Source organism: Barbatula barbatula (genome assembly GCF_947034865.1).
Source record: "Barbatula barbatula genome assembly, chromosome: 4".
Taxonomy (NCBI): Eukaryota; Metazoa; Chordata; class Actinopteri; order Cypriniformes; family Nemacheilidae; genus Barbatula; species Barbatula barbatula.
Window position 1 is genome coordinate 4552584 of NC_136768.1, and position 144179 is coordinate 4696762.

At 40.6% G+C, this 144179-nt stretch overlaps 5 protein-coding genes across 6 annotated transcripts; all 5 read right to left on the bottom strand.

The window, feature by feature from the left end:
- Positions 1 to 25572: 25572 nt before the first annotated feature.
- On the bottom strand, positions 25573 to 30785 carry LOC306893275 (ankyrin repeat and SOCS box protein 13-like). Of its 2 annotated transcripts, XM_079455047.1 has the most exons (8): positions 30589 to 30785; positions 30031 to 30218; positions 29623 to 29779; positions 29388 to 29522; positions 28958 to 29149; positions 28030 to 28128; positions 27807 to 27872; positions 25573 to 26284 (listed from the first exon to the last, which is right to left on the bottom strand). In XM_079455047.1, exons 1-7 carry the CDS (start codon positions 30629 to 30631, stop codon positions 27850 to 27852), a joined length of 837 nt encoding a protein of 278 aa, XP_079311173.1. In that variant the 5' UTR covers positions 30632 to 30785; the 3' UTR covers positions 25573 to 26284; positions 27807 to 27849. The 2 variants fall into 2 exon arrangements, with proteins under 2 accessions (XP_079311173.1, XP_079311172.1); XM_079455046.1 differs by lacking the exons at positions 25573 to 26284; positions 27807 to 27872 and having other exon boundaries at positions 27905 to 28128.
- A 923-nt stretch (positions 30786 to 31708) lies between these two features.
- On the bottom strand, positions 31709 to 46046 carry gdi2 (GDP dissociation inhibitor 2). The gene is made up of 11 exons (XM_079455353.1): positions 45819 to 46046; positions 41796 to 41903; positions 41276 to 41375; positions 35141 to 35275; positions 34680 to 34878; positions 34172 to 34303; positions 33961 to 34060; positions 33691 to 33862; positions 33445 to 33589; positions 33304 to 33358; positions 31709 to 32975 (listed from the first exon to the last, which is right to left on the bottom strand). Exons 1-11 carry the CDS (start codon positions 45861 to 45863, stop codon positions 32820 to 32822), a joined length of 1347 nt encoding a protein of 448 aa, XP_079311479.1. The 5' UTR covers positions 45864 to 46046; the 3' UTR covers positions 31709 to 32819.
- Positions 46047 to 46492: 446 nt separating this feature from the next.
- ankrd16 (ankyrin repeat domain 16) lies at positions 46493 to 48621 on the bottom strand. Its single transcript, XM_079455356.1, has 7 exons — positions 48175 to 48621; positions 47582 to 47802; positions 47434 to 47476; positions 47235 to 47343; positions 46995 to 47156; positions 46842 to 46920; positions 46493 to 46722 (listed from the first exon to the last, which is right to left on the bottom strand). The coding sequence occupies exons 1-7, from the start codon at positions 48507 to 48509 to the stop codon at positions 46568 to 46570; spliced, it is 1104 nt and encodes a 367-aa protein (XP_079311482.1). The 5' UTR covers positions 48510 to 48621; the 3' UTR covers positions 46493 to 46567.
- A 3103-nt stretch (positions 48622 to 51724) lies between these two features.
- Positions 51725 to 92670, bottom strand: pcloa (piccolo presynaptic cytomatrix protein a; the record flags this gene model as incomplete). Its single annotated transcript, XM_079454430.1, has 27 exons — positions 92270 to 92670; positions 89855 to 90827; positions 87489 to 88562; positions 76944 to 77255; positions 70326 to 74539; positions 68514 to 70062; positions 66017 to 68057; positions 64807 to 64875; positions 63655 to 63743; positions 63271 to 63346; positions 61760 to 61885; positions 60120 to 60228; positions 59923 to 59984; positions 59638 to 59831; positions 59496 to 59546; positions 58794 to 58924; positions 58081 to 58107; positions 57652 to 57745; positions 56837 to 56908; positions 56407 to 56656; positions 55240 to 55425; positions 54009 to 54170; positions 53130 to 53271; positions 52889 to 52944; positions 52295 to 52429; positions 51978 to 52123; positions 51725 to 51868 (listed from the first exon to the last, which is right to left on the bottom strand). Exons 1-27 carry the CDS (start codon positions 92449 to 92451, stop codon positions 51725 to 51727), a joined length of 12666 nt encoding a protein of 4221 aa, XP_079310556.1. The 5' UTR covers positions 92452 to 92670.
- An 8502-nt stretch (positions 92671 to 101172) lies between these two features.
- sema3aa (sema domain, immunoglobulin domain (Ig), short basic domain, secreted, (semaphorin) 3Aa) lies at positions 101173 to 127992 on the bottom strand. Its single transcript, XM_079455224.1, has 17 exons — positions 127483 to 127992; positions 118914 to 119074; positions 116809 to 116871; positions 113535 to 113654; positions 112248 to 112341; positions 112057 to 112176; positions 110676 to 110818; positions 110166 to 110280; positions 109989 to 110058; positions 108367 to 108511; positions 107697 to 107916; positions 107397 to 107488; positions 107195 to 107236; positions 106921 to 107078; positions 105341 to 105408; positions 105105 to 105250; positions 101173 to 103632 (listed from the first exon to the last, which is right to left on the bottom strand). Exons 1-17 carry the CDS (start codon positions 127592 to 127594, stop codon positions 102898 to 102900), a joined length of 2604 nt encoding a protein of 867 aa, XP_079311350.1. The 5' UTR covers positions 127595 to 127992; the 3' UTR covers positions 101173 to 102897.
- Between the last annotated feature and the right edge of the window lie 16187 nt (positions 127993 to 144179).

Sequence of the window (144179 nt, forward strand, 5' to 3'; positions counted from 1 at the left end):
GAATCTCTTCATTTATCTTCACAGAAAAGCTTACTATTATATTATAAAGCTGATTTATATAATGTCTGTGGCCTCAGCATAGGTAGTCTAGCTCAATATTTCACTCTCTGTTTAAGAAATGGGAAGAGAGAGAGAGACAATGAGCTCATCTGTCAGTGCGGTAAGGTGTGGATTTTTATTGTGTCGATGTATTTGTGTGAGAGTGAGTATTGTGTGAGGTCGCGGTCAGCGAGAACAGACGTGCAGACTCATTTGCTGTCCTCCGGAAAGGTTTTGGCCTACAGCAGTGATTCCCAGAAAACCTCCCATCATGCATTACTGTATGACTAGGAAAGTAGATGAGATTTATGTTCCTAAATCACCATATAAGAGAAGTGAAAGAGTGACTAAAGATAACACAGAAACACACTGAGACAATGCAGTAATAATGCTAAAGTTAAAGCGCAGAAGAACTGTAAATAGACGTGGAGGTATTACAGAAATAGGCAAATCAGCAATTGTACAAATGTGGAAACAACAGTGAACACGGCCTGTTATAACAATGTTAAAATATGTTAAAATAATGTTTTATTTCAGACTTATTTTCACATTTATGTACCGAGAGGTTGTGACGTTTTGAACTTCTGTCGGCCTCACACACTCAAATGAAGCAAATTTGCAGGTCAAAGTTCACCAAACTTGAACTTTGCTGAGCAGCGAAATGCGAAATATTGTTGGAGGGGCTTTCGTTTCCGGTCTGTCGCATTCGCATGCGTATGAAAGGAAGTCAATGGAGGGAAAAGTCAAGTGTGACCGCGGCAAAAGGCTTTTTGAACTCTACAGCAGTCCTAAAAATCGAGGTGCTTTAAAGGTTCTTCACAGCGATGCCATAGAAGAACCTTTTTTGGTTCCACAAAGAACTACTGAGTCAAAGGTTGAGCGTAATCTCTTTTGTACCATTTTATAATCTAAAGACATTTTGTGAAACAGAAAGGTTCTTGAGATGTTAAAGGTTCTTTGTGGAACCATTGGCACCTTTATTTTTAAGAGTGTAAGGGAGTTTCTATCTATGCTTGCCTCTTATTGGCTGCCGTGTCATCCATTTATTTTTTATAAAATAAAAACCTAAATTTGTCCCTGTAGATCAAAGGATTTTAGGATCATGAGAAACATCAGTCAAGTTTAAAACTCCATCTCCCTGGTTTTGGTTAAAACGGCACACTAGGGGAAAACAGGCTTGTGCAAAACTGCATAATCCACTAGTGCTGCTGTACACTGTTGCGTGTGAAAGGTTCCCCTCGCTGGATCGCTGCCATGGCCTGTGGCACAATTCAGCCTTACTCACCTGTTGAGTCAGCCAGTCACCCTGAATCTCCGATTTCAACGCACACTGACACCAGACAGAAGAAAAACAGACAAAGAGAGAAAGAGAGAGCTGCCGCAAAAGAGTGTGAAAGTTAAAGGAAGAGTGACTGTAGACAAGCAAGCTTAGAAAACCGGTAGATAATCATGGCCGAACTATAAAACCATTGCATAACGCCATCAACGGTCTTGCACACGCATGCAAACAGTTTACACAAACTCTCCATCATCTGTCTGCACGGTAGTGCTTCTCATAAACTTCAGCAGAAGAGCGTGTTATCGAAGTCCTACAAAAACAACGCCCCTCTAGTTCTCTGCCGTTCCAACAACATGACAGAGACCTTCTCTGCAACCTTCGGATGTTAGTGTAGACGCCAAAACAGTCTTGAAGGCAACAAACCATCTGTGCTTTCTCCGGGAACAAAGCATGTTAATGTCATCACACGTGAGCAGTCGGCTTTATAAAACATCACCTGGAGATGATTACTGAAAAAAACTGCTTCAAACTGTCTGAAATTGTTTGCAGGTCGTGTTGGTGTCCAAGACAGGCCATGCTGGTTACCCAAACAATCTCCCAGTTCCTAAAACCAGCAATCGCCAATAGTCTGGTTAGTCTTTCAGTTCTCATTTTACTGTCAAACTGCCTATTTTGTTGGCAGGCTTCAGTTAAAGGGATAGTTCACCCAAAATGGACAATTCTGCCATGAATTACTAACTCTCTAGTTGTTGCAAACTTGCGTAAATGTCATTGTTTATTTGAACACAGAAAAATATTTGGATGGATTATTTTAACCAAACAGTTCTTGGACCCCAAGATCCCTTGGATTATCAAAAATAACAACGATAGTCTAAAGTGCCCTAAAGTGTGTTTAACAGAACCAAAAAAATATAAAGTAATTTTTCCAACTATGGTAGTCAATGGGGTCCAAACACTGTTAGATTTTTCCAAATGTCTTTCTCTGTGTTCATCAAAAAAAAAAAATACATACATACAGATTTGGAACAACTCCAAAGGTCAGTAAATGATGACAGAATTTTTATATTTTTGGGTGAACTGTTCCTTTAATAGTCAGCCAATTTGCTTTCCCATGGAGCACAGTTTGAGGTTATATAACATCAGCTCTATTGTAAACACATACAGGGCTTTTGCACAGGCCACGCTGCTGGTCTCTCAACATAACAGTAGCCATGATGTTGAGAATTATTCCCACCTTTAATTTTGGTGGGGTGTAATTTCATCTGAAGGGACTTTTACCCTGCGTGCTAAACCCCCATACGCAGAGAATAGACCGTGGATGCTTTGACCTGATTTCTCTGCTCTCAGTTTCAAGAGCGATTGCTCAACTTGAACTGATTTCAGGTCTGTTTGTGCACCAAAGTGTCTTTATGATGCCACGTTTGCAAGATCTCAAAAATGTGTGAACAACTTGCTTCAGTCAACAACAATCCATTTTGGTCTGTTACAACAAGTTTCGAAAACCCATCAATAAGAGGTTCATTTGAACCGGATGATGAAAGACTCCCATTTCGGATGGACATCTTTTTTCTGAGGAATACAAGATATGAGTACACAAACCATAAATACACAGGGTGATTCCTGAAAGAGAGATCATTATCGGTTTGAAGAAAAAATGTTTGTAATTGACCAAAGGAAGTTCCTTTGAAATGAGACATCCAAACCAGAGTGTTGACATCCAAAATAGCAACAATGCTTTAAATATTGTAGGCTGGTTGTTTGTAGGCAAGCTGATCATATCTGTTGATAACAGATCTGCCACTCGCTTCCCGCATGTCCACATCAATGTTTAGACTTGCTTCTGTGTTTCACTCACTTAACTAGACAAAAAATTTGACGAAATCTAGACGAAAACACAAAAGAAATGGAGGATTGTTCACGTTTAGAAGAACCTAAAAAAATAAAAAAACTCAAGTTTAGTTCCAAGTGACCCAAAAACTAAAAACAACAACTTCTATATCTAAACTTCATCCTTGTGAAATGCTCTTAACCCAATTCTGTAATGGACCGTAAACAATATACAAACGATTACTTCAGATAAAAGATGGTTAAAGTTCAAAAGTAACTTTAAATAACATAACACGGCCCTGTTCAGATAACAGAAACTCTTTCTTCCCGAAACACATATTTAAACACGGGGCAAAATACGTCAGTCTCTGAGCGTTCAGATTTATCAGTTTCAGTAATCTGAAGTTTAAACAGACCTGTAATCTGCCTTCCACTGTCCTTGATGGGTGCAACACTTTGCCCTGTGCTAGCTGAATAAAAACAATAACAATGTGTCACCATGGACACCAGACTAACAATGGACACGTCCTTCATGAGTCACGAATTTTTAGAAACGTCCTTGCATTACAAACACATACATTCCTCTTTAATGTCGGTGTCGATCATCCATTATCAATACCTTTTGTGAAGACCTTTCGCGGAGAAGCTATTCAAAATGGCAAAGTTCTTTAAAGTTAAGAGTTTGAAACCAATGATCATGTTGGTGATCGAGTTAAATTTTTTTATCTTGCTTCTTTGGGTTTGAGACCTCATTGGACCACATAAACAATGGTTGGTCTGAATCTCATTTTCTCGTTTTCCGTTTTGGTTTAGGTCTTGGTGTAACGTCTCCGACAAGACCACAGTCCATTTCCAATGTATTTGAGGTTATAACCTCAAAAATTTGTCAGCATGTTTTTTGACCCCAGCCATGGGAAGAAAGTTATACTCCTGATATCCATTTTCTGTGCATAAGGAGAAAAACTGTTTTCAGAATAAGCGGAAACGTCAAAATTGAGGAAATTGTGCATTAAATCGATCATGTTCTTGAACCAACAAGTCTTGGTTTGGGTCTAGACATTGAGGCATCTAGTGTTGGTCTGGCATTGATTCAAACGATCTCTCTATGCGATGTAGTGCCTACATAAATCTTTTGTCGTTTATAGACTATTTATTTATTTAGTTTAAATGTTTTTTATTTCATATTTATTTTTTGTCATGTTCTTTTATTTACCCTGGTTACCATGTTTATGTGGTAAAACCATGGTCAAGGGCCAAATGACTACTTAATCGCATAGAAACATTATTTATGCTAAATTAAGCAACCGATAAATCTCATTCATTACCATTTGTCTGAATATGCGAAAGAAAAACGTACCACTCTCAAACAATCTCGCTCAACCAGTTTTGGAAACTTCAACAGTTTCTCTGTTTGCGACCTGGGCGTAGAACACAAAACGTTGACAAAAACAACCCACTTTTAACATCTCACCATCTTACATTACCTTTAACTAAAAACAACACAACCACAGTAACAAGTACAAGTAACAAACAATCAAGCATTCGGGTACACAGAATTAATGGAAATGATGGTTCATTACCACAGAAGGCTGAATATTATGTCGATTTTAATGTAGATCTTGTATGAGTTTCAACAATCAGGCAGTCAGGTGTGGATCACTATCATTAGGATAACAATGGATGGATGAGTAATACCATCTTAAAACATCCCCACAGAAGTGGCTAAGAATGATGTCTAAACATCATGCAGCAATAATGACAGAGAGCACAGTATAAACCCTCCAGCGGTCTATAGTGGGAGTCAATGTCTCTCACACACACTCAACCCCCTCACACACACACTTCTTCTGGGTCCAGCTGTTGAAGGAACAGCTGCGGAGTGCATTACTGCCTTCACAGACACAACAAGCCTCTCACAGCGAGCCATACAGGAACCTCTTGATTAAAGCACTTCCTGTCTCGCTGCCCGGAGCACGAAGGAGCATTGTGGCATCTCTGGTGTCGTTTTTCTTCATGTGTGTGAGCGTATCACCACATCACCTTCCTGATGTAGTTTATAAGCTGAATACGAAACCAGTGTTGCTTAGACCACGGGTTCTTTAAACTGGGGTTCGGGGACCCCCGGGGGGCAGCAAGGGAGTGAAAGGGGGTCAACAGAAAAGTTTAGAGAATAACTGACCTCAAAAGGCGTAAATAAACAGAAGGATTAAAATATAACAATTGAAACAAAATTTGAATCTATTGAATAGATTACATTACATTTATTATTATGTACTAAATAACGGTCGAATGGTTTTAATGTAGTTTTATAGACAATAATTCATATTATAATAAATAACTGTTGAGTAGTTTGTATGTTTTAATTAGTTTAAATTATTGATATTATATTTTAGAATCGGGGTCCGTGGCATCTTAAAGATTGAAAACCCCTGGCTTAGACCACAAAGCAGCAGTCACAGATACACTTAGAGGCAGAGAACAGTATCAAGCAAATATCTATTCTAAAGGTCTCAGAAGTATATAGCTGTAGGTTAGAATTTGTTGCTCTAGCTTTTGAAAAGCTGCCAATGTGCGTCTACTCGATTTTGTTGACTGTACGGTGAGAGGAACATTCACGGAGTCTTTGTCTGGTCTCTTGATAGGGGCGTCTGTTTCAAATTGAGTCACGTTGGGATAAGCAACAGATGTTCTCGCAGCAGCAGTGACTCTATAACTATATCATAACGTCTGCCATGCCGGAAACTCCATCATCGATTTTACACAAAAAGGAATAGTCACAGATGAAATGACTTATCCCTGCCTCTCACACACATCTTTCGACACATCATATGCAGACGCCGAATGACACAGCATGTGACTGTACAAAGCTCATGAATATTTAATGAGGCAAGCACTGCTCAGTTTATGTCTACACAGTTTTGTATGTTAAATATTGTGTACATCTGATGTGGTTTCATAGCTTGTTTCAAAGTGGTTCCAACCACCTTTTAATAAAAATAAAACCTTACCCATGGCTAAAAGTGATTTAGAATAAAGTTTAAAAAAGCGCAGTGTAAAAAGACATGACATAATGGTGGGCAGCATAAATACTGACACGGCTGGGACAGTGTTTATATTCTGAGGGGAACACAAAAGCCCAGCGTGTTGGAACCTGACCGCCAGCTCTGCCTTTGACTGTTTTTTATACACTTGGGCTTAACAGGACTCAAAGGCTGTTGAATAACCGATCCAACCCCGAGGATCCAGAGCACAGTGAACTTGATGCTTGTTATACCAGAGAGAGAGAAGGCTGGAATTTGCCCGAAAGAAAAAGAGATATTGATGTATTGGAATTTCGAACCGTCCCGTATTGGATAGGCGTTCACATTTATATTTTTAGACGTGCATTACGTGACCATGTCTGACTCTGTGGTGGGTTGCGCCAAAGGCCTAATTGTAGCCGTCCGTACAGCGCAGTATGTCATCATAGGTGAATCAAAAATACGTTCAGAACCAATCCCAGGACTCGCCCTAAACTTGGCGTGGATCTCCAAGCAGGCAGCCCTCAAGGGAAAAAAAAAGTTACCCAATGAGAACAGATTTGATATTTTTAGAGTAACGATGAGCAACCAGGGGACAAGCGCTTTTTCTATTTTGACAGGTTTGACTGTCGATGACATCACAGGTTGTTCTCGGCCAGCCGGGTCACCCGACAGGATGTACTAATGGATTTTCCTTTCAACTTGTTAGTCTTTCTGTCTATTTACTATCGCTGAATCTTTCTGCTGTCTGGCACACTACAATGAGTTGTTTTTGTCTGTATTTTCGCACATGCCACAGGGGCCAGCGGGCAGACCCGTTCCTCGCTTTGTTTGAGGTTTAACCCTCATTATTGCACGTGCAAAAAGATACAGCAGACAATAGGGCTAGTTTGAGTACAGATTGACTATTGTCAATTCTAATCTAGGAGATGTTTGTTAGATTATGATGGTTTGATACTACTGACTGAACAAACGTGAACAAACGTTTACTGTTTTACAACCGGCTTTGCCAGTTTTGGGTACGCAGATAAGCCTTAAGAAACAAGTATAAGTTAGATATATGTGGGTCTGCGCTTGATTGATCTTTTTATAAGTGATACAGCGGTGAAACACACTCTTAAAAATCAACGTGGTCAATAGGTTCTTCACGGCAATGCCATATGGTTACACAAAAAACATTCAGTCAAAAAGAACCATCTCTTTCCTATTTTTTTCACCAGAAAGAACCTTTTTTGAAACAGAAATTGTTATCGGTTCTTTCTAGAACCAAAAAGTTGTTCTATGGCATCAAAGAACCCTTCGAAGCACCTAGAAGCTAAGGTTGACATAACTGTTTTTTCAGCTTTAGTAAAAACACACGTTCTGTCCTGTGCTTATGTTGCACGACTTGCGATACACAAAAGTGTATATAGGGAACAGTTGTACGTTCCTACAAAAGTAAATAGCATTTGCGCATGGTTTTACTATTTGAAACCGTTTGTGACATCGTCTCATCCAAAGGTGCAACGTTACTTTTGACATTAACAAGTGTACGAAGCAGCACAACAAACTGAAGTTTTACAAGAAATACGCCGTCAAAACGTTCTCAGTATTGTTTTAATACATCTGTCGTAGTCATACAATGTTATGTAGTGTACACATGCAGTGAAAAGAGAACAATTGTTGGTTGTTTACATGGCTGGGACATACTGTAATATAAAGAGTGCGTTGTTAGCTCAGGTGAGAGGACATGGACGACAGGGCCAAAGGAAAGACTTTCTAACATGTTTTGAGAGATTTCGATGGAGCGTTTGGATATGAAGCGGACAAAAGACCAAGCTGTGTAGCTTTTTGTTGCCATGTGACAGTCATGTGATAAGTTTGGAGTTTACAGTAACCGCAGAGTACATCTCAATGCACACATGGGTTTTACTTAAATACTTTTATTTATTTGTTTATTCACATACTTTACTTACTAAAAATCACATGTGTTGACAAAACCTTTCCACATGCATCTGGGAGACTCAAAGTGCATTTAAGCTTTGTGATTCCTGGCATCAAACCCACAATTTTTGGCGCCGCTTATGCAATGCATGACCAGCTGAGCTACTTGAAACAAGAACGGGAACTATCATGCAAAATCGCACATACACGGCTCGAATATCCATAAAACACACGCACGCGCACACACACACCGCAAACATTAACATTTAGTGAAATTGTCTAAGCAAAGTGATTATGTTTGCAGTTTGACACAGCTTCCATCAACAGAGCTCAGATCACACGCGTGTCGCCCGCTGTGAAACACTACATTTACACATATCACAGATCTCGTGTTTGCCCCAGCCACCCTGTCGTCAGAAACCCAATACACCCACTGGTCTGCATATGAAAACACACATGCCAGACTTCTGAATGTATGCCTTTCATCTTTTGTGCGCGTGTTTGTCAGGATGCTGTTTGTGCACAAATGTTTTGGTTACACCTTTGTCACAATTGCAGTACACTTTTGATATCATACCAGGAAATACAGAGAAAATAGAATATTTCGGAAAACAAGGATTTGCACACAGGACCGGTTTTATGTATGCGTGTGCGTTCGCGTGGTTACGTTTAAAGCCAGATTGTCAGGTCAAGAGCAGTATTGAGTAATGGAAGACCGACTTGCGAATCATTTGTGAAATAGAGCATTACAGCCAAGATGAAGTAAACGTTTTCAAATCTCATGAGAAAATCCGATACCCATTGAGGTATGGCTTTAGTCCATCGGGTCAAGCACGCACGCACGCACAGAAAGGGTTTATTCCTGATTCGCTGCAGTCACACTCATAAGAATGATGTCATTCACGTGTGGTGTGTGTTTACTGGAACAAAGCCCCTTTTGTGCTTTTGCAAAACACACACTCTCTTTCAAAGTTCACGTGGGCAACGGCATGAATAAAGAAGTGTTCGAATCAAAACTTGACTTTTTGTTACTTAATGAGGAACTTTAGGGCGATTTATTTCCTACATTCTTCGTTGTATGATCATAATTTATCAATTATATTCAAAGCCGTTAATGTAACTAGATCCTTGATACCTTCAAGAATTTGTCACCTACTTTCCTCCAAAACAACTTATACATGGCATGTGTTGTTTAAATTATAACTATATCATCACAGCCATAATCATTATTAAAGTATGAAAATGTATGTTAAAATATACAGTCATGCTACATTATCGTATAATGTTTCTTTTCTTTTGACACCAGTGTCAATAATTGATATAAAAACTTGAAAAACTTGTTTTTTAAAGAAACACTCATGACGTCAATGCAAGCTCAAATGCACACTATCATTATAGCAGCACAGTAACATTTCAACTACTGTCCTCAGACTTTTGGAGCCTATTGTGTGTAAACACACACCTGTCTTCGTACCTTTGTCAGTGGCCCTGTTTCCAACCTCTGTGACCCACTTCACAGCGCTCGGCTCTTGTAAGTCTGCGATCTGGTTTGGCGTTATCATCATAAAGAGTGATATCTTGATCATTGCGTACTCTGTGTAACGTGACCTCAAGCACACAGAAACTCGATGTATCCGGGTATTTGTTTTAACACACTGAATCATCATGTGTTGTACTGGTTCTGGAAGTCACTTCAGATAAGTGCAGAAAGAACGTTCCAGAATATCAAGTGAAGCAGTAAAGGCCATTCATATACTATGATGCTTAATGCCCACTGAGGCACATGATGTTACAGGATTGTTGGATGTTGTTAGGTTAATAAAACAACTTGCAAGGCGAGATGCAAATAGTCTCCTCGTATGTGAAACAAACCATGTATTACTAGACCAACACTTACCAGAGCCGTCTATAGAGGAGGGGCAACTGGAAACAATGTCCCCGGCCCCATCAAAACAAATGTGAGCATGACAATCTGATGCCAACCAGCTAATTCTCAGTACGGGTTGGTTACATTATGTTCCAATGTCATAAAATGTTATTCTTTAGTAAACAGTTGAGGACATAAACTTCGAGTGAGATTGGATGTAGTACAGTCATGTGTAATGCTGCCGGTGTACAGCTATTTCCAGCATTACCTTATGAGGCCTCCACAAGAAATACATCATGTCATAGCTGTTGCGGCTTCGGGAGAACAAGGCAAAGGCGGCGTCTCTGCGTGAGAATGTGCGAGTGCATGCGTGTCAAAGTGTGTAAATCAAGACGAGATTATCCAGGCCTCATTGCATGCTCATTTAACCTAACCTGCAGCTCGGGCCATGACGGAAGTTAGCTGGAGGAAGTAAACGAAGACTAGATGCATTGTACACCTGTATGAAATAGGCCAAGGTGAAATTAAGACCATTATAAGAGACGGTCATGTCTTGATAACACTTGTTTGTTTTTCTTCAAAGCGTGCATGGGGCACTGGGTTTAAATCCAAACAAATACTTCATCATTTGAACGGCTATAATGCATTACGCTGTATGCATGCATATAACACCAACTTTTCTAGTAAACACTACAATAGTAAACATTAAACTTTCTCTTGAGCCTGAACTGCAATTTTTCTTTAAGGGTAAGAATTACCCAAACGACCTCAAACATCTGAGAGATTCTGTTTATTAACTCGACACATTTACACCCGAAGCCCACAGTAACCGTGACACATCGTCCACCCATCCTTACTCAAACAGATCAAAATCTTAAACCACATGCCATACCAACACATTTCTTTCTGCATGATCACTGGCACATTTTCCTTTTATCAATTGCAATATTTGTATATAAAGGATTTTATTGCTATGCTTGTATTGAAGCCATAAACATTCGACTTTCAGAGTGTCCTCACATTGCTCATGTACCTGCGTCATATGACAAAGATCAAAGTGATTTGCCCAGAAAGACTCTGTATCGCAAGACTGCGATTGTAACTTCATTGTGTGTGTTTTTCATCTACAGAAGAACACTGATAAACATCAGCTCATTATTCAAAAACAAGAATCAAATTTGATTTGTATACATGAGGGTTTATTTCTGGTCATGTTTCATAAACAAACAAGTACGCACTGAAGAGCAGCAAAAATAAAGTCTTTGCTTTTTAACGAGACAAGCTCTTCATTCATATACTCGGTGACATTAGGTTTGAGGGTGGGACTTGTCACCTTGTAGAGATTAGGTTGAACAGTTAAAAACAGTATTTTGCATTTAATGGTACATCAACAGCACCAAGAAAGTGTGTTCAAGCATAGTGGGGCACTAAAAGCAGTAGTCGTCTCCACTACAATGCCAAATAAGAAAGACCTGTTTGTCAGTAGACCAAAACTGAACGCTATTCAAAGACAAGTCCTCAGGACAAAGTGGTTTGGCTTGGGTGAGAGAATACATTGTAATTTAAGATTAGTGTGGTATTGAATGGCAGTTTTACATCACCCGACCAATAACCAACATGTGACTTCTGAACGCATCGATCACCTCCCGCAAGGAATTATGGGAGATGCACGTCTAAACGCAAGCCCTGACAGCAGTGGGAACTGTGCGATAGACTGTGCTTTTTTAGGTGTGATATCGTATTGCTGTCGCTTACCATTTTTAGGGTTCCCCTGGCACTCTTCATAAACCTGCTCTTTGTCACGTCCGGCAGCACCTCCCCAAACGTAACACCCCTTCCGTCCCTCAAGTGTTCAGAGTCTAAACAGGGATGATGTTAAGAGAAGCAGAAAGGAGATTTTCATGTTAAACTTTTGAAACGTAAGCTCCCTGTGAGACACAAGGCCAGACACAAATGCGGCTGAATTTAAACACTGTGTTTTTGGTTTTCTGTGGCCCTAGTCAAGGACAACGGCACCCGTAAAGCACGGATTATGTTATGTTTTTTACACACTTCTGCTCACGAAACAGACCAGACGCTGTCACAAGAAAAGTTTTTATATTTTAGTGTTTTCTGTCAAAAGAACAAGACCACGGACCACACAGTATGTTTTCTTTAGATTCTTGATATGCTACAACATTTCACAAAAGCGTCCTGCAAAATGATTTTAGCCGAATGGTCTGATACCAGGTTCTAACACACTGTGAAATTTCAGATTTGATACGGCAATCTATATCTAACTAGAGAGGATGATATCGATTTATCGATTCACTGATTTTGGTCACAAGAAAAAAAAACATCAGGAGAAAAAACTTTTTCTTCACCAGACAAAAACAAAATGCTCAAGTTGAACTGTTGGAAAACTATGCTCAGCAATCTTTAAACCACCCATTCTCTCACAAACGCTCTTGTATTCTCTCGTTCTTCCTAACATACATTACATAAATCTAACAGTAACTCGCGTTTATTTCAACCTCCAGATCCATTCGCAGAAGAGGTTAAGAGCTGATGAAGCCTTTCATGAGGAAAAGGCCGGTCCCTCTGCAACCCATCTGTCACGGACACTATTAACACTTCATCTCTGCCCTCTGCCCTCGTTCTTTCATTCCCTCTTTCTGGCAGTCTTTTCCCTTAACTGAGCTGTTTCCTCAGGATAGGAGGGGTTAGGTTCTCCCCACTTTCTTTCCTGGCACGTTAATGAGGCTACATGAGGCCCGTGTACTCTTCTTGGATTACGATATTCCAGACAGACCCAATACCGGCCAGACAGAGAAGCACTACTTATGAAAGACTAATCTTTTTTATTTCGATCTGTCCCACTCGTTTTTTCTATTGTCATAGAATATTAACTCAACATTACGTTTCATATTTCTTCCATTGTTATTATATTTGTGAATATCACCAAACTGGAAAAATAATGATGGTTTTTACTCATATTTTTAGCTTTTGGTAAGTCCTACAAATAGTCGTGTCCCCAAACGCACGCCATTGGTTGAGTAAACGTTGCTTTGACGGACTACTTGGGCTGCTCAAACATGACAATGTTTTGCCAAAAACACAGAGCCAGTGTTTACACGTCTTAGGGGAGTCAACCTACAAATCGCTTACTTGGCAGTCTGACTATTAGGCTGGAATACTAAAAAGTACTTTGGCTTCAAAAAAAATTGCACACTTCAGCTTCTCTCTCGAAACATGTCAACACGTTTCTGCTTATTCTCGTCCATTACGTAGCTCATGGAAACCGTGTTTAATCTCTGTTCACATTGCGTTTTCTTTTAAAGACCGAAACACGTGTTTTATAAAGTCTGTGACCTCATGTTCGATATACACGTATCATGTATAATTGCGAAGGTCATGACCTCTTATGTAAACTTTTAATGACGCCTGGATTATCTCAAATGCCATCTAAAGTAGGCTAATATGAACATGCAACGTTATTCTGCAGACTTCTCTGGTACAGCAGAGCCGATCAGACCTGTATGACAGGAAAGAGGTCTTATCATAACGTCATTCTCCTCTCCACTGGCCATAAGTGTAATTACCTGTCATCAAACACCAAACTCGGCCTTGCTTACTCTAACAAACACGCATGCTATTTCAGTTCTTGGTGGGTACGCCAACATGCATTTTTTTCAGATTTGCGGCACGATAACGTGTGTGTGCTCAACAATGCTTGATTCGATTTCAATGTTGAGATTCAAGACATTAACAGATGTCCATATCAGTCCTGGTTTCTTATTATGTAAAGGTGTGCAACATCACACCATAGGTTTTGCATCACAACAAGCAGCTTATCTCTTGCTAAATATATCACTATAGCTCGCAAAGTGGTTCACTGTCATTCAAAATCTTGGCAACGTTTCATGTGATATCTGAGAACAACCCGTGTGCCAAACGTCCTTGAGTAAAACATCAAAACTGTGCACCAAGTGACAAAACACATTGCAAACAACGTGTACGATTACTTTTTGATGCACGGAATCGATCTCATGAACAGGGTGTTGCAGTTCTAGAATCACCAGTACCATCAAAACACTGTGAATTAACATACAGGGTATGCATAACGTAGATTTAAAGGGGTAGTTTGTTCAAAAATATAAAAATCTGTCATCATTTACTCACCCCCTACCTGTATGCCTTTCATTCTTCTATAGAACACAAAAGATGACATTTTGAAGAATGTTGTAACCGAACAGCGGTGCCCATTGACTTGAATTGGTTTTGTGTCCATAAGGAAGTCAATGGGAGCCAGTGTTGTTCGGTTACCAACACTCTTCAAAATGAATTTTGTGGTCTGCAGAAGAAAGCCATACAGATGACAAGAGGGTGAGTTAATGATACCAGAATTTTCATTTCTGGGTGAACTATCCCTTTAAAGTGTAAAACTCTTTTATTGACTTGCATATGTCTAACAATCTATAATCTGCCCAGAAGCTGTTTTCATTTAAAACCCCATTCAATAAACTTTCCGAATCACCTTTTCTAAAGCAATAATCCTTCTTTCTATATAATCACACCTTCATTAAAAAGTACACCCGGCTACCATTGGCCTGATGCCCAGATCCCTGCTGTACAGCTTATAGAACAAAAACTGGCCTCCATCTATCTCTCGTTTTCTGGACCTGATGCAAACACGGTGTGAAACGTGTCTGCAGGCGCTCCATGCCGACTACAGTTTAGCGCTGCCCAGACAGGAAACAGGGGGTTTGTTGAGAAAAGAATGGAAAAATAGTCAAACAGCCGATCGTAGCTAACGTTAATGAACAGGCTTATGATGATCATGCCGGCACGGCCTTTACACATAAAGCTTGGATTTTAACATCTGCACAGACAGAGAAAGTCAAATGTCTGAATAACACGCATGCACAGACGCACACAGGTTTATGCATGTTGGTTGGTTTAGTTCTGCAGCCGCTGGGCCGCTCGGTTTGATTGGCAGGTTGCCCGAGCGCTGGGCTGTGCTTGCTGCTGATGCTTGCAGTTTTTCCCAGCGTGCTTTGTTTTCTTTAGCGCCGTGTCACTCGCTGTGCAAACAACACTAACACGACCCACTTTAATTACCCTTCATTTCCTCTGCTGCACCCACGAAAGACATTAATCCTGTTTATGAGCACAGACACACGAACTTGGACACAAATATACTGTATTTGTAGAGACCTCACATAGACTTCCTATCTTTTATATGGGAATTGTTTCACCTAAACAACATACTTAAAGAGAGATCAAATTGAGAACATGCTTTTCCAAATTTATCACAGGACCTCAAATGTGTCTCCGCTGGAACCAAGTGAGGATTTGATCTCATAGTCTGCAATGAAAAGTCAGATATTTCAACAAAGTCACCTAAAAATGTGAATGTTGTCATTATTTATTCACCCTCATGTCATTTCAAACCTGTATGACTTTCCTTCGTCTGCACCAAAGACAATTCTGTAAATATTTTCTTTTGTGTTCCACATAAGAAGAGTCATATGCCGGTTTTGAGAGTGAATGAGGTATTTTAGCTTCGTAAAACAAATGATACTATGTGCCTGTACATACACGTATTCATTTTTCATTTGGATGCAGCCATAACATACGTGTTCACTGAACATGAGATGGTGGCATCACCGAGCTCAAGTCTGTAATGCGTCTAACAGACCCTTTCTAAATTGTCAGTGAGGCTTGCCGCAAGTGGTTTGGCCTTACGGGCAGACATTAAAAGAGCGATCCTAGAGAATGCTCGGTTTTCCGGCCTGCTCTCCTCATACAGGCGCAGACGTGTAACTGGGCTCCGTGCGCTGGCACATCACACGCGCAGATCGGCTCCCTCCCCTCTTAACAGCATCCATCACGTTCCCGTGCCTTCGATATTTTCCGAGAAGCGGTTAACCCCAGACTGTTGGCCCTGGAGTGTTTCTTCCTTTGAGCGGCTTGGATTTAGACCACCGAAGCCTCACGTGCACCCTTGCGCTTGGCCGGTTAGCAGACCTGCGCCTTCTTCAGATCTGTTTTTACTCTTTATTCTGGCAAAACTTTCATGTTTCATGCGAACTCGCCGGTTAACCAAGGTACAAAAATCAGCGTTTTATACTTTGCTCCTTTAAATTGTGTTGAATAAGATAAATAGGGGTGGAAAAGAGTGCCACTTTGTTTCAATTGATCTTCGGTTCCGTAAATGGTTAATGGGTAACTGGTATGTCTACATCTCTGACAGCATTTCCTGCACTTCTAAATACATGTTTTTTTTAAGGTGTAATCTGATTTAACAAATGACATAAAACGTACATAAAAGGATTCACAAAGGTAATTATTTATTAGTTGAGCATAGGGGTAGGATTTCACAGTTTTATCATTTGGATTCAACATACACAAATACCTGGAATGTTTGGACAGAAGTTGAATTGCAAGAATAGGAAGAGATACAGTAAGTGGATTCAGAAACAAAAGAGTTTTTATAATTCCCATCCTAAAACTCGGTCCTGGTTTTTAACTACTGGACTTACTTGCATGTATTTCCTAAAGGCATTCTTACATGCACAGCTCTTGCTGTACACCAAACAACTGAAAAACACGTCTAGAATGACCCCGAGATGATGGGGCCCTTTGGTCCCTACCGATTTCAGTTCATGAGGCCAAGGAGAGTCTGGCAGTCAGAACTAAACGCTGATGTCACACTCAAAGGCTCCTTTGTCTGAAAACTGCCGACGTAGGAGCACCGACACAGAGTTTGGTCTGAGTGCATGTGTGTGACGCAACGGCTGAAATTGAACGTCTAGCCACAGCAGATGTCAGAAGCAAAAAGCAAGCGGTTGAGCCATAAATCAAGTAAATTAGAGTCTACTAGTACACGGAGTAAGCTGAAGGTACTGTATTTTTCCCACAGATGCAGCGATACAGATGTTTTTCCTCTGCGCAGTTATTCATTGGTCTCATAACCCATTTAGTGGAAAATGTATAACGGCCAACAATTATGCCAATTAGTTTACTAACACAAGTATTAGAAATAGTGTATTTTTGACTTAGACTAAGTTAAAGACCGCTATTGACAAAATTGTTAAATGCAATTTTTCAGAGAGACGTCAAATTATTTTAAAGCGCCCTTAAGCATCTGTTACATAAAAAGGGGAAGTATAAAGGGGGCGGGACTGTCTTACTTGAGTGGATGTGATTGGAGAAAATCTGTGTACTTCAACATGAGTCATCTATATTTTTAATTCAAATATGAAACGGTTGAAAGAGGGTCTACACTGTTTTGGGCTCTCAGACATTATGTAAAGTGTCGCATCTTCAGATCTGCAGCTGAAATAGACGCACACCCGACCGCTTACTCATGCTCAGCCTCTGACCTTTTGGTCACCATTTCGTAAAACTCACACCTGCCATCATTTCAAGGCTGTGTGCCCACCCACAATTCACTTTTACTTATTTCTCCATCTTTGACCAATTTTCTTGAAATTGTTTTAAGTCTTTTAATTTTCTATGTCAATGTAATTCGCTTATTGCTATATCTTGTTTAATGATTTAATACACCAACATCATATATGCAAATAAATAAAATAAGGTTCTTGATCTCCTTTTAATTATTGTGTAAAAAGAGGTAAATGGATGGGCTTACAGTTTATTTAAAACAAAATAATATAGAAACTCGTTGTGCAGATACTTTAAAAAACAAGCAGGGTTACCAACACAAAGCATAACTGGTATGTATTTGATGGTTGACCAGTGGCGGCCGGCCAATAGAGGGCGCTAGGGCGCCGCCCCCCTTAAGCCACAAAAAAAAAAAATTAAAACAATTAAAACAAAAATAGTAATAATAATGAGAAAAACATCAGTATGTCAATATTTGTGTGTTTTAAATATGGAATGCACCCAGTAATACATGTAAAATATGATACAAAATCATATTTGCAACCTTTCCTCTGCCTGTCTGACCGCTTCATCAGCTCTGGGGCGATAGAGAAAGCGCCCCAAGGAGGCGGGTCTATGTAGCAGTTAAGCCAATTGCTAATTTAAGATATGAATGTATGACATAAAATTTAGCCAATCAGCGTTCTTAAATAGAATCCAAGAAGGGCGATCATTTTATCGCCCCAAGCCCTGATAAAATAAGGACTGGGCTCTAGGGGCGCCATTTTTACTAAACGACAATGGCGAGCGCGGACGTTACTCCTCCAAGACCCAACCCTAACTCGGTGAAATCTCTCCTCCAAGATCCGTTTGAGAGGAGAACTTTGTCGGAGAAAGTTCGGGTGAAAGAGCTGGGCCCAGATCAACCTGACCTCTCAATCAAACAGCAGGCTAGCGAAAAAGGGAAGCAGTATATGCGCGGCTTCTCCCGTAGCTTCACACACACACACACACGCGTTTCTTTGTATATAGTTGACCTTAGCATAAAAATCATTCAGTTATATATGGTACTCTAAAAAATGTTAATAGTGTGTTTGCTAATATTACTGTATATATGTTTTGTATCAATTAATTGTTGCAGTTCTGGAGCACATTAACAATTAGTTACATTTAGTTTGATCATAAAATACTTTATGCTATTCTTCCAGTCAAAGGTTTGAGTTCAGCCACTTGATATCCATTTCTATATTATACATCCTTTATACAGTGTAAGAATTCCTATAAACTTTATAATAATTTAATGTTATTGTCCACTTTCCACTCTGTTCTGACAGCATGCATATTGTGTTGCCTATTTACTACCAATGGCACCAACAGCCTTTCCAAAAGATGTTACTTATATGTAGAAATAGTCAATTGTTTACAAGTTCAGTTTAAATGCAAATAAAAGGCTTGTGTTTGTGCATCATGATGTTTATGTTTTTGTGTACGAATGCCTCAACTTTTTAATATTGGCATTAAATAATTACTGACTATTTCACTGAGCACTGCTGTCCTGCAGTTTGTGTTAAATTTTATTGCGATGGTTACGGAAACAAAAAAGTATGGCACAGCCCCACCGAGAATATTTTTCACCAGCCGCCACTGTGGTTGACGTTATTAGATTTACAGCTAGACATTAATTTTATAAATAACAACAGCAGGAACATTACAGCTATCCATCTAATAACATTGGACTGAATATTTCTGCAAAAACAACATCTGCTGAATTCATATGTCAAGTGTAAGGTGAAACGTAAGAATTCACTCAATAATAGACTGTACAGAAGTTGCTACTGACTGACACAAAGTAGTACGATGATCACACAAAGAGAGAAAACAGACGGGAAGAATGAGTGGAAGTGGACTCATTCCCAGACAAGCTGTGACAGAGTCCAATATCTTGATCTGACCTGAAATCTAGACGCTTGGTTTGCATAATTGGAAACAGGGCGTTACATAATACGAAGACCAATAGAGACAAAGTGCAGAGAAAAATTATTTGCCATTTTCGTCAGTAGTGAAAACTGAGATGTGAGCTCAAAACCATTACTGACTTATAACAACAATGATAAATGAGGAGAAAGAAAATCATTAATTGAAGCTTCTTTTCATACAACCTTAAATGTGAAACATTTGTTATAGTACAAACTGCATTAAAAGCCAGATTTTAGTGATTGGATCATGATCAAGATTTTTTTCTTATAGTGAAATGCTATTGTTTTTTTACTCCTAGAAACTGGCACATTATATTTACATCTGTTGTATTTATTTGAATTTACAATAAATGTAATATTGTCACATTACCACTTTAAAAAGATTTAATTTGCAGTACTTTCCATTTTTAGTTCCAGTGTCAATAACTTTAATGGAAATGATGGATTGTGGTTCTATTTAGAGTTTCAATTGGCATTTCCGGAACCTATCTGATCAAATATGAAACCATTGAAAGAGGGTCTACACTTTTTCGGGCTCACAGACCTTATGGTAAGTGCGGCATCTTCAAACCTGCAGCTGAAACGGCCGCACACCTGACGGCTTACTCATGCTCAGCCTCTGACCTTTCGGTTACCATTTCAGAAAGCATTTAAACTCACACCTGCCATCATTTCAAGGCTGTGTGCCCACCCACGTGAACACACACGTTTTCAGACTATCTTTGTCATCAGCATCATTGTGTGTGAGCGAGTGTGTACGGCTTTAGGGTTAAAACAGAAAAACACAGATGAACACACACACACATCTGTCAGAAGCATTTTAACAGTCTTTATGAAATATTCATAGTGTGGTTCCCTCCTGAAAACTAAGATTTGTCCAGGAGGCCTTATAATGGGAATTAAAACCGCTTTTTAGTAGCACGCATTTCCATTGCCAACTAGACTTAATCCTCACAGAAAACATTCTTTAGTTTATTAACATACTAATATCTTGATTTAAACGTATGTAGGTATGTGCACACACAAGCTCAAAGCTATTTAACCAAATATCTTATTGAAGTGGTAGCAACGTGACATGCTCAGCTGACAGCGAGCAAAGAGCCCGTCTTGGAAAAGACGTATTCGGTTGCAAAATGTCCCACTCTGAATCCAGTGAATTTGATTCCTGACGGTAATATGTCATTTATTTAGCATTTTCTCCCCAACCACAACAAGAGCATACCAGACATTACGCAAGAGAGCCCCTTCTACCCAAAAGAAGCCATGCTGAAAACCAGCCAACCTGTCATTTAAACCTGCGTTTTTTTATTCAACAGTTTCTACACGACAGCCAAAAAGGGATGTCGTCTTAGTTTGAGCATTTGGAAGAGCTTACTAAGTGTGAAAGAATTTGCTGTTATTTGAGTAAGTGTATAATGGGAGACTTATCCCTTTAAAGTACAAAGTAGCATACAATTCTACAGTAAATGTCGGTTAAAGGTAAACATGCCCTAGAAATATAAATTCCTAAATATATTCATGTTGTCCGAAACCTTTTCTTCTTTTTGTAAAACACCAAGGGAGATCGGTTTTCTTTACAATGAAAGTGAAGGGTGACCGAGGCTGTCACTTCCTATAACTCGCAAGTAAACATCTCTTTTTGTGTGTTCTACGGAAGAAATTAAGGAATACAGATTTGAGACAACTTGAGACCGAGCACAATACATAAAAAACAGCATTTTTACCTTTGGGGGCACTGTCCCTTTAAGATACAAACGTCCATAGCGCAACATGCTCTTCACAACGTATGACATTGGGGTCAGGGCTGTTAAAGTGAAGCCTTACCTACAAATGCGTGTTTACATTTTGAGAGATAAAATAAAAGAAATGATAAACAATAAAAATTATTTGAAGTTAGTACTTAGCTTAAGCTTCTAATCTCTACTACACACAAACAATGACTTTTTTATTGGGATCTTATGAAGGACCACAACTGTTTGGCGTTAACTCACTGAAAAACAGATCTCACAGAGGAATCTCCCCCCTCTTCAAAGCGAAAAGAAAAGCTGTGGTTTGATAGTATGTCCACCTTTAACAAGAACATTTTAAATTGATCTCATCTGCATGCTTTCTAATGCTTAGGGCGCTACACATGGGGTCCGTTGAGTAAACGGGTTTACAAGGGTCATGTCCTTGCGGTATGTTCTGGGCGACCTTTAAGGCATTGTATGACTTCAGAAATTGAAAGAATGTGGGGAGGTGTCCTGTAGCATGACGGGTCGGGCAGTGATGGACAAAGCAGCTGCGGCATCTTTGCCCAAATCCACTTTTTTTTACCACAGCCTACTGGACTTCATCATTACAAAGTTTTGCTGAATGCATAGTTACAAAGATAAAAATGTCAAACAAGCTTTCAGCAGTAGGAGGTCTGTCTACTTAAACCAGTATCTCAACAGAGATACCTAGGAATAAATAGCACTATTACTAAGAACACAGGAAGTATATAAGGTGTGGGGTCTTCCGGGGGTCAAACCTGAAAGTGAACAGATCCAGCAAGGTCCAAAAAGAAGGCACTTAAACGACTGAATATTGCACTTAAAGCAATGCAAGGACCCACTACGCAAACAAAGTTCCAGCTAAACCGAGACAAATGACTTCTATAATGCACGTGAGGCACTTAAATAAAGATACGAACACGTGCCCTCCTGACTTAAACAAATCTAGACAGCACCGCGGCACACTTACAAAGCGGCCAAGGGACACAAACGTTTTATTGGCACGCCTGCAGAAATGAGCTCTGTAACCTCAACGCACGCTAGATGATCACGCTTGATTCCGCCCGGCCTAAACTGTGAACATGAAAGCCAAAGAAGAAAGGTGATCTGCGAGTAAAAGAATGTATGCGATGAAATCTGGAATTACCATCTCAGAATAAATCAACTGCACCAATGGCATATGTACAAAACATTCAAATATATTCATATACACTCTGTAACTCCATCAGACTGGATAACTAGCTCATTCAAAGACTATGTTGAGGTTTAAAAGGAGCAGGCGACTCTCAGGTGCACATTTTTCTTGCCAGCTTGGCAGCCGGCAACATTTCACAGCGTCCTATCTTATCGCAGCACTAATCCAACCTTTAAACAGCCCTGTGCTATGGATACAGCGTGATCGTGATTTATGACAGATCAACTCGTCAGGTTGTGGTTTGGTGGCAAAGCATACACGTGAAATATAATGCAAACATTGAGATAGAAAGAGAGAGATTATCAAACACGGTCTTGTTTTTAGCTGAATAGTTCTTCAGATATGCACAAATCTATGTTTTTACATCAAGATATCGCCATAAGAACATAAACTTAAAATGCTGGTTGGGTATCATACCTGGAGCTTGTGCTTATGTTTGACCAACAGCATGCAGCAAGTTCAACGTCCTATCAACACCTGATTGAAATGAGCATGATTCTCTCAGCCAATCATCACTGATCAACTGATAAAGAAACACGTGAACCTATGGCAAAGCTCAGAATGGAATACTAGTTTACTGCATACTGAATACTGCTCACTGCATACTATTTTCAGATCGATACGCCAACATTTCCTACATTGCTAAATTGCAAGTTGTTAAGTCTGATTAAGAGAGTTTATGCTTGAAACAATCAATAATGTAGTGAGTAAAAGTTTAATCACATTTTAAATGTCATTCTTCCTTAAGAAAAATTATTCATTTACTTACAACATTGGCTTATATTTACAGTATGCTTGTTTAAAGCATCTTAAGTCACTTTGCCACTAAATGTATCTGGATCTAAGATTTGTTCATATTTGTGGACAAAACAGCTGATTAGAGAACTTCTGGGTTATTTGTAACACTGAAAAAGGAAAGGCACATTGATAGTGTTGCATTATGGGATTTTATGTTTTGTGCCCTGTTTATACTTAACATTTTAGAAAAATAAAAAAAGGTCAGACTGCTCTCAGACATGCCAATATAGCAAAAAATATTAATAACCTTTCAGCATGGAAACATTACGCTATCCGCTTTAATGTTTTAGTCCATTACACGCACTGTACATTAATATATTTCCATTTCCCCAAAGACATTTTAAGAGAACCATTATGTCAACAGCCATTAAAGAGAAAGCTTTTAGCAATAAAACTTTTTTCTACGTTCCTGCACTTCTTTGAACCTCCTAAAGGTATACGTGACACCTTGTAAACATCCACGAACACCGTCAAGTTAGACAAACAAATACAAGTGTTTTATTCCACCCATTTTTGTAACAGGTAACAAAAAGGTGTTACATAAGGCCCGTTCAGCAAGGACGGTCCTCCCTAACATCTCCTTCTTATTGATATCCCGGGAGGAACTTGTAAAGCCAGATCTGGAGGGCAGATGGCTGCAGGCGAGAGCAGTCTTTCATAAGCGCAGAACAAATCTCGAACTTTAAAAATACTCGAGCTACTGACACACCTTGTCATTAGCGCAGTGGGTAATAGTTGTTTTGGGTTTGAAAGAGCAAGAAGAAGCCACCTGGAGCACATACTGTTCTTCTTTTGATTTTCTGCAGGCAATCCACAGCTCACGGTAGCACGGCTGGTGGCAGGAGATGACCTCGTACTACATTATACAACCAAACATTTTTTTCTCCATGGTGGGTACAGGGGCGGTAATGTACTCTGCTATCATTTCTTTACCGTCACAAAGAAATTCCCCTTGAAGCGCACAAATGTAACTGGTACAGATAACCGCATGTTATTCAAGAAGGTTGAAACATGCATGTTTACATTTTAATGTGCGCTAAATACCTTTGCATGCAGAGAACAAAATGTAAAACATGAAAGTGGTAGGGCATGTCTTTGTAGATGGTAATGGTGTTGTAATTTCATGCCTCGAGGAAAACCCCCTGAAATAGGTTTACTGCGAAGCAAGCATGTAATGGAAGGTTAATCCAAAAATGATAGAGCGAGATTCAGCCCACGTATGTAAGAATAGAATACAGACAAAAGCTTTAAAGGCGCAGTAAACCACTAGCACAACGAAATATATTATGCCAAACAAGATTAAAATACACTGATTTTTCAATTTAGATTAAAGAAGAATTTGATGAATGTCAGGTGACTGTTTTCAAGTTATTTCCTTTTAAGCTCAATTCATTTACTAGAAAAGATGAAAGGGATGTGTATGCCTCTTTGTGAGACACCTTTGTTCTCACTGTTTGACATTTGCTGTGACCCATGCAGCCGTGTGCGAAAACAAAATACGTTACGGAGCCACGCTAATGTTTTGACTGCTTACTCCATTGTAAATTTCAATATATCCCTGCTGAAAAACACGAAACAAGTTCTACTGGACTCAATAGCCTGACAAATACCCTTATGAACCACTAGCTGTTTACCATGAAAACCAGTGCAAAATCACTTTAAGTTTGGCTGTTACACCCAAGCAATACAACAACAAACAGGCACAGTAGAAACCTACAGAGACCATTAGTTTCTGTTAAAGGAGCAATGTGGAGATTTTAGCAGCCCCCTCCCATTCAAAGCACTACGGTGGGTGACACAGGACAAAGGTTTTATCACGTTTTCACTTATTTGCCAAAGGAGATAACGTATTTTCGAAATGCGCTCTGTAGAGCAGTTTGTCCGTTTAGGGCTACTGTAGAAACAACATGGCGTATTCCATGGAAGAGGACCCGCGGTGTACGTTGATAGGAGTATATTTTTCAGCAGTGATGTGAAATGTCAGTAAAACTTTAAGGATTATAGTTTTTGTTCTGAAAACAGTTCATATCTGTAAACGTGCACCATAACAAATGATGATTCCTCAATACAATATAGTGTGCGCATACGCAGCATTTCTTTGTCGACATAGCCTTTTGTCACAATATTTTTGCCTAGTCTAGAGTGCACTTCAACCATCACAATCGTGTAGCAACAGAGACGGCTAAAATGGAAAGTTGCTGAGGTCACAATGTGGTGTGTTGCCTGAATACCCAATAGAGGGACTCCCTTTAGGAAAAAACCACACATGGTAGTATCATTTATCGAGTGAGCAAAAGCAAAGACAGATGACTGTATGTGTGTGTAGTCTAGCCTGTGCTATAGTGTCAGCCGAACAGACACACATTTTTTCTGACTAGACTTCTTTAAGTTTTTTCTCTCGTCTCAGCTCAATTGTGATTGTAAACGAGTGGTTAATGTTAGATGGAACAATTCTAATGTTGTCTGTATTGCCTTAGTGCTATACAAATAAAGTTAAGAAACAACGAAAAAAACAATGCAAAATTTCGTCTGAAAAAAGATAGTTCACCCAAACATTTATATTTTTTCTCTTCATATACCCCATGTCATTCCAAACCTGCAGAACACAAAACAAGATATTTTGAGATACGTTGGTAACCGCATTTGTCCCCATTGACCATGGACACAACCACAGAGACATTTCTTTAAATATCCTCTTTTGTGTTTCTGAAGAATGACTCCTAAAAACGTTGATTGACGCTAGGGTGAATAAATGATTTTTTTTTCAGGAACAGTTTGTTAGTGTACGAGGATGCAGATCAGTCCAATGTGCAGTTTTCGTGCCGAGCTTGGCCTTCGTGGCAGCGCTTCATACGCACACATCTGTTTCTCATCGACTCAGAATTCCTGAGTGGATTTGAGGTAATTTGTGCTTGGGATGTTCTAAAGACAAGCAGCGGACCATCTCAAAGCCGGAATCTGCTTCATCTGTCTCCCGCAACTTCAGGTCACAATTTTTTCCTCCGAGAGCATCGTTTACAACTATCTGTAACCATCTAAATCTGTTCTCTGTCAGATATTTGCACCGGCACGAAAGCCTTGATTGTGTAATCAGACGAGCTGTTATACTTGCACGGAAAGGTTCAATGTCAATCAATTGATGAATATGTAGTAACTCAACAGCCGACTTTTTTGTGTGGATTGTTTCACGTCCTGGTTGAGGACCTATTGCTTTCAAAACAGCAGAGGCCATCAGCTCCTGTTGAAAAAAGATGTAAAACTCAGAGGTCAAAGGTCAGGGGGACACTCACTGTAGTGAGGTCAGGCAGAATGGCAATGTTGGTTCTAGGCCAACAAAACCAGGGATTAGTCTCTGGGGAAAAGCTCTGTTTGACCAGTGCTGTCATGAAAACAAAAGCTTTGTTTCACGTGACCAGTGCTTGCCAAACGAGTAACTGCAAAAAAATGGAAAGCAAATGAATTGTGTGATATGTTTAAATATAAGCGTGACTGTTTACAAACTTCAAACTCAGATTTACAACCTGCAGAGCCCCCTAGTGGTGAATCTAAAGACTTACAAAAAAGGGCAGAAAAATAACTCCATCGGATGATCCAGGAAAGCTAAACCTAAAACAGCCGCAAGTCAACTTTCAATTTCAAGCTATGAACATTTGAAATATCTCTTGATTTCTAACGGGTCCATGGTTTTGACAAAGAAAACAGTCTGGTTGAATTTAAAATAAGCATTTTCAACAACATCACACATTTATAAGACCCTAATAATTCCTGACTAAGCCAGCATGACAAGTATTTATGTCTCAAACAAACATCCAAAACCAGCACCAATCTGACCATTCCTGCCATTTCAAAGTATAGTATAAAATCGATATTTTTATAGTCTGCAAAGATGTGTTTTAATCTGCAAAGTATAAAACATACAAGAATTCGGTTCAAATAACACAAAATTCCAATCCATTAAAGGCCATTTTAAAATAAGCGCTGGATGAAAAGAAAAAAGGCAGCATTCTGGTAATAGCAGCTGTCCTATCTCAGTAAACTTAATTTCAAAACAGGGCTCTAATAACAACATTCCAGGACACTCTCTCTCTCTCCATCTCTCGAAGTCTTCAGGCCGGATGGGCTCTGAATAAGTGCACATAAAGAGGAACTCATTTCTCCAGCTCCCACAGAAACACAGTCACGCTGGACTCGGTATTCTATTTTTGAGCCGCCTGCTATTTATAGAAAATTCTGTACCTTATAAGAGGCTGAAGGAGGAAAATGGCATGTGCAGGGGGATCTGATGGCTACGTTTAGGGGTCAAACTTGTTTAAAGAAACATTTGGCTCGGTAGTTTATGGAAAACTATTTTTTTTAAGACAGGAACACACGGAGGAGGGCATAATAACAGCATTTGGGGGGCATTTAATTACCATTTTCGTTCTCTCACAGAGATATCAGCAAAGCAAATCTTTATATATGTTCCTTTTCTGCCGATTTAACCAATAAATAGCATTAACCAATAGTCATAACCTGTGATTCAAGCAAATCCAGATGCACACATTCAAGTCCCATCAATTTTCCTATTAAGGTTTGTGCAACACAAATACTTCATATGAACAGTCAAATATTAACAGTGCATATACATCTTCTTAAGTTCTTGTTCAAATTCACCTCAGTGACGATACATTAAGACAAGTGCCAAAGTCCTCTGTTGAGAAGTGCTCCAAGAATTTGGAAATGCTAATGGCCCAAATGGATTTGAGCCTAAACATTCTTACCATTTGCCATTTGCTGGCCAACAGATATTTTATCCCCTCAAACTCACGCACGCCACTGGCTGAAACCTGAAAATGACACATTTAACCTTTAATGCTTTACAGTGGAAATCTAACTAGTATTGGTTGTTGGGGAGATCAAGTGCAGTTGAGGTAAAAACAGTTTTAAGATCTATGTGAGAGTTTGTGAAGGGAACTCATTGGTATAAGAGATAACTAATAATACGGTTTGGAATATCCAGTTTGGTGATCACGTCCACAGCTCTTGTACCCAGTACAGTCCTCAAGGTGATACGGCTGAGCTGCTGCAGAGACAAAGGGTTGCCTACAGAAACACAGATGAGCATGAATGATTCATAAACTTTGATGCAATTCATACAGATTTGAATCAGACTTTCGAACATAATTCTTCACATTGGCCGTGCTACGTAAATAAAGAAACACAATCTCCTCTATTTTGACATCGCCCTCCAAGGTAACCAAATAAAGACACAAAAACGATCAATAAAAACAGCATTCCAGAAGATAAAAGCATTTGTTTTATAAAGCTACATTTGATAGGCTAAAAGCAAATGTTTGCATTCTGAAATTCATTCTTGAATGGTATTACCAGGCAAATATTTATGCGCTCCTTGGTCACCGTTTCTTATTAAAGTCGTTTACATTCTAAACAGAGTGGCACTTGTTGCGCTGGGACAGAGTAGCCGATGTGTCTTGCGGATGAGTCTTGTGACGGATTCCAGACCTGACCCGACTAAACTAGAATTGAACCTTAGATCATCATCATCATAAACTTCCAATGAATGCTAACAGCATCACACTGAAAACATCATGAGCAATACCAGGGAAATGAAAATCTCAGTTTTGTACACCACAATATAAACTCTGTCGAATTCACTTCCTGGTTATATTTATGTAAAAAACATATTGAACCAATATGATGTAAATTCATTATATTATTTGTGAAATATATCATTAAGTTAAAGTTATTAATTAGGTATCATCTACCATAAAAACAAACGGTACAGGCTACAATGAATGCATTTAACCATGTGCACCCTCTAGTGGACACTTCCTGTCCTACAATCCACGTCACAACACAAGAAAAGCAACAGAGCTTGTTAAGATGTCATGAGATTTTGATTTAAACTCACCGTCACAAAGCTGAAGGCAGTGGGCTGCGGGTGTGTCCGGCCTCGTGAAGTCGACTGGCTTCTTATCCTGCTTGTCTCTGGTGTAAATGTTGGCCCCGTACTCCACCAACAGCTCGATCATGTCTAGATTGTTAGCCTTAGCTGCATGATGCAGGGCTGTCTCGTGCAACCTAGCGGCATTCACTTGTGCACCTTCACACAGAACAACACACACATAATCGCAAATAGCAACATATATATATATATAATATGTAATAAACAGCTTTAACTGAAAAGCATCTTTAGCTTTGTTGACTTTAGATCCATGCTTTTAGATCCAAACACCGTCTGTTTTATTGTTTGTGTGATGGTTATTTACACTGCCTCCTAAGTTATATATTTAGCTCATAAAATACACATACTTTTCTTGGTTAATGAAATTTGAGTGTACCTGCATTTAGAAGCACCTTGGCACAGTCCAGATGTTGGTTCGCACATGCCACATGTAGCGGAGTACCATAGTACAGATCATAGGCCTCAAGACTTGCTCCTTTAGCGATTACCAACTTCACACAATCTGCATTACCTGCGAAGTCACATAAAAAAAATGTTTTCTCACAAAAAGTGAACTGCAAATAAAGATATTTTATACTGGATTTCATATAAAGGCATCCGTCAACACACACCTCCCATGCAGGCTTCATGAAGTGGGGAGGTGGTCCGGGAGGTAAGAGTGGGGTTGACTTTTGCTCCGTACTCTAGAAGAAGACGCACACACTCAAAGTTCCCAATGGAGCATGCCTCACACAGCGGGGTGCTTCCGTCTACGTTCCTCGCGTCTACCTGTAACTCCAAGAGACGATATTTATTAGATCACTTCACATATACTTGCATCATATGAGTCAACTGTGTATGTGAGTGTGTGGGCTTGGTTTTTATATGTTAGTGGGGACCTAAACCTGAATGCACATCAACTCATAGGGACCAAAATTGAGGTCCCCACGGGTTTAGGGGTCGGGGATCAAATATATACAGTTTGTACAGTATACAACTCATTACGCCCAGCGACTTTCCCCCACGGGTATCACTGGTACCTGAGCCCCAGCGTCCAGCAGCAGCCTCACACACTGCGTCTGTCCCCTTGTAGCAGCCTCGTGGAGGGGTGTGATGGAATCCACAGCCACGATATTCACAGAAGCTCCACTCTGAATCAAACCTTGCAGTACAGACACCTGACCCTGATACGCGGCCTTATGAACCTCTGTCCTTTCCGCCCAGAAACCTAAACATGCACAGATGTAATGCAATAACTAGAAATGTAAGCAAAATGTTAAAGTACTAGTTTAGGCATACACTGCAACACTTTGTAATGTTTACATTTATTGATAAATAGTTTACAAACATTGAAACGATTATGGTATGACAAAATTCCTTTATGCATTAGCAGTTGAGACCAACAGAGATCATCACATTTGCCATTAAAATCAATAGCCTGTGTTTTAGGATGGTAATTAAATAAAATAGTGTTTTTAAATTTGTATTAAGACTGTACGATCTGCTTAGATGTCATTTGCATATTGTTGCGTTATGGCACAAAGTAACGTTACAGCGTCACTGCGGCACTACTATACCGTACATACACCTGAACTTACCGATGTCACCGAAAAAATAAGGTCGTGCTGTTACCGCCTCCATTTCTGTTTTCACTAAAATTGCTTTACATTAAAACCGAACACCAAACAAAGACCAAGAAAGGCCGAATTTTGCCGTGTTTATATCGTGCGGCGTGTGTTCTGTATGTCACGTGAGCTCATTTCTTCCCGAACCTGTTGCGGTTTACTATGAATGCTGGGAGTTGTAGTTTCAAGCACAGTATTTCACTTTTGGGGAAGAATAACATTTTAAAAGCACAATGAATTAGGTACAGATTTTGCATTGACAGATTAACTTGATGTATTGGAGCACAGATTATTTGGGGCTCTAACTAAATAAATATGCACAAATTAAAAGATGTCTTTACTTTTCTGTCATTGTAGAAGTTATTTAGTTCATAAACATAATAAAACAAATAAGGCATCTCATGAACATAGTTTTTAAATAAACCCAATTGATGTCTATTAATGCTCGATTTTCCTAAATAAATCATTATTATAGGTGAGATGATCAATGGTGCGCTTTAAAGTGTCTAGTTTTGGGACCACCGCCAGAGCTCTGGTGCCCGATATAGTCCCCAGGATAACATGGCAATGCTGCTGAAGAGACAAAGGGTTACCTGCACAAACACATACTTAAGACTCAAATACTGTCAAACATGTGATCATGTATCAGATGACAAGAGTCATATATATTCTCAATTCATTACTTCTAAAGAGGTTTTCCTCCCACCTGAGCTTTAGAACAGGCCGCGTGTAAAGGGGTCCCAAAGTAAATGTCAAATGTTTCATGTTAATAACACAACTAATATTCAATATACAATACAACTCACCTATGTCTCCATAAAACTTTGACCTGGATGCGGTGCCATCTCACAACAAAGCATTTTTTCTTTTAAGTGGATTACAAATGATAAGATACACAGCAAATGTTTAACAAAATCCGATGAACTTATTTATCTAAAAGATCTTTACACCAAATCATGTTTTAAAACAAACCTTACATACGGCAAAATGCCAATAAGTTAGTATTAAAATTTCCATTACTTTGCTTTGTAGTGTGCTATATGCCTCTTCATTTGAGCAAGTTAAAATGAAGTAGTTGAAAGAAATAACAAACACTCAGTTTTCCACAAGTTAACATATTTACTTTGCAGTACAGAAATCATTTGAGCCCCATTCGTTCAGCATTTGTTTAAAACATTGGTGACATTTTTGTACAGGGCCATGGTCATGTCAATACTGCCAGACATTTTGGTCCTTTCTAACACAGAGGTGTTGAGAACTTGGCAACTACTACCTGCTTCTCTGTACGCTCTGAGGTGAGGGAGAAGGCGAGCTCCAACACACACTAGACAAGCAGATTCTAGACTTACAGTTAAGCAGCTTTTCCCATTGACGTGTGATAACCTTCCTGTTTAGTAACCTTAAAATCACGCATTACCCATCAGAAAAGAGATGCAAGACAAAGCTGAAGAAAACACCATCAAAGCAACCACCCTTCCAACAAGTGGCACAATTAACAGATACTAGGGGTCAGTTGTCGAATCACATCAGCGTATTGCAAATGAATACTGCATGGTTGGACACAGATTACATTAACGATTACCCACACTGTGTGTGCTGATGCTTCCCTTCGAAGTGTAAACGCAGGAATATGAGATATACTGAGAACAAAAGATTCGTAACTAGTTGAAGCACCAGTTGTTATTTGTAGGAAAATAGTACGCCTTCCTGGAAGTTATCTTCCAAGTTGATAGTTTCGTCTGAAAATAAACGTGTGCTGTTAACCTGACAGAACTCAACAGATCATATCAATTTTTTACCAGTCCTCTGCTGCTTTAGAAGGTTATCATGTTCAAAGAAAACACCAATTTTTTAAAAGTACAGACTTTCACTTGAATACATCTGATCATTTGGCATATTTGGACTTAACACATACCATGTCTAAGCACGCCGAGATAAAAATCTCATGATGGTAACTGAATATAGGGCATTGATATACAATCAGTGCAACATATCTCATTTCCTGATTATAAAAAGCAGACCGGCAGAACCTTCTCCCCTTCTCCCACTGAAAATGCTAAATTTGTAACGGTTTACATGAAATTCCATTATGGGCAAAACATACACTTGGATAGCCAGCTTGCCCACTTTTCTTTTTTTTTCTTTTTTTACATTAAGATTATGATCGTCTGAATATGTGATATTCAAGAGCAGCTGGAGCTGGTTTACTGCTCGGCCACGTCTCCGAAGATGTCGTTCTTCTTGCGTTCCATTTCGGCAAAGTCAAACTCTGTGCCCGTCATTCGCTTGTAGATGTCTTTGATGTCATCGCAGGTTGTTTCGAAGTGGGTTGTGGCATCATAGGAGCGAGAAATAAAGATCTAGTAACAAAAAAAAAAACATGAAATCGACCAAAATACAAGACACTAATATTATAGGGAATGATCATCATAGGTGAAAAATGTGCCTTATCTTTTCAAACTAAGCGTCTGTTATTTCTGAAACAGTCTTTCACTATGAAACATTTCCCGATATGGACGTAATTAGTTACAAAAGGGGTTTCATATTGTCTGTAAAACCCTTTTTATATCAAGTGAACGCAATGCAGATTATGCAGACACTCAACACTTTGAATCTAAACTTGAGAGGAACTATAAACAAGTTGTTTCCTATTGCTTACAATAAATGTGTTGCATTCTGAGGACCTACCTGACTGTCCGATCCCATGTCAGTTGGTGCGTACAGGTCACTGATACTCACAAACCTGCAGAAATATCATACATGGTGAGCCTACCATCAAAGTAAGTTTCAGATATCAGTAAGCCCACACACAGACAAACACAAACGTACTTCTGCTCAACCGGTTCCAGGAGATCTAGGGCTGGTTTGATCTCTTTCTCAGGGTCATTGGTTTCCACAGTGGTGCTGATAATTGCCACATATTTACCCTGTGCTGCCACATTGTGTGCGTAGGAGATCATGCACACGTAGATGTCTGAAAACAAATTAAAAAACACGATTTTTATTAAAAACCCTACAATGCATTTACGTTTGCATGTTTGGCAAAAGCTTAATGTGGCTTCCTGTCAAACTAACCGTGCTTCCTGTTGACCTGATTCTGAGGGATAATGATCTGGCAGGAGTTGGCATCACTGGTGCTCTTGATGGGGTGGTTCATGATGCAGATGACCCGGATGACCTGACCCACCTTCTTGGATCTGTCCATGATGTAGCTGGGGTCGCAAATAAGCTGCTTACAGCGTGCAATCTGATCATTAAGAAGAAGAATATTGACGTTACATGCTCATTCGGGAGAGTAATCTGGTGTTACGCTTGGATTTCCCAACTTGCACCTCTACAACTCACCTCTCCCTCTGATTTGACGCCAACCACTTTGCCGTTCTCTATGACAATGTCCTCAATGGGCTTGTTTAGCATGTATGTTCCTCCATAAATGGCACTTAATCTGCAAGTTACAAAAACAACGTAATGAAGCATTGATAGTCAAGCACTGACAGGCTTAAAGCGATGTGAAACTGAATGTAATGATCAAATGAAGTATGTGGTGAAAACTCACCTGGCGAAGCCTTGGGGCAGCTCTCCCAGGCCATAAAGAGGGTACAAATATGGACTCTTTCCATACCTCGCCAAAGATTCACTGTACAATTTAATCCTGTTTATCGTCTCCATGCAGGGCTGATCCAGGTAGCTGGATGGACACATGCAAACAGGCTTAACTTCAAGTGACAAACATGCTGCTTTTGTTTGATTCTACAACATTTTGATACCTTACTACCAAGTAAAGCAGACGTAAAGTAGACTGAATTGAGTAATATTTTTTAAACAATATTCTTTAGGTACAGTTTTGAAGTAGAGTGTCAAAGTAGAGGTCTTCACCGGTCCACTTAGATCCGAAAACCTGAGGTCCGGCCCGAGACCCGAGCGGGTTCGGGTCTAAAAGATTCACGGGAGCTTCGGACACGGGTCGGGTATATTATTAGTGTCTTCGGGTGTAAAGTAAAAAATTGTTTTGCTTAATTGGACCCGAGAAGACCTCTAGTTCAAAGAAATATTTTTTTACGTACTCATCTGTGCGGTACAGAGCAAGAGCGTGGCCTGTGAAGTCCACTACATCCTGCCCAAGGTCAAACTTTTTGTACACATCTCGCATGGTGGTCTTGTTGGGGTCCACACCCTCCAGGGTCTTTGGGTCATTCTGATCAAAGTTGGCAACAAACACAAGGAACTTCCTGAAACGTCTTTTCTCAAAAAGTCCCATGAGGCCTGAAAGAAAATGAACACATTAAAAATAATTTTTAAATCATCAGCTATAATGGCATGCTCTTTATTTTGGTGGTGGAACGATAATGGGTTCACTCTTTAGTTATATGTTGCATTTCTCCTTTAGCATGCAAGCATGAAAGAGGAAGCATCAAAAAGGAAGCAATGTTCGAGTCTAAAATCATTCTTCCTTTTTGAACCACACTAAAAACACTCCAAGCAAAGGTAATTTGCAACAAAGTATCTACCCTGAAATGTCACTTACTTGATGCCAGTGCTTCTGTCTCAGTGGAGGGCACTTTGTAGATGCTGCCCTTTTTGTAGACAAAGCTGCCCTCGATCACTTTGAAGTCCAGGTAACGTGTCACCTGTGTGATTAGCAGCATACGGACCAGCTGACCTATGACAAAAAGGTGAAATACGCTCTAAGATCCTTCCATAGAACGTCTGAACTATCTTGGGGGCCAATGACATCTTTATTTTTGAGCCATTCGAGTGTAAAAGGTTCAAAATAAGTGTAACTGTGATATCCAGCAGTTCCCTATCGATACTTCACTCGTACTGCGTAGCAGGACGCTATGGGAAAACTCCTTTTTCTCCGATGACTGAAGCAATTCAAAAGCGCAGTGAAAACTGCACGGTGATTGGTTGGAAAAAAGCAGAGCTTTAAACCAATCGTAGCGGAGCTGCCGGACCAATGGCGATGGCACCCGCCAAAATGGGCGGGGCTTATGGCTATATAAGCGGACACATCGCCGTAGGGTCTTCAGATCTCTTCTCCTTCAGCGACGACTCGTCTTCGCTTCCCGAGACTGACTGCTTCGCCGTCGAGAGAGCACCTGCAGCGGATTCGACCTTCGGCTCAGCGCCTTCGCTCCAGCGGATTCATCAGCGGCTTCGCTCCGGCGGCTTCTGTTGGCGTCTTCGCGTGTGAGCGGCTTAGCGATCCAGCCGGTCTTTTCCCTGCCGCTATCCGGCGAATCTAAAGAGCAATTTTCACGCTTTCTTTTCAGAGAGCGTTTAGAGCAAATTTCCTGCGGCATTTACGTGCAGTTTTCACTGCGCTACAATGCCGCGTCGTCCCTGTCGCTCGTGTGGGGTTTTCCTGCACGCTGTCGACGGTCACGACGAGTGCGTTTCATGTCTGGGTCTCTCCCATGCAGAGAACGCGCTAAAAGAGACGGAATGCTCTCACTGCGAGAGTATGAGTCTCTCCTCTCTGCGCTCGCGGATAGCTTTCTTTTCAGAGAGTGACTCCGCCCCTCGATCTCCGCCGCCGCTGCTCGCACAGGACTCTGTGCGACAGAAGCAGCGGGGTAGAGGAGCTAAGCGCTCGGGGAAACGCGAGCTCACGCCGGCACGCCGTGCCTCACTTTCCCCGCAGAGAGATGTTTCCCCGGTTTGTTTCACCCGAACAGATCAGCGTCCACTGGCGGCCGCCTGTGACATGATCTCGTTCGGTGGAAACGAACCGGAGGATGACGACGCCATGTCGTTAGCGGCTTCAGACGGGGAGGAGTTAGCGGGCTCGCTGGATGACCCCGCCCCCTCGCCGTCTCCAGAACCCGGCGGACACGCCCCCAGTGCGGACTCCGAGCTCTTCCGGGTCCTCACGAAGGCGGTTAACGAGCTGGGTTTGGAGTGGTCTCCCCCAGAGGAACCCTCTCGCAGCCGCTTGGACGAGTGGTTTTTGCCGGGGCGCCGTCAGGCTCCTCGTCAACGTAACTCACCGTTCTTTCCAGAAGTTCACGGCGAACTCACGAAGTCATGGCGCGCCCCCTACTCGGCCCGTCTTCGACCTTCTTCCTCCTCTGCGCTCACCTCCGTGGACGGCGCAGAGGAAAAAGGATACGAGAAGCTACCCCCCCTCGATGAGTCTGTGGCCGCACATCTGTGTCCGCCCGCAGCCATCGGATGGAGGGCTAAAGCGTCTCATCCTTCCAAGCCGTGCAGGACCACCTCGGCCCTCGCTGGACGCGCATACTCGTCCTCAGGCCAGGCGGCTTCAGCGCTTCACTCCATGGCTGTGCTCCAGGTCTATCAGGCCAAGCTCCTCCAAGGCATGGATGAGTCCGACCCTGACCCTGCGCTCTTCAGAGAGCTACGGAGCGCGACGGATCTTGCTCTACGCGCCACCAAGGCCACGGCCCAGGCGATAGGCAGATCCATGGCCAGCTTGGTGGTGCTTGAGCGTCATCTATGGCTGACGCTCACGGAGATCAAGGATGCGGATAAGGTCCCCTTCCTGGATGCTCCTATTTCCACGACCGGCCTCTTCGGACCGGCGGTGGAGGGTTTCGCAGAACGCTTCACGGCAGCGCAGAAGTCTTCGCAAGCCATGAGGCACTTTCTGCCTAAAAGACCCGGATCTCGGCCGGTGGCGAGCCATCCTAAGCCAGCCTCGACGCAACAGCCGGTAAGAACCCCTGCTGCTCAGAAGGCTTCGGGAGCTGACAGCCGTCAGCGCTCCCGATCTGGACGGCGCTTCCCGCATCCTCAGCGACAAGGTCCCCGGCCAAAGATCACGCTGGACCCCGCGCCTCAGGCCCCATCCTGAGCCCGATGCGAGGAAGAGGAAGGCTACAGGGCCCGCTCCAGCCGGCCCTCCTTCAAAGACTGCTCTCATGTCTGCCAGGTCACCCCGTTCAGTTCCGGGTGCCGGCAAAAATGTTTTATTAAAATGCAATGTTGGAAGTGCGGGGCCTTTTCTAACGCCCACACCACATTCTGCAAAATGTTTAATAAAACACAAACTTTGTCAAAAAAAGAGCAAACTTCCTCTTCCATTGTTCCTGGGAGTCAAGCCCCCAAAAGGCGGCGTATCTCCTCTTTACACCCAAACCCTTGCCACCCGGGCCAAGGCCTGGAGAGCCATCCCCGGGGTATCAGACTGGGTTCTGGAAATAATATCCCAAGGATATTCACTCCAGTTTGCTCGTCGACCCCCGCGCTTTCGCGGGGTCGTCCCCACCCGAGTGCAGGACTCAAATTCTCACGTTCTGCGCACGGAGTTGAGGAATTTACTGGGAAAAAGAGCCATAGAAATGGTTCCCCCAGACCAAATCGAGTCAGGCTTCTACAGCCGGTACTTTCTAGTACCAAAGAAGGACGGCGGCTTCCGCCCCATCCTCGATCTCAGGCATCTGAATCACGCCCTTATGAAACGGCGCTTCAGGATGCTCACGATGAAGCAGATCCTCTCGCAAATACGCCCAGAGGACTGGTTCTTCTCCCTGGACCTGGAAGATGCTTACTTCCACATTCAGATAGCCCCTCGTCACAGACGATTCTTGAGATTCGCCTACGAGGGAATTGCTTATCAATACACGGTCCTTCCATTCGGACTTTCTCTAGCTCCCCGCACTTTCACGAAGTGCATGGACGCGGCTCTTTCCCCTCTCAGACAGAAGGGAATCCGCATTCTGAATTACCTCGACGACTGGCTTGTTCTAGCCCAGTCGGAGGACGAGCTAAAGTCTCACAGATCCCTCCTCCTCAGCCACCTGGAGTGCCTGGGACTCAGGATCAATCTTGCCAAGAGCGCACTGTCACCCAGCCAAAACATTTTGTTCCTGGGAACAGTCTTCGACTCAAAACGCATGACCGCCAGAATTTCTCCAGACCGAGCTCTGGTCATTCGACGGCTCGCGGCCTCATTCACACCCGGGGTTTCACGCCCCCTCAGGGTTTTTCAGAAAATGCTAGGTCTGATGGCCTCTGCATCTCAGGTACTGAGTCTGGGCATCCTCCGGATGCGCCCCCTCCAGTACTGGCTGAAGCCCAGAGTTCCTCCACACGCTTGGCGTCTTGGTCGACTGCGTGTTGTGGTGAATCAAGCCTGCGTAACCGCCCTAGCCTCGTGGAAAGATCCCCTTTGGCTAGAGCAGGGTGTGCCCATGGGCTCCACATCCAGTCGGAAAGTGGTCACGACAGACGCCTCCAACACGGGTTGGGGGGCTCTGTGCGATGGCGACCCGGCCTTCGGCCTCTGGTCGAACCAGGAAGGAAGCCTCCATATCAACTACCAGGAAATGCAGGCAGTATGGTTGGCCCTCCGCTACTTCCTACCGGTGCTAAAAGATCGTCACGTCTTAGTCCGATCAGACAGCATGACGGTAGTATCTTACATAAATCACCAGGGAGGCCTCTCCTCAAGACGCCTTTTTTCCCTAGTTTCTCACCTCTTGGAATGGGCCCAGTCCAATCTGCGCTCACTGAGGGCAACTCACCTTCCAGGCAAACTGAACCGGGGAGCAGATATGCTATCTCGGAGCAATGTTCCTTCAGACGAATGGACGCTCCACCCCATGTCGGTTCAACAAATCTGGAAACTCTTCGGCAAGGCAGAAGTCGACCTTTTTGCCTCAGAAGACAATACTCACTGCCCGACGTACTTCTCGAAGGGCAAGGACGCCTTGGCCCACGCTTGGCCCAACCGGCTCCTCTATGCTTTTCCCCCGATCGCGCTCTTGCAGCAGACGATCAGGAGAATCAGGGATCAAGCTCACCGAGTGCTTTTGGTAGCCCCTCTGTGGACGAACCAGCCTTGGGTCGCAGATCTCTCCCAGCTGCTAATAGCAGCCCCGTGGCCCATTCCCCTGAGGCGGGACCTCCTCTCTCAGGCAGGGAACACGATATGGCACCCCCAGCCAGAGCTGTGGGCTCTGCACCTTTGGCCTCTCGACGGGAGCCTACGGACCTCCCAGAGAGCGTACTGAACACCGTATCACAAGCTAGAGCTCCGTCTACTAGACGCCTCTACGCCCTCAAATGGTCTGTCTTCGCCTCCTGGTGTACAACACGCGGCGCTGACCCAGTGTCCTGTGACGTATCACTGATACTGTCATTTTTACAAGAGTTGTTGGATAACGGCCGTGCCCCTTCCACACTCAAGGTCTATGTGGCGGCTATTTCAGCCTCACATACCCACATCGGAGGACAAGGAGTGGGCAAGAACGATCTTGTCGTTCGTTTCCTGAAGGGCTCCAGGCGGCTACACCCCCCTCGCCCTCTTACAGTTCCCTCTTGGGATCTGCCCACGGTCCTGAGGGCTCTAAAGGGTCCTCCCTTTGAGCCGCTGCTATCTGCGGACCTCCGTCCTTTGACGCTCAAGACCGCTCTGCTTCTCGCTTTAGCATCGGTGAAGCGTGTGAGTGACTTACAGGCTCTCTCTGTGAGCTCATCCTGTCTGGAATTTGGGCCTGGCGACGCCAGAGTCGTTCTCAAACCAAGACATGGCTATGTACCTAAGGTGCTCTCTACTCCGTTCAGAGCACAGGTTATTTCGCTCTCTGCTCTCCCCTCCTCAGAGCGGGATCCAGAGCTTAGTCTGCTCTGCCCAGTCAGAGCGTTAAGAATATACTTTGAGCGCTCCGCCCCATTCAGACGGTCGGAACAGCTCTTTGTGTGCTTCGGTGACCGCACCAAAGGGTCCTCGGTCTCGAAACATAGACTATCGAAGTGGATAGTTGAGGCTATATCGCTGGCTTACTCTTCCTTGGGCCTTCAATGCCCCACGGGAATTAGAGCCCATTCCACTAGAGGCGTTGCCTCTTCCTGGGCGTGGTATAGCGGTGTCTCTATAAAAGATATCTGTGCGGCGGCCTGCTGGGCTTCGCCGTCCACTTTTACAAGGTTTTATAACCTGGACGTTCCGGCCCTTCAGGCCCGGGTCCTTTCTGCTTGAATTAGGTCGCTGAGCCATGGCTATGGCCACGCCAGCACTTAATTACTTTGGGACGATAACCGGTCTAGGCCACCTTCTAGCTTGGCCTCTACCGCTTTCAGGGTTTCCCTGCTTTACTCCGTCTCCGAGCCCAGGCTCCGAGACCATTTATGTTTTTCGTTCCATCTGTAGCACGGCGTGATTATACTTGTTCCCCATAGCGTCCTGCTACGCAGTACGAGTGAAGTATCGATAGGGAACGTACTCGGTTACTTACGTAACCTCGGTTCCCTGAGATACGGGAACGAGTACTGCGTTCCTTGCCGTGCTACGAGCTGCTGTGTCGTCGCTTCAGTCGAAGTAACCTGAAGACCCTACGGCGATGTGTCCGCTTATATAGCCATAAGCCCCGCCCATTTTGGCGGGTGCCATCGCCATTGGTCCGGCAGCTCCGCTACGATTGGTTTAAAGCTCTGCTTTTTTCCAACCAATCACCGTGCAGTTTTCACTGCGCTTTTGAATTGCTTCAGTCATCGGAGAAAAAGGAGTTTTCCCATAGCGTCCTGCTACGCAGTACTCGTTCCCGTATCTCAGGGAACCGAGGTTACGTAAGTAACCGAGTACGTTTCGGGTGCTGAAACATGTTCCAAAACATGCACATTTCACATTATCCTTGGCTTGAATAATAGATGACAGAAGTGTAAATAGACAGAGTGGGATGTTGTTGCTTTTTACCATTGGCCATTAGAAATTTTGGAATGAGGTCCACGTTCCAGTCGCGGCCTTTCCCCATGGAGTCAGGCGGGCTGCCTGGAAGGCTGAAACGCTTGAACAACTGTGAACAGACAAAGAGAGGGCGTTAGTGTGGGATGATCACAGGCTTCAAATTCACTATCAATCCAAGTTGTTCAAAAACTATGTAAATCCCATGCGGCGTGAGCCACACAATTGTGCTTAGCACAGAAAGCTTGATTTCACTCCTTTGTATACACAGCACATGCATTTCTCTTGCTTCATATGCGATCTTTGATTCACGGCGTTTAGCGGAAGTATAAAAACCTTTTGGAAGAGCCATTGTGTCCTATGATGCCTTTAAATGCTGACTACGTAAGCACCTCACTAGTATTTGGGAAAACAACTTGTTTCCCGAAGTGAGACATTCAAAGCAGTATATACAGCTTTCATCTTCCTTCATTCTACTTTTCCGAACACCAAACAAGGTTTAAAGAAGAGCTGAGGTCAACAGGAGACTTACATCCTCCAGAGGGGTGATGGAGGCACTCTCCCCGCCATAGTATGAGTTCCTGTCCATGTGCAGCACTTTCTTCCCCTTCACGGACATGATCCCAGACAGGATGCATTCCTGCAGGAAACACAGCAGAGCAGCGTTAATACAACCTCAGATACAAGCAGCAAGGCTGAAAATACTATCACATTACAAAAAATGTATGGAATGTTCATGTGGCTGGTTGGTATTTTGGGAACACATATATAGAAAAAAACGTTATTGTAAGTTGCTTTGGATAAATGCATCTAGTAAATATAAAAGTACTGCTCAGCAACACTTCTAATGTTCTCAAACAAAGCTTGCATTATTTATTGTACAGAACAATACAAGCAGGCTCTGATGTTTTTAAAACGGGACACAACACATAATTTATTTGTTTTCATTTCAGGAGATGAAACGTTCCGTATGCTTTATATTACACAAATTCCGCAGCCGGAACAGAGAGCTCTCCTTAATGAAACCTGTTTATCTTTGCAGCTGTAAAAGATATCCAGCTGAACGAATAAAAGACATAAACTGAACAGTACCTAACTAAGGAAGATTGAATTAAGGTCTTAAACAAGACTTTGAAAACCACCCAAAACGATAGAAGCTTTGGGTCAAATTGGTAGAGCCATATAATCATGCCAAAAGCTGGTTTGTAATTATGAATTAAGACTTCTGAATAAATTCAGAAATCTGTATTAAAGACATGTTAAGAGTTTAGAATGCTTCCAAAATGAACTCCAGATTCACATTACGCCCCATTTCAAGGTTGGAATTTGAAAAAGACTGAACAGTTCATTCTTCTCACATGCCATAAAGCATTTCAGATCATGTGATGAGTGAACTTTACACGCAATGCAAACCACAGATCCCCACCATCCACAAAAACACTCTAAATGAGATTAACAACAGTAACTCTTTAGCTTTTTGTCATTGTGGGCTGAGCGCTCACAGTATCAACTCACTCGTTGGGGTTTGCTAGCCTGAGCAGCAAAATGCAAGCAAAAAAATATTTTAAAAAGACCTTTGGTAGACATAAGTGTAATTTATGTACATGACGAAAGCAGGATCCATATTCCTGATGCTCGAGTTAACACAAAGCTATCGAATGTGATACTCTATTAGCAAAATATATATAGTTTTAACCTCCTCTGTGATAGAATTTGTGGATGTTGTCCAAGCCTAAGCTCCTAAGCTTTGGATCTGTGTAAGCCAAACGGTGGTCAAAAGAGTTTTCAGCCTTTAGGGTTGAAAACTTGCTGTTCTTCACTCGAAAAAGTCAATTTCGGATGCCAACACTGGGCAAATCAATGTCCTCACAAATGTCCATGACTCAACATGAAAACCATCTCTTGGCTCGAATAAGGGGACCGCCTAGGAAAATGCCACAGGAAGATTAAGTTAAGGAAAGTTGTTTAACACAAAAGTCAAAAAGCTTCTTTAACACGAGATCTCAAGAATAAAATATCCTTACTCAAGTGGCATGATGAGGTGTTGGATTTGAAATTGCAAGCATTTTAATCGCACATCCTCACTAAATTGAACCTGTGTGATCTCCTAATAGATTTGGGAGCATCTGTGTGAGTGCACATTTTGTTGTGGTGTTTTCTGTTTTCATTAATGTACATAACACCCGAATAACTGAACAATGTATAAGGGTACTGTGAGCAGAGCTACAGTGACCTGCACAGCCATTCGACAACACAATTTCTACGTTTTCTAAGAAAACAAAGCATATTAGTCAGTTGAGTTTGTGACATTATTTTCATATTTTTTATTACTGCATGATATAATTCATTGAAATAGAAGTTGAATTTGTTTCATAAAGTACAAGGTGATTTTTATAATGACTACATTTTGTGTTTTAAGGTGAATTAAAGAAAAGGTTTCCCTAAATATTTTTAGATTTCTTTAAAAAATCTCATCTCGTTCTCGTGAACCCAGTCTCGTCTCGTGGGACAAGCGTCTCGTCACACCCCTAGTTAAATGTTTACAACCTTTCTAAACTTTACAGAGGAGCAGTATTGGCCTGACACAGATGCCATCTGCTTCTCAATAAGGAATAAAGTCAGTCTATGCCATTTCTATGGCTCTTTCAAGGTCTTCGACACCTGCAGTGATCTTGAGATTTGGCTTCATATAACTTGAGAATGTCGGCACGTTATTTCAACCATCAAATTGCTTGACACTCGATTTCCTTTTTCATTTTGACTTCATCTGCATTGCACAAGCTCGATCATCCTGCAGCCTATTTGATTTCTCTGTTGTCTTTATTATCTATGCCTGTCAATTCACTATGGATGATTCACCGCATTGTGCAGCATGTGCACAATAAGAGACAAGCCCAACACACATTATAAAGGCCAATTCCACATAACAGAGGCACAAAAAAACACTTGTTTCTTAATTTTTACTCTTGTGGGTACTTCACTTCTGGTCAGTACACTAGCCTAAAGGGATTATGCAATAAGCCATGTAATACCAAAGCTTTACTATGTTCAGAGGAACAACTGTGAGGAATTCCTCATAAAAAACAAAACGAGACATTTTGCCCATTCATAGCGCTCATAATACCTCCACCATTTTGGTCTGATTTACAGAAGTAAACATAAACGGTCACTCTTGGTTCCTCAGCAAGAGGTAGGCCAACCCCTTTTTGGTTTCTTTACCGATAGCCAAATGCACTCTATCAAAACATATATTTGGTTATCTTTCCAGACTTCCTGTTTTCTGTTTTCCAAAAACAAACTTAATTCATACTAAAGTGCATCCTAAACCAAAACCACTAAGCCTTCGAAATCACACTTCACAGTGAAAATATTACTATCAAAACGTATGTGGCAATGAATAATTTATAATTTTGTGAAGGTCAAGAAGGTTGTTGAGCAATAAACCAAAATGTGATCTTGATCCTAATGTTATGCCTTAGAAGGGACCGTCCCACAAAGTAAATTACGACCTTTGTAATGCAAAGTACAGTTGAAGTCGGGAGTAATTCTCATCACGGGGTTTTCCTGTCATGCTAGATGTATAATCGCTAAAGATTAACGTGCCACAGTCGTGCATGGCAGGATGTTTTCATTCTGAGATGCCAAAATGATATAGGTTATTTATAAACATTTAACTTGTTTTGTAAACATAACACAACGATCGAAAAATGTTTGTAAACTTGAATTTGATTTTTCCGAGATCAAAAGGACCAGCTATTACTTTAGACGGTGACGGATGGAAGCAATGAGGATTCAGTCTGTTTTGAGGGTGTGGTTGTTTACCGACCTATATTTGTGAAAAGAGTCGTTTCAAAACTGGGCAGAAGTCTACTTCGCACTTCATTTAAAAGAAACAAGATTAATTTAACCCTCCACCCTTAAAATAACAATGAAGTCAGCCTCTTGTTGATCACCTTGGTAACTCACTGCGGACCGTTCACCACTATCGTGTTTAGAAGTAAATATGTAACATAACGTGTAAAATTAATGTTTTTGAACAACATCTTTTAATAAGTAATTCGTAGTCATTTATAAATCGGCCTCAAACAGACCCCATGCTGATTTACGTTAGCACTGTCAAACCCGCTGTATGCAGAAAAGCTAATTTATAGGAATAAAAACACATATCGAGATAACAAAACGACATCCAAACAACAACTTGTATACGGCGAAACAATATTGACATTAAAATGTAAATGTTTTAGCACAATCGCCTAACGTTGTCATGAAATATGGTAACATTTAAAAAGCGAGGCCTGCCAGACAGCGGCTAGCATCATTAGCACTGATGCTAGCTAGCTCGTGGCTAATTAACACATTCCATAGAGTTAGAATAGACGCGGATTAGCATGTGGCTAAAATGAGCTTTTTCGTAAATAGCCTGCTAAACTGAGCAGTCCGTTTACAGCACCGCCTAGCAAGACCGACGCACACTTTGACTCCGCATTTTGTGCAGTTATTAACTATTCAAGCATGCGCAAGGGGTTACAAAATATCGTATTCATAAATTAGATACCGTTAGCCCAGTTCCCAGCACGATAACATCGTATTCTTCATTCATTTTTCCTCGTCTTTAAATCCCCTTTTCCTGTGCGTAGGGCCGAAGAAAATGGAGATCTTGCAAAGCTGGAAATGAAAGAAGTGCACTGTCACGTCACCCTGGTGGGTGTGGCGCGAGTGGAAAGCATGAAGACGTTGTTCTTTTTCTGAGACGCGATTGGTAGACTGTTCTGTCAATCACTGGAATCGTTGACGGGGGAGGGACCCATCAAATGTGGAACGAAACAAGTGGTGCTCGCTGAAGCAGCAGGGTGCGCAGAACTCCCTGACATGTCATCATCGGCGCATAAACCGATCAGCGACACCGCATGCGTGTTCTTTTGTCAAATAAAACTATATTTGTTGTTCTTATTATTGCTTCTTAATATGCACAAAATACTTGTTTTTACAGATTATTAATTATTCTGGAGAAATGCACGTTCTTTAGTAAAAACACATAATCACATTATTAACTTGATTGTCGTACGGCTTGATTAAGTTTAGAATAAAACAACTAAACTGAACCTAGTATAAAGTATTCTTAAAATAATCGAAAGGCTATAAAATGTAATCACAGTTGTTTGCCTTAGAAAAAATCTAGTGGATAGATACTTCAAATATGTGAAGACAAAAGAAAATACATTTGCCACAGAATTTCACGATTTTTTTTATTTTGCACATGATTTAAAGCAATAATTTATTAATAGCATTAGATCTTTTCAAAATTTACATTTCAAGACTTTCAAACACCTTTCTTATGTCAGGTTTTTGGGCATACTGTCTGGCTGTATTGCCGGCATTGTCTTTGGTGTCTGAGAGTCCCAGTTGTAGTAGAGTCCTAGCCGTTTCTGCATGCTGGCCAATGCTTGCCATGTGTAGAGCTGCAAAACAGAAAAGAGCAGTTTGTACCTTGCATTAAAAAGTAATATCAAATTAAAGAGTGTTTTAATTTGGAAAGAAATGCGGTATTGTGAAACCACACAGTGTACAATGGTTCTACCTGATCTTTCTTTTGTGTCTCTAGCATGCAGATCGGCGCCAAGGGCAAGCAGATTTTTTACGGTACCCGTGTGACCTTCCTGAAAAATGAGATGAAAAAAAGATTAAAGTTTTTAAATTAAAGCTTATTAATCTTTACTGTTCTTCAATTGACCTTAGCAGCATAGTGCAGTGCTGTCAACTCCAGCTTTGTGGCTCTTGCGTTTACATCGATACCAAGATTACGCACAAGAAAACACAGCGCATCCTCCTGAGCCGTCACAGAGGCCTGATGCAAGGGTTGAGCTCCGAGAACATCAACCTCAGAGGCAGACGCCTATGCATATCCATAAACAGAAATATAAGCCATCTATCTGCCCTCAAGGTGTATATTAATATTGAGTCACTGCCTTACTTTGTGATTCTCGAGAAGCCATTTAGCTATAGCTATGTGTCCATTCCTTATGGCGTCCATAAATGGTGTGACTCCACAACTATCTTTCCCATCAGGCTCATATGAACACCTAACACGAAAACAGTATTAGCAGTATGAAAAGGGATTGTTGTTGGAATTTGTATTGTCTGTGTTTAGTATTGCTTTATGTACAAGTTACCTCTCAAGCAGAATCTTAACTGCATCCTCACAGCCATGCAGAGCTAGGATCAGATATCAGAAAATAATGACGATAGATAAATAAATGAATGCATGACACACAAACACAGAAGTCTGAAACTAACAAGGGATTTCTAGTGGTTGCCTACCAGCAGTGTGGAGAGGTGTCCTGCCAGTTTTACTCGTTGTCTTCCACACCTCTGGATTAGCCAGTAGGAGGTGCTGTATGATGCCTGGATCTCCTTCTCTGCACGCGATGTGAAATGCGTTCCACCCATCCTTGTTCTGCAACATTGGGTCAGCACCGTTATCCAGAAGCTCGGAGACGACGTCAAGGTTCCGTCGGGTACAGGCCATCATCAGAGAAGTCCTAGTTTTAGATGTATGACATTTATTACACGTGAAAAATCGCAGTGCATTTAAATCGACCCTTAGGAATCAACAGTCGTATTGCTCAAATGATTTTGCTCAATTGTTCAATTACTGAAAAACAGCTTTAGAAATAATGATTGATGACCGTTTCAAAACTTGCACTAATGTATTACATTGATTAACATCATCATGTGTTGAACAAAAAACATTTCCTTCGAGCCGGATTCGAACCAGCGACCTAAGGATGACAGTGGTTGTCCTCTACAGTCCTCCGCTCTACCAACTGAGCTATCGAAGGCGTTGAATGTGACTCCTCATATTGTTGACATATCCTACTCCTTGTACAATTTATCATTAAATGATAACGTACCAGTCAGCTTTCTTTAAACTGTCAATTTTTGTTCCTTTGGCAATGAGATATCTCACGCACTCAGAATGACCCATGGAAGAAGCCTCATGAAGAGCTCTTTTGTAATCGTTGTTGTACACCTCAATGTCCATGTTCAATTCGTCTACCAGATAACACAAAATGTCCACATGTCCATATCTCGCAGCATAGTGCAATAAAGTATCTCCAGATTTCCCAAAATGTGTATAAATGACAGACTGCGTGTTGGCGTGATCGTTGAGTTGCTGTCTAACTGGACACAGCTCTCCATGTTGAATTGCTTTGATTAAATGCTTTAATGTGCTTTCTTCCTCCATTTAGTTGAACGATAGAACGATAAACAAAGCACATTTAATTGCAATAAACGGCACCGAAACGGAGGAGGCGAGTATCACGAACCATAGAGAATCACTCTTCAAAATAAAAGCCCCGTTATTGTCATTTTAAAATAAATATTGATTTAAATGTATAGATAGACAGATGTTCACAAAACAAGTATTCTCTAAAGGAATTTTACATTATTTATATATTGACTTATGGAAATAGCCTTTTATTTGACTGTGCACGAGCCATAGAAAGAACTCCATTCAAAATAAAAGTCTCATTTCTACTTTAAAACTAGATAGCTAGATAGGCAGACAGACAAAACAGATACATAAGAGTTTACAAAATAATTAACCTCTGGGAAAACTTTACATATATTATTTAATATTTATACTTATGGCAATAGCTTTTATTACAGCACAATTTGCATAATTTATCAATACCGTTTGTGTACAACCACAAAAACCATGACAGTTTATTTTTTTACATTGAGTGGAAAACCAGACAGATTATACAAGCATATCTTTGTACAGTCAGCATACATATTTAGGTCTGATTGAAGCTTTATAATTTTTATCTGTTTGTAAATAGAATCTGGACACAAAAATAGTATGAACAAACCACCAACAAAACATGCAACATCCAAAGTGAAAACACCATACGTTTCCTGATTCTACTCGAGCCATTAAGGTCAGCTTCTGTTCTTTATTATACATGGTTACACATTTGTGTCTGTTGTGCGGGTCAAGTCCAGTTCATCGAGACTAGTATGGGGAAAGCTTTTACCATAGTGCATGTACAACATGTAACACACAGATCAATTCACAATCGCTCTGTTCCTTTCCCCACACAAATGCTTTTTTTGAACCACAAAACTAATAGAAGATCCTATTTGTACAAAAGAAAATTATTTTATTTACATGGCTTTTTTATTATTTTTTAGGAGTGAGGTGATGCGAGATGTGAGCATGCTTTGATTATAAGAAAGTGACTGTGTTTATTACAATGAATTAAGTAATATGTGTTAAAATGACCAATTGTTATATGATGGTTTGAACGTAAAAATTAATAAAACACATTCTGGGACATCAGAATATATTGTGAAAGCTGAGCATTCCTATAGCTAGTGCAATGAGTAAACTAAGATAGCTTGCTCTTCCAGACTGCAATGGCCCATGACGAACACAACATGACTAGTCTGCTATGATCTTGTAAACACTCAATTCTCAAAACTAGCGGTTAGTTACGTTTGGTAGGTTAATATCAACTTTTCTTTTTTTGCAAACTTCTTATTACGTGACCCCAAAATAGCAGAAATTGATAAAACAAGTATCATGCAAATTACACAACCAAATATAAAAACGAACACAACTTTTCACATGGAAAAACATACAAAAATAAAAAAAGGCCTTATTCATGATGCTTTATCTGTTCTCTGACCACTACATGATCGGTACACCAGATGTCTTTTAAATTGCATAGAATAACATATACAGAACCTGTGGATTTGGATAGTTTGGCACAGGTTAAAAATTGACTATATCAGGGTCTCAACCCTTAACCCTGGACAGTTAAGAGATTTCTATAAGCAGTGATGTGCCTGACGTGGAAAAGTTAAATCCTATGGGAATGTATGTGTAAACGGTTCTATCCACACTCATTTAAAATATATAGGTGATTACTCAAAAAAGCTATATGACAATAATGGCAATGGGTATTTATCTGCACTGAATGGTCATGTGGCCAAAGTCTGGAAAGTATGAGATGGTGTGCTCAGCATTTAAATGGAATTTGTGCTTTTAAACTAAAAACATGTAAACTAAATAGTATACTGCAGTTATCCATAATCATTTGTTAAACTTAAACATGAACATATTGTGATGTCATCACCCTGATCCTCATTGATATCGCACGTGATATAAGCATCATGCCTTTAAGAATAAAGATCAGCCTGCCATAGATCAGCCAATAACATTAAAGTATTACAAGGCTATTCACAAAAACCTGAGTGTTTAAGATTCTGTTTTATAATGAAACATAATAGAAATATTGTACAAGACTATGAGAAAACAATTCATCATCCAGACAGACATTACATTAGCCCATTAATTCTAATCTTTGAGAACCAAGAGGGACTGATGGGTATGCATTTGTGTTTTGTGTATTGACCGCGATAAATATACTCTTCTTTCTTGAGCAAAAAGCTACCAACCTCTACATTCTTTAACTGCTGAACATTAAGTGCAACTCGTATAACAAAACATTTTCGACCGATGCTGCAAATTGGAGATATGCTGTCACATTCATCAAATTAATTAACAAATCAAACCATTTAGCAAACAGGCTTATTTAACAATTTCTTTCAATTAATCCTATTCATTTCCCACAATGCACCATCTTTAGCTCAGCAGGATAAAAGAGAGTTTGTTTGACGTTTCATGGATTAGGTATCACACAGAAAAGGAATTCGTATTCTGTGAGTTTAAAGGATGAATTACCATACCAGCACAACAAAATCATCACAACACCCAATAAATCATATTTCATTCATTTAGATCTGTCTATAATATACCATAAAATACTCTTCTAGACCATTAATAATATGCTTTAAATATCTGTTCTGTCAACACATAGTAACGTCTGAGAGAAAGCAACGATAAATATCTAAAACTGAATTTGTCTCCATCATACAAAAATAATGTATATGATATCTGTCATCTGTAAATAATCACAATTATAACATCCTCATATGATTGATGCCAAACATTGGACTTGGTTCAACAAGTCAAAGAATAAAAGGAACAAATAACTAGAAGTAAACTTTCATTCTAGCATCTGTCTGTTGTGCCCCGATTTACACATTATTATACAATTATATAATACGTGTTCATAAAAGTGTGAGTAAGTGCGATTGTGGGAAAAAAGTATTCTTGTTAATGAGGTCTAGACATACGCTTGTTAACGCACACACTGGATACGATTGGCACCGTGAGAGCGTTTTCAATTTTTCACATGTTTCTTCTAACCCATGGTTTACTCTCCTGTAAACACTGTTATTCACCTGTTTCTCCATGGCTTGGGTTAACACCAGCACACGTGCCTGTGCAACCGAGAAGCCAAGTCTCTGCCTACGGATTCAACTAGAGTATGGCGGAGATAAGCGACTCCACTTCCTTATCTGTCCTCACGCCGCATCCACCCGTCTTCTCTAGGAGTGGATCTGAGCTGTGCTGGCCAGCAGCTTGTGCCAGCTTACCACCCGTTTACGCAGGTCCACCTTATCCAGCCACACATACGCCTCGCCGATCAGGGTCTTCTTTACGAACTTACCGCCGTTTGAAACCAGAAAGAGCTGCGGGGATAGGAATCGCATGTTTGAATGCATAACAAGTCAGGACATGTACATGAATGGAAAAGGCCCTAAAGGGACAATGAGCCTTATTGTATTCAACATGACATACTTGAATGGAATGACCAGTTGGATTCATGCAGAAGCGAAAGGTTTCGTTGAAAGAAGGTTCGCGATCATGGCGACACACTCTGGTCTTCTTCTTGATTATTCTCTTCTGAGTGGCCACATTTACCACATACAGCTTCACATACAGGTCTGCAAAAACATATCATAAATTGAAAGTCATTTTCAATGTACTATGTATGTTTAACATATGCGAATACATGAGTTAAAACTCCTTTTGAAGGCACTTACATACTGTTACTGCCTGACCAATATAATAGACCTGCTATTATAAGTAAGTACATATGTCTTGTGTCTTGTTACCTGGGAGGTGGTCAGGAGACTTGAATTTATAGGTGATGTTTCTGCACTGTAGGATCTCAAGGACCAGGTGTTCACCTTCGGTTTTCATCTCCTTTTTTAGGGCGATCTTGATCTCCCCCATCACCTGAGTTTTACCTGAAACACACACAGACACATCTTAAGATCTCAAAGTCAGAGTCAAATATGCTTTATTAACATCAGCTTTTACAATACTGTTTAACATTTAGAGTAACTTCCATAAAACAGTACTCAGTGCACAATTCACTTTGGTGTGTGTGTGTGTGTGTGTGTGTATAAAGTCAAACCCTTGTTGCAACGTTCACTCATTTACATTGACATGACATCCACACAAAAATCATGGCTGTCCTTCTGAAACCTTGGATGTCCAAATTCGTGGAAATGGAACAAACACTACATTTTAAATTATTCAAATCTCTAATGTCACAGTTGACAAGCCCTTTTTAATACTTTATATTGGTTGGATATTTAGAAAATCCAGTTACAAACAAAGGAAAAAATGTAAATCAAAAAATATGCAGATATGAGGATTCAGAAAAACAGCAGCGAAATGTAAAAAGGTCATGCAAGTATTACCCTCTGACTCGCCATGAGCAGATTTCACTGCTTCCGTGCCGTTTGGAATCTTTCCACTAAAAAATAAAACATCATCAGATTTCCACAAGAATGCCACAAAATAAGGACAACAGAACAAATAATTACAAAAAATAATAATTGTTTATCTTCATACCAACACCTTTACCAAAGTGAAGAAAATGTAATCTTAAATTGAACAATTTTAAAGGCATATTTAAAAAAGTAAGAAAAACACACTTACAATCTAGGAACCTGGAAAATGGCACTATCCACCGCATTGGTCACGCCCTCTTCATCCAACAGGCTAAAGGCACTGCCGCTCAGACCGCTGTCCAATGAAGCTGCAGTGACAGGAGCATCACCAGATCGATGGCTGCGGGATGCTGTTTTTGAAGTGGACTATATGAGTTGCATCAGTCACGTTCACTATTGACATAACTGTGTTGCCTGGCAACTATTGTTTTATAGGAAGCTGAAGGGGCAGGGGTTGATCTCCACACATTCACCCCATCAAACACACAGAAATGTAGATACTAGCGTAGCTGGCAACATTTAAAAAAAGCATGACAGTACACCATAAATGAATAGAAATATCACAGCACAGAGATATGCTAAGCACACGTCACACGACAGAAGCTGAAGCTTAGAAAGACAGAACATTTTAAAAATGTTTATTAGTAATTGGCATGTTTGTGCCTAAGTACTTAAATAACGCTAATTCTGTTATAGTTTTATTTTAAAAGATGAACTATTTATATTTGAGCAACTGGGAATTTTAAGGTGTTTTAATAATGTTGATGCATTTGGGATTGAGTGATGATTGGATGTGGGATGCGTGACATTTCTGCACGTAATTCATGCACACAGTCTTTCCAAACAGACTCGGCAACACTAATACCAGGCAACATACTAAACTATTTAGTGGTTATATAGTTAAGCATTTATGTTTGGTCCCGGTTTTAGCACGTTGCGAGCCTGTTGAACCAGACTGAGTCTCGCTGCATGAATTTCCTGTGAAGTGGCAAGATTGTCCTCGCTAGTTCCGCTACAGATGTGCGTTAGTAACTCAACATCCTCTCTCTCTCGCACATCGGCAATCATACGAGACGTCAACTCTCACCTCCGTCCGGCTGCGGCCTCTCTTCCGACAAGGCTTTCCTGAGGGTCAGGTGACGGCCGCCAGGGATCTCATTGGCCGGCGACTCGGACGGGGCTCTCTGAATGGTGAGCACACCGGGTACGCTGTGCCTGTGTTGCCTCGGGTCGAGGCGGTCGTTTTGGGCTGGGGTCGGATACCAGCCACAGTGGGGGGGAGGTCAGGAGAAGTGTGGAGAGGGGAGAAGGGGGACGAAATGGAGACTCAAAGTATGAACTCGTCACAACACGGACACCACCAGCTTTTACTGTAGGTCATAGTCACATGCAGCCGCAGCACGCACGCCCGGGCTTGGGCTCAGTGCGTCCACTGAGGTGCAGTGTAGGCCAGCGAGAGCCGCAGTGAGGGTGGAGGCAGGGTGGGATGGCGGAGGCCACATGCACGGCCGTCTTGGCGGGCAGAGGAGGAGCTGCTGAAAAGCCGGCCATTTGGGATAGAACACAACTCAATTGGACAAATAAGGAGGTGTATAAAAAAGAAAGGGGGGCTGTCGTTAGAGGCTCAGGTGGGGTAGGGCTCCGGTGGGTAAAACTTGATACTAAATGTGCTAACAAGGGATGTCTTATTCTGGTCTCTACATTTTTATAATGTGATAAGCTGCGCTGTTTTAACCTCAACCGTAGGAAATGCACAAGTAGTCCGAGATTTTGGCACGACTAGGTTTTGAGTTAGATCTTCTCACAGCGTTTGAGCGGTTTTAATTTGTGCTCAAAAGAACATTCTGATTCGAGATCTTATTAAAGGAGTCAAAGGTCCAGTGTGTAATTGTTGGTATGATCTATTGATAGAAATGGAATATAATATACATAGCTGTGCCTTAAAAGGTGTATAAAGAGCTTACACAATGAAGCGTTATGTTTTTATTATTCAATGACATTTCATTTTATTTTTATAAATATTTTATTTATTTATTAGCCAGACTAAAAATATATTACAAATAAATTTCAATATGGCTTCTGAGTTATAACTGTTGAAAAGTACGCTAAAACGTAATAAAAGGAACAGGACTGATCCAGTACATGTGTGTACCGGTAAGGAGAATGTGACGTGAACAGACTGTGACCACACAGGGGACCAGAGGAAGAGCAAAGGGAGAAAACAGAAAAGGAGGGAAAAAGGGGTGGTGAAAACAAACAGGAGGAACAGATGAGTGCGGAGGCAGCCATGCTGTGGAGGTTTTATTTGCGTCGTTTACTTGGTTGCTGGCGAGGCTGCTGGCCGGCAGCTTCGGATGTTGCCGCATTGTCAAGGTGTGCCCGGGCCGTGGCGCTTTTGCCGTGAGCATGGGGACCTCCATGGGGACGGGCTTGGCCCTCGGAGAGGGACGCCTTCGATGTGCTGGGGCTACTGTGAGATTTCTCAATAGTGGGCACCTGCGTGTCTAAAACAACCAGAACCCAATTATCACAAGGGCTGTTTCATTCTCTACTTTAGACTTATTGCTGTTTTACTCTGTTTATATTCTACATGAAGTACAAGTATTATTTATTTAGGTCATTTGACATTACTGAGTCTCCATGTACACTCGAGGTCATCTACTGTGCCCTAGTTAGCATCTGAACAGGCTGCTTCCTGGCTAAGTGGCCCTGTCACACCCTGCATGAGGTGGCTGAAGTGAAGCGCTGGTGAGCTCAGCGCTTTTGTGAACTGAACACACAAATATGGAGAGCAGGAAGCCAAAGCTAGGAAGCTTGAGTAATATAGGATGGAAAGATCACGTGAAAGACAGAAAAAGAGAAGATTGACTGGATAGAAATGATAGCAATAGAGGGATGAAGACAGTGCAGAAGACGAAGAGAGGAAAACATCACAACCGAAAGAGTGCAAAACATTATTTTTCATGATCAGTATATTTGTCATAATTCCCTAAAACAAATTTATATTAGAATGAAAATTAAGCAAGTACATTGCCTAAAATCAGAGGTTTGAGAATGTTTTTTCATGATGACCTTATCAAGATGCAAAAACTGCAAAGTTCCAAAAATGGCCAAAAGTTAGTAGGAGATAAAAGTACTTTTAGGATCTTTGTTATCTTTTAAAGATAGAATCCATAATCAAATTATTAACCACATAAAAAAATCTGTGTACCTTTATTTATAACAGTAAGCTTATAATAATTTATAATTGAACTGTCGGGTTTGTGTTCGAGCAAAATGTCGGCATTTGATATCAACTCACGTTTTTGATCAATTTGCCCGTGGGCTTAGAAAAACGTAACTTTATTAAAGTCTAAACAACCTTGTCTCGTGCTTAAGGATGTTTAGATATTTGTCCTGGAAAAATACTGATTAAGAAAAATAATTTCTTGCAGTGAAAGAGTGAGAGACGTTGCCGAGTGATGGCATGCCACGTTCGTTCCTACCCTTGGCAGGGTCGGGGAAGATTCCGTGACTACGGCTCTTGATGACGGATGATCTGGGCGAGTCGTCTTTACTGTGGCTGGAGGTTTTGGGCGAGTGCTGGCTTCCATGTCCTCCGTGAGGTTTGGGCGAGTGTTGGCGACCGTGTCCCGAGTGAGAACGGCGATGATGCTCACCGTCGCTCTGCTCCTTCAGAAGCAGCCATCGCGGGACGTTGTCCAGGTGAGACGTGTTTGACAGGTCAATCAGTACCTATACACACACAAAAAGTTTCATGAAATGAAACAATGCATTAATACAAGCTCAATCATTTTGTATATAAAAGACTATATTCAATGTATTTAAATGTAATTTAAATAAAAAAGGCATTATTTTTACATTTTTGACCAAATGTGACTTGTAGTCTTCTCCGTTTGTTAAAAAGTCTCTCACCTCTCCAAGAAAGTCATTGGCGGAGCTTTTGTCATAGTCCCACACACTGACCTCCAACGTCTTCTTCCTCAGCTAACCACACACAACACATCATCAGCATCTGCATCATCTGTATTTATGTAGCGTTTTCTATAAACATCCTTTAAACAAGATAAACTAAGATAAATAAAAATATTAGGTATACAGTAGACCCAAAACATTTATTTATTGAGTCTCATTTTCTTCATATTAAATATAAATAAGATCCCAAAAACATAACAAGATACACGAGTTTTATCCAGATGGTTGGGGGAATACAGTAAGTCTTCCTACCATCTTTCTATCTTCTGACTTTCTATCTCAATTAAAGCCATTCGCCTCGCATCAATAGTTCAGTTAAAACGTATCAATCACATCTGTCAGCTGACACCTCAGAGATCTGAAGACACTGAAGGAGATCTTTGGTCTTAATTAGGCTTAAAGACGTCTGGGAGACTTAAGACTTTTCTTTGTTTGCACCAAAGCCTTGGATTCTCTCGGAGGAGTCTGACATAATTGAAACCTAAAAACCGACGTGGATTTTTGACAGTAAAAAAGTACAAATCTCCCATCAAAGTGAAATCAGATTTCTCTTGGCTTTTCTGACATCTGATATGATGAAAGTGAAGTTTTCGGAGACAACGTATTGTTTTAAAGGTAATACAAATATAAAAACGTGAATCTCTGCATAAGCTGGTGATACAATTGCAATAAACACTTATTGTTCTACATCATATAACATTTTTAGGATGTTTTATAGCTAATAGGAATCAGAAGTCAGATACAAAAAGCATCACCTGTTCCAGGTGTATGTTTTTGTAGATGACAGTTTGGTTCCACTCCGGGTTCAGACTCTTCTGAGCGTGTTTGGTCCTTCTTTTATTCTCGGCACTGCAATTGTATAACACACCACAAGAGGTCATCCTGAGGCACGAGTAGAAGATCACAGACAGGTTTTTCAGTCAACTAAACACGCTTCACCCCCACAATGATGGCAAATGTTTGGTGTCTATGGAAAATGGTTTGCACGATGGAAGAATCCTAGTATAAGCCCACTTGTGTTGCAGTGACCTTATACATTGAGAAAATGATCAAATGTGTAATGATGAAACAAAAGGCAAATGAAGGCCCTGTAAATCAATAAAAGTGATATCATTTAGCCATTCTTGTCCGAGCACGGCCGAGAGTTGTATAATATGCTGGTACTATAGTAAAGAATCACATACCTGGCATTCTGCACAACCATGACCTGACTGTGAAGATCCAGCATGCAGCAAAAACAGACAACAACTGGTGGTGAGTGAAAGCCTGTAAGTGTGTGTGTGTGTGTGTATGCGTGTGTGTTTGCGGGTAAAGCTGTTTTATGCAGCAGCTCATGCATTCATGCCCTTATGGAGCAGAGAAATGGACAGCTCCAGTTCCCGAAGATTCATTCCAGGTACTGCATGAACAGATGAGTGCCAAGAAATGGTCCAATGCACACAAACACACACAACCATCGCTATCATTTTACACACAAACAGATCTGGCATTGATTTTCTCTATTGCTGACTCACTGCACACACACACACACACACACGCACACACACACACACACACACACACACATATATTTGAAAGATGCTCACAGCTAGGGTTTAGACAAATAACGCTCATCTTACAGACTTTGTGCTTATTAGCAAATTCCGCTTTATTTTTAAGAAAGTCACATTGGTGTTAAAAGAGATCTGAGGTTCATTTATTATGTTAGAATCAAACATCTAAAAACCTAACTAGCATGTCATGTGTTAACACTGTAACACTTCCCATTGCAGCTTATTCCAACCAAGAACCACCCAGAAAGAGAAACTGGTAAAGTTAACTTTTTTAAAGCATGACGTTTAGAGGTGGGCTCACTCTGAACAGTGAAAGTTTTAAGTTGAGTTTAATAACTACTTACCCTCTACCTGGCAGCAGGTAAACTTTAACAAATGGATCCGAGTAGCCATTATTGTCCCGGGGTGCCAGATTCCGCGCTTGAAGAACGTGGACGATGAGATTGCCCAGCTGTTTGTCATAATTTATCTGAAGCTGCAAAATGAAAATGAAATCATCCAAGTATGAAAAATATGTTCTATGATGTTGCGAAGATGTGTGTAAGAAGAAGATCGCTGCTGTCGGGTGGAAAACTTACATCTCCAGAGCTCTTTTTAATACGTTTCACTTGTTAAAAATTTGTAAAAACATATAAAGGCATAAAAATAAAATGATAAAAATCAAATGACAAGAATCAAGAAATATGGAGATAAGTCCATCTGACAACGTTGATGTTTTTTACACATATATATTTAATATATAAATGTAAAAGTTCCTTTACAAAAACTGATTTATTACTTTGTTACAATATATTAATTTTCCTAAATAATGTTTTTATAGCGTTATGTTTTTGTGCTTTATTGTGCTAGTAAGCTTATCATTACTTAACAAAAACAACCCAACTGCCATTTAATTGATATTATTTGAAATGCACAATAGAAAAACATGATATTCTTTATGCTTTTGGAAAAAAACTCTTAAAACGTATCTATAGCCAAAAAATCTTTCAAAACTAAAAAACACCATACAGGTTTTAAGCATACAGGTATTTGTAAGACATTTCTACCTGGATCTCTCCTGATACTGGGTGGGACTGAGTTTTTGCAGCCTCAGAGCTCTAAAAAAAGCAAAATCTCAGCATTATAAGTAATATAAGCATCATACGAAAATATATGCATGCTTGCATGTTTCATATGAGCTCGCCGGACCTTGCTGTGGCGTTTCTTGCTCACAGAAGGGGACCCGGGTTGGCCGGGGCTCGGAACTGCACTGGACCCGGTTGACGCTGATGGCTTATCCAGCGCTGACGTAGATGATGACGGCACCTGCTGCTGAGACACTTTCTGCAACTCTGCAGCCAGCTGCTTAGGGTCCACACCTGGGGAGCGTGGAGGTCTGTCACCTATATATTTAAAAGTGCAAATCATTGTTTAGCGACTATAGAGCCATTGAGGTAAACCAAGACATTGACATCAGATGTGGTGTGTTCTCACCTTTGGTTGGATCTTGAAGGTCGAGGTGAGAGCTTTCAGAATCAGAAAGCATGTTTAGGTCTCTAGAGATGGAGAAGATAGAGTTTCGAGAAAGACACAACAAAGCGTTCAATTCAATCAATGACAATGCAATTTGACAGTATAAGTTGAGAAATTGCACCCATAAGAACAAGTGCGAATGTGAATCCGACACTCACAGTCTGATACAAATCTCTGCCTCTCCGACCTGATGACCAACCAGACCCTGGACTTCCTCGTACGTCTTACCGGTCAAGGAAATGCCGTTCCACTCCAGAACTTGCATTCCTATGCAAACAAACAGAAGGTATAAAAATCGGCCAACGAAAGCGTTTAATTCTCTGCCAGATGGAGGACAAACTGTTCTACACACTGCAAATCCACACTTTCGGCTCTTAAAATATAACTTGTTATTTCATAAAAAACCCTGTGATAAAGGAAGTGAAAAGCTCACGGCAAACACAAACTCATGCCCAAACCACTCCGATGGTGCACTTACACAGATGAAAGCGTGTCTTCAGGTAGGCCAGGTAAGCTCTCTTTGGACGTTTTAAAGCTCCTGCTTTACGGTTGATGCTTGGGGTCCCTGGAGGTCAATGTTTATGGTGTGTGTTATTTATAAATGCGTGTTATTTTCATTAACGTGGTTAAACGTTATAGTGCAACCGTGCTGACCGTATGTATACACCAAGCAAGAAGAAACATTTGACATTTCACGCTTAAAAAGCTTTAACTCCTTCAGAACAGACGGGACAAGAGAGAAGACAAGAGTACGCTTGAGCGGATTAGATAAAATCAAATGAATGAAAAAAAGAAACAGATATTAGAAAACTAGAAAAGATAAGATTAGACGAGAAGATGAAGGCAGAGGAAAGGAAAGGAAGGAATCGCCTAATACGAAGCAATTTCCTAAGGGGTGGGGGGGAGTAAGACAGATGAGAAGTGTCGGTCCTAGTCAAAGCTCAAAATGTTCTCCCACAATGCCCAGCTGATGTATATGGCCTCATAAATAAGCTTCTGTACGGACAGTCCCTCCACTCCCTCCAGCTTCACTTTCTCATTCGCCATCCATCCCATAAATTACCACCTGCAGAAAGCAGCACAAAAGCGGGGGCCAAGCAGACCTAATTTACAACATGCTCTCGCCCTCTGGGGAAAGCAAGCGTTAATGTCTTAGTCACAACTGAGATCAATAGAGCTTGTAAAATTCAGCTCTATCAAAATGGCTGAAACAGTCTATCAAAAAGTCAACAGCAGTCATGCGATTGTGAAAGTCTGTGAGAGGTTTCTTCCAAGATGAGAAAGTTTAGCCGTCAGCCATCATTTTGTGAAATTGTCACAATGGGGTCAATTCCAACTCTGTAAAGTGTACAGTTACATAACCGTGTTTTAAAATATAGCATTAAACCACAAAAACTGTTTCAGACAATTTCAGTGCAACTCTACAGAGGCATCACAGTCCAAGTTTCGATATAAATATAACTCTCCTCTCCTTTACCGGCAGCTTCACTATCATTTGATCCCTAAAACACCTACGCTGAAAACGCACACCGTGTAGGAAACACACAGTCATGAACCTTCAATTTGATTAGATTTTCTCCCTTCATCGCTCACATCACGAATGAGTCATTCATGAAGCCCGGAGGTGAGGAATCGTGCGGTTCAGCATCGTTTGTTTCTTGTCTCCTACTCTGAAATATCACGTCAAATCGTGACCCTACGTGCTTCTCTCTCTCAGCAAGTCTGTGAATTGATACACCTCTGCAGCTCAAGCAAAACCAATGAACCCCCAAAAAAAGGTTTTGAGAGAGTCGCTTACCTTCCACAATTTTTCCTGTCTGCTCTGCAGCTCCTCCAGGCAGTACCTTGGCTACGTAAGCACCAATGTCACCGCTGCTTCCCGGCACCTCTTTTCCTCCAGCTATGCGGATACCTAGTCCGTTACCTGTAAAGAAAAAGCATTTAAGCTAGTCACAAAAAAATAAACACAAGCACATTTATGAATCTAGTTTAGTTGGCTGTAATTGGCGAAGTGCTGCTATTCACTTTGTTCAGGGTTTCTAGGCTTTTGGCCAATCAATTTCCATGACTTCTCCATGACCTTGTACGATGTACGATTTTACTGGATGGCACTTTTAAAAAGATTTCCTGATTTATGCCACAATTGCATTTATATCTCAGTTAACAATGCTCGAAATGAATATTATTGTTGATTTGATTTTTAGCACCATTTGAGCAACAACACTATTTTCATGGCAAAAAATACAGAAATTCATAAATAAAGAAATACGAGAGATGTAGAAATAAATGTAGAATTACAAAAATTGTAGTTGGTATTTTTGAGTATTTAGTTCTGCATGAATCTATTTCTACAGTATTTATTATATATTTATTATATTATATAACTACTTAGTCATTTCTCATCCTCCATCGAAAGACAGTCATACAAGTTTGAAGCGACTTGAGTGTTAGTAAATGATGACATTTACATTTTTGGGTGAACTATCCCTTAATAATATTTAAAAGATTCGATTACTGTGCAATTATCTCAACAAAAATGCAGAAGGTTTGGTATTCATTGTTCTGTGCTAAAATTTCAATAGCTTTTCCTTGATGTTAAATTTTACAATGAGAACCATGTTTGTTGTGTGACAAGCATCCTGCAACTCACAATCCCAGTCCAAGACCCCTCCATCAGACTAATTACCAACGTACACATTACCTTAATTACAGTGCCACAAATGTACCAGCCACTGCTCACTTGCTTAGCTTTTCATCTCGTTTCTTAAGGCGCCTGTTTGTGCGATGCTTCCTAATTACGAGGATAATCCGATGTGGGTATTACACGCCATTTTGAGCTTTGATGACTGATGGAGCTGGAGGAATGCCAATCTGCCACATCGCTGTAATGTCTGCCCTGTTCTAAAGCTTCGAGCAAAGAGAACACATGGGAGAACCACACCTACAGGACTGTCTAAAATACCAAAGCATAAGGAGGGGTTGTTTCCTTGCCGTTTTGCTCAGCTGTTGACATCACGTGTGTAATGATGTAGCAAAGCATTGCACCACAAGAGGACGCTGAAGGCAAATTGGAACAGTGTTAATGTGTCGTCTACTAGCAGCCATAAAATGACTGTGCAAACAATCTCAGCATGTTGAATCTGATGTTTGGGTAGACATAAGCCTCGGGCGTCTCCCCATGCGGGTCTGGTAGGCGAACAGATTCTCTTTTATCAGGGGCAGCGGCCCGAAATGTCTGTCTGCTTTGTCCGAACATGTCGGTGAGCCAAGCCGCACAGCACTTTGGGTTGGATTGGTTGCACAGCTTACCTGATACACTACGATCTTTAGGATCCTTCTGTAGTTTTAGTTTGGTGTGAGGAAACGGGAAGTGTGAAGATTTTCCCTAAAGGGACAACACAAAGCAAAGTCAGACCTAATAAACCAGATACATGCAACACATCCACATTTACAGTGCATGTAACAGGATTTCATATTTAATTTTCTGGGGTTCGCCCATAAATAAACATTATGTTAGCATTTATTAAACCCCATGCTATTCAGAACTTGTGTAAAAGTCTGTGGAACACAAAACAAGAGAAATGTCTATGTGGTTTTGTGTCCATAAATGGCAGTCAATGGGGGGCCAATTTAATTCAATACATTTTATTCAATGTTTGTGTAGCATGCTTACTACCAAATGTGATTATTCACCTGTCTTCGATCCACCCCTTGTCCGTTCTCTGCGCGTCCATCTCGAGGTTTGTCAAACCAGTCAGTCTCTTCTCGGCGCAGTTGGTACGCTTCGGAAAACAGATGGAAATTAAAACTTTACAGTCCTGCCTGTCAGTCTGTTAAAACTGTAAACGTCCTACAGTTTGGAGATATGATATCAGCTGCCAGTGACAGCGAAGTAAAACAAATGTACTAGTTTCAAGCATGCTGAAAGACCAAACAACGTAAAGCTATCTGGGGCAAAAAAGGAAATAGTTCTACAAACTAGAGGAGTTATTTTTGCATGCAAACTTAAATCAAAATAAAGCCTGAGGATACAAGATTTAGATAATATTGTTAGGAGTTTTTCCCATGCGACTTCTGTAACATTTAAAGCAAGTCAATAAGATCGGTGACTCTACTGTCTTATCCGCAACTTCAGTTTTTATAAATGCTTAATGATAGACAGAAGGTCTGATGATAACTTGGCATGCCTGAAACGTATCTCTCATCTACAGTGTTGGAGAAGGGAGTTTAATAGGGTAATTGCCAATCACATTATGTAACATTGATTCGTTGAACACCAACAAAAGGTAACAAAAATCTGATGTGTACTTGACTTAATTGATCCTTTAATTCTCTTCTTGACATTTATTTTGGTTATACATCCTCATAGACGGATGAATAGGTGACCTTGTGTTATCAAAACAAACAATTTGAGAATATACAGACCTGACATTCAGATGTAGAATGACATGACAGATGGAGATACTATTAGTGTATATGCAATGTGGAGACTAATTCTGACAAATATTTTTTCATCAAAACGTCTGTGCTTGTATTAGATTTGATATGCAAAATTATGACTAGGAATGCTGTTCTGTTCGTCCAATTGCAACAGCTGAGAAGGCGAGTTAGTTTTCAAGTGAAAGCGGTGCGAAATTCCAATTGAATCGCAGATGCGAGGGCTGCATTCACTAATGCAGCATAACATCAGCGTGCAAATTCATCACACTTCCTGCAACATGTTGTTATGGAGATGAATTTGCTCTTGATTCGGTTCATGGGTGATTGGCAGGTGGGTGGTCATGGGAGCGGGAGGTGTGGGGGAGACGGTAGGCGTGCAGGAGTTCTAAGGTGGTTATACTCTACCGTTAGTGACATTCTCATGTGAATTTCCTGGATCGTCTCTGTTCAAACCCACCAGGGATTCACTTAATGCTGTAACCAAGGCAAATGCATTTACTTCCAGATGGCACATATGATGAGCGCATCATATGCTGCTAAATGTATGGTGACAGTTACTTTATAAACGAAACAAAAATACATGTTATTTCAGGTTTGAGCTTCAGGTTGTGCGGCTTTGGATTCTTGTAACAACTACAAGTATGTGTTTTGAAACACATAGAAGTAATGTTTATGTTTTTCATGCACATTTATGTGGGTAAAGGCACAGGCCATGCACAGGCAACCATGTTACACATCCACATTAAAATAAGACACTGTAAAATTCATGATTTATTTTTTGCTGAGCAAAAGCATAGCCCATTCTATCTGAAGGCATTTAATAGCTCTTGAAAGCACAAAAGCAAGCAGAAGAACATGCAGGAAATGAAAGATTTATTTAAACAGACAGGAAGAGACGTGCACAATGCTGAACATTTAATAAACATCAAACTTGTTCACAGAAATCGAACATGCAATAATTATTATTGACACACACATGAACAGACCATTTAATTACTTCACAAATGTTGTGTATGCGCTATAACCTTTCCCTGTGGAAGGGAACTAAACCATCTTTCAATAAATAATTCATATATCACTAAAATCTAATATCTGGCTTTACATAGAAAATATCTAAATAATACAGGTCATATTGTGTATTTTTACGAAATATAATTCATTCAAACTATAAAACGAATTTTTAAAGATTGTGAAGTTTTATGACAGATGCATAACCATACTGAGAAGAAAATGCTAGAAGGCACTTTTTGATAACTTAAAGGTGGCTAATCAACAAAATATGATGCTCTATTGTTTACAAGTTCTATTGTTTCATTGATCTCATCCAGAAAGCATATGCAATGTAAACTTAACATGCAAAGACTGAAAGCACGAAGTACAAATGTGTGCACAGAAGAAAAGGGCAGTCAGCAAAGAAATCACATGCAAAATAGTGTTGGAAGAAAAAGCTGTTAGAATGAATTCTTAAACCATTATTGTAGCATAGAATGACAAATCCAAAGAACTGATGCCTTCACATAGTCATGAGCAAGCACTTACAAGATGAGACATACATGAATAAAAATCTGTGTATGAAGTGTCACTCCAAATGACAATCTGCTGACAAACAAATTACCTTCACTATCTGACATGTTGCCCTGCAGATCGTCCATTAGCACATAGCTACGTCCTCTAGACGGATCATCTCTGAGATGTTGCTGTTGAGGATCCTGGAGAGAGAGGCATGATCCAAACTGATCACGGGAGTCTGCAGATATGGGAGGGAGAGGACCTGCGGATGCTCGTGCCATTCCCATCGGCTGGCCCACTGGACTAAGCGGGCTCTCTTCCTCTGAGTTTTGTGCCACGATTGGGATACGTCCGCGTCCACCCTGTCCAATGGGCAAACTTGTAGGTTTTGACCTGCCTGATGGAGTCTGAAAAGCTGAGGTTTCTGAGGATGGGTCACCTTCTGCTTTGAGTCTCAATGAGGAGCTTGACGTGTCTCTTTTAAGGGACAGGTCAAGGCCGTACACAGAAGATGGTCTAGAAGAAGGACGTGATCTGCTTCCACTGGGATAAGCGGAGTCTTCTCCCAAAGACCTCATACCTGGGCTCAGATTCAGGCTTTGGCCCAAATTGAGTGATCCTGCCAAATTGGCCCCAAGTGTGGACCCCAAGTATTTCTGCTGTTCAGCAATATTCTTTCGTAAACCAAAAGTGATCTCATCCTGTAGAAGTCTGCTTGATCTTGGAGAAGCACTATTGGACCCCAAGTAGCTACTATAGTCTGTTTCTAGACTTCTGCTATCCTGGATGGAGGAATATTTGCCAATGTTGCTGGTGTTTTTTTGTTTCTGATAGAGCACAGATGTTGGGAGTTGCTTGGCAGCCTGCTTTTCTAATGTCAATCTACTGATGCTGTACTTTTCTGTTTTAGGGAAGGCTCTGTAGGCTCCACTGGACACTCCAGTGCTGGATGTATAAGAATGGGAGAGTCCAGCAAGTTGTTCCAAGCTTTCAGTGCCCCCTGTGCTTCTTCTGAACTCTTGCTTCAGTTGCTGCTTCAAAAGCTTCAGTTCAAACGGTTCTTCCATCGGGTCATCTTCATCTTGGGCTTTACCATACGAGTGAATTCTGGAAGATGTGCCCAGGTAGTCTGTACCGACATCTGCAGCAGTACGTCTCAGAAGTCGCTCTGCTTTGGCCAGCTCCCTCTCATAGCTGGTGGATGAAAGGCTACTAGTGCTCTTTGTAAGTTCCGCTGTGTCCTCCAATAGCATATAGCTCCTTGGTGTTTGATGATGTTGATCCAAGTCTGCATAGAAGGAGTCTGCAGACACATTGGACATTGGACTGACTGCCATGCTTCCAGCACGGTCCTCTAAGCTATGCAGGTCAAGGTGGTTGCTATATTTTCCTCCCAAGTAAGATGAGCTGTCATAGTTTGTTGCAATTTTAGTGGAATCAAGTTCAGAGAGGAGAGCAGCTTGTTGCCTAGCTTTTTGTTGCAACAGGAGCATTTGGTGGTAGCTCTGTTGTTGTGAGGCAGTTAGAGAGGGAACAGAAGAGTAGATGGACTGGGATTGGTATGGCGACTGAGGCTGGTACAGAGACTGCTGGTACTGTGGGTACTGGAACTGGGAATATTTTCCGTACTCGTGTTTGGTCTGTGGAGGAACAAAGTCATCAAGTTCTGACTGTGGTGCAGTACGAGGTCTGTCAAGCCCATGACCACCAACTTCCTCTCCACCTCTTGTCTCACGAATGTTACTCACCTCACTGTCAGACATGTAGTCACGGTCCTCTGCAACACTTTGTAAATAGGCCCTTTCTCTCTTCTCCCTTTCTTTGAGCAATGCATCCTTTCGCCGGTTAATTCCCATTTCCAGGTAACGTAGTTTGGCATCAATCTCCTTTTCCTCTTCATCCAGTTCAGCTTGCTTTTTACGCAGTTTAGAGGATTCTCTTTCAACAAGGTCCAGCTCACGGTCAATGTCCTGGAGGATCTTTGCACGTGCCATGTTAGTGTTCCGGCAGAGGCGCCGACGAGCTGAGCCAGTGCTGTAGGCTGTTTGGCCAGCATTAGTGGCTTCTTCCTCTGAGGGTGGGTTGGGAAGTGTCCTCTTAACTTTCTTTTGGGTGCCAGATGGAGTTCCGCTAGGAGAACCCTTTGCCTTTGAAAAAAATCAATCAATAAATCAGTACCAATGATAACAGAAATAGAAAAATCCAAATAAAATAAAAAAAATTGTTCTTAGGAATAAGTAATTACAGAAATTGTACTAAATTAAAGCTGGTTTCACAGAAAAAAAATCCTACAGTTTCCCCAGTTTAACATATACTCTGTTTCAGCTGTGCTGTTGCAATGACTCAAGACAAGCATTCAATAAGCATCCCAAATATTTGACAAAACAGCAAGCATCTTAATGAAACCAGGCCAGAATTTTTTATTTTTATCAAAAAAGTACTTAAGTGGTACTTTTGATAAAAAATCATGAAAATCTTAAATTATAATAACATAACATATTACAGACAATGTTAAAAATGTAAATGAATGCTTGACTTCACATTTGTATTTAGTAATGAATTATGGCATAAACATAACACTTAGAAAGATTATGTATACTCACAGAGTAGCTCTCAGAATACTGGAAATTTGGTGCAGCCCTTTCCTCTGCAGTTGGGCTCATGGGTTTGGGGTCAGACATTGACCTCTGTATGACCTTGGGAGCCCTAGGACTTGGTGGGCCTTTGGAAAGATCAGTGGCAGAGTGTATCCTTTGTGGGCTGGTCTCTCCAAGGGATTTGTCATAGGACAGATATTCAAGGGACTTGCTAGGGGACACACAAGGGGAAATGGGAGAGTAAAGTACTTTTGGGGATTTGGGTGGACCTGGGGCAACCTGAAGAGTAGAGGCATCTGCTTTGAGGTGAGGGGACTGGCCTATATCAAGTGGAGTGGGGCGTCTCCTTGGAGAGGACGTTCTGTCAGAATCAGGATAATCTACTCTGGCTTCTACCTGCACAGAGTGCCCTCTAAGTGTTCCCAAGGAGTCTGTTTGTACAGAGATTTCGGTAAGGGCCTGAACTGAAACTCCTCCTCTTTCACCTGTGCCATTTTTACCACCACGTGGTCTACTACGCCTCCCTCGAGCTGGAACTTCCCATTCATCCTGGTCCTCATCATCCGTCTGTACACAGCTATCAACACTTTTCTTTGCACTTTTCTTTTTCCTTCCTGCAGTGTAAGCCTTTTCAGTCTCATCCTCCTCATCTGTCTGGCAGCCACTGTCCATCTTCTTTTCTCCTACAACAAGAGCCTCTGGCAAGATCTCGCCTGGATACATCTGTCTGAACTTCTGTTCCTCCAGCTGTTGTCTGAGCTGCTCTTGAAGCCGCTGGATCTGCTCTAACTGCTCCTGCTGCTGAGCGTAAGTTTCCTTTTGCATTAGGAGATGGGCTTGTCGCTCTTCTTCTTGCTGACATAATATTTGTTGTTTCATGCCCTGAAGTTCCTCCAGTTCTTTCTGTACCAGAAGCTGTTCTTGCTCACGGAACCTCTGGATCTCATGCCTCTCCCACTCAAGTTCTTCTGCAAAACGTTGCTGTTTCAGCTTCTCTAGTTCAAGAAGCTCACGCTCCACCTGGTATTGTCCATCTCCCGGAACCATGGGAGAAGACAGAGCCTCTAAGGAGGCTGCAATTGCCTCCAATGAAGCATTTGTGTAAGTGTCTAGTCCTGCCACTGTGGTGGCAGTAGGAACTACATCTGAGAGAGATGTGGAAAGACCAGCCTTTGAAACACCAGCCTCCAGATTCAAGGGTAAGTCGTTTGGTTCCACTGCTGTGGTTACAGCAATGGTTGACAGAAAACTGTGAGATCTAGTGAGAGGCTGATTCTGTAGAGTTGACAATGATGGCATAGTATCACTTGTGTGCATACTTGACAGGGAATTGTAAGATGTACTGAAGATAGAACCAGGCTGGGTGGTTATGGCATATGTTGATGGGACAGGTGCTGCTACAGAAGAATAAACAACACCATTTGAACATCGTAGGACACTGGAACCTCCATAGTGGGTTCCAACTGCTGAAGTAATCCTGGCTTGTGTGTATTGCGGAACTGTCATTCCAGAGCAGACTCCTGTTGCTTTGTTCGTGTAATCCACAGCTTCACCTGTTAAAAGTTCATTCTGTGAGATCATCAGCACATAAGAATAGTGCAATGTTAACAACACCGAGATAGCCATGCACCATCCAAAGGATAAAAAAACAAGCAAAATACCATTGAAAGGCATGCAAAGACATGCATACACATCCAAAAATAGAAGAAAAAGGGCATGCAAAACCAAAACAGAAAACACAAAAAAAAGACAAATTAGCTTGGAATTAGCAGAGGTAACTCATATTGATATCGACGAGAAAGATCTTCAATCTCATACTGACCTGACATTTTTCCAGATGTCAGATCTACAGCACCTTCTGTGGCCTCCCTGAAATCATAACTATGCTTACTTTTATACAGGAAAAGACCAGCCTCAGCCAAGTTTGTGTCAGACATTGATGGTTTAATACCACCGAGACCTCTCATGCCATAAGGAGTACGGTCATATTGATAGTGGTCATCCCTGTAGCCGAAACGATCCTCTGGTAATGGGACTGAGGGCTGCTGAGTTGCACAGCTCCCTGCAAAGGGAAGCTTATATACTACATCACAGCAGACAGCAGTTCTTCCTGCAGTCAGATCTACTGGTTTACCATCATCCTCCGTAATTACAGCAGTAACCATCTCTGCAGTAGAGCCGTTCATTGTAACTATGGTCTGGGCAGGTTTAACAGTGGTGAGGTCAACTGCACCCGATAAGCCTGTTTCTAGTCCAGAGGTTATTTTTGCATTAATGCTATTGCTTGTAATTGTAGGAGCTGTCGTTACAGGAGTGTGAATTTTACCCACTGTTGTGGAGAGATTTATAGGTTTCTCTGGCTGAGAGTCCATGGGTTTGTATATAATTTGAGATACAGGCTCAAAGGATTTAACTGTTGTGAGCTGGAGAGGCATTGATGTTGAATGAGATGTATCATTGCCATAAGCTACAGTGGCTGTGCATGTGAGGATGGTGATGCTGTCGGTAACTACAGATACTGAGGAGGTATCGGTGCTTAGGTTTACAACAGAGGACTGCACCGCACTTTGCTGACGTACACCAGTATCTATTGCAAGGGACTGTCGTTTTGACTCGGAGGAAGACAGATCCACACCCTTTATGGATGTCTCTGAATCTATTTTTGGGGTTCGAAGATCCACCACCTCACCAGGATGGTAAACATGGCCATTCTGTACTTGAACTGGTTCAGGATTCATGCTTTCTTGAACAACAGGGACACCAGTGGCTCTTGGAACAAGACATAGAGGTGGCGTTCTTTCATGCACAACAGACACTGTGGTCCTTTGGACTTCCGTTGTAACTACCTGAACATCAACATGTGGGATTTTCGATTGAGGTTGTGTTGTGGCTGAAATAACCTCACAGACGTGGCTCATGCTAGACACAACCTTTTCTGGGCCACATATTTCTTGACTTTCAATAGACTCAGTAATTCGTGTGAATGCCAATGGTACTCTGGTGTGTGGCTGTTGAGGTGGTTGAGTTTGGGGTTGTGAGGAAGGCTGTTTCTGAGGTGACTCTTGACCAGGACTTGGGGCTTGGGTTGTAATGCTGTCAGTAGGTGAACCAGGCTGAGATGGCAATGTAATAACAACATATGTATCACGTAAAACCTTGCCAAATCTGGGTGACAAGGGGGACCTGAGCGGAGATGTGGTTCCTGTCTTGCTCTCAGATGAAGGACTAAGATTAAGGGCATTGTCTGCACTGCATGTACCGAGTATTGTAGGTCTTACTGGAGCATGGACTGTAAAAGATGGCTGCGAACCAGTTATAGGTTTGGGGGCTATAGGTGGTTTTACAGTTTCCCCTGGTTTGTGACTGAAGGTCAGGCCTGCAGGTATGGAGAATGGCTTTGGTGGAACAGGAGGAGGAACATGGGGCTTGAGGTTTGGAGAAAGAGGCTGCCTTACTGGTACACTGTCCCCTGAAGTTGACATTCCCACTTGAGCAGTTCTTGGAGGGACATGTGGTGGAGTCTTTTTGGGATACACAGAGGGTTTTGGTAGTGTTGGAGGGGGTAAGGGTGGAGGAACGGGAATGTCTGCTTTTTCCAGAGATGCACCTCTACGCAGAACTGCAGGTTTGGGAGGGACAGGTGGAGCAGTTGACACAACACTTGATGCAGTAGATAGTATATATTGGGGTACAGTGGGCAAAGGAGATACACTTACAACTACAGGGGTTGAAGGTCCTGAAATTACACTAGGAACTGGTGTGGAAAAAGAGTCAATTTGACTTGAGGCTGATGCCTTGGACAAGTCAACAACACCAGTTTCGTCTACATCTTGATTTGTCACTGTGGCCTTTTGAAAGTCAGATGATACTGCAGGTGATGCTGTGTCTTTTTGGAGTGAAACATCTTCTATACCTGACTCTGAGGCTAAAACTAAGGGTAATGTTTGCTGGAAGTCTTCATCAACAACTGGCTTTGTAGGTGAAGCTGTAGTCGTCTCACATTCCTGTGCCTGATCAGTAATGCTCTCTTCACCAGATTCCTCTTCACCCGAAGAGCACTGTGTCACTCTCAGATCAGGTATAGGCAGTATTCTTCGTAGAAGTGCTGTCTCAGTTCTCTCAACTTGGGTATCTCTTGTTTCTAGTGTAGTGCCACTAAGATCAGGGTCTGCTTGAGTTGGACTGGTCCCTGGAGTTAGCACTGCTCTTTGTTGTTTCATAAGTTCTTCATAAGCTGCCTCTGCATCTAATAACGCTCTTCCATCCTTACCAGACTGGCCAGTGACAACTGATGAGATGTCTTTACTTGAGTCAGTAGATGGGAAAAAGATGTCTGGTTTAGGAATATCCATTTTTGGCTTGTGATGTGTCAGTTCTTGTTCTTTAAGCATTATCTCTTTTTTCTTTTGCATCATGTCTTCATAAACTTCATCTGGAGATCTCAAAGGTTTTTTGGGCTTCTCGGATACAAGAAGATTTTCTGGTACCTTACCATAGGATCCATCATCAATAAGAGAATCGTATGCATAATCTTCTATTAGCATGCCCCCATAAAGAGATTCTTTCCCAGGTGGGGTTTCCTTTGAGTCAGTAGTTGGAGATTTGGCCTTGAGCATGATCTCTTCATATGCCTCATCTGCACTTTTCAATGAACGCTTTCCCTTGTCTTTGGAATGAACATCAGCATGCTGCTCATCTGTTGGAGAATAAAGGGACACTGATGTTGGTAACTGATAGACTTTTTGGACAGCAACAATTTTCTCTGGGAGTATTTCAAAGCTCTCTGTTTCTGAATCCATGCTTGGGGAGAGATCGGAGCAGGAAGACCTACGGAATTCCTCCATCTCTGCTTCCTGCCTAAGCTCTTCTGTGGGAGATGCATCTTCGATTGGTGAGAGGTTACTTGGTGGAGTTTTAGGCCTTTCTCTCCTTCTCTGTGCCCGTATCTCCTCTTTGTCCTTCTTTGACTTTTTCCCTGAGCCCTTCTGTTTCTCCTGTTCTCTCAGTAGCTCCTCTTCCTCCCTCAGCTCGTCTTCCTCAGACGAATCCTCAATTGTGGGAAGCATCTGGCCTGGTTGCCGGTGCTTTGCTTTCCTGTGCTGCTTGCCCTCACCACTAGATCGAACATTACTTGGGCTGCTGCTATCACTGTCTTCATCAAGAGAAGACAAAGATGTTGGAGATGTTCCTGGTGTGAAACTGGATGCATGTAAGCTAGAGGAACCTTCACCTCTAGACCTATCATCTGGAGAGTCAGTAAGACTCTCCGGTTCACCATCATCAGATGTCTGACGTACAGTCGCTGTAGTGTTGAATTCAATTGTCTTAAAATGGCGAATACCAGTTCCACTGTCTAATGAAGGTTGTTCGCCTTTATCTAGTTCCTCAATTTTTGTTACAGAAATAATGCTCTTTCGCTCTGGTTCATCTTCTGGACTGATGCTGCTCTTTTTCAGAAGCCGCCTTGACTTGGCTGACTCACCTTTGTCCTTATCATCCCTTTTCTTCTCATGATCTTTGTTTTTCTGCCTGACTAGGTTTTCTTCATCAGATGGGGATGCATCCTCATCTGCACTCATACCGATGATCTGATTCCGAATGAATTCTTCATCCACATAGGCTGGACTCTCGATTTTTAATTCTTTTTCTCCAACAGTCTTGTTCCCCTGAAGTTCCGGTGAAGGTGCTCCATCACTACTGTCTTCAAAAATATCTCCTTGGATGTCTGTTGGAACAAGAAGTTTTTTCCTCTCTTTTTTTGTAACATCATAGTTTAAATCATTCGTTTTATGATGGTCTTCCTCTGAACTGGGTTCCAGAGCCGTTAGCAGCACCTCCAGTCGACGCTTGACCTTGGGAATTTCAGTTGTTGGTTTCACTTCGGTCGTTGCTTGAGCTTCTAGTATCGGAAGGAAGGTGCTTTCCAACTTGGCCAGGGCTGTGGGACTTGAGGGGCTGCTCTCTTTATCTTTCTCACTACGTTCCTTCAATAGCTCATTGTCTTTTAATGGAACATAAGGCTCTTCCATTTTCTGCAAAAAAAGAACATTTGAATTTATTAGAATTATGAACAGAAATAAAATACATAATCAGGAACATAGATATGAACTATAGAATACAGTACAACAGTGTGCATCTAAATATCTACTAGAATAGGAGTACCTCTACAACTACATGTACAGTTACCTCTTTAGATTCACCAACTTTATAAGACTTTATTAATGGCTGTAGCATGTCCTCCTTTTTCTCCTGTGGTTCAGATGTAAGCAAACCCTCCTCTGAACTCTTTATTTCCTGTTGGCTAAATGCAGGGTGTGGGGAAGCTAGTTCTACAAAATCGTCTAGGATATGGGGCAGACATTCGGCTTCATTTCCAGTTTTTTGGGAGATTTCCTGGTCAGCTACAACTGGTGGTTTTACCATCATCCCTTCCTCATCTAATTGATCTCTCTCTCTAGATAAGGGGGATGTTACAGCAGGGCATGTTTTTGTGGTGTCTTGTCGTGATGGTTGTATCATTTGAGGCTCAATTTTTGTCCCTGTTTGTATGTCTTCACATTTACTAATGAAAGGATTTGAATAGATTTCTATTTTCTGGTCGGTAAGACCTGATAAAGACTGTTCTAAAGCCTTTTCTGTCACAACATCAGGTATTTGCCTAATTTCGTTCTTTACTGATGACATCTTTTCTACCATCTCTGGAACTTTGTTATTATTAACAGAAGTGAGTGAATAATTTTGACTGACTAGACATTTAGTCTTTTCAAAAACAGACTCTGACTCTCCTTTCTGCTTAGATACATTTTTTTTCTTCATTTCTTCACTTTCTTCAAAGTGTGATGAAATCTCATCTGAATGTGTTTTGGATTCAACCAATGCTGGAATATCTGCCACAACTTCTGTTTTTGGTTTGACCAGGTCTACTTTATATGGTAAATTTAAATGTTTTGTAGAATATGCTTCTTCCACACTCTCCTCTATTTCAGAACTGTTCAATACAACTCCCTTCACATATCTTTTCTCAGCTTCTGCATGCTCAGTGATTGGCTTTTCTGCATTTGAATCTCTCTCTTTCAAACAATCCTTGACTGGTTTAACATTTTCTGTCAATGTTTCCTCTGTTTTAGGAGCAGTCTCTAAAATGGCATCAGAACGCAATTCAGCATTTTTGAGGTCAGACACAGTCTCAAGAGTAATTTTCTGTTCTGTGGTCTTAAAAATCTCAACATTTCCATCTTGGTCCGCTTGATCCGACATACAATTCCCTACGTCTGTTTTATCTGTGCTCGTGTTCTCCATTGATATTGACTTATTCTCTTTTTCCTCACACAGCTCTATACTCAACTGCTTATTTGAATTATATATAACTTCTCCATCTTTATTCTCCACTGTTTTTTCTGTGGACACAAAATCAATAATTGGATTGAGAGGCAGTGATGAGGGCATATCTAATTGTTTCTGTGACGTGGACTCTTTATTTTCTTCTTTGTTTTCTACAGAAACAGCATATGCTATGATATTAGAGTCTTCGCTAGTGACCTCTGACTTTTTAGAATGGTCTCTCACCTCTAACTTTTCTACAAGAAGCTCATCGGTCTCACACACAAACTTATTTTTTGGAAGACACTGTATAGATTCTGTAACCTGATTTTCCTCTAAACCATTCTCGACAAGGACCTCTTCTGATATGCTATTTTCATCAATTTGCTCTGCATGTTCTTCTAATCTCACAGAAATATCCAGATCAATATTATGAGATGGCTGATCATTCCCTGACTCAGTAAGGTTTGGAGCCTCAATTTGTACAGTGGCCTCAGGTTTACCCTCTGGTACATTCCCTACGCTACTCTGATCGGGATCACTTGTAAATGTCTTGATAGAGTTTTCCCTAACAGGTTGATTATCTACTGCATCTGCATCTACATTAGAGGTGAGTGAGATCTTCTCAGAATGTTTTTCAGTAGCATGACTGTCTGGTTCATTGCTTATAGGAGGAGAGCCTGCACTAGGCTCTGTAATTTCAACCTGCCTATCTGGCTCTGTTGTTTCAGTGGATTGTGACTCAACATCTTCTGAAACAGCTTTTAGGTAACTAGCCACATTGACCTCAGTATGTTGTTTATCATCTGTGTCTGGTATAGATGCTTCTTGTATAGTTTCAGGCTCTTTTGTAACAGTGTTAGCATATTCTTGGTCTGGTACCTGGCACTGCTCTATCTCAGTTTTCTCTGCTTTTTGGACTTCTGGAGGGGCCTCAATTTGTTTGATACTTTCAGCTTGTTCTACATCTGGCCTTTTGACATGGGTTATTACCTCTGAAACATGATGTGAGGCAGGGGTACCTTCCATAACCATTTGCTCAGGTAAATTTGATACACCCTCTGTGTTTTCAATAAGGGTGTCAGGGGCATGTTCTGCACTCCCTTCTGGTAGTACCTGCATGCTCTCTGCTGTGACCTCCTTAACTGCATCTGTACTTTTGACATCTTTAGCTTCAACTTTGGCTGAGACGGGTTTAGCCTTGTCAGCTGAAGCCTGAGTTATGCTGGGTATCCGCATTAGCCTTTTGGCAGGGGTGGCAGTGGGTGCAGGAGAGGAAGTGGTGGAGGATGCAGCGTGGGCTGGGGAGGAGGGAGGGGTGGGTTCTTGTTTGCCTGGCAGCTTGGATGGAGAGGGTGGAGGTGGCATATCCCCAAGTTGCCCAGAAAGAGCCCTTTGAGTCTGGCAGTTTAGGCAGAGCCATTCTTTCTGTAAAACATAAGAGTGAATACCTTTACCATATAGAAGTCTTGAATGATGAGGTTGCATAATTAAACAAAATATCAAACCATTTGAATGTGCAAGATGGACTTTGTTCATTAAAACATGATGAACACAACACAATAAGTTTTTAGGCTAAATCTAAATAATAACAGTTTATCCGGAGTGCTTTTAATTTATGTAACTTTGTTACTAATTTATCATCAATATGATATATAATAGAATGAAGCTTCACCAGTTTGGTGTCAGAAAGATTTTAATGTGCAAAATGTCCCTCAACTACAATGTAGACATGCTGTTAGTGCTGGGTGTTTTTATAAAGGACCATTGTTAACTGTACAGTACAGCCAACATATTGCAACTATGGTGTCAATTAAGCAGATTAAGCAATTGTTTATGTTATTTCTCCAACTTTACAAAAGCAAACAGAACCATGCTGATGTTTCTAGCTGATGGTTATCACAGATTCTCACAGTAGAGTGAGCTACGCTTGTCTATTTAGAGCCAATTAAAACTGTTGGCAAACAAAACCGCCAGTGCAATAAAGGAGCTGCTGTCTATAACTGTTTGTGTGGACTAGGATCCTTTCGCCATATTTTACTTTGAGCACCACATGGAAAAACTACCACTGCATGCTTAAGTTGTCATTTGAACATTACTCATTTAAAACACAAAAACAACTGTTCATAATGTCATATTTTAGCAAACTAGAATGCATTTCATTAAGTTTCAAAGTTATCATTCAGTAAAAACAACTAAGAGATAGATATGATTTTCATGCCGTCAAGTAGGTACTAGGCTAAGTGCGCCACAAACGGTGGCATCAGAGATGAATATTACATGTTTGTGGGGGGATGTGAATGCCACATGCACGAGGCCCTCTCAAGAGGAATCATGCCTCACTAGCTGACGTAAATCCAGAGCGATCTATGTTAGGCTCCAGTGCTGAGGCATGCCTGTGTACATTCTGTTCCCATGGTTCTCCCATGGCTGAGCTGCAGGGTTTCGTCTAAATCTAGAGGCGGCATGGGATCCCCGTGTAATAAGTGGGCAGACACATCAAGAAATACATTTTTCACAGCACACACGGTGTGTATCGTGGAATCTAATATGTATTTTGCAATGGCAGATCAAGGACAAAGACACACAATCCTAATGACACCATATGAGATGAAAGTGAGATGTAAATGTAACCTTATGCAAATTGCTAGTATTTCACGAACATTAAGTGATGTCAAAAGTAAAATAAATAGTATCCTCCCTATTAAATGACTACATCACACTGCCTAGTTAAAAGACCATGTTTACAAACATTGAAATGTTGGTTTTGTCAGGACAACATCAACAAAACCAGAAAAAGTAGAACATCATATTTTTTTTACTGTTTATATGTGTCTTCCTTAAATTATTAAATAAAAACATTTAAGCACTAAAGTCACCAAATTGCAGTAATATTCTCCAAATTTAATAATAAGTTCTTCATAATGATGTAAGCTATCACTTCGTTTTGACTAAATGTTAAATGCACTCATTTGTAAGTGGATAAAAGCGTCTGCTAATAAACAAATGCAAATTTAAATGTACGAACAATGCAGCATACAAATAAGAAAAATATGTAATTCAAAAGCAGTAAACACAAATTACTAAAAAGCAACAAGGGTTCATGAGGAAATGAAATTGTGTTAACAGATCGATGTGAGAAATTTTGACCTACTACAGAAATGCATCTATTTGAATTGATTCGCAACATCAATTTTGAGTCATTTTCTTCCATTTCTGATAAATAACCACCCCTGCATGACACAGCTAGAGCACTCGTGTTCCAAATACACTTGGTTTACTGGCCTTGCAAACCGAGGTATTAAATCCAACAGCCTGAGAGGTGGAGAGATTTTAACTGATGCAAAATAACTAGAACTCAGTCAGTTACATGATTTGAGTCTCAGGCTATAAACAGTGCTTGTCTTCGCCCTGCTCAGTCTTTCATATTTGCAGAGTCAGCAGATAGGGAAAACAGACTTGGCTACATAGAGCTCTTTTATGAGGGCTCAAATATAACATAAAGTCAGAGATTTTCAAAGCATCTCAGGGGAAATTCTATAAACACAGTCCCAGTTCTGAGCACGTTATTTTAGCAAACCTGCATCCTCATGAAACGCCCACAAATTGAATTTAGCACCGTTTCACTTGGGTGTGACTGCATTGTGTTCTGATTTGCATAATTCCTTTAGCAGATTGAATGCTAAAACAATGTAGAATGAGCAAATAAACACTGTCAGTAGGTACAGCAAAATCCCGAACAGACAAATGATTGCGTCTGAGATTTATTAAAGATTATTTACAAGCCAAGATGTACAGTACAAAATGCATTTCAAAGCAATGCCTCTTCCACACTCGCTGTGTTTGTAAATAGCACCAGAGGCTCATTTTGGATTGTGAGTCATGGGCTGTGCAAACAATAATCTTTTCTAAGCATGTGTGTACTAGAAACAAATACAATTTACCGCTAATGCCACCAGAGTCTGTAATTTTGGCATTCATGTCCGTCGTCTAAGTTGGTTCTAACTATTCTAAATTTAGGAGTAATTGCAAATCTGATTCATCTTTATTTTTGTGTTAAAACATTTACATGTTATGTACAAATGCACGAATGGGCAGTGAATGAGAACCATTATCCTTAAGTGGACGTTACTTACAGAGATCGATCTCTCATTTGCTGTGTGATGCCCCATTCAGAAAGATTTCCACTGGCTTGCTATGACATTAGAAATCGTAAACTCGATCCTACATAACTGAAGAAAAGTATCTCCTCAAAACAAGGCTGTCAAAGCAGTCAATAAGGAAAATTGAGCTTGTAAATTCTCAACCAATGTTGTGTGACAGCACAGGAGAGATGGGTGTACAGTCTTGATGTGCAAAATCTGTCAATAAAGGTGCGATACAGAGCTTACAAAAATGAACTGTTGTTACCAATAGTTCCTGCCAAAATGCTTACTACTGTTATAACTTTACAGTAGCACAATATGTTAATCTTGAAACGCCTCAAAACAGTCTATCGAGATCTTTTATTTTGAATGATCAAAATACCATTGCCAAAATGGATTAGAAGCCTTTGGAACACTTAGGTATGTCTTTGTTTGCACTATGTAAAGAAATATCAAACAATTTTAATAAAAGTGTAGTATGGCACAAATACTTTTACATTTCAAAACGATACACATATTGTTCAAAGACAAATATATTGGTACATTTTCTGGTTAGTGGAACATGGCATAAGATAACATGATTCACTACACCAAGGTCACCTGTGTGAACACGCACACAAACTGAGTGCCACTATTGACCTTAAGAAGCTGGAAAGAGTAATTTGCAAGATGTGAAAGCTCAAAAAGTGTAAAATACAAATTCTGAGAAAAGGTCGAGCCTCATCAACTTCAATAACATTTATAGACATCTACGTACACCTTACACATCCAAACATGTTTTTTTATGTACAAATGTTTTTTAGAATTAGTTTTTAAAGGACTGATAAGGCATACTGTACACATGCTAACATTATGCTGCATATCTTGTGGACTTTGATGTTACATAAGACCTATTCTCTACATACAATGTTGATCAATAGCTATGAGTCTTCACTTATTTGTACGTCAATTGTAAAAATAACTTTTTTCTGGATGCAAATAGATATCAGTGACCTTTCCTCAGATTTCCTCCTCTCAGATCTAATATCATCTCCACCTCCTCTCTGAATCTCACCTCTTTATTTCTCTCCTCCTCTCACATCCGCCACCCTCGTCCTCTCCTTATTATCTAGCTACAGTAGGTCTCTGTGAGGCTGAGACTTCCTGTGAGACTGTGTATTGGCACCATGCTGACTACCTGATGCTGCCTGCGTGTCTCAAATGTACCACTAAACGTACGGGACGGTAGCTGAGACACTTGGTTTAAAAACCTCCTTTGTAGTTTTGAGGTCATCTACTGTATAGGCTGGTAATCTATCTTTTGCTCATACATGAGCACATTTTTGACCGATAAAATGCTGGAAGGTCAATGTCCTATTCCCCTAATAGCATGTGTAACTGACTATCAATAAACAAGCAGAATATCATCATCTCTGACATACTGTAAACCGACACAAGTAAACAAATCCTGATTGTATTCTTGCACACATTGACAGGTATACAAAGACCAGAAATAAAGAGCCAATATGAAAAATGTGATTACAAATGTATTTCGTTGTCGTAAAAATATATGTACACAGCTTGATTTAAAGTAAATTTTCAATTTGAATTTCAGTGTGCTTTATTGGCATGACAAAATGTACATTTGTATTGCGAAAGCATTTGCAACTGGTCAGTGTTCAAATAGTGCAAGTCTGTACAAAAACAAGAAAGATAATCATAGTAATACAATTAAAATGGAATAAAATAAAGTGTGATGTACGTAGTGCAACTTAAAGTGGTTTATAGTATACGTAAATATATAAAACAGGAATAAAGTAATGTCTCTAACACTCTCTCTCTCTCACACACATTTGCCACATCTAAAAATATGTCTGCTGTCAAAACATCAGGGAGAGGATAGCATGTAGTGGATGCTGCAGGAGTGTATCTGGTCTAAAAGACAGGCTTTTGAGCTCAAAGGGAAAATGCACACACATCCACACTAATAAAAGCTCGCTGCCACAAAGAGAACCATCTCCTGTAACGCAGCCTGCAGACATTTCTTGCTCTGCCTCTACCACTTTGGTTATTTCTGATTCAATGCATCAGAGAGTACTGAGAAGCGGCTTTGTCTGCAAGACAGACAAACCAAAGAAAAGTCTATACGCCAAAAGTTAGCATTCCTAGTCATCTCAAGGGAAGTTTCTCAACTGGTGCCAATCCCATCTCCATTTTTCTCCAATCACAGTTTCAGCCAATCATGTGACCAATCATCTCCTGTCTGCAAAACAAATTTATATGACGGACTGATGGTAGAAAATATAAGAAAATGGTTTGTAATTTGGAGACATTCTCCATTGAAATGACTGACTTCAATTGAGAACGATGGTGCGAAGAGCCAGATGGTGAAGTTACGGCATCAACCAGCAGGAAATAAGAGGACCATGCCAACCAGCCAAACCATTACCCGGTGACACAGACAAACAGACCATAGACAGGATGGAGAAAACATACATTTCAATTATATTCAAATGATTATACCTGGTAGAAATAACAAATTCAAAGATAAGGACGAAATGCAGAACAAATGGGCAGACCACTATGCAAGCAGGCAAATGGACAGATTGTCCTGTCGATTAAGAGAGCCAGAGGTATCAATGAGAAAATTCATAAATGCTGTCTAGCAATCAGAAAGCAGTTTAAGATAAACACAGCAAACATCATAATCAAACAGACAGGCGGACAGATCTCCATGGTGATGGAAGGCACATAGACATGCACGTCTGTACTCTGTACACATATAAAGTGATCAAACACACAGATTGGCAGACATTGGCGTAACTATGGGAACAGAACACGCGTACCGAGGAGGATATGATCACTTCATCAAGACGGATTGTCAGTTTTATGCTGAAATATTACAGATAATTGCCCTTCAGGGCAAGATGTTACATTTTTCAGCCAAAATGAACACATACTGAAAAAAGTTGTTTCTTAAAGATCTAAATATAATTTCAACACCACCTGATACATAAAGGAAGAATACTTTATAGACCAATTTAGAAGAAATAAGCAATGCTGGCCCAACCCTGGTCCAGAAGTTCTCCCTGTTTAAGTTGTTTTAACACTGTTCAAATGTTTGAACAATATATACCCAAAATTACATTTATAACTGAATCAAAATGTTAAATGAATATCTTTAAGAATGATTTATATATGTAAGATTTAAGAAAAGAAAAATGAAACTAGTGTTTATGTTGACACAGGTAAACAAGCATCCCAGAAGTGATATCGATAGTAACTGCAAAGTATTTCTGAGTGAAAACTGGATATTACAAAATCTAAGGGAGGATTTGAATTCATCAAACAAGAATTTATTCTGTTTTGGTTAAACTTGTGATTGTAATAGACATCTGCCATTAGTCAGACAAACAGATTTCATAATACATTTAAAATAATGAAACCAATGTTTATGTGTAAGACTGGCCAGAACCTAAATGAACATTGCAATGTTTTGATCACACTTTTCTCAAAAATCAACCTAATTATAGGCTATACATATTAAGTTGTGATAGGAGGAAGTACAAAAATTAAATTAAAGATTCCATAACTTCTCAAATAAATGTTTTATATAATTGATTATAAAATGTGTAGCAAAGATGTCTCTTATTGAATTGCATACATTTTTGGCAAAACGTGTCAAACGAAAAATGCAATTGAGCCGTCTCTACTGCGATAGGGAGTCAATAAAAATTAAAAAAGCCATTTCAGATGTTGAAAGCTCTGGTTCAGGGAGGTGGTGGATTATGTCAAATCTTGAGTTCTTTTCTGAGGGAGGCAAAGCAATGTTGTGTGTGACCCGGGGGCAGAAATGCTGATGATTGGAGAGTCATTTAAACACGACCAGATACAGAGTCTGCATCACAAAAGCAAAAACATGGAAGTGAAATCAAAACCTTTATATTATCATTGTGCGAGAGGATTATTTGGGCTGTTACTGTATGCATGGAATGAGCAGATCATGTTTTGAGGAGGGGGCACTGTAGGGAGTTACGACACATCAGGTGGCCGGTAAGTGACTAAAGCCTGAGGCAGATGGCCAAGCAAAAACAACCAAGAGTGAAATCTAATCCCTGGTCCAGTTCTCTGTGGGACTGCTGTGAAACTGCCAGCACTGTGCCACATGGAAAAAGCGTCACACCTGATTTGTCCAACAACGGCGAGTTTATTAGCCAAAAGGGAAAAGGTTACATCTGATTGGCTAACAGGGTTTTGCGCAAGTGCAGCCATGCCAATTACGAGTTACGTACAGTAAAAATATTCTGATGAATGAATGGGAATGTAGAGCAAAGACCCTTTGATTAAAGTGTCTCCACTTGGCGGCAATATTTGCATTGCCTCTAGGCAGTCATACAAGACTAAGTCCTATATACTTGAATGGGATAAGGCTCATTACTCTCTATGAAATACAAAATTAAATCACAGGCAACATTTTTCAAAAAGTAAGGCCATAAAAACAACACTTATTTTTATTGCTGGTCAAACAGATTCACAGATTATAATGCCTGGGGAGATTTTCAAACCTCTCATTACAACCAGCTAGGAAAGGCAAGATTTGAATAGGAATTTAAAAAAAGGACTCTTTCTGAGAAAAGAGATGAAATGGGAGTTATGGGATATAATAATTCAAGTCATAAATCCATGGAGAGAGAACAAACAAGGTGGTGATACAGCACAACAAGGAAGAAACTGCAATCGGGATAAGTGTAAAAACCCCATGGAGAAGTGGTGCTGCTACTGGAGAGACAGAAAAAAGAAAACAGAAGATATTCTTTGAAAGTTCAAAGAGTGTTATAATAAAACTAAGTAAATGTTGAACAATTTTGAGATATGGCTCTCAAATCGCCTATGGACAAAAACTCTGTTAACAGGATTTAAAGCGCAACAGCAAAACAAAAGATTACAACACACAAACGGGCACTCAAAGATGCACGCTCGCAAAAACACTTGTGCCATGTTGTCACGGGCGTTGAAAGCTAGCAGTCTGAGAGACTAAATCTAATCTACAGTGAGGATGTTCTTCAAGTGGACGGACTTTAGCACGGATCCTGATAGACCCCATAGTGACTAAACAAACAGACGGTTCCATGAGGGAATTAGATGAAGATGATCTAAGAGTACGTTTTGGGATGTACTGTAGATAGGAAGCAAATCAGAGAGCTTTGTGGGGTCAAGATTATGTAGAGTTTTGAAAGTGAGAAGTAGAATCTCATACTCTATTCGATATTTAACAGGAAGCCAGTGTAAATGATGAAAGAAAACTGGAGAGATATGCTTGATGGAAGAGGTTCTAGCGATTATACGGGCAGCGGAGTTCTGGACCAATTGAAGTTTATGAAGGAGTTTGTACGGTAACCCAGACAGAAGAGTTACACAATAATCAATACGTGAAGTAATTTAGGTATGTACGAGAGTAGTTGTGGAATTGGATGTAAGGAAAGGACAAAGACGGCATGATATTAAGTAGATGGAAATAAACTGACCGAGTTATATTATTCACATGCTTTACGAAAGTCAGTGTACTATCAAGGATGACACCTAGACTCTTAACATGAGAAGATGGAGAGATTACAGAATTATTGATAGAGAGTCAGAAACTATTGAATTTTGCTATATTGGAATTGGTACCAACAGGTAGAGCAGTGTTTTCCACGTAGGAATAAAAGCTAATATCTTTAATAGGTGGGAGTGAACCTGAGAGGCAACAACCTTTTCCAAAATTTTGGAAATAATTGGTAAATTGGAAATTGTGCGACAATTGGCCAGAATATCAGGATTAATTCCCGGTTTCTTGGGATTTGGAGTTATTACACCAACCTTAAGAGATGAAGAAACCACACCAAACATGAGAGAGGAATGTATAATACCAGTGACTGTACAATATAAAGATACGCAAGCTTTGACCAAGTGGGAAGTGGATCTAACTGACAGGTGGAAGGATTTGCTTGTCGAATAAGATTCAATTTTTCACCAACAGTTGGAAGTTCAAAACTATAAAATAATGACAGCAAAGAATCGTGGAAAGGTGGATGCAGCAAATCACATGCTGGATTATTTTGAGGATTTTTGAGATGAAACCCAACACACATGCTCAGACTAATCTGACAGCAAGCACAACCTGGTGTAGCAGCCCATAATGAAACACACTAGGTGGTTTATCCATGTGGTTCACGGGGCATCAATGATCAGTTTAGCCCAACCACTTCATAGACAGACAAACATGAGGCGAAGCAAGTAGCTTTGAAGAATTGCGTAATTAAACAACAGTTGCATTCATGGAACATCATATATATATATATATATACGTGCTGGGCACACACACATTTTTTATCCCATGGATTTTTAAATCACATTATTAAGCATAAAATTCAATAATTATTCAAAAGTAGTGTACTTGTGCTCTTTAATTTGAATAGTTCTGCTATATGAACAAAAGTGCAATAAGATTTTCTTTGCAAACCCAGCTAAATACCAAACTCTGCCCAGTCTTAAATATCCGGTATTGCTGAATGTAAATGTAGGAGGCTGCTGAAAAATGAAGTTGTCTGACTGATTTAGAGGGTTTTGCATCTCTTTTGCACTCTTCATATACTGTATATATACATATATATGCACACAACTGCTTTTATTTAAAAACATTTACTGCAGAAACCAAGGTAACCATTAGTTCTGAAAATCATGTAGCTTACCAAGCCTAATTTGCTCTAGTTAAAGATTCTTTAACTTTTCTGCTATAATTTTTATTTAATACACAGATTATAGATGTTCTTCTTTTATTTTTGTATCTTCTGTGAAAATTAGAGTTGTTTTAGATTTCAAATGATGACAATGATATCAAAGATTCACAGATTTAGAAATGCATAGAAGTACTGAGGCTCGATACATCTCAATGGAGAATCTTGTTTTGTGCGTCTCCCCCTGTTCTTTGCTGGGAAAGATCACTGTATGTCCCCTAGGAAACAATTATTAGCTCTTAGTCACACAGGCAGTTAACCTCAGAGGACAGACTAATGATTCTAGTAAAACTACATCTAGAAGAAACGTAATAGATTCTATATAAAAATGTATAAACATAACAAAAATAAAAGGCCTGCATTCTTCAGCTAAAGTTCTGCAAAAGCCCCTTACAATGATTTTCGCCTCTTCTTTTCCAGTGTCTGTGCATGTCATGTCAATGTGAAGCATGTGATTCCTTACTAATTCAAAACATTTAAACAAAGTATCTCTCTCCAATTTTCGTTTCTGCCCTTCTGTGTTCATTAAATAGCAAAGACTAATTTCCAAACAAAAAGCAGCCAGCTGGTGAGTCATCGGAGATGGGACCATGAGCCTCTCTCCTTTACTCAACACTCACACACAAACTCAATCTCCAGGATCCTCTGTCAACAGTAAAGGGGAGATGTAATGGGCAGAAGTTGATTTACGACCCTATAAACTTATAATTTGCAGGTTTCAATCCCAATTAGCAAAGAGGCATTCTCTTTGAATCTCTTACCTCTGAGAGATGTGGAGTGGGGTTAAATCCACACAGATTGCACACAATCTTCTGGCACGCTGTACAGGTGCTGTAGTTGGGCGTCTCTACTGATCCCACATTCAGCTGTGCTTTACAGAGCAGACAGCAGGACTGGCCATCAGAGCCTGAGACTTGAGTTAAAGGCTCCTCTGCTTTCGCTGATTTTGAAGATGTGTCTGGCGATTCTTTTTCCTCAGCAGCTGCGGGTTTTGGAGATGCTGGGTCTTTGGAATAAGCGGGTGGAGTGTCGGGTGGTGACTCTGAGTCCGAGTCGGGGGGAGATCCAGGTGGGGACTCTGCACCGGACCCAATGGGGGAATCAGGGGGTGATCCTGTAGGAGATTCAGGAGACTTTGGTTCCTCACCGGTGATTAGATTGGTGGCAGAGCTCAGGATGGACGAGCCAAAACCAAACATTTTTCCAGAAACACTTTCTGATGACTGAGATGATGGTGGAGGCTTCGCTGTCTCTGTGAGCCCGGTAAACCCACTAAAAAGTTTCCCAGTGACCGACTCACTGGCCTGAGCTGTGGAGCCTCCCTGAGGTTTGGACGCTCCACCGAAACCACCAAATAGTTTCCCTGTGACTGATTCTGTGGCCTGGGTACCTGCAGAAGGTTTTGTTGCCTCTGTCAAACTTCCAAGACCAAACCCACCAAAAAAGCCCCCTCCGTCTGGTTTTGGGGTCGTTTTAGCAGGAGAAGGCTGGGGACTACCCTTCGGGCTTTGTGCAGGTTTTTGAAGTGGAGGAGGCTGTCCACGCTTGGCCCCTGGTGGGCCAGGCTGGGGTCCCTGTGAGAGCTGTTGTGGACCTGGACCAGATTTGGGTGATGCTGGAGGTTTAGATCCTTTCCCTGTGTCAGCAATACTCTGTTGTTTGGTAAGCATTGGGGGCTTCTTACCTGGTTCACCCTTGAAAGGTGATCCAGACAGTGTCTCTTGCCTTTGTGGGGAGGGAGGGGCCGAGCCCTGCTTCATCATGGGAGGTCCAGGGGGCTCCAGGCCCCCCACTGCCCGCTGCATCTGACAGTTTAGACACAACCATTCCTTACCCTGTAAGAACAACCAGAGAGTTAGTCTTTCATCACAGAAACACAATATTAATAATGATTTAGAATTGCATATATTATACATATAATACATAAAAGTAATTACAAATAGCTTAAAAAAACCCTCAAAATGCTTCATGTTGGTGATTCTTCAGACAAGAGCAAAACTACAAAAAATTAAACGTCTAATTATGTTTTAGGTACGTTTACAAATGTGCTATCCTGTCAAATAATTTTTATCAAAACAAATACAAAAAACTTGTGAACCTACAGTATGATATTACAAAAAACCTACAACAATTTCTTTGTAGTTTTTGGGGGGTTTCGATGCTTCTAAAAAGTTTAAAATCCTGGGCAGTGGCCAAGCCTGGCAATTTATTATTTCAATATGCTGGAAAAAAACAATAAAGACTAATTAAAGAGATGCAGTTAAAGCCCAGATTACACTCTACCCTGTCAAACCAAAAATATTTTCATTACTTTGAAATCCTTCTGAGAAACTAAAGATTTCCCCTGATTGAAGAATCACCCATATACAGTGTAACTGAAGAAAAACATTTATAGTACAAAGAAGCACATATAACACATTAATTTGCTGTGAACTTCCTGTTATAAAAAGTAATTCATCCTCGTTGGATAAAATTGCAATATTAACAGATTGACATAGTAGGCTAAGCTAAAAGTCACAACTTTATAGCTCAATTACTGGAGTTTTCATGCCCATTTAGTGTTCAGAGTGTATTGGGTTTGATTGTGGTGGATTTACTTTCAGTAATGCATACTTTAATTAAAGCTCATAGATGTAATTTCTCAACACAGTGAAAAACATATGTTTCTGTTTGGGTGACGTTAGTGAACTTGATAAATGTCTCCACTCTGCGCCAATACTTTTCTAGTAATTTCAGGATGTGAGGAAACTACTGCAGGCTGTGTCTAAAGCAAAACCAATAAAAGGTTATTAAAACAAAACCCAGCATGGCTTTAAAACAACTAAATAGACATGTTTTAAACTGAGTTAGCAAGAGTCTTCCATTTTTAGTCACAGAATAGGGAGTCTGGTGGGACTTTTTGATTTTTTTTCATTTCCTACTTTCTCATTTGTTCTCATTTCCTCCAGAACATGGGAACAAAAGAGTGATTTTAAAATATATTTGTCATAGCATTTGCCAGAATATTAAGAGCTGTGAAAAATTCTTCTGAAAACATCTCATGCTTTATATTAATATCTGGACCATACACATTCATAAAGACAAGTGTGAGATCTATGAGTGAAGACAGCAGATATATGTCTCTTACCTCAGAGTCCGGGGGACTGAATCCGCACAGGCTGCACACCTGCTGTTTGCATTGAGTGCAGGTGTTGTAGTTGGGTGGCTGGTCCTTGGACTGCACATTCAGTTGTGTAGACTTACAAAGAGGACACATTGTCCCGCCAACTTTCCCCTGGACAGGCCCAGTTTTAGCAGGCCCTTCGGTTTGAGTACCTGGACCAGGTTTACCTTGCTGTTGAGATCCCAGCCCACCAGGTTTAGGCCCTTGCTGTTGAGGTCCCGGTCCACCAGGTTTAGGACCTTGCTGTTGAGGTCCCGGTCCACCAGGTTTAGGCCCTTGCTGTTGAGGTCCCGGTCCACCAGGTTTAGGACCTTGCTGTTGAGGTCCCGGTCCACCAGGTTTAGGCCCTTGCTGTTGAGGTCCCGGTCCACCAGGTTTAGGCCCTTGCTGTTGAGGTCCCGGTCCACCAGGTTTAGGCCCTTGCTGTTGAGGTCCCGGTCCACCAGGTTTAGGCCCTTGCTGTTGAGGTCCCGGTCCACCAGGTTTAGGCCCTTGTTGTTGAGGTCCCGGTCCACCAGGCTTGGGCCCTTGCTGTTGGGGACCAGGACCATCTTGCTGAGATGGCTTACCCCCTTGCTGTAGAGGACCCTTCCCTGCCCCACCATGTGGACCAGGAGGCTTTCCATCCTTCTTGGAAGCCCCATCCTCCTCATTATCACCAAAGAGGCTAAATTTTGGGATGCTGGCAGAGGAAACCGCAGAAGAGACAGCACTTAGGGGATTGGCCCCACTTAGAAAGCCAGATGAAAACATGCCGGTTCGTGGCTGTTCTGGGTCTTTGGGCTCCTGCCGAAAACGTGTTTCAAGGAGACTGAGAGAGGAGGGGCTCCGTCCAGGCTTCGGTTTAGGAGGCAGGCCCTCTCCAAATGCATCTACAGTCCGACTCTTACTGAGACCCGATGGGCCTCGGGTTCCACTAGCTTGAGTATCTGGTGGTCTGTGGAGTAAACAGACATAGGGTAAATGTTTTACTCAACCTAAGAAAAAATATAAAGAGTTCTTTTCACAGCTAAATCGACTCGATTTATTTGTGCATTGCTACTCTGTCTGCTTTGCCTTTCAGCAATCAATCTGTAACATAAGTAAATAAACATTTATGTAAATCTGAAAAGACAACATGGTGAAAGCATTAGTCAAACAAGCAAAATGCATATCCTCAATCTGATATCATATGCATTTTATTATAGCTATCAACACCAGCTGATACATTTAACTACAGCAATAAATCTATTCAGACACATCACTAGGCCAAGGATTTATTTTATAACAAACTTTAATGTAAAACAATACCCACTACAAGAAACGTTCTGTATTTTTGAACATTTCAAACAAGACCGTCACTAAATATCCAAGATACGTCTGGTGAGTGGAGCATTTCAGCACCACGGAGATTTTCAGCACCATGGACAGCGAACACATGCATTTTAATCGCATAAAATGGTCGGCCCTCGTACTCAGGTGTAATTCTACACACACGCACGCCCACCAAAATAACCAAAGCGATCAATGAGTACGATGGCATCTGCGCTTGCAATGCTATATATAGTCATATTAATACTTATACGCCCTTCCCCCATTTGCGCGTGGGTAAAAATAACAAATTCACGCCTAACTTTAAAGACACGATAAAATTAGCTTTCAAATAGGCACTGCTTGTAATTTATGAATGTCGGTGGCTTGCTTTCACAGGATTAAATGTTCACACACTTGTCTTTAAACGCTTGTTATTTTCAGGCAGCGCGCATGACATCACCTACACAGCCCATAAGAGGAAGATGGAGTGTGCATGGAAAACGCAATAGGTTAGTACAACACAGATCTGGATGCACAGATGACGGATATGTAGCCGAGGGAATTCATATTCATATTTTTAACAAGAAATCTACACTGCAGGACATTTGATTTCTGCACAAAACCTTGGAGTATTGTGGACGGATAAATAACCGAGAAGCGATTTCAAGACAACAACATTGAGGAAATGCGATGTGCACATCCACTGACCCTCCATAACAAAGATAATCACCCTTATTATGGTCATTACTTATAGCCTTTATATAGAAGCGCTGACTAAACCGTTAACATTTGGAAGTAATATATCTAATCAATCTGAAAACTGGACTGCATTACATCTCCAGCTATAAAAAGATGGTTCACACACAGCCGATCCACGCTCTCGATTACAATTGCGTACGTGAATGGGTGTGATGCTGTTTTGTATCGGTGCCGCTGTCGTGATGTGCCATCCTGCAATGCCCCGATCACAACACACCTCTTTCAGCACAATAACGAGCGCTCGGGCCGTGAAGGAAAAGACATTATCATTACTGCATTCATTTATAAAACGCTGTTTTGCGCGCACCCCTACGCGCTTCAACTTGCCTGGACTGCGCTTTGGCCATAGCGGCCACGAGCTGCTTCCTCTCCTCCTCGGACAGACTGCTTAGGTCTGCCTCCACCCCTGAGGGCATCTGGATGAAGCCACCCTTCCCATCGGGTGCGAGTCCCGCGGGCAATCCAGCGAGCGCGCCTTCGTCGCCTTCCGCGCTCGCTTCGTTCCCCATGATCGAGCCCCTTTCTCTTCAGCCCAGCTAATTACGCTGCGATTTGGGTCTTAATGTCCGGATTAAGGCGACGGTCTCCGTGTCCGCGGTTGTTTTTGTTTGTTTAACGCTTGTCATTTTATTCCTCCATTTTAGTCGATGGTCTTTTTGGTGAAAAAGCGCATCCCGAGCGTAGAGCCTCTCCGTGCGGGTCTAGTTCTACAGTTGTACGCCTGCCTCCTCCATCCAACGCGCATGTCCCGCCCCTCACAGGTGATCGTAAGACGTCGCCGTTAAAAAAAGAATTAAAGGGGCAAACCGCCTTGAAATTAACAAATCTAATAATAACCCTATTTATTCTGCTTGCAAATGTATAGCTAATCATTTCTCATTTAGTCAACTTTTGTGGACGACAACAATCTGTTTGTTATGTAGTTACAAAATGTTGTGTAACACGCATCTCCTACAGATATTTTATCGAGGTATACTTGTTGAAAGAAACCAATAACTATTACAAAATTACAACATTCTAATGACTCAAATGACAATAATATAAGTTATATTGGTTTTTATGGACACTAAAATGGGCTCTTTGGGTCTCCCTAGATAATGTGTTTGCTTAATGGTGGGATGTCATCTGGCAGAAAGGAACCGATATATTTTCCATAAATGGAATAAGACCCATAACAATACTTTACTTTTTATTTAATATTTTAAGGAAAACATGAATTTTAAAGCTGTATCAACTGGTAATGCATGGTAAGGCTTACTGGAATACACTTTGGGTCACAGTTTAGGTCCAGAAAAAATATATATTTTAAATCTTTGCTATAGGCCTACAGTCATTTCTAGATTACCTGAAGTGACTTCCTTTTCTAGGCTTTAAATATGTATAAATATTGTAAAATGTATGTTGCATGTCTTATATTATAAAATAAACGTTTATGTAATTATTGTAGTTTAGACTAAACTTGAAGAGAGTCCGGTTTAGAGCTTTAGAATTTAATTCCTGCTGAAACGTTTAGTCATCAAACTACTGCCTACACCGCACTCGCACACATCCATTCAGACTCACTCTGTGGGTATGTCTCCTGCTGAATAGGAATCGTGAGTCACTGCATCAATACGTTCCATAAGTGTTATTGGCTCATCATAGCTTTGCCAAGGGCTATATAAGACAGAAGGAGAGTCCTTGTTGACTTTAACAGCATTAGTTTGGGAGGACACACGTACCCAATGCAATGCAAACGGTTTATCCAAAAAAATACAACATCAGATGGTATAAAACCTTAATGTTTATTTCTCACAAAGCGAAATCACACGGACATCTAGATGCTTACATTATATTAATTTTGCTCTACGCTACATGTCATTAAGTAGGCCCTTGTTCTATAAACAAAACATGGAACTGAAAGCAAGAAATCCCCAGACATGCAACTTAATATTATTCTTAGAAGCCTTGAGCAGTGACTAAAGAAAACACAGTCTCCATTAGCAACCTTTATTGATTCCTACGTTTGTGCAGAGATCAAGCAGACTGTAGAATCACAATCAGTGTAACATTAACACACCAATAAACCCAACAACACACCAACCAAAAATCCAAACCAAACACTCCGGGATGCGTATAGCGTTCCTGTAGCTCAGTAGTAAGAGCATTGCGTTAACATCGCAAGGATGTGGATTCGATCCCAGGGGATTGCACATGCATATGTGTAAATGTTTAGAATAATGCAATGTAAGTCGCAAAGTGTCTGCCAAATGTAAAAATGTAAATAATAGGGGACATTGGGTAACAAAGTAGAGACAGGGCCAGTAAATACAATCTTTGTAAAAGTAGAAGCATCACTGAAATGCTTAAAAAATGATATTCTAAACTTACAACTTGTGAAGTGACTTTTATATAGGATCTGATTTTGAAGATGACAGGTACAAGTGTACATTTAGCTGCTTAATGATATAGAGATGATATTACCTGACCTAATGCTGAATTATCCAAGACATCTCTTCTATTTCTCTAAATCTCAAATAAAAGACCCCAGAGTCATGGCATATTGGTTAAAAAATAGGCATGTGACCTTGTGAGCCATGGTTGACCTGTGTTTTTGACTCGATTAATTTTGTGTCCTTTGTCTACCGTGAAATCAAAAGCGACATAAAGGCAGAGAGAATAACATGAATAGCGTACTTGGGGTCTACCAGATCTATTGGAAGTTACAGCAAGGTCGGAAGATAAAGCAGTAAGGAAGATCACGAGGAATACATTTGAGCAACGGCCTGTGGATGTTTACAGTATCATCCATGGTTCAGCTCTGAAATACTCATACCAAAGAAAAAACTAAACCACCTTCACAGGGTTAAAAACTCAACTCTTAATCACAGCAGCCCAGAGCGTAGCTCTCCCGAATCAATGCATGTGGACGTCTCTCGCAGTGCGTGAAATTCCATGATGACGCCGTTTCTCACCATCCATTGCTGTGTTAGCGAGAGCATCACATTCGCTCAGGCATCATTCGGCCCTTTCATATGGGTATTGGTAAAGCACTGAGCGGTACAAAAATTTAGTCATGCTACTGCATGTTATTCCGATAAGTGGATATCAGATTCCAGTAATGCTGTTTCTGGCTTCCTTATAATGGTGGAGGTTAAGCGTTATCCTCTCCGCCCTACTTAACGTCCAAGTGACGGCTGTGTGATGTGACAGGGGAGGCTTATTCAGCCTAGTCCAGAGCTCCGGGGGGAATTTGTCCTCTGTGCGACCAGCTGGAGTCCCCAGGCTATATAGGAGATGGACTCTTATCAAGATCAACAGAGCCGTACCGATCTCTACACATCAATTAATGACATCAAACGGCATTAGCAGTGCGTTAAGCCCTAGATCACTGCTATCTGCTGTTGGCACTACAATCACAAAATACAATGGCAGACAAGACAAGGATTACAATTATGGCCGTTTGGGGTTATTCTATCCTTATTCCCTCTCTGTCGTGTTCGGTGATGAAGGACAACCCAGCCCAGATACTGTGGCTTTCCTCACACAGAGCTGACCATTGAAGCATACGCTAATGACCTTAACGCTCTGGAGCGGAAGTACATCACACAAACCAAAACACAAAGTGACACACACATACATGTAGACCGTTCAAATCAACAACATTGTAGCCGGGTAGGCGGGACGAGAGCAAGGATTCGAGGCCGGTGCGTGAGTGATAAGAGTCTCGAATCATGGAGGACATCGGGAGCATAAGAGGACGAGCGACCGGACCGTCAGTAAGAGAGGACCAGGCCTGGCTTTAAGTTATGGTTTGTGTGTGTCGACAAAAGTTGCTTTATGTTTGCCGGTTCCCGTCCCACCTACCTCACAACAAATTTAAATAAACATTAGAGGGTATGCACGCTTTTGAGGTCCAAATGTACACAGCCACAAAGAATAAGAATCCCTGTAGATTATTTCTGATAACAAGCAAAAGAAATAAGAAAATTACATTAGCTAGCAAGTTAAACTGGGTTACCAGTAGAAGAACCGTTACTTGACTAAACTTAAATAAACCATTTAACAAATGTATTATTTATTACAATTAACATACAATAAAACATTAGTATAAATCAATATTAATGTAAATTGCATAAAATTTGAAATTATTATTATATTATTAGCCACTATCCAGACTGATCAACAGGTCCGATGAAACAGTCTATAGGTATGCCAGACCATTATTTTTTACAGTTTTTAATGTACCATTTACTATATAATTACTATAAAAAATAATTTTTATTTCAAGTTAATTTCTGTCGGCACATATCTAGACTTCAGAAAAGTTATTGAATAGCAGAGCATGCTGTTACACCATTTCAGGGCCTGGTTTTAATAATTTCTCTCACTCACATAAAACATGGACAAAAACATATAAAGCTATTTGAATTCAATTGGTGGTTTCTAACAGGTTGCTTGAAACCAACATACGAAAGTACAGAAAACTACCGAAAAACAATTTTCTTTGAAAACTTTCCTGGTCTGCTCTGTGGCCTATTTCCTACCAGACTCTATAATCTATGTTTATGTATGCGGGTGTGTATGTGTGACTTACAGCGCACACAAAGCACAGAAGTGTAACTGAAGCCTGAAACCCAATCACACACACGGTGCGTCACTCATTAAATTTGAATATGTGCTTCAATACAGAAAATATGGCTTGCATGACCCGGCAAATGTCTTTAAAGGAGATAAAACATCCCCACAACAAAACCATACACACGTTATGAGACTCATATGAACTATGACTAGCCTAAAAACAGCATCAAAGTCCTCATACACAATCTGTAATGGTATCTGATGTTTAAGGCCACCTGTGAATACAATACTATGGCTGCAAAGGTGACATACCGCTCCCTCGTATAAAAACTGACTTTGCACACAACAAAACAAGTTACACTGTTAGTTCTGCTAAATTGAAAGAAAGAGAAAAGAGTGAAATTTTTAAAGCATTAAGGTACATACCTTTGCTATAAGCTGAAAGTCTGTTTGATGTGGTACATGAGAGTGGACAGGTCCTGGCACCCGCTGGTCCCTCAGGACGCCGTTTCATTTGTGATATTTTAGTCACATCCTTCTTAGACAGCCTACATGTGCCTAATTCCTCCCTTAACACCCTGATTTTCCTCCCAATGAGCACTTATAATTGCCCGGTTAAAAATACTCTCTTAAAGGGGTGGTGTTTCTCACCTCTCTTGCTTTGCCTAGCATCTGGCTCGGTGGAAAGCACACCACCTTTAATTCTCTAGTACACAGGCATCTCTAATCCGCTTTCTTATGAGCCACCAGCCAATCAGGGAGTCTAGAATAAGACACACATAGAACTGAAGTCACTTATACACCGTGCACATTTAAATACACCTGCGTGCATTAATACTAATATACAGAGACAAATCTCATGAAGCCAACTAAAACCATGTATAAATACTAATAAAAAAGATTTTTTTATTATATGTTGTACAAATGTAAATCAATTTAATTTTGGACCATTATGTTTTTAATTAGATTTTTTCCCTAATGAAGGAAATGTTTACACAAAAACGGTCCCCTTTGACTTGACCATAGTCATTTTTATTCCTACTATGGAAAGTCAACGAGGACCATTCCTTTCAGCACATTTCCTATTATTCTCAGAAAAAAAGGGAAGATCACATTAATGTGTGTAAATTTCATCAAAGAAATTGCACCTTAAAACATTGATGCCAATGGCAAATCTGTATTCCAGAGTTCCTGTAATTCTCATGTTGTCATGTTATTATACAACTGCCAACAGAAATTGACACCATATACATATAAAATTTAATTTTTAAGCTGACACTGTTAAGATTCATTTTACATTATGATAGTTTACCATCTCTAAACTAAAGGCCAGATTTGACAGAACGTGCCCTTGCCAAATCCATTACATATTAAGGTTCCAAGTACCTCTTTCCTTGTGCGTGTAGACGTTTATTCGGGCCAGAGTCAAACAAAGGTTGAAGTATTTTGTTTGTAAAGGACATGTTTTTCGTCACTTTCCTTTTGATGGCATCTTAATGTCACTTCCAATGTTGCTTTGCATAGGTTGCTCGCCTTTAAAAATATCAATTATAAAGTACCATTTTTTTGGATGAGGAATGGTTTACAGAAAGTTAAAGTTTATCCCCCCCAGCGCATGCTGTGAGAAGCAGAAAGGTATCACATACTAATGAATGCCTCTATACCGCTCCAAGGTCTAAATAATAGACTGAAAATAACATAGAAGAGATTTGTGAAAGGGATGGACAAGACAGGGGAAGAAATCCAGAAGGCAGGAAGAAGGGGGATGGAGAGAAGGAAATGCATTAGGTGTGGTGAAGTGTACCATGTACATCAAGGGCAGACCTCATTTTAACTCTATAATGAGCCTGAGATTAGGGGCTAAGGGGGGTTGAGCTGGGTGACCGGTTGCTGACTTCATTGTGTGTGCTGTGATGCTAAATATAAATGTACTGCTTGAAACCTAGACAGGAGTCTACTTTGTTATGGAGTAAAAATAAGGCACCTTCTTGTCAGATACATTTTACATATGCTGTTCTATCACCTGATGATGATCGGGCCACTAGGGTACATCCCTCAGGGATCCAGCGTTTCCATAGTTACCAAGAACTCCTGTCCACCTGGGGATTGTAATTGGGGGGTTTTTAACTGACACTTCTCAGAAAACTGGGAAAACATGTGACAGATTATGCTGAGATTGGACGTACAGTGATGTGGTCAGCGTTCATTGTAAAGAGAAACGTGATACTAAATTTATCTTCCAGCATAGTCAGCAAACAATTTCATGGAATTCATATTTTTACTTTGTTATAGAGATTCTTTGACTTTATACAGAATCTTCAGTGCCAGTATGTGTTTGAGTCAGACAATGTGAAGTGGCCTCTGAATCACATATAGACAAAACACCTACAACACACTCGCGCATGTTTTGTACATTCATAACTGTGTGCTCACACACAAACTGAGTGACACACTTGCTTTCTGAGGACGTGGGTGACATGGTGGATGTGTTTAGGGCAGCTTGCTCTAACAAATACACTCGCTTTAGGTGAGGCATGTTCAATAGCATTCATTTGAGTTTGCCCTTTAAAATCTACACTACTTAGTTATTCACAATATTTAAATATGCATGCTACTTACATAAAAATACATGTTACAGTTCCGTACGTCGTATACAATCGCTTACAGCATAAAAAGACGTTGAACGCCATCTAGTTGCTAAAAATCTGAACTGCGTCCTTAAAGACGTAATTTTCATGAAATTAAATGACTTTATAAAACTAACTTTAACTTGATAGATTATTCGTTCAATAAACCATAGTTCGTTAATTTACTGGTAATACATCCAAACTTCTATTGCATCCAAGTAAACTATTTACTTTACCAATTCTACAAATGTAACCACACATGCATAAGTGAATAACGTTATTATGTCACAATCACATTCTCTTCTTGTATGGTGCCTGTCTTATTTATTAAAATAAGTTTTTTCTGTCGTGAACGTGGTGGAAGAACCCAAGTGCAAGCAGCAGCAAAGGGGTTAACAAATATTTAATATATAACAGCAACAACAAACATCCACGTTGGGAAAACACTAACAAAACTAAGATTAAAAAAAATTGAAAGCAAATACTTCCAACACGGGGGAAAACAAACTACACTCTCACCACAACGTCACACGGAGAATCAGGAAAAAGACAAGGGTCTGGGCCCATGACAGACAGACAGACAGTGAACAAGTACAATAAACGAGCACAAGATAATACATGAGCGCAATTTATAGGGAAACTAACAAAGGAGATAACAAATCGGCAGGTGTGGGGAATGAGACACAGGTGGAAAGCAATAACGAGAGTGGCGGGGCCAGAGAACGCATATTAGTCCTGATTGACAATAATACGTCTCTCTCCACATAAAACACGTTGGCCTGTCATCATTCTGCCCCAGACCAGAAAATCAAGACATTAACATCACTTTAAACCTTTTATTCATGGCAAGCTACGTTGTCCACGATGAAAAAGAAAAAATGTACACTAACCTTCTCTCAGCAGGTAGTGGTCTATTTGTTGAAACTAGTAACTTTGTATTGGCACCAATTGTATTATTGCTTTTGTGTGACATATATCGCTTATTGATCCCTGAACTCTTTGTAAGTCTCTTTGAATAAAAGCGTCTCCTAAATGACTAAATGTAAGTGTTGTTGCGTTTAATGAACAGAAATGTCACTAAGTCATAAAAGTTTATATTACATTTTTGTGTTGACGCTATTTTACAACAGTCCATTTCTAAACGGCCAATAGAACATCAATAGAACATTCCAAAATAATCATTATAAACATTACACGAAGTAAAAAAGCTATATTTTACTGACCCCACAAAAGTAGCATATTAAACTGTACAACTCCTGCAAGTCACGCATGTCCTCTAAAGCCATATGAGTGATTTGGGTACAAATTTCTAATTTATTTTTAATCTGCAACTTAAGTTCTTTCATTCTTTGAATTTGGCGGATGAAAGGACACGTGATGACACGAATGAGGATTGTCGCCCCTCCTCTTTTCATCCTTATATGGAAGCGAGCGCACTTGCGCTTCCGGTTATGAGCATAGAAAATGCGCACTTCTTAAAAACCACGCAAATTTTGTCAAATGTAAAGACATACAATAAAGAGTTTTGCATACTTTTTTCAATGATTACTTACCTTTAAATACGTAGATAAGTTTGATAGGACCAAACTTTATTCAGCTGCTTTTGCCGTAAAAATCTGTTTTTGGATCACTGCTGACAGAAACTGATTGTTTGGATGCATAGTCACATTCCCAGTATGTGAGGCTATGGTCGGATCTAGCTGGCATCAAAGTATATTTCATTGCCCAACAGGTATTTTGGGAACAAAGTAACTAAACAACTAACAGATGGGCGATTAAACACATTCAGGATTCTTTCAGTGTTTTATCAAAATACACACTAATGCTTATTATTGTATATAAAGAAAATTAGCTTTTGAAAACTTGCCAGTTGTCTACTTGAGTAACGCGTTAAATAATCCTGTATATAATAGTAATAGTGTATGTAATAGAGATGTGGACACTTTGAAAAGCGTCAACAACATTCATAAATACACATGTTCTCCAAATGTTGCCAAAACAAAGAGACACGCAGCCTACAAATAATCCACCAAGGGCCACCCTGAAATTATAGAGGGAATATTTATTTAGACAACCAAATGCATGCCAGAAACACCAATTTTACATAACGGACAGCTCCCTTCTGCTCCCTTCTTGCCCCAACCAGATCCAAATGAACTTCATCTGAAGCAGGGAGCGGATGGGAGCGCCATCTGGTGGAAAAAAACTTAGTATTGGATTTAAATGTCAATTTTGCCGAACAATGGGGGAAACCGTGTGTGAAGACTACAATACTACATTAAAGAGACAGGGTATGTTTCGATGGCGTGATCTTTGCAAATGGCAAAAATATTCACATCTCATACATATTGCATGGCACGTAAAGGACCTTTCACACAACATAATGGCAATAAAATAAAAGATGGACAAATTCACATGCAGTGCGAATACCTTACCCACACACTTTTTAGGGAGATTCACAGCTAATTCTTGATGAGATGTCTTATTAAGTCTTGTTGGTTTTGCACAACGATTTACTGGTTTAATAAATGATAAAGACCTAGCTATGGAGGAAAATAAATGAAAGGCAAAATGAACTAAGCATACAACTGCATCTGTTAAAGTTTAACAAGAATATTAGGGAAAAGAAAAAAAACAATTGGTCCATCTAAGGGTATTGTGGCCTGTCAGTAACACGTTTACAACCGAATAGAAAAAATATCAAAAATAAATGCAACCCTTTGAACAATAAACAATAACCAGCAATAAATAATCACATAGAGTTCCACTGTATATATGTACATATACTAGAGTCACTCTGCATTCAGCCTAACATAGACTGAGTTAGCAAATTAATGACAAGATTTGATGAAATAAGAGTTATAATAATTTAGAAATACACCACGGACATTATGGAACTATCTTAATAACATCTTTTAAAAGATGCCGTGGTTTACGCAAGACATTCTTTCATTTTTAATGCAACCGACATTAAGAACTATCGCCTCGACTTGTGCGATCTGAAGATAGATCAACTAGGTAACTGACTTGGAAGAGCTTATTCATTCAACTCATGCACGTTTTGTTTGCAACCTAACTTTTGCCAGAAAGGGTCACCACAGTTGTTGACTTTTTAGTCAGTCAAGCCCACCTGATTATCTCAAACATTATGAATTACATCAAAACTCTTCTGAGGATGAAAGCTTAGACAAGCGGTTACCGAGGCATGCCTAAAGCCTTTCACCGGTCATATCCATAATTAGTGTTGTTTTATATACAGTACAATGCTTGCTTCTATAGTGGCTATATTACAGTCTTTTACAAATGATGGTTCGCTCCGAAGCATCTCATTCACATCCATATCCTGTCGACAAATACAGACAAGTACATTTAAGAAACAAACACCATTTCGTTCGATACCAAAAAGCACATCGTATTCCATTGGCACCATCACATCTCGTCTCGGAGGTTTTTGGCAAGCGTCTTGGAAAACGTCCTGCTGTCGAAGCAGTCTCGATAGGGTCTTGTGGATCGGCACACGCTCGTATCCTTTATGTATATGAAGTTTGGACATTCACTAGTGAAAGAGGTCTTTGCTGTAACATCACAACAACAAGGTGAATGTGCTTTCCCGGCATGAACATGATTCCAAGTTCATTTTTATAATCAGTTTTTTTGTGTTGTTGTTTGTGGTTACGTTGTTTGTTTACGTATGAATGACGGATGCGGATGTCGTTGACTGTGTGCGTGTGTATATTTATGATCATGTCTGTCAGCTGTCAATCAATCTCACACGCTTCGTGGTGGTCTCTGCTGTTCGTGGGTCCGACGGTTGCGGCCCCTCTTGTTCTCCTGAAGCTGTTTCCATTTGGCTGTATTTGGAGGTCCTCTCTGGGGGGTCTGGCTACCTCTCTTCCCTTGGTTCTGTTGTGATCTTTGGCTCTCCGAAGCACTCTGGGCGATCCCTCCGCCGTCGGGTTTGGCGGTCTGGCGCTCCGTGCTTACGGTACTTACTGGCATTTGAATCCTTTGTAGGCCGGCTGACTTGGGTAGAACCTGAACGCTGGGATTGTTTGGAGTCTTGGGCGCGTTTTGGTTCCTCTGGCCGTTCTGATTCTGCACCGGGTTTTGTATGCTCTGAGCGGTGGTTTGGGGTGTTTTTTCAGTTTTCACGCCAGCGGCGGGGTTGATTTTGGGCACTTTCTTTCCTTTCGGCTTTCTTTCTCTCTTCCAAACCCGCTCGCAGAACTCGTCCACGCTGTTGAGATCAGGATGCTCCAGGAGGCTCATGAAATCCCGATACCACAGTTTGCGTTTGGGGGTGGGCTCTTTGTCGTTGGATCCCCCTCGGAGAAGCAGCTCACCCACGCGCTGAGAGGGGATGACCTGCAGGTTAATGCGACGCAGGGGCTGGATGAAGCCATGCTCCACAGCGTGACAGTGGTAGACCCCTGAATCAGTCTGGGTTAGACTTCTGATCAACAAACCCTGGCCTGTAAGACTCATCCGCTCATCAAACATAATCTGAAACAGAGAGAGAGAGAGAGAGAGAGAGAGAGTGTTAAACCCTGTTTGGAAGTCATTAGTGTCCCCAGAGGACGTGAGGTCAATTGGTAGATCACATAAATACTTGGGGTTATAACCTCTTTTGATTTGGCAATATAAATCGTGAACTATAATATTTCAGAGAGTGCATTTATTTATTAGCAATATATTGAACAACTGACCTTTGAAAGGACTTGCACAGTAATTAAAATATAATCTAAAAAAGACGTCTGGTAAGAAAACTGCTTTAAAGTGCAAAAAGGTAAATTGTCTTTATAAATTTAAATCTTCTATAATCACACATTTTGTTCTTTTTCTGATACAAATATAAAATATTTGAATCGGAAAAACTGGGGACAGACCACAATATACCACTGAAGGTCAAATGTGAGGTTACGCGATATGGCAGAGCTCAGTTTGAAGGTTTTCTCACACAGCAGGAAGGCTGAAATCTGACCATTATTAAATTAACATGATGACCGTCTGGACTAAGGTGTTACTATAGCGCTATTTTGTCTGATCGTATCTGAAAGAGAAACACAGCTGATGTAAAGGAGAGTCTTTAGGTGGGCGGTAGGGGGGGTCATTATGTCATATCCTGCTCAATAAAACACACAATGTGCTAGTAATAATATACTCCTTCACCTTTGTTAAATAACAGCATTTTACTAAATACTGATTACATTAAAGGTCAAGTGTATAAATTTAGGATGTTACACCATATGTGGTTTTCCTACTATGAAAAAAGTTTTGGTACTACGTCATTTTCCCCCAAAGTGCACATTTAAGAGTGTTTAACAGGTCAGACACAACAACGACAGCTAAGCCAATGGGATGGAGGTATAAGCTGTTAGCCGAACAAAGGCAGAAACATTTGGATCAACTTTATAAACTAAATGTTTTATGCTAATGACACTGAAATGACACACATTTCTATGCTAGCCACAATCAAAATGTATGATTTCATAAATAATGACTTCAACGTTAAACAAAAATATATTTTATATTAAATACTTTAAAACATACTAATATAATATTTTGAATAATACATAAAGAATTTCCTCTTTCTATATATTGAAAAATATAGGCACTTGGTTCCAGGTAAATGTATTATTTAATATAATGCATTATTGTTCCCGTATATTCCCATTTATTTTTGATTCGTGATGGTAGGCCTGTCACAGAAGCAATAACACTTCAATAAATTCAACTTGTAGCGAGCGACCAGACTGTTTAAATGCTCAGACTGCCAATATGAGGAAGCTTGTGCTCTAATGTGTGAAGGATCCGGAAAGCTCAAGTCGAACTGAGAAAAACATTTCAAATATAATTACAGTGGCCATGACATGAGAGGCCACAGTGGTTTCTGTGTCTTATGTCTCAAAACACACGCTGTGCCAGACAGTGTTATGTTATGCTATGCATTCTCAAGTGTGCGCGTATGCGTTTACCTCAAGTTTATGTTTGTCGTTTGGTTTCTGGAGCTGCCAGTAGATTAAAGCTCTCTGAGATTTTGGGCTGCATTCCAGAAACATACTGCTGTTCTCTATGCCATACACGCTTCTCTCCTCCACGCTGCTGTAACCCTCCAGATCATCTAACACACACATACACATGTAAATCATTTTCGGTACTCATCCGACTATCAAAACTAAAGCAAGTATGCACATATAGGTAGGTATATTACCGTTGTGTTGTAAATCTGAGCACTGAGAAAGAGGATCTCCATTTCTGATGTCCTGGCGTCTCGTTCTCCTGTGAGACACAGTTAGAGTGGATTGGTTATACGTGCATGCTGTTGTGTGAATCTTGTGGTAGACATTTACATTTACACCAGACGCTTTAGACCAAAGCATCTTGAAGCAAAGTATATGACTGATTCTCTTGGAATTGAACCTATGACCCTGGTGTTGCAAAGGCAGACCCTTTGAGCTAGATCTGTAACACTACCTTATCAACACCACTAGAGTGCACTGTTGCTTCAAGCACAGAACTAGATTTTAAAATTGCATTTCGGGTCCTGGAGGGCAAGTGTTTAACTCTAATCAACCCAAATCAAACACACCTGAACCAGCTGATCAAGGTCTGCGGCATAACTTGAAAATTACAGACAGCTGTGTTTGATCAGAGTCTGAACGAAACCCTTAAGGAAGGACCAGAGTTCAACATCTCTGCCTTACGCACTTAAAGGTTATGTGTGTCATTATTTTTTGACCGTCAAATATTTTGCTTTACGTCAGCTTAACATACGGAGATGTTCTAGAATACATGTAAGTGCCTCTTTGGCTATCAAAACACTGCTCTTTTTTGAATCCTGATATAGCATCTCAAGGGCGTGAGTTTGAAATCTGTGTGTCCAAACGGTTGAAGACGGCTGAATGTTTTTACTTGTTTTTGCAATTCCGGTTCATGTCCCCAGAGGCGTAAAAATCACACGCACACTACAGTCTTAAGAATGTCGGGGTACACTTGATATGTAATGGTGCCCCAGTTGGCATTCAGAAATATGTCTCAATGGGAAATATTCCATGAAGGCCGATATGGAATTCCAAGCCTCAAAAGCTTCCAATATCTCTTAATAACAGTCCTGCCAAGGCCAGCACTCAATCCTTTCACAAATGTACTCAAAAGATTTCTCGTGTTGAACTGAAAAACACTCCCAATCTGCTGTGAAGGTTGGCTGATGTCGAAAACGTTTAGCTGGAGTAGGTCTTGGGGAATACAATTGAAAACCTGAGGTTCTGTGTAAAACACATTTAAAGCGCCTTGTTTTGTCATGTCCCATTATCCTCCCCTTTACCTGATTTTTGTTCATATTTTAGTGTTTCTTTCTGTACATCATGTGGTTCTCTGGGTCTTCTCATGTTTGGCTAAGGCACACACACGCATTCCTCGACTCTGGCCTTCTTGGCACGTGCGGTAGGTGCGATCAAGACGTCTGCTTTGCATTTCAGGCACAGTGAAAATATTTGGAGTGGCGCAGAACATCGTCGAGTCGTAGACTTCGAAGGCGTGTCAGGCTGCGATTGAGCCGACACCACGACCCTGTTCTTACTTTGTGAAGGTGTTTACATTACTAAAAGAATGTGTGAATGTGCACCAAAAGTATGCCATAATTTATGCAAGTGATTTATTGAACGTAAGAAGGATCGGTCAAGATGACTTGCAGCACTTGGATGGAAGACCCACGAATGACCAATCAGAATGAAGCATTCCAGAGAGCCGTGTCATAGTATATTACATATAATGGTGTATGTATATGCTTACCTCTTAGCAGTTGGAAAATATCTAGAGCATTCGGTCCCGTCCCATGCACAATATGGATCTCTCGCCAGGCAGCACTCCGCGCATGCTTTTCCATACACCTCACAGCGGTGCAAAGGCATCTGGGAAATCCCTAATTCCGACCCCAGGTACAGCTGTTGCTGTTGATAGATGAACACATGTCAATTAGAACAAATGAGCAGCACACAATTTATTCTCAGCGAACAGCTTGTGAACGGTAACGTGATCATTTGTATGTAACCGCAAGCAGACGTACTTGTTTAGTGGAAAGCTCCATGGCTGTAATAGGTGTTGGCTCCTAGAACGGAAAACATAGTTTAATCTTGTTGGAAGATCCAGGGATGTTGGTTTAATGACATACTACATCCATACAGATTTATGAGGGAGCGACTGAATGTACATGAAGGTGCAAATTATAAGGATTTTGATTCTCATAGCAAGTGGAAAGGCAAAGCTACCCTGAACACAGTCATCTCCTCCAGCACAACTTCCTCCAGATCGTGCCAGCTTTCCCTGGGAATGGTCACCACCTTCAGCACAGTTCCTAAATCTGATTCAGAAACATATTTTCAGGATGAATATATGCAATCTATCTTTGTCACTTCAATTGGAAGGGGATGGTCAATCCAAGAAATAAAATTCTATGCTATTTTTTATTCCATGGAGCAAAAACTAAAAGATAACATTCTCTTATAGAAGTTTATAAATGATGTCAAAATTAAAATGATTGGGTGCATGTTTTGGTGGGTTGTACGTGCCTGTGCCGATGAACATGACATCATACTGGCCATCCTCAGCTTCAACACGGTCCACCACCAGCTGACTGAACTGGTACTCGACGTTGGTGCGGACAACGATGGGCTTCCCACCCATCGGCTGCACAGGGTTGTACATGGCTGGGTGCAGGCGTGCAAATGTGATGACATCGTCCGGTAGGTCTTTGGTGGAGTCGAAGCCTCCGAACGTTTTGCTTGGACACTGGAAGAGAAGGGTTCAGCTTTAAGTGATGCAGAAGTTTCAGCCTGACAGTCCTGTTATTTTATTGGTATTATATTATGACAAATTACCATTTTGTGGTCATTAAAATAAAAACAAATACATACACATTTTAAATGTGCAACACTATAAAATTATAAAACAGATGAACCAAAAATGCACAGCTGTGACTGCACATCATTTTTTTCCATGCAGTTTTATGTCCATCTACCATGTCATTTAGACTACTGGACTTTATTTCTCACCAGAAAAGAACTATTGTTTTATTATTAGAAATAACACAACACATTATATATGTTATAGTAATACATTAATAGTAATAAACATGCCTCACTGCTATTGCTTTATTTTACTGTGCACAGATATAAAGCTGTAGTTTGTCAGAAAAATTCACAGTTGTTTTTAATGCCAAATATATTGGCCGGTACTCACTGTGCCAGGACGGGGGTATGGCACTCTGCCCTGGAAGGGAACCCACTGGTAGTTTGGCCCATCCCTGTGGGCATATGGACCCAGAAATACCCTTCGGATGTCTGCCATACTATACATGCATATAGCGGATCCACGGAAGATATTACTGAAAGAAACGATGGAAAAATTTAGTGAAATCTTTGATGAAATAAATAAAATGTTATACACTACATGACACGTTTTTAATAAAACATGCAATGTGAATGAAAAATATCAATTCAAGTCAATATAAAACACAACCCATTTTACATCAAAAATCTGATGATTTACAAATAGTATAATGAGGGGGGAAATGAAGGGATGGCCTAAATTAGATTTTTAGTATGTGACAGGATAAAGAAAAAGTGGGAATGATATAGCAGAATGGAGCCAGGTGGTTGAAAGGGAGGTGTCGGAAAATATGTGGGCTTGATGACTTTATGTATTTCAAAGAAAAAAAAATTTGATCAAACACACTAAGACCAGACGTGTATAATAAAAGTACATTTTAATTTCATGTGGAAATTCATGTGCATTTGCTGATGTCAAATTTTGCACATGTATTGCTTTCGGTGTCCAGGCATTTATTCTCCCTGAAACAGCCACAGGGCCAAACACACTGCGGTGATCATCCAAAAGCATTTGTAAAATGTTAATTAGCAAGAAAATCAATTAACCACAGGGCACATGAATACACTAATTCTCCATTACTCCTTCAGAGACTCACACACATGCCCAAACATGTGCTTACACACTCCAATACACACGCAGACCCGAAACAGCGAGAGATGAAATACAGATCCATCACTGCAGCGTTCAGGGCTCATTAAATGCCAATATTAAAAGCGAGTCCCCAGAATGCACTTCTATTCATCTCTGAAACAGGGCACTTAGAAAACCAATTAAAGCCGTCTAATTCTTTAAAGCCTGTAATTGAATTTTCGAGTGTTGTGTTCTCCACATGCATTAAGAAATCAGTGAGGTGGGAACAGACGAACGGACGGGCTCGGTCCGCTTGTGCCCCTCTCGCTGTTCGACAGTGATTAATCGTGATATGTTTGTCCTCTTTCACATCTCATGTTTACAAGCGCACACACCTCCGCACACGGAGAGCTCATCCATCATTTTTAAAGTCTTTTTTTGAAAATCCTTGATCTGCTTTTGTGAAATCCACAGCCCCGCCCCTCCAGAAGGCCAAGCGAGAGGGTGTCGGGGTTCGAGTTACCACCTTAATCATATTTCCTCTGAGCCGAAGCTGAACGGTGAAGCGGGTAGAAGGGGGTAAAAGAGCAGGATGAGGAGGACATTCCCATCCCGAGCGCAGCGACGTGAAGCGTCGGTCTGGGTCTAACCAGATTACTGGACTGCAAAGCCTCTTAAAGGGCCAAACATATCACACATCCTAAAAATCCCTTCACTTATAGGAAAAAAGACAGCAGACGGAGTAAACAAACATGCAGAAGGAAAGGAAGGCACACACAAACAAAAGAAAGGAAGGAAGCCATGAAAGAACGAAAGAAACAGATAAAAAGGGAAGGAAGTACAGGAAGGAAGGAACAAACTAAGAAAGAGAGATAGACATTTCTCAATATGCTGAGCACTACCTGGATGTAGTAAACACAGCGTAGATGACAGGATTCTTTGGGTCTTTAGCACTCATTAGAAAGACGTCCTCTGCAAAACATACATTCTAATATGAAAATGTGCATTTTAAGCTTTTATTTATACATGCATTTGATTTTTGATTTTACAGATATTCAGAAAACCCTTTTAAAACGTACGCAGCTCATCAAAATGTGTGTCAATGCCGTTGAGTCCCGGCACAGAGCAGGTGAGCTTAGCTTTCAAGAAAGTCGCCCATTTGTTCACGAGACTCCGGTGTCCACCCATATCATTCTGAGGAAAACCCAAACAACCAGATTGTCAATATGAAGCATTGCCCATCATTAGAAAGAATTTCACCCATCATTTGTTCACCCTCTTGTCATTTCAAACCTGTATGACTTTTTGTCTTCTGCAGAACACAAAAGGAGATATTTTATAGAATGTTGTGGTAACCCAGGGCGGTGCCCATTCACATCTATTGTCTAAACACAAAATCAATTCAAGTCAATGGATTCCTTCATGGTTCTACTACCAATGTTTTTCAAAATATCCTTTTTTGTGTTTTGCTGAAGAAAGAAAGTCATACAGGTTTGAAATGATAAGAGGGTAAGTAAATTATGACAGAATTATACATTTTGGGTGAACTATCACTGTTTGTGATGACATGTTTCTGTGTGTAATGTTACCTTACACAGTTGTCCTATCCTGGAGATAGTAGCTTTGCCTGTGTGTTCACCATCCATGGCGTTTTCTTTGAAGAACAGGAAGATCTTATCATCTTCAGGATTATCGCTCTCGGGGATCAGGTGTATTCCAACAAACCTTGGGTCTGGAACACACACACATACACTCAGAGCCCTATTCAACCGCAATGTCTTTAGAGGACAGCACTTAAAAGAATACCAAAGAAATAGAGCCATACAAATTCACCCCGGAGCATCTTTGGAAGTTAAAACACATGATCAAAGGCTTGAATTAACCCATCATAGCTTTTCTGAAACGAGTCAGGACCTCTCTATTGGCAGTTAAGGGGATCACTATTATCCATCCGTGACCGCTTTCTCCCAGAAACGATACGTAACACGTCCCCCACCCATGCGGGCGGCACACGCGCGCAGCTACATGCGGTGCTGGGTTACAGCGCAACGGACCCGACAGGATGTGAGGCCTAAACAGCGGAACGAACAGGCGGAACAGACATTTCCCGCTGGATGACTCCGTTTGTGTCTATAGAGACTGATATAGTTCCACCCAGACGGGGCTCAAGTCATTCAATAGACTTGTTTCTGAAAGATCGCTTCATTCTGAGAAGCTTTCTGATGAGATAACTGAACATTTGTTTAGTAGAAGCTAAGCTTCTTTGAAGCGCACAAAAAATAACCATCAACGGCCATCCACCGCACCGTTTGAAGATACACAGAGGCCCGTGTGTCTATTGATAAGAGTTTCTCTATCCAGAATATCCATGTGACTAATCCTCTGAATGACACTGGCTCTTTTGTGCAAGAAAAATAGAGAGACATTCATAAAGGCAAAATGGAAGTTACGTCCAGTGTATCCGTGGCAACAGACGGCAGGGATTAAGGTGAGATGAACGTTTTCAAAAGCACCTTTCCTCATGAATACAGGGGGAGGGGGTATTGACGGCGCGGGCGCTGACCCTGGGCACGGCTGCATGAGGACTGAAACGAGAGCCTAACACGGGAACAGCTGAGACGGGATTAACTTCATGGGAAATCACTGACTGCTTCTTCGAGCTTGATATTGACCTTTTGTGTTCCCTAAATCCACAAAAATGCAGCCGGGATGTCAGAGGAAACACTCAACACCACCGTCGGGCTAATCTCTACTGCAGACATTCACAAAGAGGCCTTTTCCCACTCTCACACAAGTACACATACACACAAATATGTGCACAGACAAACACTTGTGATGGGAAATCCATGCATTTATATTTATTCTACACTTTACTTGAACAATACTTTCTTAGACATGTAAGAAAAAGGTGCGCTTGCTTAAGCTGGAAGAATGCAGCAGCATGCATCTATACTATATTTCTCTATTTACCATTTAGCCATCTGGAGTCGTGCTGCTCGGTCCTGATTGGATGATGTGATCCGAGCGTGCGGAAGATGGCAAAATCTCGACCCATAAAATCCGCTGATGTTCCAGAGTAGAGCTCCCCATCTGCCAAGTGCATGAGAACGTCAGTCACCCGATCTCAAGTCTACCAAAATAAAACCAAAACCAAAACTCACCAATCAGGAGTGAGGACGACAGCATCTTCGGATCATAGGGACTTTTCCCACGTCCATTTTCAAAGTGGTTGACATCCAGTCTGAAGATATTTTCCTGATAAAATGGATAGTAAATTAAACATCCACAGTTACTGATAAGCCAATCAGTGAGGAAATAAAAGCTTGATGACAAAACGTGCGTGTTGTAAGACAGTGCTTCGATGTAAAAATATAGCAATGATGTCGTCTCTCAAAGAAACCTATTCCAGATTGAAGTATACAACACTCTAAACAACCCCAACCTGACCTGACGATCACAGATTCCACCGTGCAAATTACATTATGCCCAGATTTTGTGGCAGCGTTCTCGCTGTTACCCGATTTGCATAAGTCCTTTAGTGAAACAAGAGTTAAAACTAAGCAGACAGTGTGTGCGACCAACCGGCACATCTCAATAAATCCCCCCAATGGTATACTAAGAGCGTGATTAACCATTGAGGAACAAATGTAGAAAACTGCACAAACATTTTTTAATCACAGAAAGGCCATTTCATTTCCCCTAGTTCACACAGTTCTAAATAACACATTCGATGCTTACTGACGTGCTCATTTTCTACTTCACTGGTCTCATATTGTTAACAGAGCAAACGTAAGCAGAACATCAACCACCATCAACTTTCTTTTCATTGCTTTAGATGTTTTTGTGGACGTTGCCTTTGAGATGTGTGTGCGCGTGTAATGAAACGTATGCTTTAGTGATGTAATGAAACTAGACTGTATGTGAATGTATGTGCGCTGCATGTGAGTGTTTTACAAGTAGTACATCAAAGATCAGTTTAACAGTAAAAATAACGTCAGGTTTTGTGATGTTCTCGGGTAGGGCTGTCACGATATCAGCTTTTCATTACATAGTTATTGCGATATCATTGTAAATTATTTTGGCCACGATAACCATCAAAATGTTTTTATAATAATGCTAAATATTTACAAAAAAACATGTTCATGATGTGTCTTTATTTACTATAGATGTAAAGAGTTTATTTGCCAAAAAAAACCTAAACACAAAAATCATGTTTTTTATTATGTTATCGTTATTTGAACGTATTTTATTGTGTTAGTAAACTGTATGTTTGATGTACTATTACCTAATCAAAACAATCCAACTGCAGTTTGATTGATATTACTTGGAATACACAATAAAAACGTGATTTCAACATCTGTTTTTGCTAATTATTATTAAACACAGAAATATATTACTAAAAAAATATAATTAAATGTCTAAATAAATGTGTTTGTGTGAGTTAATACCTCTGCCCGTTTGCCCATCTCCAGGTAAGCACAGATAGGATGAAAAGCTCCAGTGCCACACACGTAAATATGCGTCTGGTTGTAAGGCTGCAGTACGCGCACATAGTTTGAGCAATCTTTCTGAAAAATCAAAACACAAAACATCTTTAGTCAACCAGATAAAATCTACTATACAAACCTAGTATATAAACTGATTTGAATATCAATCAAACACAAAATCCCATGTTGTGTGAATGGCACAGAAAAACAATGTCTGAATAAATTCTCATTCTAAAAGTCTCTGAGTAACTTATCTAATGCTATATACAACCTTGTGATATGAGAATAGTTTTAATGGCGAATACATCTACTTTAGACTACCCTTAGATCTGTAATGAATAAGCAAACAGGACTTTCAGATGCTCTGTAACGGTAATATTTAAGCTTTAGGCATCGTTAAAACCCCTTTGAGCTCCTGGAGGATAAATGATTATAACCCCACCTGTTTTATCCATCTTAATATCCTGTCAGAGAACTCTTATTCGTATAGAAAGCATGTATGTGTGTCTGGTTTTGATGATAGGTAAATGTATAGCACATGTGTCGGGCCCCGCAAGCCTTCTTAGCGAGTTGGCGAGAGCCGATGAGTGAATTGCTTAATGTGAATGAATGCTCTTCAACTTCCTTTCATGATACGTGAGGGCCGGCTTCAGTAATAATAAACCTAGACCGGCAATTACAAACACACACTCCCACACAATGGCGCATTCACGTGTACCTGCGCGCACACACACGCACCTTTCCATATCCATTGAGAAAATAAAGCGGGTCCATCTGTGTAAACACTGATGGTTTGGGCGGACGTGTGCTGTCCGCATGGGAGGTAATGGGAGTTGCCGTTTAAGAGTACAGAGGAAGGGTGTTACCATCTCGATGTGCTTTTAAACCACACACGCTTTTCACTTCATGTGTGTGGAGGAATAGATAAAAACAAGCTTAGTTTGGTTCGTACAGATCTTTACAAAATAGATAATAAATGTTTGCGGTGCACTCAGCATCAACAGATCTTGGCTGAACAGTTAGTTTCTAGTAAATCTCCGAAAATAAGAAATTATGGTTAATTTTGTTTGCCCTAGATGCAGGACAGAACATCATAAATAAAGTTATCCACCATCCACTAAAAACATATCTCTGACTCTCTAAATTAAAATCAGATCTCTTAAAGACCTCAACACATGTGTGTGACCCATCTTGGCCAAGCAACACAAAAGCACTTAAGTGCATCGGCGTAATGGCTTTTCCAAGCTAAAGGCAACGTGTGTATTCCTAACATAATCAGTCCACATGTGCTATAAAACTTCATCCCTCCATGCGCTGAGCGACATGTTTGAAATTTCCCATGTCTGTTATTGTTTTAACGGCCCTTTGCTTGCTCGGCAAGAGCCAAGTGCATCATTCACGTGAGAGAGAGGTGGCTTAACTGGGACCGTTTGCCGTTTACCATGTATACAAACCTCAAGTTGTAATAAGTGGGTGGCATACTGTAATTACAGTGTAACTACTGTGTTATTACAGACATATAACGCTGCTGTTTAATCTTCATGGCCCATAAAGCAGAAAAGTGAGCATACACTATGTAAGTGTGAGCTATAAATAATACAGTATCATCTCATATAATGTGTGGCTCGCGATTCACATGCCTATGTAATTATGTACATTATTAACAACAGAGCAGTGACTTATTTTATTCACAAGAAGTAGAAGTTGTGAAGCGATAATAACAGTATAAACCTTGTCACTTTCAAAATGAATGCAAGTCACCAGGAGTGCGTCAATTTACAAACATGAAACTGAAAAGTAACTGCCATGAGCTTGACGAAGGTATAGAGATTGTGTATAAATAATGCATAAAAGTGTACAAATGGTTTCTAGACACAGTAGCTTTCATTTATTTTGTAACAGTTCTCTGCTGTGAAAGAGTTTATGATATGCATTATAATACCATCGGGTATTGTTTTTTAATATCTAAAACGGAGCATTGTATTAAATTGAATACAATTAGTATACAATGAAATGTGAATACAAATTAATATTAATATAAGATAGAAATAGAATAAATGGGTATATTACATCTAAACATAGAACGGAATGTATTATTTAAATAAATCCTTAGAATGGACACAATTATGAAAGGCACTGCGAAGATGTCAAAACCTCTAAATTTCACATGAAACACACGAAGAGTTCATGCCAGCTGTCGTTCTGGGCTTGTTTTTGCTTCGCCCAGCCAAGCCAAATGCGAGAACGAAGAGATTTATGGTTGTGGAGAGGAAAACGTGTTGGTAATACCCTGATCAAGCATTCATGCTCACCCGCTAGCAGCTTTCAAGAACTCCAGAACAAAAAATTTCACAGCATGCAAGAGCCTAAATCAGGGCTGGGTGAGGTTGTTGTGTGCATATAATGTCATACAAATAACACACTGTCGGTGCGTGTGTGCCTATGCTGTATGGTGTCTGTATTAAACAGTGTGTGTGTCAGAAGTAGGTCTGGTAAATTATCTGTGAGAATCCTGCTCCCCTTTTGCCCCCCATCTCAGTGGGAACCCAGCCGTGAAATTGCAGATACACACACCTGACTCTCTCTCTCTCTCTCTCTCTCTCTCTCTCTCTCTCTCTCTCTCTCTCTCTCTCTCGCTCTCTCTCAAACACACACATGTACAGACATGCACACACATAGAGCGAGAGACTTCTTATCAACCACTTCTGTACAGAAGGTCAAGGGTTACATTCTAGGTATATAAACTCTATTTGAGGGCACTCTTTAAACCATAGATATTTGCACCAGCAAAACTCGAGTAACTAATATTACATTCTTAAAAGTTCAATGCAAGTTATTAATGTTACGTTGTTTGGATTTTAGATATGATTTAAAGAATTAAAGAAAAATATATTTTAAAGAACGATCAATTACCAGAGAAACAAACCTGTGATATTCCTCAGTTTGTAAATAACTAAATGTTTGCAGTACACTTACGGTATGTTTACACTTACAATTGAAGTTTTATTGATCAAGATGTTTTACCTGGATAAACAATTCACAATCTTGAAAAGCACAACCAAACCCAAGCAGTATGTGTGCTGTCGCCAACAATGCCGTGTGTTAAAATTACTTAATGATCTTTTTGACCAAAGTAACAGACAGCTACTGGGAGAGAGCCACGCACTACACAAAATCAACCCATTTTAGGTGGATGTAGTGTTGGGATGCAGAGAAGCTGTTTTCTGATACTTACCCCCAAGTCTTTTCCGGCCCATTTGCATTCATCACGTTTGGAAGGCGTGGCAGGCCAGGCGATCTATAAAACAGTGCAAGACAGAATGTGTGAGAATGTGCCGGGTGAACACTCAGAATCGCACACGACCGACTATGATGCGCCGTGTGAAACCTGGCTGTAAAATAACAAACGACTGCTGCCTGTCGTCCTTCTGCCACCTCCATCTGTGACAAAGATGGTGAAAGAGGATAAAAACTGCCATGCGCTTTATCACAGGAAAGACTGTGAATCGAGGACACTTACTTAATATACTGTACACGGGTGGCTGACATGAGATACTTCTGGGAAGTTCACATCCTGTGGTGTGACACACTTATACACCATCTAAAACTACATGCCTCAGGCTAAAAAACAGCATTAGAGTAATTTATCAATAGTACGTGTGGCTTTTACGACCTCATACGGATGAAGAAATAACATTGAATATATACGACCCGCTTCATCACTTTAAGTGACACATTGACTAACAATAAAAACCCATTTTGAGTTGTATGAACTACAATAAAACAAGTTTAAAAGGAAACATTTAAAATACTACATCTGTGCAAGATTACAATAATATCAATAACACTGATCTAGTTTAGTATGGTACAAAAAGACTTTAGCGGCATCTAGCGGTGAGGTTGGGAATTGCAACCAACGGCTCACTTCACCACACCTCTCTCCCTATCAAAGCATTACGATGGCTGACACAGAACTAAGATGTTGTCATGTTTTCGCTTCTTTGCTGAAGGAGATCATGCATTTTATGAAACATGCTTTGAAGAGCAGTTTGTCCGTTTAGGGCTACTGTAGAAACAACATGGCAAATTTCATGTAAGGGGACCCGTGGTGTATGTAGATGGAAAAAGGTAATTCTAAGGAAATTCAGACGTAACGCTTCATTATATAAGGTCTTTATACACATCTGAAGACATTGTTATATATATGAGTTTGCATTTCTTTCGATAAATTCTTGAATTACACACTGGTCCTTTAAGGACAAATCTTAATATCTTCCCTGTCTCTTATACTGTACATTCATAAACTTTAACCATCAAGAATTTAAACGTCAAGAACGTTATGCCTCAACTTTTATTTTATTTTTCATTATCTTTCTCCATGATCAGCCAAGGTATTCTGTGAAAGTAATTGGCTTAATTACGGTAATTTGCCAAACCACTAGTCCCAGGTTCTTATCTTTAAATGATGCCGTTGTTCGGTATGTGTGAGTGTTATTTCAATAGCGACTTTTAACCCTTCCAGGGCAAGCTGATAGAGTTATAAAGCAAATGGTCTGCAGCCCCTAGGACAAAGCAAGAATTATAGAGAACAAAGCAAAGTAATAGAATCCAGAGAAAGATGAGATATGATCAGAGAATCAGAAACAGAAAGAGGCAGTCTAAGATCAAATAGGCAGATGGAAAGAAGAGAAAATGAATTCAGATTTGGGTTGTGGAGAAAATAAAAGTTAGATGTAGATCTCACTTGACCCCTATAAAATCACTTATATCTCAGGGCTAAATGTAGGAGGAGAAAAAAAGCCAAATCAGACAAGAAGCACAAGCAAAGTGCTCAATATGAGGACAAGACCTCAAAACAAACACAAAGACATCGTGGTAGTCTCATAAAAAACATGATGTTTTTATATGAAGAATATACAAAGTATTTTTATTTAAGCAATTTACGTTTCTGGCTAATATTTAAAACTGAAAACAGAGGCCAAAGCATAATGTGCTGACACAAGACAACAGCAAAAACAAAACCTTCACATCTACAACTGAAACATCAAACTTCTGAAAATAGATTTACCCAAACAAGGTGGTCCTGTAACTTGTCACGTGGTGCCGGTTGCATAAACTGCTAAGACAAGTCTTACAAATTAGTCACCTTATTTTTTTCTTTAAGATCACAGATTCTTCAAGTCAATGATATAAAAAGGCAGATTGGTCTAATTGAAATCTAAAAAAAAGACTGATTACTCCTAACCAATTGCTAGTCTGTGAGAATGGTTGTTAAGACAGTCTTAACTTAATGGCTACGTTTATGCAACTGGCCCGTGGTGTGTTGTGTGTATAAGTCACCTGCTTGAGATCTCTGTTAATATTGACCAGGTCGAAAGAGAAGATGTGGTCCTCTGCTCCAACCAATAATCTCCCTCTCTCCTCATCCAATAGGAACGTGTCGTAACCTGAACTGTTTGCAAAGCCGTTGAAAGTCAATAGATTTCCGGATTCTAGCATTTCTGAAAGACATAAAAAGGCGAATAAATGCAATGTTATAAACATGTTCTATATATTTGACTTGTTTGCAGACATTCATTGACTGAAAATACAATACAGTGTGTGTGTGTGTGTGTGTGTGTGTGTATGTAGACCACTAGCAAGTTGGAAAATCTGAAGCGAAATGTTACATTATATAATCATACTGTAGCAGGTCACTGCATCTTGATCGCATCTGTCTATGACAAACTGTAAATTATTTATGTGAGGTTAAGGCATAGCCAGGTTTCTTATGAGAAGGTAACAGCATAACCCTTTAACACGCTGGCTTTCAAGTCCCTGTTGGTTTTTATAATCTAAATAAAGTCACAGCATCCTCAAAACATTCTCACACCAAGCAGCACATTTTGGTCAATAAAAGGAGACCACCATTCAAAGCAAACCTATGAGAAGGCAAACTCAAGAATTGCGTACTGTATCACAATCAAGCAAATCTGTTGTGTTGACAGGTCTCCTGAAAAATACAGAATCTGCCAAACAGCGATCGATTACACTTAACATAATGGCCTGAGAAACAACCACTGCCAGATCTGTCACTATCCCAGTAAGGAAACAAGGTCTCACAACCATAAGGAGAATACGCTCCACGTGAAGATGAGATGAAGTGAGAATGATAAGAATGACTTGCAAAAGCCCAGGCCAGAACATCTGCTCGTGAGAGAAGGTGGGGTCGTCGGCTCTGCAAAGTTTCTGCAACACGCGAACGATACCTAATCGACAGTGACATGCAGAGACTGCAGCCTCTCTCTGGAGTCCAGATCAATCCATTCCTTTAGTAGCCATCTGCGTTCCTCTCCGCTAAGATTCAGGACATCTGTGTACTTGTGTGAGAGAGCGAGCGAGCGAAAGTGCTAAAGAGAAACAGACCATCCATCCTTTGGCTGTATCAACAATACCACGTATCAAATGTAGAACAGTATTCCCACAAGAAAAACGGCGTTATGGGCACAGCTCGGATTGTTCATTTCGACAGCTTTTATTCTCGGTTTATAACAGAAGAGCTTTTTTAACCAGTCACGGAAGTAATACCCAGATATATGGATTGTGGGGCTCTATAAATGAGAAACTATTTTAAGTATATTCATTCTCTTCTAGGTCAGACTGACTTCATGTTGTTACTGCTTATTGCACAAATATTGTATAGACTACAACATTAAAAAGGTAATGTAAGTTTTTGTGTTATGTGCAAGGATAATGTCATGAAGAGACACGAAAAGGATGGTCAATTACATTGTTCAACAGTGAGTATATATTTCTCTGTGGATTGCAATGATTGACCAATCAGAAGTCTTCGAGGTAGATGTGAAATAAGTATGGATGTGCAGTTAGGGGACATTTTTTTGGTGGGTTATTTTCAGTTTTTTTCTGTAACTTTCTCTGTGGTCTGTTCAACGTTCAACCAGTACTCGGTTTCCAAATTTTAACCAGCCACTTTTGCAGTGTAAACTAAAAAAAGGTTAAATCAAATATGAACATTATAAACAAAGCACAGCAACGTATGGTATAAAGTGTTCATGAAATGTTTATGGTATAAAAAAGTTTTACAGTGTGATGTCATAAGAAAAAGTTTCTTATTTTCTATGAAATTCACATGTGCGTGAATATTAACATATTAACATCACAATGTTTCATGTATAATCCCATGTGTGTTTCACAAAAGTGTGATTGCATGTGTTTTTACATTTTGTTTTACAAATTCATGTGGCTTTTCTTCGAGAGAAGGTCTATGGTAAGAGAAAAGGTTCTCTGTTGAAAGTTTTCTGCTGAAGTGTAGAAAAACCTTTAATTGACTTCACCTTTCGGTGTGAAGTCAAAATAAAAACCACACTTATTTCCTCCTGCTTCCTCTTTTGTGGACAATGCAGAGAACGTCGTGTAAAGAAAATTCATACCATCTCCCTCTCACTCCTTCTCCCCCCTCTTCACTTCATCTTAATCCATCATACTCATTCAGCTCTTTTTTGCATCGTACGTGCCAAATATTCCTATTCTTAGTCTCCTTCTTTTCTTCTCTGTCAGTGAGTCCATTACGCCTGCTAGGTGAAGTTCTCCACACCCTCACTCTCCTGCCATTCTGGCTCAAGATCTGACGGACACGTCTGGCAGTTACGCTATTCTCCATTTGAAAGTGAGCGACTGGTGCTTGAACTCTGAGGACCAGGCATTTTTTCTTAAATTGCTGCCTTGGCAAAGCCGCCAAAAAAAGTAGCCTTCATATGTTCTGCGATCACACAAACACATACGCACTTTATCTGGGGCTACATCTCCCTGGATAAGTGCTTAAAGCAAATGGAGTGTGAGTGGTAAAGGAGCATATAGCTAAACAAAAGTCTTTATTTTTTACTCTCTCACTTTTCTAAGGACATTGTCTACAAATGTTCAAGTTAAATGCTATTGAAATGAATCGGTGCAGGTTACTCAAATACAATTTACAAATAAAAAGATTTTTATTTAAATCACCATTGCAAGCTTAACAAGAACCAAAACATCACAAAGCTTTCGGATGGACCTAAATCTTGGTGGTGCAAGCGCATGTTCGCTCGCTTGAGCTACAGTAACACTGCCCTGAGTATCAATAGGTGTGTATGTGAGTTTTAGGCAGCGTATGCGTGTGTGCATGCTGCCTCCGTGCTTCAGCTCTGCCTCGGGCTACTTACCATCCCAGGAGAGCAGGGGAAGTGAGGAAAGAAGGAATAAAAAGTGAAAGAGTACTGCAGATGGTTTTGGGCGCTACCTGTTTATTTAAGCCAGAACAATGGCGTGCTTCAAAACACAAGACGTCTACCGTGACACGGTTTTGGCAAAAGTTCTCCGTCTCTCAATGGACTAAGTGTGTGGCTCGGTCTTGTCGGTTTTGTGCTTGAGAGAACTTTGATTTTAGAAACAGAGATTTGCTTAACACGCTGCTTCGGTTGTTGCTTTAGGCCCTGGGATGCGAATAAGCCCCTAGTTTTGCTTCATTTTAACTCGCTCTCGCATGCAACTGGCTGCAGTTTTTGGTAAGTTGCCCCGGTAACCACGCTGGTTCTCAGCCAATGAGAGCTCGGTCTGGTGCGAGCGCTCGATTGACAGGTCGAGAAACGCTGCCGAGAGAGGGTCGACACCCACGGGGCATTTTCATTCCCAGTGACACCAACAGGAAACATAATAACTGTGTCAAATCACTTTACGCTCATTAGGTTTATTAAAAAGACGCGTCTAAGAATGGATGATTTATGACACCGGCTGGTTTGAACGTCAAGGTTCCATTCATAAAGATAATCGATGAACACAATACACATGCCTGCTTACCATTTAACATTTAAGCATTTGGCAGACGCTTTTATCCAAAGCGACTTACATTGCATTGTTTTATACATTTGTTTCAGACTATGTGCAATCCCCTGGGATCGAACCCATGACCTTGGCATAGCTAGCACCATGCTCTAACCACGGCGCCACAGGAAAGCTTACCGTATTTTTTTTACATTTATAACATTATTTAAAAAAAAATCACAAACAACCAAAACATGTAAATATATTGTCTATATTGTTAAAGTTTTCATGTGCTGCAAGCGCATTTGTTGCTCCGCTAAAAACCCAGCTTTCACAGTCTGCAATGCAATATTTGCACGCAACCGCACGAGATTCCAGCGTTGACCTGATCCACAGAGAGGAGAGAGTATGTGGAACCATTTAATTACCCCTGAATCTGCTCACGACATGACGGGCGAACCGCAGAGTCTGTTTAAAGCTGGCCCCCGGCCACAGGCTGTGCGGGCAGACACAGCTAAAACACAATCCTCTCAGCAGCGCTCCAGATTACACAGAAACACAGCTGACGTACAGACAGTGTGAAAGACAGCAAGAGATTTCAAAACATTCTTTGTTGATTTAAATGTAGACATTAATAATATATATTTATCTCTACAACTTTGTACGTTTTTCTAAACAATTTCCTTGTGTTTTTTTATAATAAATAAACAATAAAAACTAGTGAATTTGAGAGGAAGACAAACAAATTTGTTTGTTAAGTTCTGAATCAATTGTGAAAAGCACTTCAGAATGAAAAGAGATCGATAAAATTAAAAGTTTGACAGAAATATGGCCACAAAGAACACAAACTTAACATAATCTACTTCACATCTACTCAGTCAATACGAAATCTGACTCGTCTGGAAACGCTCATCTAAGGACGCTTTTGAGATTCGACAACAGGTGCTCCACTTTCCTAAACACTGGACCCAATATCCACAGAGTAATCTCATACACAACATATGAAACATACTTGTAAACACACGCTGCATAACCATAATCAAACACAATGTTTATTGATAACGCCACGTTGAGAAGATGCTAAGGTCAATGTATAAATGCATGAAGTGTGCTGAGACTCATTAAAGAAGCGATAGAGCGGGACTAACCGAAGGCTGTCCACACTAGACTAAACACAACAGGACAGGGTGATATGTAAAAAGGCCAATAAGAAAAAACCCTTGCCACAGCCAGCGAATAAATACATGCCGCAGAAAGACTCCAAGTGACCTTGAAGATTAGAACAGTTTGTGAGCTGAAGAAGAGAGAAACTGAACAGGAAAGTGGAAATGGACACGGGAAGCACAGACAGCAGAAATAACAGATAATAACATTACAGTCGAGCAAATAAATACAGGTATTGATGCTATTGTCATTTTTACAGTATAAAACATCCCAGTTTTCCCTCTTTTATACTGAGACAAAGCAATTTAGAAATAACAAAAATATTAATATTAAAATAATTTTGCATAATGATAACAACAAATGGAATATTATAATAATAATGAATAATACTAATAACATTTAAATATAATAAACATTTCTGTGGCACATAAACAAAAACCTGTTTAGGTAAATGCCTTGTAAGGAGGAAATTACAGGCAGAGCAATCATGTAAGCGAGAGGGAGGGAGGGAGAGAGGGAGAGGGAGAGGGAGAGGGAGAGGGAGAGGGAGAGGGAGAGGGAGAGAGAGAGAGAGAGAGAGAGAGAGAGAGAGAGAGAGAGAGAGAGAGAGAGAGAGAGAGAGAGAGAGCACTCTGAACAGATGAGCCTGTGAAAGAGAGAGAGGAACCGACATCACTCTCAGCCTCCATATAATCATTCCCATCCTCCTCAAATCCTGGCCCGTCGCCAACTTGCACTTCACCCGGCAGCCAGCGACCAGTCCGCTATTATGGGATGCCTCCAGTCTGCGTCCAGTGCGGTCGGGCAAGCAGTGTCTATTTCTGAAGATTTAAGCTGAATTCCGTCGACTCGGAGTCTCTCTTCTTCCCAGCGTCGCCCATCCCAATCAATCCCAGAAGGCCACGGGGCAGGGTAATGAAACGGGAAGCCTGGTAATTATGCTGTAGTGGGTAATTATCAGGTTGTTTCACAAGCACTTTAAAAGTCCCCCATGCACCATTTTACCAGCGGGTAACCCCGGGATTGCCTTTCAACAAAGGGACCCCCCTCCATCAGGGCCACGCGCCCGCACATTGCCACCTGCAGGGGGCACTATCTTCATGTTCATAGACCACCACCACCCCAATCTTTCAGTACGAGACATCTCAGCTGGTTTTTATGACATTTTGGGAACACATGGAGCGTTTAAACCCTACCACTAATCCTACAGTGTGAACTGGCAACCTCGTAACCACAGTTTCGAGATCCCGAAGGCAGTTTTTAATTTCATGCCAACAGCATGTGACGAGCATGTGAAGGCCCGTCCCGCAAGCATCCTTGACGCACTGACAGACGAACGAGCCCGTTGATAGCCCTGACAAGAGCAATTTTCGCAGACGGAAGTTTAAAGCACGCAGCAGGAGGAATAAAAAGACGACGTGGTGGCATTATAATTACAGGGAAGAGAAACGAAGAAGTAAATGTATCGTGCCGCCGTTGAACAACTGTGCCCCGTTGAGATGGATCTTTCCTCCTGCAAATGCCCGATCTCCCAAGAGGCAACATGGCCGCAAGCATCCCTCATTCGCAGACTACAACTTGTGATCGATCAATGTGCATGTGTGAGAAAACGATAGCGTCCCCACGGGTGAGCGTTCACTCCACGCTCGCTGGAGTGCGCGTCCCTGGAGTGCGTGTCTGCGCGTTTATTTTGGCTTAATTACTATGCTGCATTCACAGGGGGAGTGAATGAATGACACTTCACTTAACGACTATCCTCTTCTGGCCAACTACTGCTGTCTGCCCACCGCCTTCATTAAAATCCCCCCCCCCCTCGCACTTTCCCTCCATCCTCTCTGCTCTTGCTCTCTCGGTTTTAACACTCAGACGCTGTGTGGGTGTGAACAGAGATCTGTCATATAGCACAGCATCAAAAGAGCCATCAGACACCTGTGGACTTGACTCTCTCTCTCTCTCTCTCTCCATCACACACAGCTCTATCACCACGGCCAGGTGTCTAATTATCTAAGCCTGCCTCCATTCTCACACATACTGCTGGCCAAAACACATTAGACACATTTTCTGTCTCACACACACAAATCGAGACGCGCATGTATAATTTCGCGAATTTACTCTGATGGGAAAATGTTTTATCGTGCACTACTGTACTGCGTGTTGGGGATGATTTTATACTAAGGGTATCAAAAACCTAATACGACACTTATTAGGTAACAAAGCCAGCTCTGCAGTCATGACCCATTTGAAAACTTTTTTGCAAATTGTCTAAATATAAAAATGTATGTTTCTATTCAAGACTTTCAATTCAAGCGTTTCTTTAAAAGCAGCTTTGGAAAACCTTTCAGTATGTTTATCAGCCCAGTGAGCAAAGTGAAAGAAAATGCTAATTTAACAAGGTGGCAAATTCTTATGAATTTGTACATACTTAGTACTGTATACTTTAGTACAGTTTGCTTTTGCACCAATGACAGTTTAGGGGTGGGACTTCAGTATTGCTTTCTAAAACATAAGATTCAAATGATACAGATTCATACTAAATATTTACAAATTCCTGTGGGATCAGGTGGGCCAGTCCTCTTCTGTTCGGAGAACAGGCACAAAGCAAATTGTATAAGTCATATTAAGTTTGTTTGATAATCATAACAGAAATATTATATGAATTTTACAATAAACATTACAAACTATGAAAATAATTCATAATTATATATCGAAAAGCTGAGTCTTAAGAGGTCATATTGACTATTGCCCCGAAATAAGACGACACATATAACTGCCTTCGCTTGCCCACAACTTTAAAAATGTTGTTACATTCTTATCTGTTTATCAAAGACCTACCAGGAATCTGATGCAAAAACACCCATTAAGCTCACAGGTGGCATAAGTTAGAAAAGCATCTTGGTGACGCAATGCGTGACTGTTTCCCACAATGCTCTGGGCCATCCAAGCATAATAGCATTAACTCAAAGGAGCATGTGATTGAACACAGGTGGATGTGCATCTTTTTTTATATGAAAGTTTTTCACCTCTTCTTTTAAAGTTAAACACCAGATGCTAATCCTCAGGGCAACTAATTTCTCAAATAAAACGTCACGGCGTATCCTCGGCTCGCTCACAGCGCATTCTCAAACAAAAATAAATCTTCCATTTCACCCATCCTTCATTCCCTCAATCTATAAAAGAAATGCGAGGATGTTAAATGGCCCCGGGAGGGTTAACCCATGCCACACACGGACCATACAATCAACACAAACACCAGAAGCGCAGATTTACTAACAGAACAGAAGGCTATATTTACAAAATGAGGGAGAGAGAAGCGGCAAGAGAGAGTTAGCGAAATCGCCGCCACACATAGATGTGTATACTTTTGGTCATGTTTCTGAACAAAGAACCACAGCCAGCCCGCCGAGCTTACATTAAAAAGGAAACATCCCGAAATATGCCAAAAATGTTGCTGCTTATTTCCGTGGAAGATGAAAGCTCTGTGTTACAAAGAGGCTGCTATAGTCTGGATCTCTCTGCTGTCTCCTTTAAAATAGCACAGCGCGGAGAATAACATTTTTGATATCACCACCATTTATGCGTAACGGCCGGCATCACCCAAGCCAAGTGCACATACTCATACACAGTGTATATTTTAAATACCTGACTAAACTGGTCAAGATGGGTAAAGGTGAGAGAGTTATTTCTATGCAACCCAGACAAAGCAAATAAACTCTACCGTAAGTAAAGCTTCAAAATGAATTAAACTTGTTCGTATGTGCAAAAACCCACTCATCAAAACCAGTGCCATTTCTGTGTTAAACACAAAGCTCTGCCCAAACCATGTGGAAGAGCCAACACATATGGTACCAGATGTCTAAAAAAACTCTAAACATATAAAAAATCTGTTATATGCAAAACAGGATGCAAAACAAGATGCAAGACTAAAACAAGCCGTTCCGCTTATAAAACTTACCCTTATAAGACAGCTTCAGTCTGGGCACATTCTCTTTAGTGTGCTGGGGTGCAACTCTTCCAGGTAACGCCACCCCGCACATCAGCAGAAAAATCCAAACTAGGTAATCCATGGTGCTGGAGCGCTGGCCTCCAGCCCAAGGGGGCTTTTAGCCCACAATGCCCAGAGCACAGTGCTTCCCTATGGGATGGCCGAGATCTCTGCAGTCCCTCCTTACTTCAAAAGATCCAGTGCCTGGAGCTTCTCCCAAGGAGGCAATCCAAAAATCAGATCCCGGGAGACGGGGGTTCACATGGCTCCATGTGGGGGGCGTTTCAGTGGTCGTGGGGGTAAAGGTGTACTCCTCTGGGACTCTAGGTGGGATGGATGGATGGCTGAGTGGGACTGAGTTTGTTCGAGAGGTAGAGTTTCAGCGGGGATCCCGGTTGACTTCACGAACATACGCTCTCTCTCTCTCTCTCTCACACGCTCGCAGACTGCTTCTGGTTGTGTCCACAGCTCAGGCTGAATGAGAGGGAGAGAGAAGTACGCCGTCCACCAGGAGCGCAGAAAGGGGAGGGGTGGAGGAGGAGGAGGGAAGGGGAGCAGCTGAAGGGGGAGGAGGTGAGCGAGGGAGTGGAGCTGTAAGGAGAGGTATGCGATGGACTCTTCTGTACAGGTCTTTCTATCTGTCTGTCTGTCTGTCTGTCTGATCTATCTGTCTGTCCGTCTGTCTATCACATGTTTCTCTGGTCACCATGACATTTCTTAAGGCAAACTAATTATATTTGGGAATACTGATGATCAAAAAAGCCCAAATTTGAATGTTAAAAATATAAGCAGCTTTGTTTACGATGTTTCTCTCTCACTCTCTCCTTGTCTTAACAAAGTCTCTGATAGACAGAGGTGTTAATGTGTGACGTTTCACCCCCGAGTGCTAAAGACAAAAGTACCCTGCAAACGTCAGCTGAGCGCGTGAAGGTATTTCGCAAGCTCGCAAAAGTGTGCTTAACCAGTCACCATACATCATCGGCTACGTAAAAAAATCCATGAATCTATCATTGCCATATGTAAGTGTTTCCTGGCTTCACGAGCGGGTCTGTGCCAATATTTCATCACCCTTCCACCCAAACATGCTCTTTAAGTGTTTACACCAAATAGACTTGCAGGGATGATAGACAAGATCCTACACATCCACACCTTCTTAAAGGAACAGTCTGCCTCAAAAATGACAAATCTGTCAGCGGTTACTCGCCCTTCGTTCCATGACCTTATTCTTTCAAGGAGAAAGTCAGTTTTTGGCACTCTTTAACATGAGATTCTTCAAAAAGTAAGTGGTTTGTCTGGTTTGTGTGCTTACAGAAATGTCTTCTGAAGCCATGTGACAGGTTTGTGTGAGACTTAAAGGGATAGTTTACCCGTAAATAAAAGTCCTGTCATCATGTATTAATCCATATATCGTTTAGACCTATTCATGTCTCTTTTTTCTGTGGAACACGAAGGAATATATTTTGAGAAATGACTCTGTGGTCCATACAATGGAAGTCAATTGGGGCATTGTTGTTTGGTTTCCAAAGTTCTTCAAAATATCTTTGTTTGTCTTCTGCAGAAGAAAGAAAGTCATAGAGGTTTTAAACTAACATGAGGATGAGTAAGTAATGAAAGATTTGTCTCTATAAAGAATGTATTCTTTGGCAAAGCTCATGAGCCTTGTAATGTAGTCTTCAGGCAAGTCTTATGACACTATTATGGTGACAATGCATTCTCTTTCAGTCTTGAAACCTTCATTCCCTATTCATTGCGATGGCATTGAATATCTCCTTTTGTGTTCCACTTAAGAAAAGTCACAATAACATAAGAGTGAGTAAATGACCGAATTTTCATTACCCCAAACTTTAAATTATACCATCTTTACTCAACCTTTAGTTGTTTCAAACCTATATACATTTCTTTGTTATGTTGAACACAAAAGAAGATATTTTGAAGAATGTTGGAAACCAAAAAGTTTTGGGGCACCATTGACTACCACTATGAAAGTCAATAGTGAGCCAGAACTGTTTGGTTACACTTTCCTTCAATATCTTACCTTTGTGTTCAGGACAACAATAAAATCTATACAGATTTGAAACAACGTGAGGGGGCGACTGTGACTAAAAACAATCTGTGGTTGACTCTACATCCACCCAATGTCATCCCAGGTAAGTTTGCAGGCATGCAGAGCTTTTCAGCCGCCTGCTGCTATCACCGTAGCATGTAGGGGACTTGCCAGGCGCCGTGTTCTGACTAATGATGTCTTAATGAATTGCGACTTGCAGCACGCTAAAACGAGATCGCCCATTGACAACTAGTTTCCAGCAGGCTGTCAGTGGCAAAGTGGTAAATATAGCCTGCGAAACATGAGCTGCAGTGCGGAGCGGCCACCTCGAAACGTGGCAAATGGATCCCGTCAATCACAGAGACTGATGAATACGACATTTGTGTCGGGGACGTAAGCTTGTCAAGCGTTCCCTGCGAGCGTCTGTTATCTCTTGTGCTGATGCAGCGGGTTTTTGGCACCTGTTCACGTGACTTAAGTGCAATCTACTGTATATATGCATTTTGTGTAAACAATTACCTACGCACGACTTACGATTAGGCCCGCAGGGAAATGTTCGTTTTGCGGTGACATGCATTGGCACGCAGGAGCGCACACATGCACGTACACATATACACACGGAGGCATGCTCTCGCTCAAAGCTATTTACCCAGTACTCTCCTTAAAAGTGTACTTTGTCACTTTCGTACTGTGAAATGCTATTAAAGTCATTCTAAATTGCTAAGACAAGATTATTCAACAATGTGTAAAGGATGTTCATATTTTGTTTAAAGGGATACTTCACCCAAAAGTGAAAATTATGTCATCATGTGTTTCAAACCTGCATACATCTCTTTGTTTTGCTGAGAACACTAGAAGAAATTTGGAAAAATGTCAACCCCCATGACTCCCCTAGTAGGGAAAATAAATACTATGGGAGTCAACGGGGGGCGAGATCTGACATTCTTATAAATATCTTCCTGTGTGTTCAGCAAAACAAAGACATTTATACAGGTTTTGAACTATCTGAGGGTGAGTAAATGATGACAGAATTTTCATTTTTGAGTAAATAATCCCTTTAACACTACATTTACTCACCCTCCAAACCTGTATGACTTAAATATATTTTTAAAGAATGTCGATAACCAAACAACATTGGCCCCCATTGACATACACAAAAATAACATACAAATTAAGATTTTTGGGCAAATTATCCCTTTAGGTGCCTATTGGATTCTGTATGTTTTCAGGTATGTAATGCGTCAGTCTAGCAGCCGAAATTGAAATAAATAAATAAAAATTACCGGGTACCCTATCATACATGTCCATAGATTCAGCTGCACAGTAGGAACGCCTGCTAGAAACCAGAGATTCAGCGCAAACGCCCTATTACGGGAGTTAATAGTAAAATCCTATTTTACTAGCCTTTCCTGTGCTGTGCTCATTAGAGGTCATTGTCATGACTATTATGATAACGGAAGGCCACGTTCAAGGTTCCACTCCACCATAGGGAACTTCCTGATGGAGAGGTCACACTTCCTGCCCGACTAACGCACAACAGTGACGTCTCGGCTTTCCGAATCACTCCCGTGTGCCACCCTGGAACACTAAAACATCAGACACTCTTAAACTGTATGTACGTATACACTCATTTAGTGACTCCTAGAGGAGTTTTGGCCAAGGTGAGACGAGAAAGATGGAGGTGGAGGGGAAGAGAGATGGAAATGGAGAAGAGGGGTGTAATGTGTGCCTGGCAGAAGTGTACTCATATCCTCTGACAGCTCAGACGCCTTGGTCTGCTCAATCAACACATGGCTCTGCGAGAGAAAAAGAAAGAGAGACGCTCAAATCACATCTGTTCATAAAGGACAAGCGTTAAAACCCATGCACGTTAAATTCACCAAAAAAAAGTAAAAAACTTATATTTAAGCAGTCTTTCACAGAATGACACAAATCTGGCATTGTACTAATCACAGCGTTAAAAAGAAGCGAAATATCAGTACATGAAACAAGCTTCTCTCTCATGAGACTGTCGAAGCAACCCAGGGGTCATATCAGACTCCTGAAAATCACTTAAGCAGAGATCGTTCTGGAACGCTAAAGCCCCCTGCAACCCGGCTGTCCTCCATGACCTGATGTAATAGAGAGGTGTGCATTACCAGCATGAGGGAGACAGGTGCTGATGAGAGAAAGTGGACCGTGATGATGTTGTGGGCTAAGACACATGTTCTGTTGTTCTCAGAATCACCAGGAGAAGATCAAATTTAAAAAAATATGTTCACTGCATATGCTGTACATACTGTAATTAAATAAGCAAAATAAAAGTTTTTGTTCAGTTTCTTTGGATGCCCCGAATTTTCTTGTTTCAGGAAATAGATATTTTTTAACTTTTTGAATGATTAAATACTGTGTTGTAAAAGTTGACAAGCACTTTTTAATACTTTTTATTGGTAAGATATTTGTAAAACCCAGTGTCAAATATGAAGGGTAACTTATGGCAAAAAAATGAACCCACAAAATATGGAGGATGGGGATACATCTATATACAATATATATATATATATATATATATATTTAAAGGAATATTACACAGTGTGCTTCACATTTTCCCCCATTACACTACGGTTAGCAGTTTTTCTAAAGTTCAAAGGTTAATCCTTAAACTATATAAAATGAATGCTTAAACTAGATTCTGAATATTTTATGTGTGGACTTTGTCTTTTTCACATATTGTGAAGTTTATGAGGGAGCACAAAGAAACCGTGTCACACGTATTTCTCTGAACTTGTGGGTGTGTTTGGTTCATTTAACACCTCCTGCCCATTTCCACTTAGGAAAAGGGGGTATTTCCTCCATATCATCAGAGGTGCAAAGAGCAAAGGTCAACTTTCATTTCACAAAAAGAGGTCAAAGGCCTTGCCATAGGGTTGACGGAAGTTTCATAATCCACTGTTCCACCCTCCACCTCCATATGCCCCAACCTTGACACCCTCGCCACCATGAAATCTTTTGATATTAAATCTTTTGATGTCAAAAGTGAAAGTTTATAAAACCATGCAAACAAATGCCCAATAACCAAATGTTTCTGTACGGGCAGAACGGCACCCTCATAAAAGCCTTTAGTAAGGGAGAAACAAGGTCTAGAAACCAGGGTGAATTTATCTGTGAGTTCGTCTATCATGGCAAGAGACGCTGCGGGATGCTTCCTTAGCCACAGATGCATCCGCTCCAGCGGCACATTGCCGGGCTCATCGAGTTACAGGAGTGATTTACAGAGCAAGAAAAAAATGTGCGTTTGAATCCTAAAGTCTGACAGTGTCTGGGCTTGTCCTGCGGGTGATGTAACGTGAGCGGGGGACAGCGGTATGAGGTGGAGATGTGTCGCGGTGTAGTTTAGCGTGGGAGAATCTCACGTTAAAATCTGAGCACGGATGGAAAGACTTTGCACCTGGCACTACTTGACAGTGGATTTTTTTGGATTGCCAGTTAACCAAATACATCACTTAAACTAAACTCTAAAGAGAAAGCAGAAACTAAATCAAAAACATAATGTGCATGTTACTTATATAGACCAGCGTTCTTAAATCAGCTATTGGTTCAAAAAACACAGCTAACATCCTAAAATGGGTTTACCCTTTGGGTTACTATGTCAAATAAACCTATGGAAGTACTTAAAACATCACTTTTAGTGCTAATAACTTGTTTTAATAGACTAAAGAATTCAGTAAAGACCAAATAACAGTAGTTCACACACAGGGCAGATATCAAACCCGCTTTCAATAGACGTGCAGGTTTCAGCTCTGGACCACTGGAGTTTATTGTTCAATAGAACGCCACTGATGTGGAAAGACCGAGCCCAGTTTGTGAGGAACCTGAACTAATCCAGGAGGCAAAAGGCCTTTTTAAATCTCATGTATATGTAAATGTTGTGTGGCGTCGGTGAATAGCCCCGTCCGCAGAGCTTAACTCCAGATCGGCAGAGACAACAGAAAAGCATTCATTATTCCATCTGTGTAACCCAATCAGAAGGCTTATCCCCGCAGAAAATCTTCCCAGCACCCCCCAGTCAAGGTGAATTGGGGTTAAGAAGAACAGAGAAAGAGCATTAACTGCTTTGCCAGACTGCCGAAATTAAAAAGTAATCAAAAGAAGAGTTTCAGCTACAGAGGTCAATTGCTGTAAGGGGGCTAATAAACAAGACTTGTTTGGAAATAGCTAAAAGGCTTCACTAAACCTTTCGTTAAGGCGATTGCACAACATGCAAACTTGTGCATATACAAGAGCAAAGTGAATTGATCGGAAAATTAGCCCAGAGCTCAAAGTTTGAGTTTTGTTTGCGACACAACGGCCAATCCGGCAGTAGAGAACGGCACATTTTTTTTTACGATTTACAAGACGCACATTTTCAGTGAATCTGAAAAAGTATTGAATTCTTAACCTCCATAAATGAATCAAAGTCCTAAGGCTTCGTCTCAAACAACCATTTTTCTCAAAGTTGTTGACGTTGCTACTGCTGGTCATCGTCCAGTTCGGTCAGTGCCAAGCTCACTGAGGAATTTAGATCCAACCCAACAAAAAACAAACACCCACATCAAGCTCCTTTTTTCAAAAATAAAGGGACATCACACCACGGGCTTATATAAATCTAACCTGTATATCATGAATCTCTGCTTGTGGTTTATAAACCCCTGTTGTCAGGCACTGAGCTCCTCAGCTTGGAAAAATCGTCACTATTCCATCGCAGTCAAGCCTGCGTCTCTATTAAACATTTACACGCTTGTGAAACGAATAAAACTAACCACCGGCCCTCACGTTACGGCCAAGCAGAGGAGTCGAATTTAATATGGCGCTGAAGCGTTGCCAAGAAATATCAGGGTAAAACAGAGAAAGAGTGAGAGACGTATCGACCAGCCACTGTAATCCTCTTTCGTATGGGGATCTGAAACCTGATGATGTGGAAATCATCCATTTATAAGGGCTGTTTTTCATGTAACCCTTAATTCGTTTTGCCTTAATACACAGCGTTTCTGCTCAAGTGAGGAAAATAATGAGTCAGCCTTCGACTTCCTAACCTTTAATAACCACCTTTTTATGTCATGCATTAAAGGAATAAAAGTTAACATTTTAGCTGTCATTCGATCAAACTCATGGAAACGCTTCTTGCTCTTTGTCTTTCCACGGAACACAAAAAGAGTTTCATTTTCCTAATTTTGTATATGAAATGAAAGAGCTCAGACATTATGCTAAACACCTTCTTAGGTGCTTCACAGAATAACGTCATACAGGTCTTTAAAGGCCACAAGCATAAGGATGAGTAAGTGATAACAGATTTTTCATTATTGAGATAACTATCTCTTTAAATGTACGCTCTGACATGAGGAAACAATCTTTTTGATAGGAGTGGCAGGGTGGCTGATTACGCAAATCACCGGATGCTCTTCAGCGTAGGTACTTTTTGTCTTTGTGCTTTTCCTGGACATTGAGCTTTTCCTGCGAAAGAGCTGTTAATGCGATGTGGCGTCCTCATGACTCACTGGGTGTTTGGCTGTGGTGATGAGACCCAGCTGTGAGCACGAGCGCGTGCGCTCGTAACATGAGAAAACAGTTTTTTCATCATGATAATGTGCCGCATGACTTTGGTTAGCAGCAGTCACGGTCTTTCAGGGCAAACATGGATGGAAAACTAAAACGATATTAAAACATTTATATATATTCCCTTGATGTTTACATTTATGATAATGTTCCATTTATTAAAGGGATAGTTCAACCAAAAATTCTGTCATCATTTACCAACCCCCAGGTTGTTTCAAACCTGTATACATTTCTTTGTTCTGCTAAACACAAAGAAAAATATTTGGAAGAATGCCATTAACTAAACCTCATGCCCCATTTTGTAATTTTTACAACATTTTTACATAAATTGTATTGGTAACCATAAACTAACAATGTGCTATTTATGGTTTATAGCATTTAATAATCTTCATCAACGTTGGTCAATTGCAATCCAACAATTAAAATGTGCATTTTCATTAAAACGGGAATTAGTAAATGTAGAAATGCATGAAATAAAATGACTGACTGCTATAAAACTATTATTTGTTTTTAATTTCATATTGCCTCATTTAAACAAATGGAACCGTAAAGTAAATGGTTACCTATTGGTATTTATTCAACAGAGCAATATTATCAGCACAAAAAGTTAAAATGTGTTATGATTAAGAAATAACACTGCATGTGAAAACCATGTAGTTCAGCCACAAATGAACATTGTGTCATTATTTTTTCACCCTCATGTCTTTCCAAACTCATATCGTGTTACTCTTTTCTGTTTAACACAAGTTTTAAAACGTTGCGCAGCTTTCAGCATACAATGACATTTCATAGTGATGTCTTTCGAGCTCTGCTTCACTCCCTGCTAAAGAAAAACACACAAGGTTTGAAATGACATGAGGGTGAGTAAATAACGGCAGAATTTTCATATTTGAAGTGAACTCTTTCTTTAATCATTCTTCAAGATTGACAGTTCGTGATGGTTTTCACCTGTGCATTACACCACAGTTTGAAGTGACTAATGGACACATTACCCAGAGGAACTCTTCATATGTCATGCGGGACACGCTTTTGGAAAGCACGCGTGCTTTTGTGCCCACAATTGGGTTACGCACACATTAGTGAATAAGGCAAGTCAAGAGCTATTCAGGAAATAATTGAGCGCAAGACAAATTGTTCCGTTGCCATTTAGGATAATGATGGAACGTTTCTGCATGCAAATGAAACGCCGGCACGCGCTCGCCCATGTCGCCGCTGTCCTGTTCTCATTCCATACCCACAACCCCTCCCCACGGTTAAACAATCACAAAAAGATGGATGGGTGCTTATGGGGTCAATCTGCCTAATTGAAAATCTAATTTAACAGACAAGGAGGCATATCTTCTCTACAAAGTGACTTCAGCCAAACTTTGATTTGAATATCACATGTGGCCAAGAAGTAAAGCTTTCTTTATGGGATAAATCAAGTGCCACAGATAGAAAATGTTCTTCACAAAGCACATCTGATCAAACTTTAAACAGTTTGTCAAATTGTGATATTTTCCCCCAGCCAGAGTTTCTATGACTTACAAATGTAAGAGTTAAAGTTAAACATCACTGTTTTGTAATTGTCGAAACTGTTTTAATCTGGTGTAATATATAAAAAATCATTGAATGATAAAGTACAACGACCTGCTCGCCAACAACATATTTAAAATGCATTCAACAGTGAACTAAAAGAGAACAGAAGTGATTTTCGCTGTGGGAATTCTTCAGCCCTCCAACACGCTTAATTGAAATTTGATGTGTTCTGTCCCTGGTATGCGTTTCACTGGGTCCGCAGCCTTTGTACATAAATAAGCCTTTTTTTGGTCGTCATTCCATTATGACACGCTATCCATCTGGGACGTCTTGTGCGCATTCTGTGGTTGCTTTAGCAAATAGGCCCCTATTCAACGCTGGCATTAGTGTTTCTGACAATAACTTTGGCTCATGAAATGAAGGCTTGTCTCATAGTTTGAGAACTGCCAACTCACTGCCATATCAGCGTGTGCAGTATCTCAAAAACAAGCGTCATGCTGAAAAAAGTACTGTACTATCCTGATCAATCATATTATCATGACCGAAATGTATAAGCTTCTGTGCTGAACGGAGTTCAGATCATTTTGATCTGGTACTCAACATGGTTTTGAAATAGTTATCGGCTGGTCAGAACTCCACTGGATGTGTCCACCGCAGAAATTCCCTGGCAGAAGATCAGTCTCATTCATTCCTTTCCAGACAATATCATCTTCTCCTAAATCAGCGAGACACTTCAGAGAACTGACGTGCTACTCTTTGAAAACAAGCCCTTGTCCTGCTGGTGGGAACATAGCTAAAGGATCAGTTAATGACCATGGATTATACCTCATTAAATCCAGATACATACACAATCTATGCTTTTGTATCTATGTTTATCATAAATGAGTCATGATGGCTTCACAAAGAGTAGACAATATTTTGTTCTGAATATTGTAGCTGTACTAGGACCAAGAGTTACAACATTAAAGTCTTTGCCGCACAATGAAATGCCTTACAGAAGCCTTTACAACTATATAATATTACATTCTACATAATTGTTATATATTACCATATTTGTAATAAAGGAAAAGATCTCTTACGGAGTCAAATTTTTTTTACAAGATAACTAATTTGATTTAAAATGTATTAAAAACATTTTTGTCACACCAGAGCTTTAAATCACCCCAAATTTTAACCCCATTGACGTCTATTCTATTGGCAAAAAAACAGAGACATCTCAAAATTCAAATTTTTGCGTTTCACAGAAAAAAAAGTCATAAAACGGTTTCGTGTGACATGAGGGTGAATAAACGATGACATCAATAAATAAAGATATCATCAAAGTGCATTCAAAATCAAAACAATCTTTTTTTATCTCTATTTGCACAGCTTCGGCAACTATCTACATTACATAAGATGACCCCCTTGGATAATATGTGGCTTTTAAGAAAGGATGTCGCTTAAGATGCGCCTGCAGTGCTGATTGTAAAGTTAGACATGAGGGCTCGAGGCGGGTAAGCCACATCAATCACCTGTGCGGTTAGCATCGTGACTCGCAGCCTGCACTCACAGGAACGCGTATCACAGGACTCCTGTCCACTTAGTCTAAATATCACACCACCTCTTCGCCTTCAAAGATTGTTCCGCATTCATCTCAGTGCTAACAATGCCGCATCCGGGCCAACGGTTCATTCATTACCTCTCATTGTACCTTTGAGCATGGCACCACAATGTGACAAAACGCAAACCTCCTTTCTTTTTGAACAAAAGTTGCAATGTCCTAGGGCAACGAAACCAAACGGCAGACTGTTGTCAGAGCGGCGTCTGTCGATGGGTCTGATCTCCCATCATGCTCTGCCTCTGATGTTTTGTGCCATTATCCGTTGGCCCAGCTGTGTTTCTGGAGATATTTTCCTTTGGTTCACTGTTTTTACAGGGAATCCATGCATGTTGGTTCTGGATGACGATTTCCTTCAGAGAACATTTTATGGGAACCTGTCATTTGACGCCCAGCAATTTTGGTGACATCATATAATAGCCTATTTACTGTTAAATGTTATGTAAACCTTTGATATTGATATTAAGTTCCATGCCCGAGCACAAGGGAGTATACTTTTACAACTACAGGGTGTAACCGTGCTAAATCTTAAATCCTAAACTCACAAGGAACGCAAACAACAATCTCTACGACACAGCGGTGAGTAACAGTTTCCCCTCATACATCTTTCATAAAAATATAACCTGTTGTATTTCTCGAGTTACGACTTGAACAGCCAGATTTGGAAAAACAGACAGGCCATTGCGTTTTTTGGCTTTTAGCTCTAATCCTTTAAATGGGGTTTAGCCGCCCTTAGAAAACGCTTTTGTAAATGTCGCTTGTGCTAAAGACAAGTTTCACCTTTTCAGCTAATTCCTTTATGATTACCGTGGCTTTGCATTATACATGTGAGATTTACCCTAAAACAACATTAGTCAGAAGAATATGTCCTGCAGACGGCCGTGCGACGTATGGGCTTGCCCTGAATCTATACATCTCTGTCAGCGTACGATCGCGAATAAGGCCAATAAACTGCAGCGAGACAAAAAAAGGCATGCATGGCTCACGCGAGAGTCGTTCGGTGGGAAGGCACACACGCACCTGCCTGTCCAAAGCTCGGTTTAGGAGACCACCTTAAGTCAATATCGCTGACAAATAGGCATAAATGAGATTATGGACTATGACTCACCGGAGCGAGGACATCTACCACAAAAGAAGCTTGGGTTGAAATGTACTTTCGTGTAGCAACACATTGGATTAATAATAATCGGGGAAGAAAGATATGGATGGGTTTTTGTGGAACAAACTTTGGTGATTGATCAGTCAGGGAATAGGCAAATATGTTTACAGCATTGGACGATCTTTTAAAACTGTGGTTTGGAAACAACAAGCCACTCATAGTTTGAAGTACATTCAACTATGAAGTTCTTAAAAACCTCAATTTATTATAATCCGAAGAACCTTTTTCAACTATAAAGAACATTTCGTGCAACAAACTTTCAGCTACAATAAAAAGGTCCTTCTATCTAGCACATTCATTTTATTATAGAGTAGTTTGAATCTTGTGTGGTGTTTTAGATGGCAGAAGATTAACTCAAGCTTCCCAGGCAAAACACTCCAGGGCCCTACAAGAATGACCAGCTCTGGGCCAGCGACCCTTCGGCTAATCCAGACCCAGCTGCACCCAATCCGTCTGGGTTTGACGCTGCGTCACTGCAGCCCTGCGGCGCTAAACCTCCAATAAGAGGCTTGGATGAGTCTGACAACCTGTCAAGCTAAGGACTTAATTAATCGTCTAAAGTCAACCTGGAAAGAAAAGAAAAGATCTACTCGAGTGTGGCCACAAGAGAAGAGGCACAAATCCTACTCTTCTCGCTTTTATTATATCAGACTTTTTCTACATGCCTTAAGGTGCTCTTCTAATATTCTGTTACAAACTTAGCTGCAGTACTTCTGTTTTTAAACAAAAACGATTGGAATAAGAGGGTGTACATAAAGAGAACATTGATATTGTGTAATACGGTTTAACAATCTTTTGAAATGTTGATATTATTCTATCGATGGTATTTCTGTAGAATTATATAAACAAGTAAAACAAACAATATTGTTGTGATATTGTTGTCTCTTCAAACATGCCACTTCCTATAGAATAAATGTCATTACGAAACTTTTGTTACCTTTGATTTTACAAAAGAAGATTTTATCATTAATATATAATTGTTTTCATTTTATAAGCAGAAATAGCTAAATCCAAACAAATGAATGAAATGAATATATTTTAATATCATTTAATATAATTTCATGTTCAAATGTAATATTAAATGTAATATGTATCCCATTTATTTAATTGTAATATTACAAGGTTCAATCTTGACTTTATATTTGAGCAAACAGACTAATTCCATCAAACGTAGACACCTGGCCCAAAGTTAACTTCCAGTCTGTATTTGGAAACAATTCATTTCATATTTAATTGATATTAATATTTTCTTCTATGTTATGTTAATTGTATTAAATTAAATGTAAACTGCTCAACAGTTATTGAATGTTTGCAGAGGTCTACCGGAGGTCAAGTTTGGCCCACATACAACGTAACGTATGTTTATGTTGTTGCTGCTGTAACATTCAAGAATCATCCAATATTAATTTATTAATTTAGACTATTACGAACAATCCCAAAATATTTTCATCAGTTCTTTCCACAAACTGCAAAACTCTGTTAAAGCAGGCCAACGCAATCTCATCCGAGGACTCCAACTTCACACAAAGACACTCCATTATCAGACATCCCCCAACGCTCCACTTAAGGAAGACAGTGATCAACTGCGCATAACTTGTTTGTTTGCACAAGGTGAGGCTCTGTCAAAATCCAGTCTGCGCTGAAGAGCCGCGCGGGACGTAACGCGTCTGATGTTAAACAGAATCTCGCCTGACCTTCCTCTCTCTCCTCCATCAACGCTGAGTGTTTAAGCACTCCATCTCCTATCCTCCATAATGTGTTTAGAAATGTCACACGCAGCCCCTTCTCTTTCAATCACTGTAATGTGTTTGACTGTGCTAACCCTCTTCCCTGTGGCCATGTGTGTAAAGCTGTCACACACTCGTATGACACTCTTTGAGCGCAATGTGTAATGTGAGTTTTTCGGGCACAATGTGTATAGCAACGGCACAATGTGCTGGATTGAGTGTAGTATGTGATTTCTGTGTACTGTGTAATCGGAGTCAGTGTAATGTGTAATCCGTTTCTGTGACCTGCAGTTGAATGACTGTCTGAGCTCTTCCAGGTGTATCATCAGATTTTCCACTTCTCTGGCCTCTCAAATCTTATTCGCTCTCTCTCTCTCTCTCTCTCTCTCGCTCCTGGCACCTTGTACCGTTTCAGCCTGAGCCACTAAACGTTTCTTACACTTTCAACCCCCCACACAACTTTTCCATTTTTCCTGGCTTAACCCACTTCAAGTATATTCCTTTTTTTTCTTGACTACAATACGCACCGTGTTGGCTCTTGAACGTTTTGTTATTCCATCTCTTTTGGCCTTATTTTGCACTTCTTTTCAATAACCAAACTGCATCTCTCTCTCTTACTCTCTGTCCTACCGTTCCATGATCCAGAGATTGCAAAAGAAAGCATTCTGCACAGTGACAACAATAGCAAAGTTCCAGTGTGGTGGAGCTAATGATGTGTAGCTGTTAACCTCAGAGGTGCGGATTCTGGCTGTGGAAAGATCACCCACGGAGAGGTGTAGACCCCGACCCCAAATATGCCCCATGTCTTAAAACCTTTACAGCTTCTTTTAAACTGCATCCAAGTTGTTAACATGCTTATTTGAACCTCAAACTGTTATCCCAGGAATTACACACCAACTTGATATTTTCACCTACCTACAGTAGACTAAACATGGAGTTTTCCAGAACTTCTGGATGTTATCTCAGCTGAGCATATTTCCCTGCCTTCATGTGTTAGAGAGTTGACCTTAAATTCACAGCAAATCTGAGCAGCACGTCTAAATCCCTGGGCACCAATTTCCTTATTAGCAGATAATGCCGGTCTGTGAAATGTAAAAATAAAACACTTATGGATTCAATAGACGCACAAGGAGAACAATGATTTAAGGAACACGGTCTGGCCTGATGTCCAGTCCAACTTTCTTTCATAGTTTTCAGCTTTATAATCGTTTTCAATTACCTTATTTATTTTATTATATAATTTAGTATATTCTATACATTATTAAATGAAAAAAATTGATTATTTTATTATTTATATTAGATTTGTTTGTTAGTTTAAAAGACAATTTTATTAGCAAAGTGCTTTTGTCATTTTATAACTTAACTTAAATATACATTTTTCATTTGTTTTTATTGAAGATTTAGTTTAATTTATATTTTTAGGTAACAATTTTAGATCCCTAGCTTACTGTACACTTATTTTGGTTTACAGCTGAGGTAATGTTTCTAATTTTGGTTTGCTTGAGTTTCTTAAATAATATTTAGACTGATATTTTATGTGATTAACAAAAATGCTAATAGCATACTAACCTTGCCTGAAAAAAGCAAGTATGTACTTTTGTCAGTGTGAGTGAAAGTAACCCATATGTCTGAAGGGAACATGGAGAGCACACCCATAGACGAATGGACATTAATAAAGGCACAGCTCACATAAACACACTATTGTTCTTTGAAGTTTCCCTGTAGCCTTGCGGAGGGTAAGTCATACATCACTCTCAGCCATACACGGGGGTCCTGGGGGCCGCGGCTCCAGCCTGTCCCTCCACCCTCAAAGACCCACCGTCCCTGCAGCGGCTAACACAGCCTGTGTGTCCCCCAAAAATCATCTTTCCCAGAGGCTTGAGCCCAAGGTTAACAATGGCTGGTTGTGTGAATGGAATCTACTGGAGGATCAATTGACCTTCCCCATGCATCACACAGCGGATAAAGCCCATGCCAAGTCATTAAAGAAAGAGAGGCACCATTAACAGGTCAAGTCTATGAGACTTGAAGACTTTGTAGTTCCAACGCTGCGAAACATCTGAAAATGTGCCAGACCGCAAAAAATATCGCAACACAAGTATGCATTGAATATCTGTATCTTGCGGACATGAACTTATAAGCATCATCAGTTTATTCTTTCTACTCTCATGGCAAAGCAACAGTCTGTAAATGTCGTCTCTATGTCGCCGCCTCTGTTTGAAACAACACATTGCAGGTTACTTCAGAAACTTATCTTCATAAATCAGATCATATAAAAATTGAAATTTCCTGCAAAATTCTACCCTTCAACTTAAATTATTTCCTCACGCAACATCAGAAATCCAAATTAGCTTTTTTCCTAAAATTAGATTAACACTGTACATTTTAGATAATTAAATAGTGTTTTTAATAAAGTTGACAAAGTAGGTTAGATATTTGCAAAACCTAGCGACTAATGATAATGATTTATGTCAAAAAGTAAAACTAATATAAATGTGGAGATAAGTAAAGCAGTGGTATGGTGAATAGTACCTGAAAAAAACTGGAAAGTTCAAGTTGATCTTCCTGAACGTATCTGGATTGTTGGAACAAAACATTGAAGGTATCTCTATCTTCCACAGAGTACATTGAAATCCCAAAAAGAACACATGTTAGGAATAAACAGTACACAGGGACCGTGAGCTAGAATTGTATTGGCCAAGCATGTGTCAGCATCTGCGTCAAACGTGTTCCTGGCTTATAAACAAACCCAGGTGGAATCTACTAAACTGTTTTCGCATCGGAAATCTGAGGCGAAATCTGGTGAATTCTGTGGACCGCGTCTAAACATCTAAAATTAGTTCAAAGAAGCGGACACCACAAAACCATATTAGAGATCATACATTTGCTACAAATGTAATAAATGAAGACAGACAGACAGTCCATCTGCTACACGCTACCTCAGTGCCTGAGCGGCACAGGTGTGAATGCTCCCAGTAGGCAATTTTTCACCTGGATTTCAGCTAGATGAGCCGGATTGTAACTACGTTCTCCCCGAAGCCCTTTGGCTCT

Excerpts from the sequence above, each read along its gene's own strand:
- ankrd16 (XM_079455356.1), bottom strand. The coding sequence starts at position 48,509 with ATGGAGGAAGAAAGCACATTAAAGCATTTAATCAAAGCAATTCAACAT. Across the intron at positions 47,477-47,581 it reads GACACCTCTCCACACTGCTG|CTCTGCATGGCTGTGAGGAT; the intron begins GTAGGCAACCAC and ends ATCTGATCCTAG. Across the intron at positions 47,344-47,433 it reads GTTAAGATTCTGCTTGAGAG|GTGTTCATATGAGCCTGATG; the intron begins GTAACTTGTACA and ends TTTTCGTGTTAG.
- sema3aa (XM_079455224.1), bottom strand. The coding sequence starts at position 127,594 with ATGGATTACCTAGTTTGGATTTTTCTGCTGATGTGCGGGGTGGCGTTA. Across the intron at positions 108,512-109,988 it reads GCTGTGTTTACTACATCCAG|TAATATCTTCCGTGGATCCG; the intron begins GTAGTGCTCAGC and ends CGTTTCTTTCAG. Across the intron at positions 107,237-107,396 it reads AGGAGATGACTGTGTTCAGG|GAGCCAACACCTATTACAGC; the intron begins GTAGCTTTGCCT and ends TTTCCGTTCTAG.
- gdi2 (XM_079455353.1), bottom strand. The coding sequence starts at position 45,863 with ATGAATGAAGAATACGATGTTATCGTGCTGGGAACTGGGCTAACG. Across the intron at positions 34,304-34,679 it reads GCTCTGTACCGCACAGATGA|CTACCTGGATCAGCCCTGCA; the intron begins GTACGTAAAAAA and ends GTGTCCATCCAG. Across the intron at positions 34,061-34,171 it reads CTGCCCCAAGGCTTCGCCAG|ATTAAGTGCCATTTATGGAG; the intron begins GTGAGTTTTCAC and ends TGTAACTTGCAG.
- LOC306893275 (XM_079455046.1), bottom strand. The coding sequence starts at position 30,631 with ATGGAGGCGGTAACAGCACGACCTTATTTTTTCGGTGACATCG. Across the intron at positions 29,780-30,030 it reads TGCTGGACGCTGGGGCTCAG|GTAGACGCGAGGAACGTAGA; the intron begins GTACCAGTGATA and ends TTGGAGTTACAG. Across the intron at positions 29,150-29,387 it reads CAAGGTGCTTCTAAATGCAG|GTGCACAAGTGAATGCCGCT; the intron begins GTACACTCAAAT and ends TTCTGTGTGAAG.